General features: G+C 53.5%; 2 protein-coding genes across 3 annotated transcripts in view; both read left to right on the top strand.

The window, feature by feature from the left end:
* Positions 1 to 10,800, top strand: part of rasa3 (RAS p21 protein activator 3) — a 270,301-nt gene extending 259,501 nt beyond the window's left edge. For both annotated transcript variants that reach the window (XM_072476016.1, XM_072476017.1), the window contains exons 21-24: positions 424 to 632; positions 1,839 to 1,942; positions 8,033 to 8,216; positions 9,240 to 10,800. In XM_072476016.1, the coding sequence (XP_072332117.1) occupies positions 424 to 632; positions 1,839 to 1,942; positions 8,033 to 8,216; positions 9,240 to 9,315 (573 nt within the window). In that variant the 3' untranslated portion in view covers positions 9,316 to 10,800. The remainder of the gene's footprint in view (positions 1 to 423; positions 633 to 1,838; positions 1,943 to 8,032; positions 8,217 to 9,239) is intronic.
* A 25,076-nt stretch (positions 10,801 to 35,876) lies between these two features.
* Positions 35,877 to 129,857, top strand: pros1 (protein S). Its single transcript, XM_072476015.1, has 15 exons — positions 35,877 to 36,652; positions 65,687 to 65,844; positions 69,640 to 69,664; positions 74,698 to 74,784; positions 81,029 to 81,151; positions 90,461 to 90,592; positions 91,329 to 91,454; positions 94,532 to 94,653; positions 97,153 to 97,271; positions 102,229 to 102,421; positions 103,089 to 103,253; positions 118,146 to 118,314; positions 119,916 to 120,070; positions 121,315 to 121,546; positions 129,044 to 129,857. The coding sequence occupies exons 1-15, from the start codon at positions 36,595 to 36,597 to the stop codon at positions 129,193 to 129,195; spliced, it is 2,016 nt and encodes a 671-aa protein (XP_072332116.1). The 5' UTR covers positions 35,877 to 36,594; the 3' UTR covers positions 129,196 to 129,857.
* The last annotated feature ends 14,322 nt before the right edge of the window (positions 129,858 to 144,179 follow it).

Genomic DNA, 144,179 nt, shown 5'->3' with positions numbered 1-144,179 from the left:
CACAGGCCCGCCCGCGGATCGGTGGGCCCTGATCACGGGCCAGGCCACCGTAGGAGCACCCCCCGGGGTCAGATCGCCCCGCGCCCCCCCCTCAGGACCCCAGAGCCCGCCCGCGCCGCCTGGTCCCACCGGTAAATACCAGGTTTGATTTACGCCGGTGGGACAGGCAATTTCTGGGCGGGACTTCGGCCCATCCGGGCCGGAGAATTGAACGGGGGGTCCCGCCAACCGGCGCGGCCCGATTCCCGCCCCCGCCCAATCTCCGGTACCGGAGACTTCGGCGGGGGCGGGATTCACGGCGGCCTACGGCCATTCTCCGACCCGGCGGGGGGTCGGAGAATGACGCCCATGATTTCTGCACAAAGTTGTCGGATTCTCATCCAGACCAGAGCTTTAACCATTATTTCCTGCTGTTTAATTTAGATGTTTCAAGTTATTCAGCCAGAAAGAGCACTGTACATACAGGCCAACAACTGCGTGGAGGCGAAAGACTGGATTGACATCCTGACTAAGGTTAGCCAGTGCAACAAAAAGCGACTGACAAAGTACCACCCCTCGGCCTACCTCAACGGGCACTGGCTTTGCTGCAAGACCGGTACAGACTCGGCACCGGGCTGTACTCCATGCACAGGGTAAGAGCACTTGTGTTAAATGGATCATAATGAAGAGTTTGTTAAAACGCAGGAGTGTCAGTTGAAGAGTGGTCCCAGGGGTAAATGGCGAGGTGGGTTCCAGCATTCCCGCCTTTCTATTGGCAAAGAATCAGAGAATCCTGCAGCTCAGGAGGAGGCCATTCAGCCCACCATTTCAGTGCTGGCTGTTGGAAAGAGCTTTCCATGATCTCTCAGTGATGCCTTTGAAGGGTTTTCTGAATGGTGTATACATGGAGTCCTGAATTCCAGATTCTGTTTCCCTTGCTGTTTCTAGTGTTCCATGCCATACCACCCATGCCAAGAAAAATACATTTTCCTAACTTCTTACTTTGAACTCTAATCTACATACCCTCTATATACCCTCTATTTACTGACTCACTAACCAGTGCAACTAATTTCCCCCAGTTTATTAAAATTTCTCTATCAGGCGTCTTCTAAACCCCTCTGTGCTTCAATGAAAATCGCTCCGGGGTCATCGTCTCAGAGTTGCACAGGATCATTCGGACCCTCGATCCTGTTCAGCCACTCAATACAATCATGGTGACCTTATAATTCAACTCCACCTTCCCACCCTGCCCCATATTGCTCCGGCTTCCTCCCACAGTCCAACGTTGTGCAGGTTAGGCGACTTGACCACGCTAAATTGCCCCTTAGTATCCAAAAGGCTCAGTGGGGTGCCGGGGAGGGGGTGGGTGTTGCGAGGTAGGGTGCTCTTTCAGAGAATTGGCGCAGGCTTGATGGGTCAGATGGCCTCCTTCTGCGCTGTAGGGATTCTATAGCTCCCCAGGTACCCAAAGGTCTACCAGTCTTTGTCTTGACTCTATTAAACGGCTGTCCACAGCTCTCCGGGGTAGACAACCCTCTGAGTGAAGAAACTTCTCCTCACCTCAGTCCTAAAATGGCCGACCCTTTAGCGTAAGACTGTGACCTCTGGCTCGACACGCTCCAGCCGGAGGAACATCAACGCTGCTGATTCTTTGTTCACAGCTGAAGCTTCTCCTCACTGTTATCACCTCAATGATTCTCTGCTGCGTCGTGTCCAATACCCTGGCCGTGGAATCACTGTTCCAGCTCAATGGGGCAATGATCTTTAGAAGTTTAGCTTCTTGCGCCCAAAATGAATCTTAATTAACTAAAGAGAAGAACATCTGATGTGGTCTAACTGGTCTTTCTGGTTCTGTGCAGCGGTTTGCCAGCTAACATCCAGCTCGATGTGGATGGTGACAGGGAGACCGAGCATATTTACTCTCTCTACAGCAACTACAGGACCAAGTTGGAGAAGATGCAAGGTGAAGGAGATAAAGACTGTTAAAGTTCTGTTATTACACAAATGCAAGAGATGGAGGAGAATGATGTGCTGAGGCTGGTGGGTTGGAAGATTAGGACTGGAGGAGCATCTACGATGTCCTCTTCCTCATCCAGCTACCAGTCCCGAAGAGGGCTTTGGTGAACATGGACATCCATTGGATTGGTCCATGATGCTCGGAGTAGTCGTGCTGTGGTTAGCCATTGCCTTCTGCATTTATCTAGCCCAGCATTTATTGCCCATCCCTAGTTGCCCTTCAGAAGGTGGGGGTGAGCTGCCTTCTTGAACCTGAGATGTAGGTACACCCAATGTGCTGTTAGGGAGGGAGTTCCAGGATGTTGCCCCAGCGACAGTGAAGGAACGGTGATGTATTTCCCAGTTGGGATGGTGAGTGACTTGGAGGGGAACCTCCAGGTGGTGGGGTTCCCAGGTATCTGCTGCTCTTGTTTAGGTGGGAGTGGTCGTGGGTTTGGAAGGTGCTGTCTGAGGAACCTGGGTGAATTCCTGCAGTGCATCTTGTAGATGGTACACACGGCTGCCACTGCGCGTCGGTGATGGAGGGAGTGAATGTTTGTGGAAGGGGGAATAATCAAGCAGCTGCTTTGTCCTGGATGTTGTCGAGCTTCTTGAGTGTTGTTGGAGCTTCACTCATCCAGGCAAGTGGAGAGTATTCCATTACACTCCTGACTTGTGCCTTGTAGATGGTGGACAGGCTTTTTGGGGGCGGTGGAGGGAGTGGGGGGGGGAGTAATTTCTTGGTGTTAGACTACAAGTGAGGAGTGATGTCAGCTTTGGGGAAAAAACATTTCCTTTCAAAGCTGGAGTCCTGTTCCAGGGCCCATGTAGGTGGTCCTGCACCGCGGCCCCGGTTAGCTACTGGTCCTGCACCGCGACCCCGGTTAGCAGCTGCTGGTCCTGCACCGTGACCCCGGTTAGCTACTGGTCCTGCACCGCGACCCCGGTTAGCAGCTGGTCCTACAACGCGACCCCGGTTAGCAGCTGGTCCTGCACCGCGACCCCGGTTAGCAGCTGGTCCTACACCGCGACCCCGGTTAGCAGCTGCTGGTCCTACACCGTGACCCCGGTTAGCAGCTGGTCCTACACCGTGACCCCGGTTAGCAGCTGGTCCTACACCGCGACCCCGGTTAGCAGCTGGTCCTACACCGTGACCCCGGTTAGCTGCTGGTCCTACACCGTGACCCCGGTTAGCAGCTGGTCCTACACCGTGACCCCGGTTAGCAGCTGGTCCTACACCGCGACCCCGGTTAGCAGCTGGTCCTGCACCGTGACCCCGGTTAGCAGCTGGTCCTGCACCGCGACCCCGGTTAGCTGCTGGTCCTGCACCGCGACCCCGGTTAGCAGCTGGTCCTGCACCGTGACCCCGGTTAGCAGCTGGTCCTACACCGCGACCCCGGTTAGCAGCTGGTCCTGCACCGCGACCCCGGTTAGCTGCTGGTCCTGCACCGCGACCCCGGTTAGCAGCTGGTCCTGCACCGTGACCCCGGTTAGCAGCTGGTCCTACACCGCGACCCCGGTTAGCTGCTGGTCCTACACCGCGACCCCGGTTAGCAGCTGCTGGTCCTGCACCGTGACCCCGGTTAGCAGCTGGTCCTACACCGCGACCCCGGTTAGCAGCTGCTGATCCTGCACCATGACCCCGGTTAGCAGCTAGTCCTGCACCGTGACCCCGGTTAGCAGCTGCTGGTCCTGCACCGCGACCCCGGTTAGCAGCTGGTCCTACACCGCGACCCCGGTTAGCAGCTGCTGGTCCTGCACCGCGACCCCGGTTAGCAGCTGGTCCTACACCGTGACCCCGGTTAGCAGCTGGTCCTGCACCGCGACCCCGGTTAGCAGCTGGTCCTGCACCGCGACCCCGGTTAGCTGCTAGTCCTGCACCGCGACCCCGGTTAGCAGCTGGTCCTGCACCATGACCCCGGTTAGCAGCTGGTCCTGCACCGTGACCCCGGTTAGCTGCTGGTCCTGCACCGCGACCCCGGTTAGTAGCTGGTGCTGCACCGCAACCCCGGTTAGCAGCTGGTCCTGCACCGTGACCCCGGTTAGCAGCTGGTCCTGCACCGCGACCCCGGTTAGCTGCTGGTCCTGCACCGCGACCCCGGTTAGCAGTTGGTGCTGCACCGCGACCCCGGTTAGCAGCTGCTGGTCCTACACCGTGACCCCGGTTAGCAGCTGGTCCTGCAGCGCGACCCCGGTTAGCAGCTGGTCCTGCACCGCGACCCCGGTTAGCTGCTGGTCCTGCACCGCGTCCCCGGTTAGCAGCTGGTGCGGCACCGCGACCCCGGTTAGCAGCTGCTGGTCCTACACCGTGACCCCGGTTAGCAGCTGGTCCTGCACCGCGACCCCGGTTAGCAGCTGGTCCTGCACCGCGACCCCGGTTAGCAGCTGGTGCTGCACCGCGACCCCGGTTAGCAGCTGCTGGTCCTGCACCGCGACCCCGGTTAGCAGCTGCTGGTCCTGCACCGCGACCTCGGTTAGCAGCTGGTCCTACACCGTGACCCCGGTTAGCAGCTGGTCCTGCACCGCGACCCCGGTTAGCAGCTGGTCCTGCACCGCGACCCCGGTTAGCAGCTGGTCCTGCACCGCGACCCCGGTTAGCTGCTGGTCCTGCACCGCGACCCCGGTTAGCAGCTGGTCCTGCACCGCGACCCCGGTTAGCAGCTGGTCCTGCACCGTGACCCCGGTTAGCTGCTGGTCCTGCACCGCGACCCGGTTAGCAGCTGGTCCTGCACCGCGACCCCGGTTAGCAGCTGCTGGTCCTACACCGTGACCCCGGTTAGCTGCTGGTCCTACACCGCGACCCCGGTTAGCAGCTGGTCCTGCACCGCGACCCCGGTTAGCTGCTGGTCCTGCACCGCGACCCCGGTTAGCAGCTGGTGCTGCACCGCGACCCCGGTTAGCAGCTGGTCCTGCACCGCGACACTGGTTAGCAGCTGGTCCTGCACCGCGACCCCGGTTAGCAGCTGGTCCTGCACCGCGACCCCGGTTAGCAGCTGCTGGTCCTGCACCGCGACCCCGGTTAGCAGCTGCTGGTCCTGCACCGCGACCCCGGTTAGCTGCTGGTCCTGCACCGCGACCCCGGTTAGCAGCTGGTCCTGCACCGCGACCCCGGTTAGCAGCTGGTCCTGCACCGCGACCCCGGTTAGCAGCTGGTCCTGCACCGCGACCCCCGGTTAGCAGCTGGTTCTGCACCGCGACCCCGGTTAGCTGCTGGTCCTGCACCGCGACCCCGGTTAGCAGCTGGTCCTGCACCGCGACCCCGGTTAGCAGCTGCTGGTCCTGCACCGTGACCCCGGTTAACAGCTGGTCCTGCACCTCGACCCCGGTTAGCAGCTGGTCCTGCACCACGACCCCGGTTAGCAGCTGGTCCTGCACCGTGACCCCGGTTAACAGCTGGTCCTGCACCTCGACCCCGGTTAGCAGCTGGTCCTGCACCACGACCCCGGTTAGCAGCTGGTCCTGCACCGCGACCCCGGTTAGCAGCTAGTCCTGCACCGTGACCCCGGTTAGCAGCTGGTGCTGCACCGCGACCCCGGTTAGCTGCTGGTCCTGCACCGCAACCCCGGTTAGCTGCTGGTCCTGCACCGCGACCCCGGTTAGCAGCTGGTCCTGCACCGTGACCCCGGTTAGCAGCTGGTCCTGCACCGCGACCCCGGTTAGCAGCTGGTCTTGCACCACGACCCCGGTTAGCAGCTGGTCCTGCACCGTGACCCCGGTTAGCAACTGGTCCTGCACCGTGACCCCGGTTAGTAGCTGGTCCTGCACCGCGACCCCGGTTAGCAGCTGGTCCTGCACCGTGACCCCGGTTAGCAGCTGCTGGTCCTGCACCGCGACCCCGGTTAGCAGCTGGTCCTGCACCGCGATCCCGGTTAGCAGCTGGTCCTGCACCGCGACCCCGGTTAGCAGTTGGTCCTGCACCGTGACCCCGGTTAGCTGCTGGTCCTGCACCGCGACCCCGGTTAGCAGCTGGTCCTGCACCGCGACCCCGGTTAGCAGCTGGTCCTGCACCGTGACCCCGGTTAGCTGCTGGTCCTGCACCTCGACCCCGGTTAGCAGCTGGGCCTGCACCGCGACCCCGGTTAGCAGCTGGTCCAGAGCCGTGACCCCGGTTAGCAGCTGGTCCTACACCACGACCCCGGTTAGCTGCTGGTCCTGCACCGTGACCCCGGTTAGCTGCTGGTCCTGCACCTCGACCCCGGTTAGCAGCTGGACCTGCACCGCGACCCCGGTTAGCAGCTGGTCCTGCACCGCGACCCCGGTTAGCAGCTGCTGGTCCTGCACCGTGACCCCGGTTAGCTACTGGTCCTGCACCGTGACCCCGGTTAGCAGCTGGTCCTGCACCGCGACCCCGGTTAGCAGCTGGTCCTGCATCGCGACCCCGGTTAGCTGCTGGTCCTGCACCGCGACCCCGGTTAGCAGCTGGTCCTGCACCGCGACCCCGGTTAGCAGCTGCTGGTCCTGCACCGCGATCCCGGTTAGCAGCTGGTCCTGCACCGCGACCCCGGTTAGCAGCTGGTCCTGCACCGTGACCCCGGTTAGCAGCTGGTCCTACACCGCGACCCCGGTTAGCAGCTGGTCCTGCACCGCGACCCCGGTTAGCAGCTGGTCCTGCACCGTGACCCCGGTTAGCAGCTGGTCCTGCACCGTGACCCCGGTTAGCAGCTGGTCCTGCACCGCGACCCCGGTTAGCTGCTGGTCCTGCACCGCGACACCGGTTTGCTGCTGGTCCTGCACCGTGACCCCGGTTAGCAGCTGGTCCTGCACCGCGACCCCGGTTAGCAGCTGGTCCTGCACCGTGACCCCGGTTAGGAGCTGGTCCTGCACCGCGACCCCGGTTAGCAGCTGGTCCTGCACCGCGACCCCGGTTAGCAGCTGGTCCTACACCGCGACCCCGGTTAGCAGCTGGTCCTGCACCGCGACCCCGGTTAGCTGCTGGTCCTGCACCGCGACCCCGGTTAGCAGCTGGTCCTACACCGCGACCCCGGTTAGCAGCTGGTCCTACACCACCACCCCGGTTAGCTGCTGGTCCTGCACCGCGACCCCGGTTAGCAGCTGGTCCTGCACCGCGACCGCGGTTAGCAGCTGGCCCTGCACCGCGACCCCGGTTAGCTGCTGGTCCTGCACCTCGACCCCGGTTAGCAGCTGGTCCTGCACCGCGACCCCGGTTAGCAGCTGGTCCTGCACCGCGACCCCGGTTAGCTGCTGGTCCTGCACCGCGACCCCGGTTAGCAGCTGGTCCTGCACCGCGACCCCGGTTAGCTGCTGGTCCTGCACCGCGACCCCGGTTAGCAGCTGGTCCTACTCCGCGACCCCGGTTAGCAGCTGGTACTCCCTTTCTTACTTAGCGTCACTGAGGTTTGTGCAGAGCACGCTGGCTGATTTCCGCCATCCCGCTCCCTAGCTTATGGACACTGAACACAGCATCCGTGCCCCATTTGTTGCTTCAAGTATTATCAAGTCACTCAATCCCAACTTTGAATTGGATTTATTGTCTGTCGAATTTAGTACTCGAATAGGAGCTGTGTTTACTGTTGTTGGCTGATTTTTTGTGAACATTTAGTTGTTATCTCTGCACTCCTCCCTCTCTGGGGTCTTGTACATTCCCATCGCTCCAACATCGGCGGCCCGGCCTTCAGCTGCCTGGGCCCCACGCTCTGGAATTCCCTCCCTAAACCTGCCAGCCTCTCTCTCCTCAAAGCTCCTGGCGGCTGGTTTAGCACCGTGGGCTAAACAGCTGGCTTGTAAGGCAGAACAAGGCCCAGCAGCGCGGGTTCAATTCCCGTACCAGCCTCCCCGAACAGGCACCGGAATGTGGCGACTAGGGGCTTTTCACAGCAACTTCATTTGAAGCCAACTTGTGACAATAAGCGGTTTTCATTTCATTTCAAGACTGACCAAAGATTTTGCTCGCTTGTCTCAATATCTCCTTGTCTGGGCTCAGTGACAGTTTGATAATGCCCGAGGATATTGTCACTATGTTAATCATGCTATAGAAATGCAAATTGGTGTTATTGTTCCGTTTCTCAATGTGATCACCCTCTATTTCACTTGTTCTCAGAGGCGTGCGGTAGCAGGTCAGTGTATGATGGCCCAGAGCAGGATGAATATTCATCGTTCATTATCGATGACCCTCAGGAGACGTATAAAGTGTCAAAACAGATTCTAGCTGCAGTCCACGCCCTGGAGTCGGAACATGCTCAATATACGAAGAATAAATCCCAGAGGACCAAGTATGGCAGCCAGTAAGTGTTACATTTTACTCAAATTATTCCTTCCTCCAAAAACTATTAAAATGCCTTGAAATAGATTGTGCGGGAGGAGGTTAGTGTGCAGTTTAAACACCAGCATGGGTCATTTGGGCTCACATGGGGCCTGCTTCTGTGCTGTCAATACATTGGCCGTAGTTTTCTGATTACACCAGTGGCACTCATCATTGCGGGTGGACAGAAGGAGAGAGACCACTCCCCAAATGTCCCCGTCCTGCCCAGGACGATTCTGCCACTCTCCAAATATTGTGTACTGCCCGTGACCAGCGGGCCACTAACATGACTGGAAAATCCTGCTGATTGTCATCAAAGAATGGATAGAATCAGAGATTCAGCCCCTCGTATTTGTGCCTTCCAGTTTCCTCCACTCTCTTTATCTGCCCACAGACCTGCCCTTGTTTTTCCTTTTCAAGTCTTTATCCGCATCCCTTTTGAAAGTTTTTATTGAATCTGCTTGCACCGCCCTTTCAGACAGCGCCTTCCCGATCAGAACTCACTGCGTAATAAAAAGGGTTTCCTCATTGCCTTCCATTCCTTTGGCGGTCACTTTCAATCTGCTCTGGTTACCCACCCTCCTGTCGGTGGAACCAGTTTCTCCTTATTTGCTCGACCAAAGCCGCTCCTGATTTTGACCGCCTCTGCTCTAAGGAAAAACAATCCCGGCTTCTCCAATCGCCCCACATTAGCTCACGCCCCTTATTCCTGGTACTTTTCCAGTAAACCTCCGGCCCACCCTCTCGGAGGCCTTGACATCCTCACCAACGTGCCCCGAATGGGACACAATACCACGTCTGGCTCCTAATATATTATATTATTATTACAAACACTGAGCATCATTTTCCTGTTGTTGTACTCCGTTTACAAATCCCATACGCTATCGTAACCATCTTATCCATTTGCCCTTACATCTTCAAATTTTCCTGAAACCACCCCCATTGTTTCATGTATGTAACAAACTACTTCAAAGGTAATTTATTTGTGCATTTTGTTTGTTTTTAGGGATCACCCAATTGGTGATAAATCTTTTCAGTGTTACATAACTCAAAGCTCAGGATCGTCAACCAATTCAGTGTGACCAGCAAGCAGCCTTCTGAAAGATCTGGAAATGCCAAGAGTATTACTTTATCCCTGAAAATCCTGGATATTCGGTGACCACAGACTGAAAACACAGAAGAAAATCCTATGACCTGTACAAATTTGGAGCAATCAGCTTACACACTTTCCTCGTGGTTTTAACTATGTTTTCACAAACAGTTACATTGTGCACTTTTCGTCATCGGACGATGACGCGTGACTTGCCATTTGCCTCTGAGGCAATTATTTTTTAACTGCTTTGGGGAAGTGATCAGTTCAATGATCATTGAAAGTGAACCAGCAGCCTGCAAGCGACTCCAGTGTCTGAGAATTCTGCCTCCGAGGCGGGCTGGGTATGGAAGTAGCAGAATCTCAGAAGCTGCAAAACGCACAAGGGTAAAACCCTGGGAACGACACTGGACGGAGCCCGGGACCGAGTGCAGGGTTTTAATTCCTGATGTGTGTCCCATCAAAGGAGGGGAGAGTGTGTCTGTGCCTCAGTAAAGCCTTGTGAATTTACCCTTTGGAAACATCGACGCCTGTTTGTGTTCTCACCCCACTGACTCCACTGAAAGACATCCTTTACACAGCAGACCATCCGGACCCCCATATGGCTCCTCGTCCCTTTCAGGGTGAGGATTCTAGGGAGAGGGTGAGGCTAGCATCACTCCAGTCCACTCAGCTCACAGGCACGGTTCCCTTCTACAGATGGTGCCAGTCATTCCAGTGCCCTTGGGCAGGCTCCTGGGTGTATGTGAGGGCTTTGCGTCCTCATGGATGCTGCCCCATCAGCTGTTAATCTGTGTCCCTGCAGCTGGGAATTGACTCTTCCGTGCCATTTCCTGTCGTATTGTGTGTGCAGCTTGAGAATCCACTCATTTAATGGAGTGGTATGCCGTACCGACAGTGTGTGTAGGAGTGAACCGCCTGTACACCAACCTGGCCCAGTACAATGACTGAAGCAGCTTGTGTCATCTCACATTGATGTATCCAGTATCAGGGATACAAAACATGGTTCATGCAGGGTGAAGGGAGTTATTAATAACAGTCTGGGACACAGGCATCCTGCGGTGGGATATTTACTGACCCCATGCCTCCTGCTTCAATTTTAACAGAAAGTAGGACTTTAATCTTCATTTGCAATCGCACATTTTTATCTAAAGGGACGAAAATACAACCACAATTATAGATAATAGAATTGCTGAGACGCTACGAGAAGTTGGCCATTAGTATGTATCTGTTTTTAAGAGAAGTACTATCCCAGTAGAATTGGTTTATCATGTCTGAGAGAAATGTTGAATAAATTGTACAGTAACAGGCATCCTGAACTCTGAAACAGAAAACGGTTTAATTCCATGGAGAGTCTCCATTAGACCTGCCGGCCGAACGGTTTCTCCGACAATGCTTGTAACTTAACCCTTTATCTAGAATACTAATCGGACACCTTGCATTTTTAACTGCCAAAATAAAGTCACAAGTTTTTAAACAGCTGTCTGTTCATGTTTTTGACAAGACTGGGTGACATGTCCTCGAGGGTTGCGGGAGGTAACTGGGACAGCACATTGGGAGGTGTAAGAACGAGGACAAGTCAGAGAGTGAATTCTGTACTACCCGGGCCGGGAAATTAACTTGGGTGAGAATTCACCATTAAACAGTTCCAAATATCTTAGCCCCTTTTCCCAGACTCTTCAAGTGAGCTTGACGTTGTACAGCTATCGGCAATTGGCAATTAAAAACAAAACAATTTATGTAGCGCCTTCCAGGACATCCCATAGTGCCTTACAGTCTGTGAAGTGCTCTGGAAGTATAGTCACTGTCGCAACCTGAGACCAAACCCGTGCACAGCAAGATCCCACACACAGCAATGAGATAAATGACCAGATAATGTTATTATGCTGTTGGTTGTGGGATGACTTTTATTCAGAACACTGGACTGAACTCTCCTGCTCTTCTTCAAAGTAGAAACATGTGATCTTCCTACATCCTCCTGAGAGGAAAGACGGGCCTCGGTTTAACGCCCCATCCAAAAGACGGTAACTCCATCAGCACACCACCCACGGTCCTCCCACAGCGGCAACACCGTCACTACCCACCCACCGTCCTCCCAAAACGGCAACACCGTCACCAACCACCGTCCTCCCACAGCGGCAACACCGTCACCACCCACCGCACTCCCACAGCGGCAACACCGTCACCACCCACCGCACTCCCACAGCGGCAACACCGTCACCACCCACCGTCCTCCCACAGCGGCAACATGGTCACCAACCACTGTCCTCCCACAGCGGCAACACCGTCACCACCCACGGTCCTCCCACAGCGGCAACACCGTCACCACCCACGGTCCTCCCACAGCGGCAACACCGTCACCACCCACCGTCCTCCCACAGCGGCAACACCGTCACCACCCACCGCCCTCCCACAGCGGCAACACCGTCACTACCCACCCACCGCCCTCCCACAGCGGCAACACCATCACCACCCACCGCCCTCCCACAGCGGCAACACCGTCACCACCCACGGTCCTCCCACAGCGGCAACACCGTCACCACCCACGGTCCTCCCACAGCGGCAACACCGTCACTACCCACCCACCGCCCTCCCACAGCGGCAACACCGTCACCACCCACCGCCCTCCCACAGCGGCAACACCGTCACTACCCACCCACCGCCCTCCCACAGCGGCAACACCATCACCACCCACCGCCCTCCCACAGCGGCAACTCCGTCACCACCCACCGTCCTCCCACAGCGGCAACACCGTCACCACCCACCGTCCTCCCACAGCGGCAACTCCGTCACTACCCACCGCCCTCCCACAGCGGCAACACCATCACCAACCACCGTCCTCCCACAGCGGCAACACCGTCACCACCCACCCACCGTCCTCCCACAGCGGCAACACCGTCACCACCCACCGTCCTCCCACAGCGGCAACTCCGTCACTACCCACCGTCCTCCCACAGCGGCAACACCGTCACCACCCACCCACCGTCCTCCCTCGGTGGCAACACCGTCACTACCCACCGCACTCCCACAGCGGCAACACCGTCACTACCCACCGCACTCCCACAGCGGCAACTCCGTCACTACCCACCGTCCTCCCACAGCGGCAACACCGTCACCACCCACCCACCGCCCTCCCACAGCGGCAACACCATCACCACCCACCGCACTCCCTCGGCGGGAACACCGTCACCACCCACCGTCCTCCCACAGCGGCAACACCGTCACCACCCACCGCACTCCCTCGGCGGGAACACCGTCACCACCCACCGTCCTCCCACAGCGGCAACACCGTCACCACCCACCCACCCCCCTCTCTCAGCGGGAACACCGTCACCACCCACCGCCCTCCCACAGCGGCAACACCATCACCACCCACCGCCCTCCCACAGCGGCAACACCGTCACCACCCACGGTCCTCCCACAGCGGCAACACCGTCACCACCCACCGTCCTCCCACAGCGGCAACACCGTCACCACCCACCGTCCTCCCACAGCGGCAACACCGTCACCACCCACCCACCGCACTCCCTCGGCGGGAACACCGTCACCACCCACCGCCCTCCCACAGCGGCAACACCATCACCACCCACCGCCCTCCCACAGCGGCAACACCGTAACCACCCACGGTCCTCCCACAGCGGCAACACCGTCACTACCCACCCACCGCCCTCCCACAGCGGCAACACCATCACCACCCTCCGCCCTCCCACAGCGGCAACACCGTCACCACCCACCCACCGTCCTCCCACAGCGGCAACACCGTCACCACCCACCGTCCTCCCACAGCGGCAACACCGTCACCACCCACGGTCCTCCCACAGCGGCAACACCGTCACCACCCACGGTCCTCCCACAGCGGCAACACCGTCACTACCCACCCACCGCCCTCCCACAGCGGCAACACCGTCACCACCCACCGCCCTCCCACAGCGGCAACACCATCACCACCCACCGCCCTCCCACAGCGGCAACACCGTCACCACCCACGGTCCTCCCACAGCGGCAACACCGTCACTACCCACCCACCGCCCTCCCACAGCGGCAACACCATCACCACCCTCCGCCCTCCCACAGCGGCAACACCGTCACCACCCACCCACCGTCCTCCCACAGCGGCAACACCGTCACCACCCACCCACCGTCCTCCCACAGCGGCAACACCGTCACCACCCACCGTCCTCCCACAGCGGCAACACCGTCACCACCCACGGTCCTCCCACAGCGGCAACACCGTCACCACCCACGGTCCTCCCACAGCGGCAACACCGTCACTACCCACCCACCGCCCTCCCACAGCGGCAACACCGTCACCACCCACCGCCCTCCCACAGCGGCAACACCGTCACCACCCACGGTCCTCCCACAGCGGCAACACCGTCACTACCCACCCACCGCCCTCCCACAGCGGCAACTCCGTCACCACCCACCGCCCTCCCACAGCGGCAACACCGTCACCAACCACCGTCCTCCCACAGCGGCAACTCCGTCACCACCCACCGTCCTCCCACAGCGGCAACACCGTCACCACCCACCCACCGCCCTCCCACAGCGGCAACACCATCACCACCCACCGCCCTCCCACAGCGGCAACACCGTCACCACCCACGGTCCTCCCACAGCGGCAACACCGTCACCACCCACCGTCCTCCCACAGCGGCAACACCGTCACCACCCACCGTCCTCCCACAGCGGCAACACCGTCACCACCCACCCACCGCACTCCCTCGGCGGGAACACCGTCACCACCCACCGTCCTCCCACAGCGGCAACACCGTCACCACCCACCGCCCTCCCACAGCGGCAACACCGTCACCACCCACGGTCCTCCCACAGCGGCAACACCGTCACCACCCACGGTCCTCCCACAGCGGCAACACCGTCACTACCCACCCACCGCCCTCCCACAGCGGCAACACCATCACCACCCACCGCCCTCCCACAGCGGCAACACCGTCACCACCCACCGCCCTCCCACAGCGGCAACTCCGTCACTACCCACCGTCCTCCCACAGCGGCAACTCCGTCACTACCCACCGTCCTCCCACAGCGGCAACTCCGTCACTACCCACCGTCCTCCCACAGCGGCAACACCGTCACTACCCACCGTCCTCCCACAGCGGCAACTCCGTCACTACCCACCGTCCTCCCACAGCGGCAACACCGTCACCACCCACCGTCCTCCCACAGCGGCAACACCGTCACTACCCACCGCCCTCCCACAGCGGCAACTCCGTCACTACCCACCGCCCTCCCACAGCGGCAACACCGTCACCACCCACCGTCCTCCCACAGCGGCAACACCGTCACCACCCACCGTCCTCCCACAGCGGCAACACCGTCACCACCCACCGTCCTCCCACAGCGGCAACACCGTCACCACCCACCGTCCTCCCACAGCGGCAACACCGTCACCACCCACTGTCCTCCCACAGCGGCAACTCCGTCACTACCCACCGCCCTCCCACAGCGGCAACACCGTCACCGCCCACCGTCCTCCCACAGCGGCAACACCGTCACCACCCACCGTCCTCCCACAGCGGCAACACCGTCACCACCCACCGTCCTCCCACAGCGGCAACTCCGTCACTACCCACCCACCGCCCTCCCACAGCGGCAACACCGTCACCGCCCACCGTCCTCCCACAGCGGCAACACCGTCACCGCCCACCGTCCTCCCACAGCGGCAACTCCGTCACCAACCACCGTCCTCCCACAGCAGCAACACCGTCACCACCCACCGCACTCCCTCGGCGGGAACACCGTCACCAACCACCGTCCTCCCACAGCGGCAACACCATCACCACCCACCGTCCTCCCTCGGCGGCAACACCGTCACCACCCACGGTCCTCCCACAGCGGCAACTCCGTCACTACCAACCCTCCTCCCACAGCAGCAACACCGTCACCACCCACCCACCGCCCTCCCACAGCGGCAACACCATCACCACCCACCGCCCTCCCACAGCGGCAACACCGTCACCACCCACCCACCGTCCTCCCACAGCGGCAACTCCGTCACTACCAACCGTCCTCCCACAGCAGCAACACCGTCACCACCCACCCACCGCCCTCCCACAGCGGCAACACCATCACCACCCACCGTCCTCCCACAGCGGCAACACCGTCACCACCCACCGTCCTCCCACAGCGGCAACACCGTCACCACCCACCGTCCTCCCACAGCGGCAACACCGTCACCAACCACCGTCCTCCCACAGCGGCAACTCCGTCACCACCCACTGTCCTCCCACAGCGGCAACACCGTCACCACCCACGGTCCTCCCACAGCGGCAACACCGTCACTACCCACCCACCGCCCTCCCACAGCGGCAACACCGTCACCACCCACCGCCCTCCCACAGCGGCAACACCATCACCACCCACCGCCCTCCCACAGCGGCAACACCGTCACCACCCACCGCCCTCCCACAGCGGCAACACCATCACCACCCACCGCCCTCCCACAGCGGCAACACCGTCACCACCCACCCACCGCACTCCCTCGGCGGGAACTCCGTCACCACCCACCCACCGTCCTCCCACAGCGGCAACACCGTCACCACCCACCCACCGTCCTCCCACAGCGGCAACACCGTCACCACCCACCGTCCTCCCACAGCGGCAACACCGTCACCACCCACGGTCCTCCCACAGCGGCAACACCGTCACCACCCACGGTCCTCCCACAGCGGCAACACCGTCACTACCCACCCACCGCCCTCCCACAGCGGCAACACCGTCACCACCCACCGCCCTCCCACAGCGGCAACTCCGTCACTACCCACCGTCCTCCCACAGCGGCAACACCGTCACCACCCACCGTCCTCCCACAGCGGCAACACCGTCACCACCCACCGTCCTCCCACAGCGGCAACACCGTCACCACCCACCGTCCTCCCACAGCGGCAACACCGTCACCGCCCACCCACCCCCCTCTCTCAGCGGGAACACCGTCACCGCCCTCCCTCGGCAGCAACACCGTCACCACCCACCGTCCTCCCACAGCGGCAACACCGTCACCACCCACCGTCCTCCCACAGCGGCAACACCGTCACCGCCCACCCACCCCCCTCTCTCAGCGGGAACACCGTCACCACCCACCGCACTCCCACAGCGGCAACACCGTCACCGCCCTCCCTCGGCGGCAACACCGTCACCACCCACCACCCTCCCTCGGCCTTGCGCTCAAACAGAGGTTCTGTGCTCGTGTTTCTGACTTTAAAGCGAGCGTGACCCATTGACCCACAGTTGACAAGTAGCTGATAATAATTAGTCACTGGCTACGCTATAATCAATCTTTGCTCTGATCTACACCTACTGCAGTGGAGGGGTGGGGGTGGAGGCCCTGGCGAAAGCCACCCCTCTACCGCAGCTACATTCAGGGCCGGTGTCCCTGGAGTGGGAACACGTGTCTGCTCGCACTATCGTGACCGTCCGTGCTCAGTGAGCACCACAGGGATCGGGGTGTTGTATTGACCCCTATAACCACATTTTGGCGTTGATGTTTTAAGTTTCCTTGTGGTTTGTTCCTGGTCGATGCATTATCTTTTTAAGTGGCTGCTCTTTGAATTTGCCCCTCAGTTTATTTGATTTAGTCTAATTGGTTCACTGTCTCGCCCGAATGAGTGTAATCAATCTCTCCGAGTGAGTGTCTGGGCCTTATTTGAAATGAGTATCGATGGTATTGAGAGCACTCATTTGAGCAGACGGATATTATAAAATGAATGGTTAACGGATTAATCTGGGAACAGTCTGGAAGCAAGGAGCAGTGGGGAAAGCAGATCAGAATAGTTGAAGTCGACGATACAGACTTGTGCCATGTTGGTGTCATTCTCTAGCCTCTGTAAGAACATAAGAACTAGGAGCAGGAGTCAGCCATCTGGCCGCTCGAGCCTGCTCCGCCATTCAATGAGATCATGGCTGATCTTTTGTGGACTCAGCTCCACTTTCCGGCCCGAACACCATAACCCTTAATCCCTTTATTCTTCAAAAAACTATCTATCTTTATCTTAAAAACATTCAATGAAGGAGCCTCTACTGCTTCACTGGGCAAGGAATTCCATAGATTCAAAACCCTTTGGGTGAAGAAGTTCCTCCTAAACTCAGTCCTAAATCTACTTCCCCTTATTTTGAGGCTATGCCCCCTAGTTCTGCTTTCACCCGCCAGTGGAAACAACCTGCCCGCATCTATCCTATCTATTCCCTTCATAATTTTATATGTTTCTATAAGATCCCCCCTTCTAAATTCCAACGAGTACAGTCCCAGTCTACTCAATCTCTCCTCGTAATCCAACCCCTTCAGCTCTGGGATTAACCTAGTGAATCTCCTCTGCACATCCTCCAGTGCCAGTGCGTCCTTTCTCAGGTAAGGAGACCAAAACTGAACACAATACTCCAGGTGAGGCCTCACTAACACCTTATACAATTGCAGCATAACCTCCCTAGTCTTAAACTCCATCCCTCTAGCAATGAAGGACAACACTCCATTTGCCTTTTTAATCACCTGTTGCACCTGTAAACCAACTTTTTGCAACTCGTGCACCAGCACACCCAGGTCTCTCTGCACAGCAGCATGTTTTAATATATTATCATTTAAATAATAATCCCTTTTGCTGTTATTCCTACCAAAATGAATAAACTCACATTTGTCAACACTGTATTCCATCTGCCAGACCCTAGCCCATTCACTTAACCTATCCAAATCACTCTGCAGACTTCCGGTATCCTCTGCACTTTTTGCTTTACCACTCCCCGAACAGGCGCCGGAATGTGGCAACTAGGGGCTTTTCACAGTAACTTCATTTGAAGCCTACTTGTGAAAATAAGCGATTTTCATTTAATTTCATCTTAGTGTCATCTGCAAACTTGAACACATTGCACTTGGTCCTCAACTCCAAATCATCTATGTAAATTGTGAACAGTTGTGGGCCCAGTTGTGTGCCTGAGGGACACCACTAGCTACTGATTGCCAACCAGAGAAACACCCATTAATCCCCACTCTTTGCTTTCTAGTAATTAACCAATCCTCTATCCATGCTACTACTTTCCCCTTAATGCCATGCATCTTTATCTTATGCAGCAACCTTTTGTGTGGCACCTTGTCAAAAGCTTTCTGGAAATCCAGATATACCACATCTATTGGCTCCCCGTTATCTACCGCACTGGTAATGTCCTCAAAAAATTCCACTAAATTAGTTAGGCACGACCTGCCCTTTATGAACCCATGCTGCGTCTGCCCAATGGGACAATTTCCATCCAGATGCCTCGCTATTTCTTCCTTGATGGTAGATTCCAGCATCTTCCCTACTACCGAAGTTAAGCTCACTGGCCTATAATTACCCGCTTTCTGCCTATCTCCTTTTTTAAAGAGTGGTGTCACGTTTGCTAATTTCCAATCCGCCAGGACCACCCCAGAGTCTAGTGAATTTTGGTAAATTATCACTAGTGCATTTGCAATTTCCCTAGCCATCTCTTTTAGCACTCTGGGATGCATTCCATTAGGGCCAGGAGACTTGTCTACCTTTAGCCCCATTAGCTTGCCCATCACTGCCTCCTTAGTGATAACAATCATCTCAAGGTCCTCACCTGTCATAGCCTCATTTCCATCAGTCACTGGCGTGTTATTTGTGTCTTCCACTGTGAAGACCGACCCAAAAAATCTGTTCAGTTCCTCAGCCATTTCCTCATCTCCCATTATTGAATCTCCCTTCTCATCAAAGGAGCAATATTTACCTTAGCCACTCTTTTTTGTTTTATATATTTGTAGAAACATTTACTATCTGTTTTTATATTCTGAGCAAGTTTACTCTCATAATCTATCTTACTCTTCTTTATAGCTTTTTTAGTAGCTTTCTGTTGCCCCCTAAAGATTTCCCAGTCCTCTCGTCTCCTACTAATCTTTGCCACTTTGTATGCTTTTTCCTTCAATTTGATACTCTCCCTTATTTCCTTAGATATCCACGGTCGATTTTCCCTCCACCGTCCTTCCTTTTTGTTGGTATAAACCTTTGCTGAGCACTGTGAAAAATCGCTTGGAAGGTTCTCCACTGTTCATCAACTGTTTCACCATAAAGACTTTGCTCCCAGTCTACCTTAGCTAGCTCTTCTCTCATCCCATTGTAATCTCCTTTGTTTAAGCACAAAACACTAGTGTTTGATTTTACCTTCTCACCCTCCATCTGTATTTTAAATTCCACCATATTGTGATCGCTCCTTCCGAGAGGATCCCTAACTATGAGATCATTAATCAATCCTGTCTCATTACACAGGACCAGATCTAGGACCGCCTGTTCCCTCGTAAGTTCCATTACATACTGTTCTAGGAAACTATCGTGAATACATTCTATAAACTCCTCCTCAAGGCTGCCTTGACCAACCTGTGACTGACCATAGGTTTAACATACCTATGATATTGGGATTATGGGATACCCAATGGAGATTTGCATTTGTATTTTCTTTACAGCCACATGGTCAGGGAACATAGAAACAGGAGTAGGCCATTCAGTCCCTCGAGCTTGTCCCGCAACTCAATGAGATTGGATTGGATTGGATTGGTTTATTGTCACGTGTACCGAGGTACAGTGAAAAGTATTGTTCTGCGTGCAGCTCAGACAGATCATTCCGTACATGAAAAGATAATACATAATAGGGCAAATATAAAATACACAACGTAAATACATAGACACAGGCATCGGGTGAAGCATACGGAGTGTAGTACTACTCAGTAGAGAAGATGTGTGAAGAGATCAGTTCAGTCCATAAGAGGAGTTCAGGAGTCTGGTAACAGCGGGGAAGAAGCTGTTTTTGAGTCTGTTCGTGCGTGTTCTCAGACTTTTGTATCTCCTGCCTGATGGAAGAAGTTGGAAGAGTGAGTAAGCCGGGTGGGAGGGGTCTTTGATATGCTGCCCGCTTTCCCCAGGCATCGGGAGGTGTTGACAGAGTCAATGGGTGGGAGGCAGGTTCGTGTGATGGATTGGACGACTCTCTGTAGCGTTATGGGACAGGAAGAGAACACCAAAGTGTATCATGGAATTCACCTGACCCACAACTTTTAATAGATTTTGGTTATGGGGAACACACGGGCCCACTTTACAGGTGTGATGCAACAGAGGTCTAAAATATGTTTGAAACAAAACAATGTTTATTCTATGAATCCAGTTAACGTTTTATAAACACACAGTAAACAGTACTGTGTGTTTATAAAGTGTTAACTGAATTCATAGAATAAACATTGACTCTTACCAACTCCCAACACTGATAATCCCCAAAGATTATAGGTAACCCTTAATAACCTTCCTAACAACATCCATACGTCAAAAAGACTCATTTTAACAAAGACAGCAGGTTTAAGTCTCTACAGAAAGCAGGTATCACTTCTAAATTATCAAGTGATCTGAATACCTATTTAACATACAGATAGAGAGAGACTCCAACATCCTTGTAGTCTGAATACAGCTTTCAACTGAAAACGAAACTAAGACACAAAGCAGCTTCCAGCTCAAAACGAAAGTAAAAGACAGAATCACATTCAGGCTCCACCCACACAATGACATCACTGCAGCTATTTGATAAACACCCGTTTCTTAAAGATACATTCCCATGACAGTAGTTTCTTATGGTCTTGGGCTGAATAAATGACATCCATTGACATTTCCCTGTCCAATACCATAGTCACCTCTGCCAAAATTCAATAAGATTAGTCAGACATGACCTTCCCTTCACTAATCTGTGCTGGCTCTCCTTGATTATCTGAACATTTTCAAGGTGTTCAGTTAACAATAATAATAATCGCTTAGTGTCACAAGTAGGCTTCAATGAAGTTACTATTAAAAGCCCCTAGTTGCCACATTCCGGTGCCTGTTCGGGGAGGCCGGTATGGGAATTGAACCCGTGCTGCTTACATTGTTCTGAATTGCAAGCCAACTGTTTAGCCCTCTGTGCTAAACCAGCCCCAACCCCATCAGTTACCCATCCCTGATTATAAACTCCAGCAGTTTCCCCACCACAGATGTTGATGTGTAATGAGGCAGACTTGATCAGGGAACTTAAGGTGAAGGAACCCTTGGGGAGCAGTGACCACAATATGATAGAATTTACCCTGCAGTTTGAGAGGGAGAAGCTGCAATCAGATGTAACGGTATTACAATTAAATAAGGGTAACTACAAAGACTTGAGGGAGGAGCTGGCCAGAGTTGATTGGAGAAGGAGCCGAGCAGGGAAGACAGTGGAACAGCAATGGCAGGAGTTTTTGGGGGTTATTAGGGAGGCACAACAGAAATTCAGCCCAAGGAGGAGGAAACATGCTAAGGGGAGGGCAAGGCATCCATGGATAACGAGGGAAATCAAGGACAGCATAAAGGCTAAAGAAAAAGCATTCAAAGTGGTGAGGATTAGTGGGAAACCAGAGGATTGGGAAGCCTTTAAAAGCAAGCAGAGGACAACTAAAAAAACAATAAGGGGGGAGGAGATGAAGTATGAGTGCAAGCTAGCTAGTAACATGAAGGAAGATAGGAAGAGTTTTTTTCAATATATAAAAGGTAGGAGAGAGGCAAAAATAGACATTGGAGCACTGGAAAATGTGGCTGGAGAAGTAATAATAGGAAACAAAGAAATGGCAGAGGAACTGAATAGTTACTTTGCATCACTCTTCACGGTGGAAGACACCAGTGGGATGCCCGAGCTCCAGGTGAACCAGGGGGCAGAGGTGAGTGCAGTGACCATTACTAAGGAGAAGGTTCTGGGGAAACTGAAAGGCCTGAAGGTGGATAAATCACCTGGACCGGATGGACTACACCCCAGGGTCCTAAAAGAGATAGCTGAGGGCATTGTGGAGGCATTGGTGATGATCTTTCAGGAATCACTGGAGGCAGGAAGGGTCCCAGAGGACAGGAAAGTGGCTAATGTAACACCCCTGTTTAAGAAGGGAGGGAGGCAGAAGACAGGAAATTATCGGCCGGTTAGCCCGACTTCGGTCATTGGTAAGATTTTAGAGTCTGTTGTTAAAGATGAGATCGCGAGTACTTGGAAGTGCATGGTAAAATAGGACTGAGTCAGCACGGCTTCATCAAAGGGAGGTCGTGTCTGACAAATCTGTTAGGGTTCTTTGAGGAGGTAACAAGCAAGTTAGACAAAGGACGTGATTTATTTAGATTTCCAGAAGGCCTTTGACAAGGTGCCGCATAGGAGACTGGGGTGTAGATAAGTTAAAAGCCTATGGTGGGTGTTAAGGGTAAGATCCTGGCATGGATAGAGGGTTGGCTGACTGGCAGAAGGCAGAGAGTGGGGATAAAGGGGTCTTTTTCAGGATGGCAGCTGGTGACTAGTGGTGTGCCTCAGGGGTCTGTGCTGGGGCCACAACTTTTTACAATATACATTAATGATCTGGAAGAAGGAACTGAAGGCACTGTTGCTCAGTTTGCAGATGATACAAAGATCTGTAGAGGGACAGGTAGTATTGAGGAAGCAAGGGGGCTGCAGAAGGATTTGGACAGGCTAGGAGAGTGGGCAATGAAGTGGCAGATGGAATACAACGTGGAAAAGTGTGAGGTTGTGCACTTTGGAAGGAGGAATTTAGGCATAGACTATTTTCTAAATGGGGAAATGCTTCGGAAATCAGAAGCACAAAGGGACTTGGGAATCCTTGTTCATGATTCTCTTCAGGTTAATGTGCAGGTTCAGTCGGCAGTTAGGAAGGCAAATGCAATTTTAGCATTCATGTCAAGAGGGCTAGAATACAAGACCAGGGATGTACTTCTGAGGCTGTATAAGGCTCTGGTCAGACCCCATTTGGAGCATTGTGAGCAGTTTTGGGCCCCATATCTAAGGAAGGATGTGCTGGCCTTGGAAAGGGTCCAGAGGAGGTTCACAAGAATGATCCCTGGATTGAAGAACTTGTCGTATGAGGAACGTTTGAGGACTCTGGGTCTGTACTCGTTGGAGTTTAGAAGGATGAGAGGGGATCTTATTGAAACGTACAGGATACTGCGAGGCCTGGATAGAGCGGACGTGGAGAGGATGTTTCCACTTGTAGGAAAAACTAGAACCAGAGGACACAATCTCAGACTGAAGGGACGATCCTTTAAAACTGAGATGAGGAGGAATTTCTTCAGCCAGAGGGTGGTGAATCTGTGGAACTCTTTGCCGCAGAAGGCTGTGGAGGCCAAATCACTGAGTGTCTTTAAGACAGAGATAGATAGGTTCTTGATTAATAAGGGGATCAGGGGTTATGGGGAGAAGGCAGGAGAATGGGGATGAGAAACCTATCAGCCATGATTGAATGGCGGAGCAGACTCGATGGGCCGAATGGCCTAATTCTGCTCCTATGTCTTATGGTCTTACATTTGACTAACAGGTCTGTAATTCCCTGGTTTCACCCTTCTTAAAAAGTGGAGTGACATGTGCAATTTTCCAATCCAGAGGGACTGCTCCTGAATCTAGGGAACTCTGGAAGATTATAGTTAGGGCATCTACAATTGGTCCTGACTTCCTTTAACACCCTCAGACAGGAACTGCCAAGTCCTGGGGACTTGTCACTCTTCAGTTTAATTCATTTCCTGGTTACTGATGCTGCACTTACGTTAATCGTATTAAGTCCCTGTCTTCTATCGACTATTATGTTTTTAGGGACTTCTGGCAAGTTATCCTCCTTTTCTACTGTAAATACTGAGACAGAGTAATTGTCCAACATGTCAGCCATTTCCCCATTATCTCTGTCAATATCTCCATTTTCAGCTTTTACTGGGCCCACATTGCTCTTCACCACCCATTTTCCCTTTATATAACTATAACATTTCTTCTGATTGATTGTGATGTTTCCTTTCATAATCACTTTTAGTGTCTTTTATAAGCTGCTTTGTGACCCATTGCTGGTTCTTGTAGTTCTCCCATTCGGCTGGATCTGTTGTGTTTGCATTTTTGTAAGCCCTTTCAGTTTTATGCTGTCCCTAACCTCTTTAGTTGTCCATAGCTGTTCTTTTGTGAAGTGGAGCCTTTCCCTCTCGGGTACATACTTGCTCTGTATCAGCAGGGGCTGTTTAACTCAGGGCTAAATCGCTGACTTTGAAAGCAGACCAAGACAGGCCAGCAGCAAGGTTCAATTCCCGTAACAGCCTCCCTGAACAGGCGCCGGAATGTGGCGACTAGGGACTTTTCACAGTAACTTCATTTGAAGCCTACTTGTGACAATAAGCAATTCTCTCTCATTCTCATTCTCATCTTGTTGAATGTTCCTTTAAATATTCTCCACTAATCTTCAGTCGTGACCCATTAACAGATCTTCCCAGTTTATCGTGGACAGTCTGTGTCTCATTCCATTAAAATATAGCCTTACCCAAGTCTAAAATTCTTGTATCTGAATCGTGCTTTTCACTTTCAAACACTACATTGAATTCAATCATGTTGTGATCACTATTTGATAAATGTTTGCGCACAGTTAGGCTACTAATTAAATTGGGTTTATTACTCATATCTAAATCTAATAGTCTGCCCCCTCGCTGCATCCAGAACACATTGCTGCAGGAAACAATCCCGGATGGATACCAGAAAGTCACTACCTTTCTGACAGGTGCTTGTCTGTCTCTCCCAATCCATGTGTAAGTTGAAATCCCCAATAAATACTACTCTGCCTTTGCTACACACTTGCCTCATTTCTGCCTTTAGACAATCTAACACCTCAAAAACGGCTACCAGGGGGTCGCTACGCAACACCCCTTACAGTTTCAGATCCTTTTTTGTTCCTCAGTTCCACCCATATGGTCTCCACTGGATGCTTTCCCCTCAGTAAATGCCCACTCACCATTGGGGTGATAGTATTTCTAATCAGTAAGGCTCCTCCAACCCCTCTGCCATCTCCCCTGTCCCTCCTGTAAATGTTATAACCAGGGATATTCAATTCTCAGTCCTGGCCATCTTGCAGCCCTGTTTCTGTAACAGCGACTACATCAGAGAGGCTGGTTTAGCTCAGTGGGCTAGACAGCTGGTTTGTGATACAGAACAAGGCCAGCAGCGTGGGTTCAATTCCCGTACCAGCTGAGAGAAGTCTGAATTCTCCCTCGGTGTACCCGAACAGGTGACGGAATGTGGTGACTAGGGGCTTTTCACAGTAACTTCATTGCAGTGTTAATGTAAGCCTACTTCTGACAATAAAGATTATTATTATCTGCATTGGCGCCTGCAGCTCATCCAGTTTATTCCTCACACTCTGTGCGTTTGTATATAGAGCTCTTCACAGGGCTATTTCCCCCTGACCTGTCCATCAGCACCGATGCTTTATTTGCTCGTTTATTATTTTTCTCTCCAGGTTTAACCAGTAAACTTCTTGTAGTTTTTGCCGTTAGCTGCAGTTCCAGAAGTTGGGTTCCTGATTATTTCTTTACTCTCTGCCCTGCTACTTGTTTCTGGAACTGTATTGAGTTCCCCTCAGACCTCCCCGTCCCCTGCATTTGCTTGTTTAAAGTCTTTGTGACGACCCTCAGCTTCCACATGTCAGCTGTTGACACCAACTCTCCATCTCAACAATCATCACCCTCCTGTGCATTGACACTGTCTGACTTCAGCTTGTGTGAGTCAGGGGGTAATAAAGTATTGGGCTAGCCAGCGATACTCATGTCCGTGAAAGAACTTTACAAAAAATTTGGGAAGATCATAATAATAATAATCTTTATTGCCCCAAGTAGGTTTACGTTAACACTGCAATGAAGTTACTGTGAAAATCCCCTAGTCGCCACATTCCGCCGCCTGTTCGGGTACACAGAGGGAGAATTCAGAATGGCCAAATTACCTAATCAGCCTCCATAAACATTATTCTCTTGTTACTGACTCTACCCTGGCCACCTTCCCAAGTTACACATATCCATGCAAATCCTATTCACTTCAGTAATGTTCCCACCTGGAGAACATTACCCACCTAGGGTGCAATGGTTAGCACTGCTGCCTCACGACGCCGAGGTCCCAGGTTCGATTCCGGGTCACTGTCCGTGTGGAGTTTGCACATTCTCCCCATGTCTGCGTGGGTCTCACCCCACCCCCAAAGATGTGCAGGTTAGGTGGATTGGCCACACTAAATTGCCCCTTAATTGGAAAAATGAATTGGACACTATAAATTTGAAAAAAACATTGCCCACCTCTTCCCCATAAGCAGAAGAAATATTTATCTATGCTGTGGTCACCGCCATTGCTTTTTACGATAGCCACCCGTCAATGTCCATCGACTTTGAATGGCTCAGTAGGCAGCTAGCTACCTGATGTTCTGTTCACCCCTCATGCCTATACTCGTTCACGGTACTGGCTCCTACACATCAACAACCTTTTCAAATCCCTTCATCTCCTCGACCTCCCTCGTCTCTCTGCAATCTCCTTCGGTCTTGCACCTTCTCCCCCACCCACCAATCCCGTCTTGTATCTTTGCTTGCATCCCACCTTCAGCTGTATCATTCCTCCCCTTTGGAATACCCCCCTGAAACCGCACCACCGCTCTGTCTTCCTCCCAGAACCTTCTACAGGCCCATTCTTCCTCCAGCTTGGCTTTATGTTCCTCCTTTCCATTCTATTTCCTGTGATAAAGACACTAAATAAGTGGACGTTGATTTGGAATAATGAGCAGTAATGGGACATTGGTCATGCCAGGGTGAACCAGACCCAACTGGAGATATCGACCCACCAACATGGCAACGAATAGAAATTTCTAGAAGAGAAAATACCATGGGCAGCACGGCGGCACAGTGGTTAGCACTGCTGCCTCACAGCTCCAGGGACCCGGGTTCCATTCCGGCTTGGGCCACTGTCTGTGTGGAGTCTGCACTTTCTCCCCGTGTCTGCGTGGGTTTCCTCCGGGTGCTCTGGTTTCCTCCCACAGTCCAAAGATGTGCAGCTTAGGTGGATTGGCCATGATAAATTGCCCTTAGTGTCCAAAAATAAACGTTGGTAGGGAATAGGGCATGGGCCTGGGGCGGCTGCTCTTTTGGAGGTTCTGTGCAGACCCTTGGCGGGCTGACTGGCCTCCTTCTGCATTGTAAGGATCCTATGATCCATCCAGGTCACCCTGAAATTATAGAATCATTGAATGACCCAGCACAGGGGAAGCCGCTCAGCCCACTGTGCTCTGCCAACTATCTTTGCTCTGCCAACTATCTCTGCTCTGCCAACTATCTCTGCTCTGCCAACTATCTCTGCTCTACCAACTATCTCTGCTCTACCAACTATCTCTTATCTGCCAACTATCTCTGCTCTGCCAACTATCTCTGCTCTGCCAACTATCTCTTATCTGCCAACTATCTCTGCTCTGCCAACTATCTCTGCTCTGCCAACTCTCTCTGCTCTGCCAACTATCTCTTATCTGCCAACTCTCTCTGCTCTGCCAACTATCTCTGCTCTGCCAACTATCTCTTATCAGCCAACTATCTCTGCTCTGCCAACTCTCTCTGCTCTGCCAACTAGCTCTTATCAGCCAACTATCTCTGCTCTGCCAACTCTCTCTGCTCTGCCAACTATCTCTTATCAGCCAACTATCTCTTATCTGCCAACTATCACTGCTCTGCCAACTATCTCTTATCTGCCAACTATCTCTGCTCTCCCAACTATCTCTGCTCTGCCAACTACCTCTTATCTGCCAACTATCTCTGCTCTCCCAACTACCTCTGCTCTGCCAACTATCTCTTATCTGCCAACTATCTCTGCTCTGCCAACTATCTCTGCTCTGTCAACTATCTCTGCTCTACCAACTATCTCTGCTCTGCCAACTATCTCTGCTCTGCCAAATATCTCTGCTCTCCCAACTATCTCTTATCTGCCAACTATCTCTGCTCTGCCAACTATCTCTGCTCTGCCAACTATCTCTTATCTGCCAACTATCTCTGCTCTCCCAACTATCTCTGCTCTGCCAACTATCTCTTATCTGCCAACTATCTCTGCTCTGCCAACTATCTCTTATCTGCCAACTATCTCTGCTCTGCCAACTATCTCTGCTCTCCCAACGATCTCTGCTCTGCCAACTATCTCTTATCTGCCAACTATCTCTGCTCTGCCAACTATCTCTGCTCTGCCAACTATCTCTGCTCTGCCAACTATCTCTTATCTGCCAACTATCACTGCTCTCCCAACTATCTCTTATCTGCCAACTATCTCTGCTCTGCCAACTATCTCTTATCTGCCAACTATCTCTGCTCTCCCAACTATCTCTTATCTGCCAACTATCTCTGCTCTACCAACTATCTCTGCTCTGCCAACTATCTCTTATCTGGCAACTATCTCTGCTCTCCCAACTATCTCTGCTCTCCCAACTATCTCTGCTCTGCCAACTTTCTCTGCTCTGCCAACTATCTCTTATCTGCCAACTATCTCTGCTCTGCCAACTATCTCTGCTCTGCCAACTACCTCTTATCTGCCAACTATCACTGCTCTCCCAACTATCTCTTATCTGCCAACTATCTCTGCTCTGCCAACTATCTCTTATCTGCCGAATACCTCTGCTCTGCCAAATATCTCTTATCTGCCAACTATCTCTGCTCTACCAACTATCTCTGCTCTGCCAACTATCTCTTATCGGCCAACTATCTCTGCTCTCCCAACTACCTCTTATCTGCCAACTATCTCTGCTCTCCCAACTATCTCTTATCTGCCAACTATCTCTGCTCTGCCAACTATCTCTTATCTGCCAACTATCTCTGCTCTGCCAACTATCTCTTATCTGGCAACTATCTCTGCTCTCCCAACTATCTCTGCTCTCCCAACTATCTCTGCTCTGCCAACTTTCTCTGCTCTGCCAACTATCTCTTATCTGCCAACTATCTCTGCTCTGCCAACTATCTCTGCTCTGCCAACTATCTCTTATCTGCCAACTATCACTGCTCTCCCAACTATCTCTTATCTGCCAACTATCTCTGCTCTGCCAACTATCTCTTATCTGCCGAATACCTCTGCTCTGCCAACTATCTCTTATCTGCCAACAATCTCTGCTCTACCAACTTTCTCTGCTCTGCCAACTATCTCTTATCTGCCAACTATCTCTGCTCTGCCAACTATCTCTGCTCTGCCAACTATCTCTTATCGGCCAACTATCTCTGCTCTCCCAACTACCTCTTATCTGCCAACTATCTCTGCTCTCCCAACTATCTCTTATCTGCCAACTATCTCTGCTCTGCCAACTATCTCTTATCTGCCAACTATCTCTGCTCTGCGAACTATCTCTGCTCTGCCAACTATCTCTTATCTGCCAACTATCTCTGTGCTGCCAACTATCTCTTATTTGCCAACTATCTCTGCTCTCCCAACTATCTCTTACCTGCCAACTATCTCTGCTCTGCCAACTATCTCTGCTCTGCCAACTATCTCTGCTCTCCCAACTATCTCTTATCTGCCAACTATCTCTGCTCTGCCAACTATCTCTGCTCTGCCAACTATATCTTAACTGCCAACTATCTCTGCTCTGCCAACTATCTCTGCTCTGCCAACTATCCCTGCTCTGCCAACTATCTCTGCTCTCCCAACTATCTCTTATCTGCCAACTATCTCTGCTCTGCCAACTATCTCTGCTCTGCCAACTATCTCTGCTCTGCCAACTATCTCTTATCTGCCAACTATCTCTGCTCTGCCAACTATCTCTGCTCTGCCAACTATCTCTTATCTGCCAACTATCTCTGTGCTGCCAACTATCTCTTATTTGCCAACTATCTCTGCTCTCCCAACTATCTCTTACCTGCCAACTATCTCTGCTCTGCCAACTATCTCTGCTCTGCCAACTATCTCTGCTCTGCCAACTATCCCTGCTCTGCCAACTATCTCTGCTCTCCCAACTATCTCTTATCTGCCAACTATCTCTGCTCTGCCAACTATCTCTGCTCTGCCAACTATCTCTTACCTGCCAACTATCTCTGCTCTGCCAACTATCTCTGCTCTGTCAACTATCTCTGCTCTACCAACTATCTCTGCTCTCCCAACTATCTCTTATCTGCCAACTATCTCTTATCTGCCAACTATCTCTGCTCTGCCAACTATCTCTTATCTGCCAACTATCTCTGCTCTCCCAACTATCTCTGCTCTGCCAACTATCTCTGCTCTCCCAACCATCTCTGCTCTGCCAACTATCTCTTATCTGCCAACTATCTCTGCTCTCCCAACTATCTCTTATCTGCCAACCATCTCTGCTCTGCCAACTATCTCTTATCTGCCAAATATCTCTGCTCTCCCAACTATCTCTTATCTGCCAACTATCTCTGCTCTACCAACTATCTCTGCGCTCCCAACTATCTCTTATCTGCCAACTATCTCTGCTCTGCCAACTATCTCTGCTCTCCCAACTATCTCTTATCTGCCAACTACCTCTGCTCTGCCAACTATCTCTGCTCTGCCAACTATCTCTTATCTGCCAACTATCTCTGCTCTGCCAACTATCTCTGCTCTGCCAACGATCTCTGCTCTCCCAACTATCTCTTATCTGCCAACTATCTCTGCTCTGCCAACTCTCTCTGCTCTGCCAACTATCTCTGCTCTCCCAACTATCTCTTATCTGCCAACTATCTCTGCTCTGCCAACTATCTCTGCTCTGCCAACTATCTCTTATCTGCCAACTATCTCTGCTCTCCCAACTATCTCTGCTCTCCCAACTATCTCTGCTCTCCCAACTATCTCTGCTCTGCCAACTATCTCTGCTCTGCCAACTATCTCTGCTCTGCCAACTATCTCTTATCTGCCAACTATCTCTGCTCTCCCAACTATCTCTTATCTGCCAACTATCTCTGCTCTGCCAACTATCTCTTATCTGCCAACTATCTCTTATCTGCCAACTATCTCTGCTCTCCCAACTATCTCTTATCTGCCAACTATCTCTGCTCTCCCAACTATCTCATATCTGCCAACTATCTCTGCTCTGCCAACTATCTCTTATCTGCCAATTATCTCTGCTCTGCCAACTATCTCTGCTCTCCCAACTATCTCTTATCTGCCAACTATCTCTGCTCTGCCAACTATCTCTGCTCTGCCAACTATCTCTGCGCTGCCAACTATCTCTTATTTGCCAACCATCTCTGCTCTCCCAACTATCTCTTATCTGCCAACTGTCTCTACTCTGCCAACTATCTCTTATCTACCAACTATCTCTGCTCTGCCAACTATCTCTTCCTGCCAACTATCTCTTATCTGCCAACTATCTCTTATCTGCCAACTATCTCTTATCTGCCAACTATCTCTGCTCTGCCAACTATCTATCTGCCAACCATCTCTGTTCTGCCAACTATCTCTGCTCTGCCAACTATCTCTTATCTGCCAACTATCTCTTATCTGCCAACTATCTCTTATCTGCCAACTATCTCTTCTCTGCCAACTATCTCTTATCTGCCAATTATCTCTGCTCTGCCAACTATCTCTGCTCTCCCAACTATCTCTTATCTGCCAACTATCTCTGCTCTGCCAACTATCTCTGCTCTGCCAACTATCTCTGCGCTGCCAACTATCTCTTATTTGCCAACTATCTCTGCTCTCCCAACTATCTCTTATCTGCCAACTGTCTCTACTCTGCCAACTATCTCTTATCTACCAACTATCTCTGCTCTGCCAACTATCTCTTCTCTGCCAACTATCTCTTATCTGCCAACTATCTCTTATCTGCCAACTATCTCTTATCAGCCAACTATCTCTGCTCTGCCAACTATCTATCTGCCAACCATCTCTGTTCTGCCAACTATCTCTGCTCTGCCAACTATCTCTTATCTGCCAACTATCTCTTATCTGCCAACTATCTCTTATCTGCCAACTATCTCTGCTCTCCCAACTATCTATCTGCCAACCATCTCTGTTCTGCCAACTATCTCTGCTCTGCCAACTATCTCTGCTCTGCCAACTGTCTCTTATTTGCCAAACTCCTCTGCTCTGCCAACTATCTCTGCTCTGCCAAGTATCTCTGCTCTGCCAACTATCTCTGCTCTGCCAACTATCTCTGCTCTGCCACTCCTGTGCTCTTTTCCTGTAGCCCTGTTCACTCCAGGGAATTTCATTATTTTTTCCATCCTGGTAGCTACACAATATGAGACAGGAGTTGTAAACTGAATGCAGTGATCAATCTCTTCCCTAGTGTTTGGGTCTGTTGTAGACACATTGATAAGGAACCCCCCCCCCTCCATCGCATGGTGGAAAGGTTTGGGAGTGTTTGCATCCTCCGTTCTTTATGTTTATCCCTCCGACAATGTTTGGCTCCAGAAACCTGTCAGCTTCCCTTGTCCTGAGTTGCTTCCCACAGCTGATCCCGCACATGGGACTTCCGTGAATGAAGATAACTGACCAAAGAGCCAGGTGGAAGACGTGAATCTTTTTGCACAGCAAAGGCAGGTTTAAAGGGGAAGAAAGTAGTGATGGGGTGAAGGGTTTGAGGAGGGAACCTCTAAGCTTAAGGAGGTGATTGCAGTGGAGAGGGTGCAGAGGAGATTCACCAGGGTGCTGCCTCGCTGGAGTGTTTCTGCCACAATGAGAATCTGGATAGACTGGGGTTGTTTTCCCTGGAGCAGAGAAGTTTGAGAGGGGACCTGATTGAAGTGGATAGAATTATGAGGGACATAGAGAGGGTGGATAGGAAGAGACTTTCCCCATTAACAGTGCGATCGATAACCAGGGGCATTGATTTAAGGTCAGGGGCAAGCGGGGGTGGGAATCTGGAACTCGCTGTCTGAAAGGGTGGGAAAGGCAGGAACCCTCACGTTTAAGAGTATTCAGGTGAGCTCTCGAAATGCCACAGCACTCAAGGCGACGGGCAAAGTGCTGAAAAATGGGATTAAAATAGATAGGTGCTCGAGGTCTGCAGTCAGAAGATCAGTTCAGTGTGATGAATGTAGGAGTTTCAGATAGAATTTATATTTATCTGGCACAATAAGGGTTAAAAGCTTGGTGTGTGTGTGACTGCTGCAGTTAACTTTTATTAATTGTCCTGGTTTAAAAGGCAGACACTTTGGCTACAAGGGAGAATTAAAGCATCGTAAAAGTTTGGTGGCATTTTGTTTATATGAAGAAGGTTCCTGGGGAGTAGATGTTTGGCCTTAGTAAGATGATGTCATTAATGGGAGGAGCCAGGGGTTTAAGCTGTCAGGTGTTGAGTTGCAGTTTGGGGGTTAAGTTCAGTTAAAGATTTGACTGTAGACAGATCAGCAGCTTTTCTCAAAGCAGTTTAATTTAAAAGATTTTGCCTGTGAACCAGAATAGCAGCCTCTGAAAAGGCTGGCAGGTTAAACAGTAGCTTGACCCAGACAACAATCTGCAGCTGAGTTCCTGAAGGATCTCTCTCTCTCTCAAAGTGGTTTATCCAAGACAATTCTTTACAGCAAGTTTCCTGAGTTGACTGTTAAATTTGGATTTTGACCTGAGATAGGTTTTGTTTGAGTGCAGATAAAAGAGAGCAGTTCAGAGCTGATGTTTCATTGTCATCTTTAAGCATTGTTAACCATTCTTTATCATGTTACAGGTAATAATAAAGTTTGTTTTAATACATCATGTCCTTATTTGTACGTGGAATTACTCCTGGAGCAAAGTATCCTTTCCTCAGAGTCTTATAAATTTCTCTGTCCAGTATCCTAGCAACTGTTGGGGTCTGGTCTGGGATTTGAATATTAGGGTCAAATGGGACATCAAAGTGCGATTGGTCCGATGAAATGAAATGAAATGAAAATCGCTTATTGTCACAAGTAGGCTTCAAATGAAGTTACTGTGAAAAGCCCCTAGTCGCCACATTCCAGCACCTGTTCAGGGAGGCTGTTACGGGAATTGAACCGTGCTGCTGGCCTGCCTTGGTCTGCTTTCAAAGCCAGTGATTTAGCCCTGTGCTAAACAGCCCCTGTTCAGTCTGGGCCAGTGACGGAATCAATGATGAGGCAACAGGGTTTACAATGGGGACTGAAAACAAAGGCTTCTGCCCTCCATATATTTAACCAAAGGAACTTATAGCTCATTCTCGACTAGAACCAGGTGACGGTGGTCCTAGAGAGACAACAGAGAGAAGTAACAAACAGAAGCAGGACTTAGGCCATTCAGCCCTTCCAGCTCTGTTTCACCATTCAACAAGACCATGGGTAATCTAGCTCAGTTCCACTTACCCACCCTACCCCCAGATCCCTCAGTGCACAGAAATCAATTAGTCTCTGATTTGAAAATCCTCAACAATTAAAAATTTGCTACAATCTCTGGGATAGAGAATGCCGAAGATTCACAGCCCTCTGAATGAGGACATTTCTCCTCCCCTCAGTCTGAAATGGTTCACCCTTTATCCCCAGACTGGGCCTCTTGTGGAATTGATTCTCCAGCCATCGAACCTCCCAAACTCCTGAAGGGTTTTATCTGTTTCAATTACTGACAGAAAGACCACCTCTCATTGTTCTAAAACCCAGGGACTATTGGCCCAGTCTCTGCAATATCTCCACATAGGACGTGATGTGGAGATGCTGGCGTACCCAAACACTTCGGGTATGCGTTCTCCAAGGTGGCCTTCAGGGCGTGCGACAATGCAGAATCGCTGAACAGAAACTGATAGCCAAGTTCTGCACACATGAGTATGACTTCAACTGGGACCTTGGATTCATGTCGCATTATATTCACCCCCCCCCCCCACCCCCCCCCCCCCCCCCCCCCCACCCCAACGATCTGGCCTGGGCTTGCAAAATCCTACTAACTGTCCTGGTTTGAGACAGTTCACACCTCTTTAACCTGGGATTATCCCTCCCTCTGGATCTGTAAAGACTTAATTACCTGCAAAGGCTTGCATTCAAAGTATCATCTTGCATCTATGACTTTGTCTATATATATGTTTCTGGTACTTACCTCTTCATTCACCTGAGGAAGGAGCAGCGCTCCGAAAGCTAGTGATTCGAAACAAACCTGTTGGACTTTAACCCGGTGTCAGATTTCTTACTGTGTCCACATTGGACAATCCCATATCAGAGAATACAGCCCCCCCCCACACGCACACACAGACACATACAGAGTACACACACAAACTGACACACACACAGAGTACACACACATACATGTATTGTGTACACACACATACAGCACACATACATGTATTGTGTACACACACACATGTATTGTGTACACACACATACAGCACACACACATACATGTATTGTGTGCACACACATACATGTATTGTACACACACACATACAGCACACACATACATGTATTGTGTACACACACATACCTGTATTGTACACACACACATACAGCACACACATACATGCATTGTGTACACACACATACAGCACACACACATACATGTATTGTGTACACACACACATACAGCACACACATACATGTATTGTGTACACACACATACAGCACACACACATACATGTATTGTGTACACACACATACAGCGCACACATACATGTATTGTGTACACACACATACAGCACACACACATACATGTATTGTGTACACACACATACAGCACACACACATACATGTATTGTGTATACACACATAGAGCAGCAGGTACGCAATTCCACCTCCCTTTCTGTTTGAAGGTTGTGATTGGAGCGGCTTCGCCCAGCCCCGGACCCGCTCCCCCTCCCCGGGCTCCAGACCGCCGGACGCGGGCACCGGGATAGAGACCGGGACAGAGACAGTGACCGGGACAGGGACACAGGGACCGGGACAGAGACAGGGGCCGGGACAGGGACAGAGACAGGGATAGAGACAGAGACAGGGACAGAGACAGAGACAGGGACAGGGACAGAGACAGGGACAGGGATAGAGACAGGGGCCGGGACAGGGACAGAGACAGGGATAGAGACAGAGACACAGGGACCGGGACAGGGACAGAGACAGGGACAGAGACAGAGACAGGGACAGAGACAGAGACAGGGACAGGGATAGAGACAGAGGCCGGGACAGGGACAGAGACAGTGACAGGGACAGGGACAGAGACAGAGACAGTGACAGGGACAGGGACAGAGACAGAGACACAGGGACCGGGACAGGGACAGAGACAGGGACAGGGATAGAGACACAGGGACCGGGACAGGGACAGAGACAGGGGCCGGGACAGAGACAGTGACAGGGACAGGGATAGAGACAGAGACACAGAGGCCGGGACAGAGACAGTGCCAGAGACAGGGACAGAGACAGAGACACAGGGACCGGGATAGAGACAGAGACACAGAGGCCGGGACAGAGTAGAGACAGGGACAGGGACAGAGACAGAGACAGGGACCGGGACAGGGACAGAGACAGGGACAGGGACCGGGACAGGGGCCGGAGGAGGTGGACCGGGGCCGGGACGCGGGGACAGAGGCGCCGCCGCGATGTCGGCGGGTCTGCGGTTCGCGGTTCTGCTCAGCCTCGTCTCCCTGACCCGGACCTGTGAGTATCTGCGGACCCTCACTACCCTCACCCTCACTACCCGGACCCTCACTACCCGGACCCTCACTACCCTCACCCTCACTACCCGGACCCTCACTACCCTCACCCTCACTGCCCGGACCCTCACTACCCTCACCCTCACTACCCGGACCCTCACTGCCCTCACACTCACTACCCTCACCCTCACTGCCCGGACCCTCACTACCCGGACCCTCACTGCCCGGACCCTTACTGCCCGGACCCTCACTACCCGAACCCTCACTACCCTCACCCTCACTACCCGGACCCTCACTGCCCGGACCCTCACTACCCGGACCCTCACTACCCTCACCCTCACTACCCGGACCCTCACTACCCTCACCCTCACTGCCCGGACCCTCACTACCCTCACCCTCACTACCCGGACCCTCACTGCCCTCACCCTCACTACCCTCACCCTCACTGCCCGGACCCTCACTACCCGGACCCTCACTGCCCGGACCCTCACTACCCGGACCCTTACTGCCCGGACCCTCACTACCCGAACCCTCACTACCCTCACCCTCACTACCCGGACCCTCACTGCCCGGACCCTCACTACCCGGACCCTCACTACCCGGACCCTCACTGCCCTCACCCTCACTGCCCGGACCCTCACTACCCTCACCCTCACTGCCCGGACCCTCACTACCCTCACCCTCACTACCTTCACCCTCACTACCCGGACCCTCACTGCCCGGACCCTCACTACCCTCACCCTCACTACCTTCACCCTCACTACCCGGACCCTCACTGCCCGGACCATCACTACCCGGACCCTCACTGCCCTCACCCTCACTGCCCGGACCCTCACTACCCTCACCCTCACTACCTGCACCCTCACTACCCGGACCCTCACTGCCCGGACCCTCACTACCCGGACCCTCACTGCCCTCACCCTCACTGCCCGGACCCTCACTACCCTCACCCTCACTGCCCGGACCCTCACTACCCTCACCCTCACTACCTTCACCCTCACTGCCCGGACCCTCACTGCCCGGACCCTCACTGCCCTCACCCTCACTACCCGGACCCTCACTGCCCTCACCCTCACTACCCGGACCCTCACTGCCCTCACCCTCACTGCCCGGACCCTCACTGCCCTCACCCTCACTGCCCGGACCCTCACTGCCCTCACCCTCACTACCCGGACCCTCACTGCCCGGACCCTCACTGCCCGGACCCTCACTGCCCGGACCCTCACTGCCCGGACCCTCACTGCCCTCACCCTCACTACCCGGACCCTCACTAACCGGACCCTCACTACCCGGACCCTCACTGCCCTCACCCTCACTGCCCTCACCCTCACTACCCGGACCCTCACTGCCCGGACCCTCACTGCCCTCACCCTCACTACCCGGACCCTCACTGCCCGGACCCTCACTACCCGGACCCTCACTAACCGGACCCTCACTACCCGGACCCTCACTGCCCGGACCCTCACTGCCCGGACCCTCACTGCCCGGACCCTCACTACCCGGACCCTCACTACCCGGACCCTCACTACCCTCACCCTCACTACCCGGACCCTCACTGCCCTCACCCTCACTACCCGGACCCTCACTGCCCTCACCCTCACTACCCGAACCCTCACTACCCTCACCCTCACTGCCCGGACCCTCACTACCCGGACCCTCACTGCCCGGACCCTCACTGCCCGGACACTCACTACCCGGACCCTCACTACCCGAACCCTCACTACCCTCACCCTCACTGCCCGGACCCTCACTACCCGGACCCTCACTGCCCGGACCCTCACTACCCGGACCCTCACTACCCGGACCCTCACTACCCTCACCCTCACTACCCGGACCCTCACTGCCCGGACCCTCACTACCCTCACCCTCACTACCCGGACCCTCACTACCCGGACCCTCACTACCCTCACCCTCACTACCCGGACCCTCACTGCCCGGACCCTCATTACCCTCACCCTCACTACCCGGACCCTCATTACCCGGACCCTCACTGCCCGGACCCTCACTACCCGGACCCTCACTACCCTCACCCTCACTACCCAGACCCTCACTACCCTCACCCTCACAACCCGGACCCTCACTGCCCTCACCCTCACTGCCCGGACCCTCACTGCCCGGACCCTCACTGCCCTCACCCTCACTACCCGGACCCTCACTAACCGGACCCTCACTACCCGGACCCTCACTGCCCGGACCCTCACTGCCCGGACCCTCACTGCCCTCACCCTCACTACCCGGACCCTCACTAACCGGACCCTCACTACCCGGACCCTCACTGCCCTCACCCTCACTGCCCTCACCCTCACTACCCGGACCCTCACTGCCCGGACCCTCACTGCCCTCACCCTCACTACCCGGACCCTCACTAACCGGACCCTCACTACCCGGACCCTCACTGCCCTCACCCTCACTACCCGGACCCTCACTACCCGGACCCTCACTACCCGGACCCTCACTGCCCTCACCGTCACTACCCGGACCCTCACTAACCGGACCCTCACTACCCTCACCCTCACTACCCGGACCCTCACTGCCCGGACTCTCACTACCCGGACCCTCACTACCCGGACCCTCACTACCCTCACCCTCACTACCCGGACCCTCACTGCCCGGACTCTCACTACCCAGACCCTCACTGCCCGGACCCTCACTGCCCGGAGCCTCACTACCCTCACCCTCACTGCCCGGACCCTCACTGCCCGGACCCTCACTGCCCGGACCCTCACTACCCGGACCCTCACTACCCGGACCCTCACTGCCCGGACCCTCACTGCTCGGACCCTCACTGCCCGGACCCTCACTACCCGGACCCTCACTACCCGGACCCTCACTACCCTCACCCTCACTACCCGGACCCTCACTGCCCTCACCCTCACTGCCCGGACCCTCACTACCCGGACCCTCACTACCCGGACCCTCACTACCCTCACCCTCACTACCCGGACCCTCACTACCCTCACCCTCACTGCCCGGACCCTCACTACCCTCACCCTCACTACCCGGACCCTCACTGCCCTCACCCTCACTACCCTCACCCTCACTGCCCGGACCCTCACTACCCGGACCCTCACTGCCCGGACCCTCACTACCCGGACCCTTACTGCCCGGACCCTCACTACCCGAACCCTCACTACCCTCACCCTCACTACCCGGACCCTCACTGCCCGGACCCTCACTACCCGGACCCTCACTACCCTCACCCTCACTACCCGGACCCTCACTACCCTCACCCTCACTGCCCGGACCCTCACTACCCTCACCCTCACTACCCGGACCCTCACTGCCCTCACCCTCACTACCCTCACCCTCACTGCCCGGACCCTCACTACCCGGACCCTCACTGCCCGGACCCTCACTACCCGGACCCTTACTGCCCGGACCCTCACTACCCGAACCCTCACTACCCTCACCCTCACTACCCGGACCCTCACTGCCCGGACCCTCACTACCCGGACCCTCACTACCCGGACCCTCACTGCCCTCACCCTCACTGCCCGGACCCTCACTACCCTCACCCTCACTGCCCGGACCCTCACTACCCTCACCCTCACTACCTTCACCCTCACTACCCGGACCCTCACTGCCCGGACCCTCACTACCCTCACCCTCACTACCTTCACCCTCACTACCCGGACCCTCACTGCCCGGACCATCACTACCCGGACCCTCACTGCCCTCACCCTCACTGCCCGGACCCTCACTACCCTCACCCTCACTACCTGCACCCTCACTACCCGGACCCTCACTGCCCGGACCCTCACTACCCGGACCCTCACTGCCCTCACCCTCACTGCCCGGACCCTCACTACCCTCACCCTCACTGCCCGGACCCTCACTACCCTCACCCTCACTACCTTCACCCTCACTGCCCGGACCCTCACTGCCCGGACCCTCACTGCCCTCACCCTCACTACCCGGACCCTCACTGCCCTCACCCTCACTACCCGGACCCTCACTGCCCTCACCCTCACTGCCCGGACCCTCACTGCCCTCACCCTCACTGCCCGGACCCTCACTGCCCTCACCCTCACTACCCGGACCCTCACTGCCCGGACCCTCACTGCCCGGACCCTCACTGCCCGGACCCTCACTGCCCGGACCCTCACTGCCCTCACCCTCACTACCCGGACCCTCACTAACCGGACCCTCACTACCCGGACCCTCACTGCCCTCACCCTCACTGCCCTCACCCTCACTACCCGGACCCTCACTGCCCGGACCCTCACTGCCCTCACCCTCACTACCCGGACCCTCACTGCCCGGACCCTCACTACCCGGACCCTCACTAACCGGACCCTCACTACCCGGACCCTCACTGCCCGGACCCTCACTGCCCGGACCCTCACTGCCCGGACCCTCACTACCCGGACCCTCACTACCCGGACCCTCACTACCCTCACCCTCACTACCCGGACCCTCACTGCCCTCACCCTCACTACCCGGACCCTCACTGCCCTCACCCTCACTACCCGAACCCTCACTACCCTCACCCTCACTGCCCGGACCCTCACTACCCGGACCCTCACTGCCCGGACCCTCACTGCCCGGACACTCACTACCCGGACCCTCACTACCCGAACCCTCACTACCCTCACCCTCACTGCCCGGACCCTCACTACCCGGACCCTCACTGCCCGGACCCTCACTACCCGGACCCTCACTACCCGGACCCTCACTACCCTCACCCTCACTACCCGAACCCTCACTGCCCGGACCCTCACTACCCTCACCCTCACTACCCGGACCCTCACTACCCGGACCCTCACTACCCTCACCCTCACTACCCGGACCCTCACTGCCCGGACCCTCATTACCCTCACCCTCACTACCCGGACCCTCATTACCCGGACCCTCACTGCCCGGACCCTCACTACCCGGACCCTCACTACCCTCACCCTCACTACCCAGACCCTCACTACCCTCACCCTCACAACCCGGACCCTCACTGCCCTCACCCTCACTGCCCGGACCCTCACTGCCCGGACCCTCACTGCCCTCACCCTCACTACCCGGACCCTCACTAACCGGACCCTCACTACCCGGACCCTCACTGCCCGGACCCTCACTGCCCGGACCCTCACTGCCCTCACCCTCACTACCCGGACCCTCACTAACCGGACCCTCACTACCCGGACCCTCACTGCCCTCACCCTCACTGCCCTCACCCTCACTACCCGGACCCTCACTGCCCGGACCCTCACTGCCCTCACCCTCACTACCCGGACCCTCACTAACCGGACCCTCACTACCCGGACCCTCACTGCCCTCACCCTCACTACCCGGACCCTCACTACCCGGACCCTCACTACCCGGACCCTCACTGCCCTCACCGTCACTACCCGGACCCTCACTAACCGGACCCTCACTACCCTCACCCTCACTACCCGGACCCTCACTGCCCGGACTCTCACTACCCGGACCCTCACTACCCGGACCCTCACTACCCTCACCCTCACTACCCGGACCCTCACTGCCCGGACTCTCACTACCCAGACCCTCACTGCCCGGACCCTCACTGCCCGGAGCCTCACTACCCTCACCCTCACTGCCCGGACCCTCACTGCCCGGACCCTCACTGCCCGGACCCTCACTACCCGGACCCTCACTACCCGGACCCTCACTGCCCGGACCCTCACTGCTCGGACCCTCACTGCCCGGACCCTCACTACCCGGACCCTCACTACCCGGACCCTCACTACCCTCACCCTCACTACCCGGACCCTCACTGCCCTCACCCTCACTGCCCGGACCCTCACTACCCGGACCCTCACTGCCCGGACCCTCACTGCCCGGACCCTCACTACCCGGACCCTCACTGCCCGGACCCTCACTACCCGGACCCTCACTACCCGAACCCTCACTACCCTCACCCTCACTGCCCGGACCCTCACTACCCGGACCCTCACTGCCCGGACCCTCATTACCCGGACCCTCACTACCCGGACCCTCACTACCCTCACCCTCACTACCCGGACCCTCACTGCCCGGACCCTCACGCCCCTCACCCTCACTACCCGGACCCTCACTAACTGGACCCTCACTACCCTCACCCTCACTACCCGGACCCTCACTGCCCGGACCCTCACTACCCTCACCCTCACTACCCGGACCCTCATTACCCGGACCCTCACTGCCCGGACCCTCACTACCCGGACCCTCACTACCCTCACCCTCACTACCCAGACCCTCACTACCCTCACCCTCACTACCCGGACCCTCATTACCCGGACCCTCACTGCCCGGACCCTCATTACCCGGACCCTCACTACCCTCACACTCACTACCCAGACCCTCACTGCCCGGACCCTCACTACCCGGACCCTCACTACCCGGACCCTCATTACCCGGACCCTCACTACCCGGACCCTCACTACCCGGACCCTCATTACCCGGACCCTCACTACCCGGACCCTCATTACCCGGACCCTCACTGCTCTCACCCTCACTACCCGGACCCTCACTACCCGAACCCTCACTAACCTCACCCTCACTGCCCGGACCCTCACTACCCGGACCCTCACTGCCCTCACCCTCACCGCCCGGACCCTCACTGCCCTCACCCTCACTGCCCGGACCCTCACTACCCTCACCCTCACTACCCGGACCCTCACTGCCCGGACCCTCACTACCCGGACCCTCACTGCCCGGACCCTCACTACCCGGACCCTCACTACCCGAACCCTCACTACACTCACCCTCACTGCCCGGACCCTCACTACCCGGACCCTCACTGCCCAGACCCTCACTACCCGGACCCTCACTACCTGGACCCTCACTACCCTCACCCTCACTACCCGGACCCTCACTGCCCGGACCCTCACCCTCACTACCCGGACCCTCACTGCCCGGACCCTCACTACCCTCACCCTCACTACCCGGACCCTCATTACCCGGACCCTCACTGCCCGGACCCTCACTACCCGGACCCTCACTACCCTCACCCTCACTACCCAGACCCTCACTACCCTCACCCTCACTACCCGGACCCTCATTACCCGGACCCTCACTGCCCGGACCCTCATTACCCGGACCCTCACTACCCTCACCCTCACTACCCAGACACTCACTGCCCGGACCCTCACTACCCGGACCCTCACTACCCGGACCCTCATTACCCGGACCCTCACTACCCGGACCCTCACTACCCGGACCCTCATTACCCGGACCCTCACTACCCGGACCCTCACTACCCGGACCCTCACTGCCCGGACCCTCACTACCCGGACCCTCACTACCCGGACCCTCACTGCCCGGACCCTCACTACCCGGACCCTCACTGCCCGGACCCTCACTACCCGGACCCTCACTGCCCGGACCCTCACTACCCTCACCCACACTGCCCGGACCCTCACTGCCCGGACCCTCACTACCCTCACCCTCACTACCCGGACCCTCACTGCCCGGACGCACACTACCCTCACCCTCACTGCCCGGACCCTCACTAGCGGACCCTCACTACCCGGACCCTCACTGCCCGGACCCTCACTAGCGGACCCTCACTGCCCGGACCCTCATTACCCTCACCCTCACTACCCGGACCCTCACTGCCCTCACCCTCACTGCCCGGACCCTCACTGCCCTCACCCTCACTGCCCGGACCCTCACTACCCTCACCCTCACTACCCGGACCCTCACTGCCCGGACCCTCACTACCTTCACCCTCACTACCCGGACCCTCACTACCCGGACCCTCACTGCCCTCACCTTCACTACCCGGATCCTCACTACCCTCACCCTCACTACCCGGATCCTCACTACCCGGTCCCTCACTGCCCGGACCCTCACTACCCTCACCCTCACTACCCGGACCCTCACTACCCGGAGCCTCACTACACGGACCCTCACTACCCGGACCCTCACTACCCTCACCCTCACTACCCGGATCCTCACTGCCCGGACCCTCGATACCCAGACCCTCACTACCCGGACTCTCACTACCCTGACCCTCACTACCCTCACCCTCACTACCCGGACCCTCACTACCCTCACCCTCACTACCCTCACCCTCACTACCCGGACCCTCACTGCCCGGATCCTCACTACCCGGACCCTCACTGCCCGGACCCTCACTACCCGGACCCTCACTACCAGGACCCTCACTGCCCGGACCCTCACTGCCCGGACCCTCATTACCCGGACCCTCACTGCCCGGACCCTCACTACCCGGACCTTCACTACCCGGATCCTCACTACCCGGACCCTCACTGCCCGGACCCTCACTACCCGGACCCTCACTGCCCGGGCCCTCACTACCCGGACCCACACTACCCAGATCCTCACTACCCGGACCCTCACTGCCCGGACCCTCACTACCCGGACCCTCACTACCCTCACCCTCACTACCCAGACCCTCACTACCCACTCCCTCACTACCCAGACCCTCACTACCCGGACCCTCACTGCCCGGACCCTCACTACCCGGACCCTCACTACCCTCACCCTCACTACCCAGACCCCCACTACCCAGACCCTCACTACCCTCACCCTCACTACCCGGACCCTCACTACCCTCACCCTCACTACCCGGACCCTCACTGCCCTCACCTCACTGCCCGGACCCTCACTACCCCGAACCTCACTACCCGGACCCTCACTACCCGGACCCTCACTACCCAGACCCTCACTACCCGGATCCTCACTACCCGGACCCTCACTGCCCGGACCCTCACTACCCGGACCCTCACTACCCGGACCCTCACTGCCTGGACCCTCACTACCCTCACCCTCACTACCCTCACACTCACTACCCTCACCCTCACTGCCCTCACCCTCACTACCCTCACCCTCACTACCCGGACCCTCACTGCCCGGACCCTCACTGCCCGGACCCTCACTAGCCTCACCCTCACTACCCGGACCCTCACTGCCCGTACCCTCACTACCCTCACCCTCACTACCCGGACCCTCACTACCCGGACCCTCACTGCCCTCACCCACACTACCCGGACCCTCACTACCCGGACCCTCACTGCCCTCACCCACACTACCCTCACCCTCACTACCCTCACCCTCACTACCCGGACCCTCACTGCCCGGGCCCTCACTACCCTCACCCTCACTGCCCGGACCCTCACTGCCCGGACGCTCACTACCCTCACCCTCACTACCCTCACCCTCACCCTCACTACCCTCACCCTCACTGCCCTCACCCTCACTACCCTCACCCTCACTACCCGGACCCTCATTACCCGGACCCTCACTGCCCGGACCCTCACTGCCCGGACCCTCACTACCCTCACCCTCACTACCCGGACCCTCACTGCCCGGACCCTCACTACCCTCACCCTCACTACCCGGACCCTCACTACCCGGACCCTCACTGCCCTCACCCACACTACCCGGACCCTCACTACCCGGACCCTCACTGCCCTCACCCACACTACCCTCACCCTCACTACCCGGACCCTCACTACCCGGACCCTCACTGCCCGGACCCTCACTACCCGGACCCTCACTGCCCGGGCCCTCAATACCCTCGCACTCACTACCCAGACCCTCACTGCCCGGACCCTCACTGCCCAGACCCTCACTGCCCGGACCCTCACTGCCCGGACCCTCACTACCTTCACCCTCACTACCCGGACCCTCACTACCCGGACCCTCACTACCTTCACCCTCACTACCCGGACCCTCACTACCCGGACCCTCACTGCCCTCACCCTCACTACCCGGATCCTCACTCCTCTCACCCTCACTACCCGGACCCTCACTACCCGGACCCTCACTGCCCGGACCCTCACTACCCGGACCCTCACTACCCGGACCCTCACTACCCGGACCCTCACTACCCGGACCCTCACTACCCGGACCCTCACTACCCGGATCCTCACTGCCCGGACCCTCGCTACCCAGATCCTCACTACCCGGACTCTCACTTCCCGGACCCTCACTACCCTCACCCTCACTACCCGGACCCTCACTACCCTCACCCTCACTACCCTCACCCTCACTACCCGGACCCTCACTGCCCGGATCCTCACTACCCGGACCCTCACTGCCCAGACCCTCACTACCCGGACCCTCACTACCAGGACCCTCACTGCCCGGACCCTCACTGCCCGGACCGTCACTACCCGGACCCTCACTGCCCGGACCCTCACTACCCGGACCTTCACTACCCGGATCCTCACTACCCGGACCCTCACTGCCCGGACCCTCACTACTCGGACCCTCACTGCCCGGGCCCTCACTACCCGGACCCACACTTCCCGGATCCTCACTACCCACTCCCTCACTACCCACTCCCTCACTACCCAGACCCTCACTACCCGGACCCTCACTGCCCGGACCCTCACTACCCGGACCCTCACTACCCTCACCCTCACTACCCAGACCCTCACTCCCCAGACCCTCACTACCCTCACCCTCACTACCCGGACCCTCACTACCCTCACCCTCACTACCCGGACCCTCACTGCCCTCACCCTCACTGCCCGGACCCTCTCTACCCCGACCCTCACTACCCGGACCCTCACTACCCGGACCCTCACTACCCGGACCCTCACTACCCGGATCCTCACTACCCGGTCCTCACTGCCCGGACCCTCACTACCCGGACCCTCACTACCCGGACCCTCACTGCCCGGACCCTCACGACCCGGACCTTCACTACCCTCACCCTCACTACCCGGATCCTCACTACCCTCACACTCACTACCCAGACCCTCACTACCCAGACCCTCACTACCCTCACCCTCACTACCCGGACCCTCACTACCCTCACCCTCACTACCCGGACCCTCACTGCCCTCACCCTCACTGCCCGGACCCTCACTGCCCGGATCCTTACTACCCTCAGCCTCACTGCCCGGACCCTCACTACCCTCACCCTCACTACCCGGACCCTCACTACCCTCACCCTCACTACCCTCACCCTCACTACCCGGACCCTCACTACCCGGACTCTCACTACCCTTACCCTCAATACCCTCACCCTCACTACCCGGACACTCACTACCCGGACCCTCACTACCCTCACCCTCACTACCCGGATCCTCACTACCCGGACCCTCACTACCCTCACCCTCACTACCCGGACCCTCACTACCCTCACCCTCAATACCCTCACCCTCACTACCCGGATCCTCACTACCCGGACCATCACTACCCGGACCATCAATACCCTCAACCTCACTACCCGGACCCTCACTACGCAGACCCTCACTACCCTCACCCTCACTACCCTCACCCTCACTACCCGGACCCTCACTACCCGGACTCTCACTACCCTCACCCTCAATACCCTCACCCTCACTACCCGGACACTCACTACCCAGACCCTCACTACCCTCACCCTCACTACCCGGATCCTCACTACCCGGACCCTCACTACCCTCACCCTCACTACCCGGACCCTCACTACCCTCACCCTCAATACCCTCACCCTCACTACCCGGATCCTCACTACCCGGACCATCACTACCCGGACCATCAATACCCTCAACCTCACTACCCGGACACTCACTACCTGGACCCTCACTACCCGTACCCTCACGACCCTCAACCTCACTACACGGACCCTCACTGCCCGGATCCTCACTTCCCGGACCCTCAATACCCTCACCCTCACTACCCGGATCCTCACTACCCGGACCCTCACTACCCGGACCCTCAATACCCTCACCCTCACTACCCAGACCCTCACTACCCGGACCCTCACTGCCCTCACCCTCACTACCCTCACCCTCATTGCCCGGACCCTCACTGACCGGACCCTCACTGCCCGACCCTCACTCTGCGGACCCTCACTACCCGGACCCTCACTACCAGGACCCTCACTGCCCGAACCGTCACTACCCTCACCCTCACTGCCAGGACCCTCACTGCCCGGACCCTCACTACCCTCACCCTCACCACCCTCACTACCCGGACCCTCACTACCCGGACCCTCACTACCCAGACCCTCACTACCCAGACCCTCAATACCCTCACCCTCACTACCCAGACCCTCACTACGCTCACTCTCACTACCCTCACCCTCAATACCCTCACCCTCACTACCCTCACTCTCACAATCCTCACCCTCACTACCCTCACCCTCAATACCCTCACCCTCACTACCCTCACCCTCAGTACCCTCACTACTCGGACCCTCACTGCCCTACCCTCACTACCCTCACCCTCACTGCCCTCACCCTCACTACCCTCACTACCCTCACCCTCACTCCCGCACCCTCAATACCCTCACCCTCACTACCCTTACCCTCAATACCATCACTACCCTCACCCTCACTACCCTCACCCTCAATACCCTCACACTCACTACCCTCACCCTCACTACCCTCACCCTCACTACCCAGACCCTCACTCCCTCACCCTCAATACCCTCACCGCCCTCACCCTCACTACCCTCACCCTCACTACCCTCACCTGCACTCCCTCACCCTCACTACCCCCACCCTCACTACCCTCACCCTCACTACCCGGTCCCTCACTCCCTCATCCTCAATACCCTCACCCTCACTACCCTCACCCTCACTGCCTGGACCCTCACTACCCTCACCCTCAATACCCTCACCCTCACTACCCAGACCCTCACCCTCACTACCCTCAACATCACTACCCTCACCCTCACTACCCTCCTACCCTCACCCTCACTGCCCTCACCCTCACTACCCGGACCCTCACTACCCAGAGCCTCAATACCCTCACCCTCACTACCCTCACCCTCAATACCCTCACCCTCACTACCCGGACCCTCATTACCCGGATCCTCACTACCCGGACCCTCACTGCTCGGACCCTCACTGTGCGGAACCTCACTACCCGGACCCTCACTACCCAGACCCTCAATGCCCAGACCCTCACTACCCGGACCCTCAATACCCTCACCCTCAATACCCTCACCCTCACTACACTCACCCTCACTACACTCACCCTCACTACCCTCACTACCCTCACCCTCACTACCCTCACCCTCAATACCCTCACCCTCACTAACCAGACCCTCACCCCCTCACCCTCAATACCCTCACCCTCACTGCCCTCAACCTCACTACCCTCACCCTCATCCTCAATACCCTCACCCTCAATACACTCACCCTCACTACCTTCACCCTCACTACCCTCACCCTCACTACCCTCACCCACTCTACCCAGACCCTCACCCCCTCAACCTCAATACACTCACCCTCACTACCCTCACCCTCACTACCCTCACCCACACTCCTTCACCCTCAATACCCTCACCCTCACTATCCTCACCCTCACTACCCTCACCCTCAATACCCTCACCCTCACCCTCATTACCCTCACCCTCACCACCCTCACCCTCACTGCCCTCAACCTCACTGCCCTCACCCTCACTACCTGGACCCTCACTCCCTCATCCTCAATACTCTCACCCTCACTACCCTCACCCTCACTACCCTCACTACCCTCACCCTCACTCCCGCACCCTCAATACCCTCACCCTCACTACCCTTACCCTCAATACCCTCACTACCCTCACCCTCACTACCCTCACCCTCAATACCCTCACACTCACTACCCTCACCCTCACTACCCTCACCCTCACTACCCAGACCCTCACCCCCTCACCCTCAATACCCTCACCCTCACTGCCCTCACCCTCACTACCCTCACCCTCACTACCCTCACCTCCACTCCCTCACCCTCACTACCCCCACCCTCACTACCCTCACCCTCACTACCCGGTCCCTCACTCCCTCATCCTCAATGCCCTCACCCTCACTACCCTCACCCTCACTACCCGGATCCTCACTACCCGGACCCTCACTACCCGGACCCTCAATACCCTCACCCTCACTACCCAGACCCTCACTACCCGGACCCTCACTGCCCTCACCCTCACTACCCTCACCCTCATTGCCCGGACCCTCACTGACCGGACCCTCACTGCCCGACCCTCACTCTGCGGACCCTCACTACCCGGACCCTCACTACCAGGACCCTCACTGCCCGAACCGTCACTACCCTCACCCTCACTGCCAGGACCCTCACTGCCCGGACCCTCACTACCCTCACCCTCACCACCCTCACTACCCGGACCCTCACTACCCGGACCCTCACTACCCAGACCCTCACTACCCAGACCCTCAATACCCTCACCCTCACTACCCAGACCCTCACTACGCTCACTCTCACTACCCTCACCCTCAATACCCTCACCCTCACTACCCTCACTCTCACAATCCTCACCCTCACTACCCTCACCCTCAATACCCTCACCCTCACTACCCTCACCCTCAGTACCCTCACTACTCGGACCCTCACTGCCCTACCCTCACTACCCTCACCCTCACTGCCCTCACCCTCACTACCCTCACTACCCTCACCCTCACTCCCGCACCCTCAATACCCTCACCCTCACTACCCTTACCCTCAATACCATCACTACCCTCACCCTCACTACCCTCACCCTCAATACCCTCACACTCACTACCCTCACCCTCACTACCCTCACCCTCACTACCCAGACCCTCACTCCCTCACCCTCAATACCCTCACCGCCCTCACCCTCACTACCCTCACCCTCACTACCCTCACCTGCACTCCCTCACCCTCACTACCCCCACCCTCACTACCCTCACCCTCACTACCCGGTCCCTCACTCCCTCATCCTCAATACCCTCACCCTCACTACCCTCACCCTCACTGCCTGGACCCTCACTACCCTCACCCTCAATACCCTCACCCTCACTACCCAGACCCTCACCCTCACTACCCTCAACCTCACTACCCTCACCCTCACTACCCTCCTACCCTCACCCTCACTGCCCTCACCCTCACTACCCGGACCCTCACTACCCAGAGCCTCAATACCCTCACCCTCACTACCCTCACCCTCAATACCCTCACCCTCACTACCCGGACCCTCATTACCCGGATCCTCACTACCCGGACCCTCACTGCTCGGACCCTCACTGTGCGGAACCTCACTACCCGGACCCTCACTACCCAGACCCTCAATGCCCAGACCCTCACTACCCGGACCCTCAATACCCTCACCCTCAATACCCTCACCCTCACTACACTCACCCTCACTACACTCACCCTCACTACCCTCACTACCCTCACCCTCACTACCCTCACCCTCAATACCCTCACCCTCACTAACCAGACCCTCACCCCCTCACCCTCAATACCCTCACCCTCACTGCCCTCAACCTCACTACCCTCACCCTCATCCTCAATACCCTCACCCTCAATACACTCACCCTCACTACCTTCACCCTCACTACCCTCACCCTCACTACCCTCACCCACTCTACCCAGACCCTCACCCCCTCAACCTCAATACACTCACCCTCACTACCCTCACCCTCACTACCCTCACCCACACTCCTTCACCCTCAATACCCTCACCCTCACTATCCTCACCCTCACTACCCTCACCCTCAATACCCTCACCCTCACCCTCATTACCCTCACCCTCACCACCCTCACCCTCACTGCCCTCAACCTCACTGCCCTCACCCTCACTACCTGGACCCTCACTCCCTCATCCTCAATACTCTCACCCTCACTACCCTCACCCTCACTACCCTCACTACCCTCACCCTCACTCCCGCACCCTCAATACCCTCACCCTCACTACCCTTACCCTCAATACCCTCACTACCCTCACCCTCACTACCCTCACCCTCAATACCCTCACACTCACTACCCTCACCCTCACTACCCTCACCCTCACTACCCAGACCCTCACCCCCTCACCCTCAATACCCTCACCCTCACTGCCCTCACCCTCACTACCCTCACCCTCACTACCCTCACCTCCACTCCCTCACCCTCACTACCCCCACCCTCACTACCCTCACCCTCACTACCCGGTCCCTCACTCCCTCATCCTCAATGCCCTCACCCTCACTACCCTCACCCTCACTGCCTGGACCCTCACTACCCTCACCCTCAATACCCTCACCCTCACTACCCAGACCCTCACCCTCACTACCCTCAACCTCACCACCCTCACCCTCACTACCCTCACTACCCTCATCCTCACTGCCCTCACCCTCACTACCCGGACCCTCACTACCCGGAGCCTCAATACCCTCACCCTCACTACCCTCACCCTCAATACCCTCACCCTCACTACCCGTACCCTCATTACCCGGATCCTCACTACCCGGACCCTCACTGCTCGGACCCTCACTCTGCGGAACCTCACTACCCGGACCCTCAGTACCCAGACCCTCACTGCCCGGACCCTCACTACCCAGACCCTCAATACCCTCACCCTCAATACCCTCACCCTCACTACCCAGACCCTCACTACCTGGACCCTCAATACCCGGACCCTCACTTCCCTCACTCTCACTACCCTCAATACCCTCACCCTCGCTACCCGGACCCTCACTCCCTCACCCTCACTACCCTCACCCTCACTACCCTCACCCTCACTACCCTCACCCTCAATACCCTCACCCTCACTACCCTCACCCGCAATACCCTCAACCTCACTACGCGGACCCTGACTACCCGGACCCTCACTACCCTCACCCTCACTACCCTCACTACCCTCACCCTCACTACCCTCACCCTCAATACCCTCACCCTCACTAACCAGACCCTCACCCCCTCACCCTCAATACCCTCACCCTCACTGCCCTCAACCTCACTACCCTCACCCTCATCCTCAATACCCTCACCCTCAATACCCTCACCCTCACTACCTTCACCCTCACTACCCTTACCCTCACTACCCTCACCCTCACTACCCAGACCCTCACCCCCTCAACCTAAATACACTCACCCTCACTACCCTCACCCTCACTACCTTCACCCACACTCACTCACCCTCAATACCCTCACCCTCACTATCCTCACCCTCACTACCCTCACCCTCAATACCCTCACCCTCACTACCCTCACCCTCACCACCCTCACCCTCACTGCCCTCACCCTTACTGCCCTCACCCTCACTACCTGGACCCTCACTCCCTCATCCTCAATACCCTCACCCTCACTACCCTCACCCTCACTGCCCTCACCCTCACTGCCCTCACCCTCACTACCTGGACCCTCACTCCCTCATCCTCAATACCCTCACCCTCACTACCCGGTCCCTCACTCCCTCATCCTCAATACCCTCACCCTCACTACCCTCACCCTCACTGCCCTCACCCTCACTACCCGGTCCCTCACTCCCTCATCCTTAGTACCCTCACCCTCACCCTCACTGCCCTCACCCTCACTACCCGGTCCCTCACTCCCTCATCCTCAATACCCTCACCCTCACTACCCTCACCCTCACTGCCCGGACCCTCACTACCCTCACCCTCACTACCCTCACCCTCAATACCCTCACCCTCACAACCCAGACCCTCACCCTCAATATCCTCACCCTCACTACCCTCACCCTCACTACCCTCACCCTCACTACCCTCAATACCCTCACCCTCACTGCCCTCACTCTCACTACCCTCACACTCAATACCCGGACCCTCACTACCCGGACCCTCACTCCCTCACCCTCAATACCCTCACCCTCACTACCCTCACCCTTACTACCCAGACCATCACTACCCTCACCCTCAAAACCCTCACTACCCTCATCCTCAATACCCTCATCCTCAATACCCTCACCCTCAATACCCTCACCCTCACTACCCGGACCCTCACTACCCTCACCCTCACTGCCCTCACCCTCACTATCCTCACCCTCACTACCCGGACCCTCACTGCCCTCACCCTCACTACCCAGACCCTCACTGCCCTAACCCACACTACCCTCACCCTCACTACCCTCACCCTCACTGACCGTCACCCTCACTTCCCTCACTGCCCTCTCACTCGCTATCCTCACCCTCACTATCTGGACCCTCACCACCCTCACCCTCACTGCCCTCACCCTCACTACCCTCACCCTGACTACCCGGACCTTCACTACCCTCACCCTCACTACCCGGACACTCACTGCCCTCACCCTCACTACCCTCACCCTGACTACCCTCACCCTCACTATCCGGACCCTCACTATACGGACCCGCACTACCTGGACCCTCACTACCTTCACTCTCACTACCCTCACCCTCAATACCCTCACCCTCACTACCCTCACTCTCACAATCCTCACCCTCACTACCCTCACCCTCAATACCCTCACCTTCACTACCCTCACCCTCAGTACCCTCACTACTCGGACCCTCACTGCCCTACCCTCACTACCCTCATCCTCACTGCCCTCACCCTCACTACCCTCACTACCCTCACCCTCACTCCCGCACCCTCAATACCCTCACCCTCACTACCCTTACCCTCAATACCATCACTACCCTCACCCTCACTACCCTCACCCTCAATACCCTCACACTCACTACCCTCACCCTCACTACCCTCACCCTCACTACCCAGACCCTCACCCCCTCACCCTCAATACCCTCACCCTTACTGCCCTCACCCTCACTACCCTCACCCTCACTAGCCTCACCTGCACTCCCTCACCCTCACTACCCCCACCATCACTACCCTCACCCTCACTACCCGGTCCCTCACTCCCTCATCCTCAATACCCTCACCCTCACTACCCTCACCCTCACTGCCTGGACCCTCACTACCCTCACCCTCAATACCCTCACCCTCACTACCCAGACCCTCACCCTCACTACCCTCAACCTCACTACCCTCACCCTCACTACCCTCACTACCCTCACCCTCACTGCCCTAACCCTCACTACCCAGACCCTCACTACCCGGAGCCTCAATACCCTCACCCTCACTACCCTCACCCTCAATACCCTCACCCTCACTACCCGTACCCTCATTACCCGGATCCTCACTACCCGGACCCTCACTGCTCGGACCCTCACTGTGCGGAACCTCACTACCCGGACCCTCACTACCCAGACCCTCAATGCCCGGACCATCACTACCCGGACCCTCAATACCCTCACCCTCAATACCCTCACCCTCACTACACTGACCCTCACTACACTCACCCTCACTACCCTCACTACCCTCACCCTCACTACCCTCACCCTCAATACCCTCACCCTCACTAACCAGACCCTCACCCCCTCACCCTCAATACCCTCACCCTCACTGCCCTCAACCTCACTACCCTCACCCTCATCCTCAATACCCTCACCCTCAATACACTCACCCTCACTACCTTCACCCTCACTACCCTCACCCTCACTACCCTCACCCACTCTACCCAGACCCTCACCCCCTCAACCTCAATACACTCACCCTCACTACCCTCACCCTCACTACCCTCACCCACACTCCTTCACCCTCAATACCCTCACCCTCACTATCCTCACCCTCACTACCCTCACCCTCAATACCCTCACCCTCACCCTCACTACCCTCACCCTCACCACCCTCACCCTCACTGCCCTCAACCTCACTGCCCTCACCCTCACTACCTGGACCCTCACTCCCTCATCCTCAATACTCTCACCCTCACTACCCTCACCCTCACTACCCTCACTACCCTCACCCTCACTCCCGCACCCTCAATACCCTCACCCTCACTACCCTTACCCTCAATACCCTCACTACCCTCACCCTCACTACCCTCACCCTCAATACCCTCACACTCACTACCCTCACCCTCACTACCCTCACCCTCACTACCCAGACCCTCAACCCCTCACCCTCAATACCCTCACCCTCACTGCCCTCACCCTCACTACCCTCACCCTCACTACCCTCACCTGCACTCCCTCACCCTCACTACCCCCACCCTCACTACCCTCACCCTCACTACCCGGTCCCTCACTCCCTCATCCTCAATGCCCTCACCCTCACTACCCTCACCCTCACTGCCTGGACCCTCACTACCCTCACCCTCAATACCCTCACCCTCACTACCCAGACCCTCACCCTCACTACCCTCAACCTCACCACCATCACCCTCACTACCCTCACTACCCTCATCCTCACTGCCCTCACCCTCACTACCCGGACCCTCACTACCCGGAGCCTCAATACCCTCACCCTCACTACCCTCACCCTCAATACCCTCACCCTCACTACCCGTACCCTCATTACCCGGATCCTCACTACCCGGACCCTCACTGCTCGGACCCTCACTCTGCGGAACCTCACTACCCGGACCCTCAGTACCCAGACCCTCACTGCCCGGACCCTCACTACCCGGACCCTCAATACCCTCACCCTCAATACCCTCACCCTCACTACCCAGACCCTCACTACCTGGACCCTCAATACCCGGACCCTCACTCCCCTCACTCTCACTACCCTCAATACCCTCACCCTCGCTACCCGGACCCTCACTCCCTCACCCTCACTACCCTCACCCTCACTACCCTCACCCTCACTACCCTCACCCTCAATACCCTCACCCTCACTACCCTCACCCTCAATACCCTCAACCTCACTACGCGGACCCTGACTACCCGGACCCTCACTACCCTCACCCTCACTACCCTCACTACCCTCACCCTCACTACCCTCACCCTCAATACCCTCACCCTCACTAACCAGACCCTCACCCCCTCACCCTCAATACCCTCACCCTCACTGCCCTCAACCTCACTACCCTCACCCTCATCCTCAATACCCTCACCCTCAATACCCTCACCCTCACTACCTTCACCCTCACTACCCTTACCCTCACTACCCTCACCCTCACTACCCAGACCCTCACCCCCTCAACCTCAATACACTCACCCTCACTACCCTCACCCTCACTACCTTCACCCACACTCACTCACCCTCAATACCCTCACCCTCACTATCCTCACCCTCACTACCCTCACCCTCAATACCCTCACCCTCACTACCCTCACCCTCACCACCCTCACCCTCACTGCCCTCACCCTTACTGCCCTCACCCTCACTACCTGGACCCTCACTCCCTCATCCTCAATACCCTCACCCTCACTACCCTCACCCTCACTGCCCTCACCCTCACTGCCCTCACCCTCACTACCTGGACCCTCACTCCCTCATCCTCAATACCCTCACCCTCACTACCCGGTCCCTCACTCCCTCATCCTCAATACCCTCACCCTCACTACCCTCACGCTCACTGCCCTCACCCTCACTACCCGGTCCCTCACTCCCTCATCCTTAATACCCTCACCCTCACCCTTACTGCCCTCACCCTCACTACCCGGTCCCTCACTCCCTCATCCTCAATAACCTCACCCTCACTACCCTCACCCTCACTGCCCGGACCCTCACTACCCTCACCCTCACTACCCTCACCCTCAATACCCTCACCCTCACAACCCAGACCCTCACCCTCAATATCCTCACCCTCACTACCCTCACCCTCACTACCCTCACCCTCACTACCCTCAATACCCTCACCCTCACTGCCCTCACTCTCACTACCCTCACACTCAATACCCGGACCCTCACTACCCGGACCCTCACTCCCTCACCCTCAATACCCTCACCCTCACTACCCTCACCCTTACTACCCAGACCATCACTACCCTCACCCTCAAAACCCTCACTACCCTCATCCTCAATACCCTCACCCTCAATACCCTCACCCTCACTACCCGGACCCTCACTACCCTCACCCTCACTGCCCTCACCCTCACTATCCTCACCCTCACTACCCGGACCCTCACTGCCCTCACCCTCACTACCCAGACCCTCACTGCCCTAACCCACACTACCCTCACCCTGACTACCCTCACCCTCACTATCCGGACCCTCACTATACGGACCCGCACTACCTGGACCCTCACTACCTTCACCCTCACTACCCTCACCCTCACTACCCTCACGCTCACTACCCAGACCCTCACTACCCAGACCCTCATGACCCTCACCCTCACTACCTGTACGCTCACTACTCTCACCCCCACTACCCTCACTGCCTGGACCCTCACTACCCTCACCCTCACTACCCGGACCCTCAGTACCTTCACCCTCAATATCCTCACCCTCACTACCCTCACCCCCACTACCCTCACCCTCACTGCCCGGACCCTCACTACCCGGACCCTCACTACCCGGACCCTCACTACCCGGACCCTCATTGCCCCTCACTACCCGGACCCTCACTACCCTGACCCTCACTACCCCTCACTACCCGGACCCTCACTACCCGGACCCTCACTACCCAGACCCTCACTACCCAGACCCTCACTTCCCGGACCCTCATTGCCCCTCACTACCCGGACCCTCACTACCCTGACCCTCACTACCCCTCACTACCCGGACCCTCACTACCCGGACCCTCACTACCCGGACCCTCACTACCCAGAGCCTCACTGCCCCTCACTTCCCGGACGCTCACTGCCCCTCACTACCTGGGCCCTCACTGCCCTGACCCTCACTACCCCTCACTACCCGGACCCTCACTACCCCTCATTACCCGGACCCTCACTACCCAAACCCTCACTGCCCCTCACTACCCGGACCCTCACTACCCGGACCCTCACTGCTCCTCACTACCCAGACCCTCACTACCCGGACCCTCACTGCCCTGACCCTCACTACCCCTCACTACCCGGACCCTCATTACCCGGATCCTCACTGCCCGGACCCTCACTACACTCACCCTCACTGCCAGGACCCTCACTGCCAGAACCCTCACTGCCCAGACCCTCACTGCCTGTACCCTCACTGCCCCGACCCTCACTACCCGGACCCTCACTACCCGGACCCTCACTACCCGGACCCTCACTGCCCGGACCCTCACTACCCTCACCCTCACTGCCCGGACCCTCACTGCCCGAACCCTCACTGCCCGGACCCTCACTGCCCGGACCCTCACTACCCGGACCCTCACTGCCCGGACTCTCACTGCCCGAACGCTCACTGCCCGGACCCTCACTACCCGCACTCTCACTGCCTGGACCCTCACTACCCGAACCCCCACTGCCCGAACCCTCACTGCCCGGACCCTCACTACCCGCACTCTCACTGCCCGGACCCTCACTACCCGCACCCTCACTGCCCGGACCCTCACTGCCCGAACCCTCACTACCCTCACCGTCACTGCCCGAACTCTCACTGCCCGTACCCTCACTACCCGCACCCTCACTGCCCGGACCCTCACTGCCCAGCCCCTCACTACCCAGACCCTCACTACCCGCACCCTCTATCACGCCCCCAGGAAGGGGATTTGTTCAGAGAGCTGCTCCCCCTCCTCCCGGATAGAAATGAGGGAGAGACAGTCGCTGCAAAAATTCCCCCTCAGTCCACCAGGCCATTCTACCCATTGGTCCAGTACTAGCCCCATTTCCTGGGATTGGTTTCTGTAACCTTTCAATTCATCTCTTTAATCTCCCCACCGAGACTCAGATTAAAGTCTTTGCAAATGTGAAACCTCCTCTTGGGGATTGTCCACATCTCCCAGACCCAGCCACGGAACCTCGGAATACATCATCCTGCTTTACAAATCCCTCCCAAGCTTTGGCCCTCCCTCTGTTCCCTCCAACAGCCACCGCAACCCTCCCTATCTCTGTTACCTCCTCCAACCCTCCCTATCTCTATAACCCCCTCCAACCTCTACAACCCTCCGTATCTCTGTTACCTCCTTCAGTCCCTACAACCCTCCCTATCTCTGTAACCTCCTCCAGCCCCTACAACCCTCCCTATCTCTGTAACACCCTCCAGTCCCTACAACCCTCCCTATCTCTGTTACCACCTCCAACCCCTACAACCCTCCCTCCCTCTGTAACCCCCTCCAGTCCCTACAACCCTCCTTATCTCTGTAACCTTCCTCAATCCATACAACCCTCCCTATCTCTGTAACTTTCCCCAACCCATACAATCCTCCCTCTCTCTGTTACCTCCTCCAGCCTCCACTCCACTCCCTATTTCTGTAACCGCCTCCAACCCCTATTCCCCCCCCACTATCTCTGTAATCTCCTCCAGTCCTTATACCACTCACTATCTCTGTAACCTCCTCCAACCCCTACTCCGCTCCATATCTCTATAACCTCCTACAACCCTCCCTATCTCTGTAACCTCCTCCAGCCTTCACAACCCACTCTCCCTCCCGTACAACCCTCCCTCCCGTACAACCCTCCCTCCCATACAACCCTCCCTCCCTCCCTCCCTCACCTCCCTCCCTCCCTCACCTCCCACCCTCCCTCGCCTCCCTCCCTCCCTCACTTCCCTCCCTCCCTCATCTCCCTCCCTCCCTCCCTCACCTCCATCCCTCACCTCCATCCCTCCCTCCCTCACCTCCCTCCCACCCTCACCTCCCTCCCTCCCTCACTCACCTCCCTACCTCCCTCCCTCACCTCCCTCCCTCCCTCATAACCCTCCCTCACAATGATCCCTCCCTCCCTTACAACGATCCCTCCCTTACAACCCTCCCTCCCTCACAATCCTCTCTCCCTCCCTCCCTCACAACCCTACCACCCTCCCTATCTCACAACCCTCCCTCACTCACAACCCTCCCTCCCTCACAACCCTCCCACCCTCCCTCACAACCCTCCCCCTCACAGCCCTCCCCTCCCTCACAGACCTCCCCCCTCCCTCACAACCCTCCCTCCCTCCCCTACAACCCTCCCTCCCCTACAACCCTCCCTCACAACCCTCCCTCACAACCCTCCCTTCCTCCCTCCCTCCCTCACAACCCTCCCTCCCTCACAACACTCCCTCCCTCCCTCCCTCACAACCCTCCCTCCCTCACAATCCTCCCTCCCTCCCTCCCAACCCTCCCTCCCTCCTTCCCAACCCAACCCTCCCTCCTTCCCTCCCTCCCAACCCTCCCTCCCAACCTCCCAACCCTCCTCCCAACCTCCCAACCCTCCCTCCCAACCTCCCAACCCTCCTTCCCAACCCTCCCTCCCTCCCCTCCCTCCCTCCCCTCCCTCTCTCCCTCCATCCCCTCCCTCCCTCCATCCCTGCCCTCCCTCCCTCCATCCCTGCCCTCCCTCCCTCCATCCCCGCCCTCCCTCCCTGCCCTCCCTCCCTCCATCCCCGCCCTCCCTCCCTCCATCCCCTCCCTCCCTCCCTCCATCCCTGCCCTCCCTCCCTCCATCCCCACCCTCCCTCCCTCCATCCCTCTATCTCTAACCTCCTCCAACCCCTACTCCCCTGCCTATCTCTGGAACCTTCAGAAGCCTCTACAACCCTCCCTATCTCTGGAACGTCCTCCACTCCCTACAATCCTCCCCAGTTCTGTAACCTCCTCCACTCCCCACAACCCTCCCTATCTCGGTAACCTCCTCCAACCCTACTCCCCTCCCGATCTCAGTATCCTTTTCCAGCCCCTGCACCCCTCCCTATCTCAGATTTTCGGGTTGTAAAGCGCCCGTGAATTCTCCGTTTGAGGCGGCACTTAGCTGCTGAAACGGAGAATCCAGCTCCTTGTCTTTGTCAAGTGAAGGTATTTAAACTGTCTTTTCAAAGGTTTACTGCCCTGCCTCGTCTCTAAGACTTGGGGGCTGATAGATTTAAAACTTGGCCTCCTGGCTGGAAACCGGCTTGTCAGCATCTGAGGGTGCTCGATGTCAACTAGCCTGCTTTGCTTCTGAGGATCCTGGCAATTATACCTTTGTCCCACTTTGATTCTGTCTTCTTTGTATTTGAGCCCCGATCAAATTTCTTGACTCTAGACATCAGCATGTGTCTACCTCATTGATCTCCCAATTGTCTAGATGATCTGTTTCTATTAATAGGCGATTCAGCCTGATCCTATCTTGTTACTGCAACAGACACATCCCATCCTGCCTTTTGTAGATTGGCTACTCCTGTTGCTAGGCAGATTTCTACCTGTTGTTGGGCATATTGCATTCTATTATATTTGGTTAAATTTGAGTCACTGCAGTTATGAAGCGAATCCTTGCTACATCCCCCCCCCCCCCCATTAAAAAATGAAATTATTTAAATTGAAAGACACTTTATTTTTCAACCCTTTTTTATGAGTTCTATCTTATTACATATTCCGAGGGTGGCGCCAAGGTCCCGGGTTCGATCCCGGCCCTGGGTCACTGTCCGTGTGGAGTTTGCACATTCTCCCCGTGTCTGCGTGGGTCTCGCCCCCACAACCCAAAAAGATGCGCTGGTGAGGTGCATGGGCCGCGCTAAATTGCCCCGTATTTGGAAAAAAGAAGAATTGGGTACTTGAAATTAAAAAGAAAAGAAAACAATATCTTATTAAGTATTACAAAATTTCAAGAGCATGCATTGACAGAGAAGATACCCCAGAAAACTTCCCACTATTCCCTAAAGTGTCTCTTATACTCGGGATAACGTGCTGCAATTACATTTTCTCTCCACGGGAATGATTGTTAAGTTAAATGGCTGTAATGGTAAACTCCCATCGGGATAACCAAATGTTCCGATCTCAAAATCCCTCCACAGTGTTCAAAGGGCTGTGGTCCGTTTGACTTTGCTGAATTACTGACAATGCAAACCTCGAAACGCTGTAACGCCACCACCAGGCTAAGTGTCCCTTTCCCAATGGTCAGCACTTCTTCCGATTTCATTTCCTTGAGAAATGTTCCATTGGTTTCTCAAGGCCAAGTTTGTCATTTTGAATTACACAGCCCTTAGCAACCACCGCCAGTTTAAACTGCTTGTCCTAATTGGACGCTGCTAACACTGGGTTTTTAATGGTTGATCCTTTGCCCAATTAAGCTGCTTGTTCTTTTTTTAAGAGCTCTGTAAGTGGTGCTGCCACATTGATAAAGCTTAGCACAAATTTACAGCAGAACCTGCTCCTGCCCAGAAATCTTCAAATCTCTTCTTCGGGGAAGTCCCAGATGGGGCTGTATTTTTGAATCTCATGGGGCCATTTGACCATGTCCCACTGGGCGGCCCAGATATCAAATTTGGACCTTAGCAAATGTGTTTTTCACTAGATTCATCAGGAGTTTGGTGTTGATGCTCTTCCCAATTCTGGCTGGAGACTACTAAGTCACCAATGAATACAGCGCAGTGACTCAATCCTCAAATCACTCTGTTCGTGAGCTTCTGAAAAATCGCGGGGGTGGGTGGGGAAGTGTTCTTAACCCAGAACAGCATAACTTTGAATTGATAAAGACCTTGGGGCATTACAAAGGTGGAGATCACCTTTACCCTCTCAGAGATCTCCTTTACCCTCTCAGAGATTTCCTTTCCCTTCTCGGAAATCCCCTTTGCCCTCTCGGAGATCCCCTTTGCCCTCTTGGAGATCCCCTTTACCCTCTCGGAGATCTCCTTTACCCTCTCGGAGATCTCCTTTACCCTCTTGGAGATCTCCTTAACCCTCTCGGAGATCCCCTTTGCCCTCTCGGAGATCCCCTTTACCCTCTCGGAGATCTCCTTTACCCTCTCGGAGATCTCCTTTACCCTCTCGGAGATCCACTTTGCCCTCTCGGAGATCCCCTTTACCCTCTTGGAGATGCCCTTTACCCTCTCAGAGATCTCCTTTACCCTCTCGGAGATCTATTTTGTCCTCTTGGAGATCCCCCTTACCCTCGCGGAGATCCCCTTTACCCTTTCTCGGAGATCCCCTTTACCCTATCTGAGATCCCCCTTACTCTCTCGGAGATCTCCTTTTCCCTCTCGGAGATCTATTTTGTCCTCTCGGAGATCCCCCTTACCCTCTCGGAGATCCCCCTTACCCTCTCGGAGATCCCCTTTACCCTCTCGGAGATCCCCTTTACCCTCTTGGAGATCCCCTTTACCCTCTCGGAGATCTCCTTTGCCCTCTCGGAGATCTCCTTTACCCTATCGGAGATCCCCTTTACCCTCTCGGAGATCCCCTTTACCCTCTCAGAGATCCCCTTTACCCTTTCGGAGATCCCCTTTACCCTCTCGGAGATCCCCTTTGCCCTCTCGGAGATCTCCTTTGCCCTCTCGGAGACCTCCTTTACCCTCTCGGAGACCTCCTTTACCCTCTCGGAGACCTCCTTTATCCTCTCGGAGATCTCCTTTGCCCTCTCGGAGATCTCCTTTACCCTCTCGGAGACCTCCTTTACCCTCTCGGAGACCTCCTTTACCCTCTCGGAGACCTCCTTTACCCTCTCGGAGATCTCCTTTACCCTCTCGGAGATCCCCTTTACCCTCTCGGTGATCTTGAATCTGGGACCCTGGAGCTGTGAAGCAGTAGTGCTAACCACTGTGGTACCCCTCGCCTCAATTAGATTCCTCAACCAATGGAAACAAATTCTCACCTTTCACCTGATCAAACCCCTTCAGAATTTTGTAGATTTCACTGAGATTGCCTCTCAATTCTTTTAAAATCGAGAGAATGCAAGCCCAATTTACTCAGCCTCTCATCAGAGAGGAATCCCTTCATCCCAGGTGTCAATGTCGTGAACCTTCGCTGCACCGCGTCTAGTGCAGGTATATCCTTTCTTAAATACAGTCAGAAGTCTTACAACACCAGGTTAAAGTCCAACAGGTTGATTTTAAATCACTAGCTTTCGGAGCGCAGCTCCTGTATGGGGTGAAGAGGAGGCCGGTTCACAATCACAGTATATATCGGAGAGACACAATTACACGATAATTACAGATTGGAATGTGAAGAATCTGTAATTATCTTGCGATTTAAGTTGTGAGCCTTCTGACTGTGCCCACCCCAGTCCAGCGGCTGCATCTCCACATCATGGCTTTCTTAAATATAGAGACCAAATCTACACAATATTCCAGATGTGGACTCACCAAATCCGTGGCAATGGGCTTTACAGCGAACCTTTGAAGTGTCGTCACTGCTGGAATGTAGAGTTGAAGGGGGCGGTCAGTGAGGGCATTGGGCGGGAATTTCCATGCAACCCACTGCGGGTTTCACGGCAGCAGGGGGGTCCGCTACTGCTCAGCAGTGGGATCTTCTGGTCCTGATGTTGTCAGTAGGGTTTCCCGTTGAACGCGCCACTTGCCACCGGGAAAACCGTGGCAAGGATGTGCAGTCGGCGGGACCGTGAGGTCTCGCTGGTGTGAATGGCCCGATCATTCTCACCATTATCTGCTAAGACATACTGTCTACCTACGGATTGCACATGCACACACGCACGCACACAAATGCACTCATGCATGCAGACACGCACACACATGTACACACACACACATACACGCACACACATGTACACACACACACTGTAAATTGGTAAATCAGCCGGAGAAACTTTAGTCGATGAACTTTGAATGTAGTTTGGGCATTGAGTGAGCGAGTAACAGATGTTTTGTCTACATACAGTTTTGTCGCACCAACGAGCATCACAATTCCTCACCAGACAACGACGGGCAAATGTAATTTTCGAGGAACATAAAAAGGGAACCTTGGAGCGGGAATGCATTGAAGAATTCTGCAACAAAGAGGAAGCCAGAGAAATATTTGAGAACGATCCAGAAACGGTAAGAAACTGACCTTATGGTGCAATGGAACCCGTGCCCGTAACGCACCCGCCTGAGACAGAGACTTGGGCATGTGGGCGGCACTGGGTCACTGCCTGTGTGGAGTGCTGCACTGTCAGAGGGTCAGTACTGAGGGAGTGCTGCACTGTCAGAGGGTCAGTACTGAGCGAGTGCCGCACTGTCAGAGGGTCAGTACTGAGGGAGTGCTGCACTGTCAGAGGGTCAGTACTGAGGGAGCGCCGCACTGTCAGAGGGTCAGTACTGAGGGAGAGCTGCACTGTCAGAGGGTCAGTACTGAGGGAGTGCTGCACTGTCAGAGGGTCAGTACTGAGGGAGTGCCGCACTGTCAGAGGGTCAGTACTGAGGGAGCGCTGCACTGTCAGAGTGTCAGTACTGAGGGAGTGCTGCACTGTCAGAGGGTCAGTGCTGAGGGAGTGCCGCACTGTCAGAGGGTCAGTACTGAGGGAGTGCTGCACTGTCAGAGGGTCAGTACTGAGGGAGTGCCGCACTGTCAGAGGGTCAGTACTGAGGGAGCGCCGCACTGTCAGAGGGTCAGTACTGAGGGTGTGCTGCACTGTCAGAGGGTCAGTACTGAGGGTGTGCTGCACTGTCAGAGGGTCAGTACTGAGGGAGTGCCGCACTGTCAGAGGGTCAGTACTGTGGGAGTGCTGCACTGTCAGAGGGTCAGTACTGAGGGAGTGCCGCACTGTCAGAGGGTCAGTACTGAGGGAGCGCCGCACTGTCAGAGGGTCAGTACTGAGGGTGTGCTGCACTGTCAGAGGGTCAGTACTGAGGGTGTGCTGCACTGTCAGAGGGTCAGTACTGAGGGAATGCTGCACTGTCAGAGGGTCAGTACTGAGGGAGTGCTGCACTGTCAGAGGGTCAGTACTGAGGGAGTGCCGCACTGTCAGAGGGTCAGTACTGAGGGAGTGCCGCACTGTCAGAGGGTCAGTACTGTGGGAGTGCTGCACTGTCAGAGGGTCAGTACTGAAGGAGTGCTGCACTGTCAGAGGGTCAGTACTGAGGGAGTGCTGCACTGTCAGAGGGTCAGTACTGAGGGAGTGCTGCACTGTCAGAGGGTCAGTACTGAGGGAGTGCTGCACTGTCAGGGGGTCAGTACTGAGGGAGTGCTGCACTGTCAGAGGGTCAGTACTGAGGGAGTGCAACACTGTCAGAGGGTCAGTACTGAGGGAGCACAGCACTGTCAGAGGGTCAGTACTGAGGGAGTGCCGCACTGTCAGAGGGTCAGTACTGAGGGAGTGCTGCACTGTCAGAGGGTCAGTACTGAGGGAGTGCTGCACTGTCAGAGGGTCAGTACTGAGGGAGTGCTGCACTGTCAGAGGGTCAGTACTGAGGGTGTGCTGCACTGTCAGAGGGTCAGTACTGAGGGAATGCTGCACTGTCAGAGGGTCAGTACTGAGGGAGTGCTGCACTGTCAGAGGGTCAGTACTGAGGGAGTGCCGCACTGTCAGAGGGTCAGTACTGAGGGAGTGCCGCACTGTCAGAGGGTCAGTACTGAGGGAGTGCTGCACTGTCAGAGGGTCAGTACTGAAGGAGTGCTGCACTGTCAGAGGGTCAGTACTGAGGGAGTGCTGCACTGTCAGAGGGTCAGTACTGAGGGAGTGCTGCACTGTCAGAGGGTCAGTACTGAGGGAGTGCTGCACTGTCAGGGGGTCAGTACTGAGGGAGTGCTGCACTGTCAGAGGGTCAGTACTGAGGGAGTGCATCACTGTCAGAGGGTCAGTACTGAGGGAGCACCGCACTGTCAGAGAGTCAGTACTGAGGGAGTGCCGCACTGTCAGAGGGTCACGACTGAGGGAGTGCTGCACTGTCAGAGGGTCAGTACTGAGGGAGTGCCGCACTGTCAGAGGGTCAGTACTGAGGGAGAGCTGCACTGACAGAGGGTCAGTACTGAGGGAGTGCTGCACTGTCAGAGGGTCAGTACTGAGTGAGTGCTGCTCTGTCAGAGGGTCAGTACTGAGGGAGTGCCTCACTGTCAGAGGGTCAGTATTGAGGGAGTGCCGCACTGTCAGAGGGTCAGTACTGAGGGAGTGCTGCACTGCCAGAGGGTCAGTACTGAGGGAGTGCCGCACTGTCAGAGGGTCAGTACTGAGAGAGCGCCGCACTGTCAGAGGGTCAGTACTGAGGGAGTGCTGCACTGTCAGTGGGTCAGTACTGAGGGAGTGCCGCACTGTCAGAGGGTCAGTACTGAGGGAGTGCTGCACTGTCAGAGGGTCAGTAGTGAGGGAGTGCCGCACTGTCAGAGGGTCAGTACTGAGGGAGTGCTGCACTGTCAGAGGGTCAGTACTGAGGGAGTGCCGCACTGTCAGAGGGTCAGTACTGAGAGAGCGCCGTACTGTCAGAGGGTCAGTACTGAGTGAGTGCTGCACTGTCAGAGGGTCAGTAGTGAGGGAGTCCGGCACTGTCAGAGGGTCAGTACTGAGGGAATGCTGCACTGTCAGAGGGTCAGTACTGAGGGAGTGCTGCACTGTCAGAGGGTCAGTACTGAGGGGGTGCCGCACTGTCAGAGGGTCAGTACTGAGGGAGTGCCGCACTGTCAGAGGGTCAGTACTGAGGGAGTGCTGCACTGTCAGAGGGTCAGTACTGAAGGAGTGCTGCACTGTCAGAGCGTCAGTACTGAGGGAGTGCTGCACTGTCAGAGGGTCAGTACTGAGGGAGTGCTGCACTGTCAGAGGGTCAGTACTGAGGGAGTGCTGCACTGTCAGAGGGTCAGTACTGAGGGAGTGCTGCACTGTCAGAGGGTCAGTACTGAGGGAGTGCATCACTGTCAGAGGGTCAGTACTGAGGGAGCACCGCACTGTCAGAGAGTCAGTACTGAGGGAGTGCCGCACTGTCAGAGGGTCAGTACTGAGGGAGTGCCGCACTGTCAGAGGGTCAGTACTGAGGGAGTGCCGCACTGTCAGAGGGTCAGTACTGAGGGAGCGCCGCACTGTCAGAGGGGCAGTACTGAGAGAGAGCTGCACTGTCAGAGGATCAGTACTGAGAGAGAGCTGCACTGTCCGAGGGTCAGTTCTGAGGGAGTGCTGCACTGTCAGAGGGTCAGTACTGAGGGAGTGCTGCACTGTCAGAGGGTCAGTACTGAGGGAGTGCTGCACTGTCAGAGGGTCGGTACATTAACAAAACAAATTACCTGTCTATTTAACTCGTTGTTAGTGGAAGCTTGCCGTGCAAAATTTGGCGATTAAATTCCCCATATGTAACACTGACGAAACTTGCAGAAACCTTAACTTTAGATTGTTTAGTGATGTTACGCTGTTAGGGCGGGTTAGAGAGTTTGAGACTCGGGGAGGATCTGGAAATACAGCCCTAAAGATTTTGAAATGTTCAGTTCTTTATGGCAGGCGTCTAGTGTACGTCCCCGGGTGTGGGGAGGAAGTGTTTCGGACATCTGCTCTGAAGTGGACAGTCAGTGTTATATTCCTGCAGCATCCCCAGTGACCAGCATGTCATTCTGACTGGTCACTCAGCTGGGCTGAGATTATGTCGCCCTCACCAAGCAGTGCGAAGAGGTGTTGGATTGTTAGTGGGTTCCTGTGAGGCTCGCACAGCTGACCTATTGCCTCTCTGGGCTGTGGTAGTGAGGCCTGAGGCCTTGTGACAGTCAGATTATCCTGATGCTTTCAGGAGTCTGTACCTATCCCAGTCCATGGAGGTTGATATTCGGAGGATGCAGACAGTGGGTGAGGGACCAGATCTCGCTCTGAGGCTCAGGCTGGGGTTGATTCCACTCTGAGGAATGTTTTCCCTAAAACCTGTTTTCCCTTCTTTCCACAGAATTACTTTTATCCCAAGTACCTTGGTAAGTTTGATTTCTGAAATAATGCTGCCGTTAGGGTTTGAACAACTCAGACATTGCATTTCACCTTCTCTGGAGGCAATGGTTTTGAGAAATAATCAGAGAGAACTGGAGCAGGCCTGAGGAACAAGAGGAGACCATTCAGCCCCTTGGGCCTAACCACCAGCCCGTTAGTCCGTGGCTGATCCGTATTTTAACTCTGTTCACCCACCTTAGTTCAGAGACTCTCAATCCCCTACCCAGCAAAAATCCCACCTCTGACATTCGATTGACCCCCCCCCCCCAACTTCAACAGCTTTTCGTGTGTGCTGGGTGCAGGGTGTGATGGGTGCTGGGCGTGATGGGTGCTGGGTGTGATGGGTGCTGGGTGTGCAGGTGCTGGGTGTGCGGGTGCTGGGTGTGCTGGGTGCTGGGTGTGCGGGTGCTGCGTGTGCGGGTGCTGGGTGAGCGGGTGCTGGGTGTGCTGGGTGCTGGGTGTGCTGGGTGCTGGGTGTGATGGGTGCTGGGTGTGATGGGTGCTGGGTGTGATGGGTGCTGGGTGTGCGGGTGCTGGGTGTGATGGGTGCTGGGTGTGCTGGGTGCTGGGTGTGATGGGTGCTGGGTGTGATGGTGCTGGGTGTGCGGGTGCTGGGTGTGCGGGTGCTGCGTGTGCGGGTGCTGGGTGAGCGGGTGCTGGGTGTGCTGGGTGTGCTGGGTGCTGGGTGTGATGGGTGCTGGGTGTGATGGGTGCTGGGTGTGATGGTGCTGGGTGTGCGGGTTCTGGGTGTGCGGGTGCTGCGTGTGCGGGTGCTGGGTGTGCGGGTGCTGCGTGTGTGGGTGCTGGGTGTGCGGGTGCAGGGTGCGCGGGTGCTGGGTGTGCGGGTGCTGCGTGTGTGGGTGTTGGGTGTGCGGGTGCTGCGGGTGCGGGTGCTGGGTGTGCGGGTGCTGCGTGTGTGGGTGCTGGGTGTGCGGGTGCAGGGTGCGCGGGTGCTGGGTGTGCGGGTGCTGGGTGTGCGGGTGCAGGGTGAGCGGGTGCAGGGTGTGTGGGTGCTGGATGAGCGGGTGCAGGGTGTGTGGGTGCTGGGTGTGTGGGTGCAGGGTGTGCAGGTGCTGAGTGTGTGGGTGCTGGGTGTGCAGGTGCTGGGTGTGCGGGTGCTGGGTGCGCGGGTGCGCGGTGTTAGACTAGTTTAGTTGCTGTGAAATTAAGAGTCTAAAGTTCTTGTTCCTTTTCACCAAACACCATTTATTTCACTTCCACAGCCTCTGCACAAAACACTTAACAACACACCACCTGGCAGAGGCCACCTGAAGCCCCTTTACATATCAGTGTCAATTAATGGATACTTAACATAAATGAGACAACTAATTGCAATGTCTCTTAACCCATTACTTAACAGTCTCCCCTTCCTTGGAGAAAAAAAAAATTAGGTGAAAACAAAATTTCAAGAAACTCAAAAACACACACATGATGTCGCCCCCCTTTTTTTTGTTTGGACGAGAAAGAAAAAAAAAACAGTCACAGAAACAAGCGGCCTTCATTAACAATATCCAAAAGTTTCTGTGAACTCGCCCCTCTTTTCGTAAAACAGTCCGACAGTTGATAGCTCCTGTGGACCTATTTAATTTTTGTTATTTCCCCTCTGTCCAATATCTGCTTCAAACTTGCGATGTCTATCCACAACCTCTTTTCATTGACACTTTTTGTAGAGTGCACATTTTCCCACAGGGATTTATTGTCAATGTGACAGTCAATAGGTATATTACCCAAATACCCTAATCCCAAAATTTCTGTCAATATCTGACTTACATAAAAAGCCATATCCACCGCCTCTACAAGGCTTAACATCTCAGCAGCCAAGGTGCTTTTTACCACTCTCCTTATTTTCTTTGTTTCCCACACAAGCGGGCAACATTTACCATTGTTCCCCAAAAGGAAAATTATAAAACCTCCTGCGCTTGAAACCCCATCACATGAATTTGCGTAGGACGCATCACTATAAACTATGAGTTTCAAGTGCTTAAGGTCACCTAAAACCGGGAACTTCAAAACACACTCCTGCATTTTTAGTTTGGCCTACGCTTTATTTGCTCTTATTAGGTCTTCCACTTTGGGATCATTCATTTTTGTACTCAACTCTAAGACATCAAAACTCACGTCCGGTCTAGTCTGTCTACCTAACCAGTTCAGTTGCCCAATTAAACTTCGCAGTTGCTCTTTTTCCATCTTTGAAACCATTGCGTTGTTTTGTGAAACTCGGCCACGACTAATTGCTATTGGGGTGATGCTTTCCAAATAAGATTGCTGACGTAAAGTTGCCCCTAACTTAGTCTGTCCAATTTCCAGTCCAATATATTTAAATGCACCGGAAGCCTGACTTCCAACCCTGAATTCTTTCCTCAAACCAGAGATTACAATAGCTTCAAAATCACTAGTCCCACCCCACAAAAAAATCATCGACATGCATCATAAAAATGCCAGAAAGATTTCCTTTATAGTGCCAGTAAAACATTGCAGGATCTGCTTTCAACTGGCAACAGCCTAACATAAACAAAACTGACCTTACCGAAAAATACCAGACTCTAGATGCATCATTTAACCCATATGCACATTTGTTCAACTTCCAGAGTACCCCTTCTGTGTTAGCTGCTTCTTTAGGAGGACGGAGATAAATGTCTCTGGAGCTGATGCCCCTGCAAAAAGGCAGCTTTTATATCTATAGATTTGCATTCCCATGCCTTTGTGGCTAATAGAGCCAAGAAGATCTTTAAAATAACCTTTCCTGCTGTAGGTGAATCTACCCTTAAATCCTGATCTTCTAAGTTTTCTTCAAATCCCCTTGCCACGAGCCTGGCCTTTGCCTTATAAGTTCCATCCGGAAGAACCTTTTCCGTGCAAATCCATCTGTGGGATAGAGCTCTTTGTCCCCTATCCGGTACTTCCGTGTATACCCCAAATTCACTCCAACTATGCAATTCTTGCTGTTTAGCTTCTTTAATAACTTTTTCATCTAATTTATTTGAAGCCACCAAAATCTCACGTGCATGTGGGCTTCTACTCCTATTAGTATTCGTAGTTTTACTCATGTTCCGAGATCTTGACAAACTACGTCCCCTCTCCCGCCTGGTATCTCGTTCTGTACTGCTACTGCTTGATCTTTCCCTTATGCTGTGGGATGTCCTTTCAATAGTTCTCGACATTTTCCTGTGGACCTGTTCACTATCCGATGTACTATCTGAACTGGCACTGCGTTTCTGTGCCCCCCATTTTTGAACTTCATTTTCCCAATCCATTGTCTTGACTCCTTCCCCTGAATGCTGTACATTCAACCAATGTTTATACTTTCCAGTGGCCTTCCCTGCTCTACTAATAATAGTTGCATCCTTCCATTGACTAGACCCTTCAGGCAAGTATGTCACTTTTGTACCAACTTTTGGCAGTTGCCCTTTTGGAAAAATGGCCTGTTTTAATTCACCAGAAGTGTTGTGTTCCTCCACAGAAACCCTGTCTATATCAGTTAATTAGTCCTCATAGTTCTGTAACACATGCGTACCAGATGACTCTGGTTCCTCGTCATGTCTGTCTGCTCTGTCTAAATTTGAAAATTTGTAATCTGTACCCATTATCCTTGATGAATGGACCCTAACAGTTTGATTACCATGTTGCAAAATAATTGTTTTGCCATCTATGCCTATGAGCTTCCCTTGGCCTTTCCATTCATTAGAAGTGTCTCTCTTTTAGTATACCATGTCTCCTTGCTGAAAAACGGCATCTGATGGCCGTACGTTATGTCTTAAAGCTCAGCGAATTCTTTCAGAGACTTCTGCTTCCAAAAAAGCGGGTGCTGGGTGTGCGGGTGCTGTGTGTGCGGGTGCTGGGGGTGCGGGTGCTGGGGGTGCGTGGGTGTGCAGGTGCTGGGTGTGTGGGTGCTGGGTGTGCGGGTGCTGGGGTTGCGTGGGTGCTGGGTGCATGGGTGTTGGGTGCGTGGGTGTGCAGGTGCTGGGTGTGTGGGTGCTGGGTTTGCGGGTGCTTGGGGTGCGTGGGTGTTGGGTGCGCGGGGTGTGCGGGTGCTGGGTGTGCGGGTGCTGGGGTTGCGTGGGTGCTGGGTGTTGGGTGCGCGGGGTGTGCGGGTGCTGGGTGTGCGGGCGCTGGGTGTGAGGAAGTGGTTCCTGACATCACCCCTTAATGACCTGGCTCGAATTTTGTCCCTTGGTCCGATTCACTCCCATCTGCCACCCCCCCCCCCCCCCAACCCCCCCTCCCCCAGAGGAAATATCAACCTTCTCAACTCTTTTAATCATCTGAAACACCTCGATTAGATCGCCCATTAATCTTCTGCCCACAAGGGGATATAATCTGGCCTGTACAATATGTACTGATTATTTAACCCCTTCAGCCTGTTCTGGCCAATCGACCATGAAGTCCCTTCAAGGTCAGTTTAGACTCACAGTCGCAGAGTTTTCTAGGACAGAGATTCTCCAGAAAGGCCCTTCGGCCCATCTTGTGTGCGCTGTGATCAAGGACCTATCCATTCTAATCCCACTTCCCAGCACTTTGGCCGTAACCTTGTGTGCTGTAGTGTTTGGTGTTTAACCTTCCTCGGGGGCGATGCCCAGCACTGAACACAATACAAATTTTCTCTGTTATGTTCTGTGTTTTCCACAGTTTTGCTGATTAGAGTGAATGGTTATTGAGAGGGTTCCTGGTCTGGTGTTTGAAAAATCCGGATTCTCTGTTACCGACTGGGAGGGGCTGTCAGCAACCAACCATGTGCGTCCTCATCACGGTTTCTGATACTCGGGTACCCTGCAGAAAGGCAGATTACAGATCATCCAGACATAATCCAGATGTGTATTTCAGCGTGGTGAGATTTTGTACTGGGAATGTAAATGTGTCAAATTGCCCCAGACAATCAGTAGTGGGCATGTTCTAAGCTCAGCCTGTGTGTGAATTGACAATCTTTCTCAGAGGAACCTTGTTACTGTGAATACTAACCCTCTCTCCTCGCCCTCCCCCGTTACTGTGCGTACTCACCCTCTCTCCTCGCCCTCCCCTGCAGATTGCCTCAGCCTCCACCAGTTACGCATCAAAAGACAATATCGTGCTTCCCGAAACTCTCCTGCGGATTTACGAAGCTGTGTGACTGGTAGGTTGAATTTCGAGGAAATATCCGCCCCGATGAGGCGGAAATGTGTAACTGGGCCTGAACGTAAAAGCAGAACGTGTCTCATCTTCATATTTACAGCTGCTGAGTTATTGGTAAAGGGAGTGAATACAGATGAGCATTTATCATTTACACAAACTCTGACAAAGCCTTGGCGTCAGACTCTGGGACACCGAGTGGGACAGGAGTCACTGGAGTCTGTGCCTAGGGGGAGCTGGTATATCCCCACCCTGAAGTCTGAGAGTGAATGAGTATTTTTTTGGAACATTCCAGAAGCCATTTCCATTCCTTAGGCCCCAATTTCCGGATGTGGTCGCTTTTCAGCTCCTGAACTCTGGAATGATAGTCCAGGTTAACATGTCAAGATCCCATATTATTTAATTGAAGAATAGAGGGAGGTCTCTCTGGTGTTTGTTACCATTCAGTCTCATTCACAGCAGCGCGCTTTGAGTCAGCACAAGACATGATGGTGAGGTACACAGAACAGGCTTTATTAATACTGAGTGGTTAGCACTGCTGCCTCACAGTGAGAGGGTCCCGGGTTCGATTCCGACCTCGGGTCACTGTCTGTGTGGAGTCTGCACGTTCTCCCCGTGTCTGCGTGGGTTTCCTCTGGGTGCTCCGGTTTCCTCCCACAGTCCAAAGATGTGCAGGTTAGGTGGATTGGCCACGCTAAATTGCCCTTAGTGTCCAAAGGTTGGGTAGGGTTACGGGGATAATGTGGGGAGTGGGCCTAGGGAGGGTGCTCTTTTGGATAGCTGGTGCAGACTCGATGGGCCGAATGGCCTCCTTCTGCACTGTCGGAATTCTAGGAGTATTGGTGATTGATCTAACAGAGAGAGTGTGGCTCTGGGTTTCTGTTTATCTTCCAGCCCCTCCAAATACCTGTTGGAATCTATGCTCTTTTACAGACACTGTATATTACATCGAAAATGCATGTCACAGATCAGACCCTCATGATGTTTCTCGTGTTAAATCTTTTAAACACAGTATTTATGTGAACAATTGTACTTGTTTACTCCAAAGATACTTCCATCAGACAAGACTTCCTGACTTAACAGTTTCTGAATCCTTCGAAGAAAAGACATTTTAACCATTAGCTTTGCAGACTGTAGTTTTTTCCCCCCATAAATTTAGTGTACCCAATTCATTTTTTCCAATTAAGGAGCAATTTAGCGTGGCCAATCCACCTACCCTGCACATCTTTGGGTTGTGGGGGCGAAACCCACGCAAACACGGAGAGAATGTGCAAACTCCGCACGGACAGTGACCCAGAGCCGGGATCGAACCTGGGACCTCGGCGCCGTGAGGCAGCAGGGCTAACCCACTGTGCAAGTGTGCTGCCCTACTTTGCAGACTGTAGTTAATGGATCCCTCTACCTGTAGTATTACACTCATCATTGAGGCTATACTTTAGTTACTCATAGAACATAGAACATTACAGCGCAGTACAGGCCCTTCGGCCCTCGATGTTGCGCCGACTTGTGAAACCACTCTAAAGCCCATCTACACTATTCCCTTATCGTCCATATGTCTATCCAATGACCATTTGAATGCCCTTAGTGTTGGCGAGTCCACTACTGTTGCAGGCAGGGCATTCAACACCCTTGCTACTCTCTGAGTAAAGAACCTACCTCTGACATCTGTCTTATATCTATCTCCCCTCAATTTGAAGCTATGTCCCCTCGTGCTAGACATCACCATCCGAGGAAAAAGGCTCTCACTGGCCACCCTATCCAATCCTCTGATCATCTTGTATGCCTTGATTAAGTCACCTCTTAACCTTCTTCTCTCTAACGAAAACAGCCTCAAGTCCCTCAGCCATTCCTCATAAGATCTTCCCTCCATACCAGGCAACATTCTGGTAAATCTCCTCTGCACCCTTTCCAATGCTTCCACATCCTTCCTATCATGCGGCGACCAGAATTGTACGCAATACTCCAAATGCGGCCGCATCATGCTCGATGACACATTATAATTTATTTATTTATTTTTTAATATAAATTTTAGGGTACCCATGTGGTGATACACCACTGTACTTCCCTACCATTGTACATAGTATATAATAGTTGTGTGTAACGTGGCCCTGTAATACTGTGTATTGTACTGTAACTCTGCAGAGGTTCGGTCACTGGTAGGTAACCCGACCTGGCCACGGAGAGCTCCGCCTTAGCCACTCCCCCGGGAGTTAGTATAAGAACCCTCTTCTGGGACCGGCCCCATTCTGTCTGGGGTCATCTGTGTCGGGTAAGCCTCCCATGTAGTATATTAAAGCCTGAGTTAAAGTCTCACATGTCTTTGTGGTTCTTGACGCTTAGTGCATCAACCCAATTGTTATTTTTTCAATTAAGGGGCAATTTAGTGTGGCCAATCCACCTGCCCTGCACATCTTTGTGTTGTGGGGGTGAAACCCACGCAGACACGGGGAGAATGTGCAAACTCCACACGGACAGTGACCCAGAGCCGGGATCGAACCTGGGTCCTCAGCGCCGTGAGGCAGCAGTGCTAACCACTGCGTCACCGTGCCACCCTGACACATTATAACTAATGGATCCCTCTATCTGGGTCTATTGCACTTGTCCAGACAATTACACTTTACTCACTCTAGTTGTCACTTACACTAACACAGGAAGACGAGTTGTACCTGGACTCTCTCCAGAACCATCCTGTTACTGTGTAAAATCTGCAGCCCCGTCACGTGAATGAAATTCACCTGTTTGTACTTTGAGAATCTGTGCTGTCCAGTAGTGTTTCCCAGATCCAGTATTTTAGACAACATTGCTGTATATCTTTGATGTTGAGGTTATAGAACATCAATATTATCTTTTCCTTTGTACCTGCCCCCATGGATCAGCAGCTGTACACCTCTTCCTGCCGCCTTCAATAACCCCTCTGCTCTTTCTTCCTGTCATAGTCAGACAGCACAGAAAAGCTCCCTCCGCCCATTGCATCTGCGCCGGTCAAAAATAACCATTCTAATCCCATTTCCCAGCACCTGCCCCATCGCCGTGTCTGCCCTGGCATCGCAAGCGCACATCTAAATCCTTCTGCAATGTTCTGAGGGTCTCTGCCTCCACCCCCCTTTCAGGCAGCGAGTTCCAGACTCCCACCACCCTCTGGGTGAAAAGGTTTTTCTCACATCCCCTCTAAACCTCCTGCCCCTTTATCTTAAATCTCTGCCCCCTGGTCATTGACCCCTCCACCAAGGGGAAAGGTTTCTTGCTGTCTACTCTATCTGTGTCCCTCATAATTTTATACATCTCAATCCTGTCCCCCCTCAGTCTCCTCCGCTCCAAGGAAAACAACCCCAGTCTGTCCAATCTCTCTTCATAACTAAAACTCTCCCGTCCAGGCAACACCCTGGTAAATTTCCTCTGCACCCTTTCCAGTGCGATCACATCCCTCCTATAATGTGGATTCCAGAACTGCCCACAATACTCTCGCTGTGGCCTAACCAACGTTTTATACAGTCCCAGCATAACCTCCCTGCTCTTAAACTCAATGCCTCGGCTAATAAAGGCAAGTATACCATATGCCTTGTGTGCGTTCCGCCCCCACAACCCAAAGATGTGCAGGGTAGGTGGATTGGCCACGCTAAATTGCCCCTTAATTGGAAAAAATTAATTGAGTACACTAAATTTTTTTTTTTTTAAAGTATACCATATCCCTTTGTAACCACTGTATCCACCGGCTCTGCTCCTTAAGGGACGGGTGTACATGCACACCACAGTCCCTCTGATCCTCGGTGCTTCCCAGGGTCCTGCTGTTCATTCCTTTGCCTTGTTTGTCCTGTCCATCACCTCACACTTCTCCAGATTGAATTCCATTTGCCACTGACCAGCCCACCTGACCAGCCCGTCTGTATCCTCCTGTAATCGAAGGCCATCCTCCTCACTATTTACCATCCCACCAATTTTCTGTTGTTTTAAATCCATTGAATAGAATCCCTACAGAGCAGAAAGAGGGCGTTCGGCCCATCGAGTCTGCAATGAGCCTCCAAAAGAGCACCCTATCCTCGTAATCCCATCTAGCCTGCACATCTTTGGACGCTAGGGGGCAGTTTAGCATGGTGCATCCACCTAAGCTGCACATCTTTGGACTAACTCACTATCTTCGACCAAGCCACGAACCATCATTGAGTTTTCTTCTCTCCTGAATCACCTCCAGCTTGCTGCACGCCTGCCCTCACTCTGTCTGTAAACTGAGGGCTTCTAAAGGGCAGTTGCCTCCATCAAACTTCCAAAGCGTCTGAAAGTCAGGCTTGCAATAAGCTCCAAAATGGTTTAATTGGCCTGTTAATACGCACAGGCCCGTTCCAAGGTCACATGTTCTCCTCCTCCATTTTGAAAGCTGCTGGTGATGGGAACACTGGTGGAACGTCTGGCCCCTTGACATCGCGGCGTTTGTGTTCCCTTCATTCCGACCTGATCCAGGGAAAATCCGGCCTCGGTATTCTGGAAGATTTGCTCAGTCCACATTGGGAGATATTTTACAGATTTTCTCTTCAGGAGATTGGGGTTGAGTAGAGTGCGTGATGGGGTAATTTGGGGACAGTCAACAATAACAACAATCTATCTGTTCAACATCTTTTCAATGCAGTAAAATACCTCAAGGCCGTTTGCAGGAATGATTGACGAGCAAAATGTGACACTGAGGGACATTTGAAGGTGACCAAAAGCTTGTCCGAAGGGCTAGGTTTTCAGGAATGTCAAAGGAGATGTTACGGGAAGGAATTCCAGAGTTTTGAGCCTCAATAGCTGAGGCTCAGCAACCAATAGCGATTAAAATCAGGGATGGTCAAGAGGCCAAAAGTGGAGGAGGTTACAGAGATAGGGAGGGGTGAGGTTACAGAGGGAAGGAGGAGGTTACAGAGGGAGGGAGGGAGGAGGTTACAGAGATAGGGAGGGGTAAGGTTACAGAGATAGGGAGGGAGGAGGTTACAGAGATAGGGAGGGAGGAGGTTACAGAGATAGGGAGGGAGGAGGTTACAGAGATAGGGAGCGAGGAGGTTACAGAGATAGGGAGGGAGGAGGTTACAGAGATAGGGAGGGAGGAGGTTACTGTGATAGGGAGGGGTGAGGTTACAGAGGGAGGGGTGAGGTTACAGAGGGAGGTAGGAGTTTACAGAGATAGGGAGGGAGGAGGTTACTGCGATAGGGAGAGGTGAGGTTACAGAGGGAGGGAGGAGGTTACAGAGATAGGGAGGGGTGAGGTTACAGAGGGAGGGAGGAGGTTACAGAGATAGGGAGGGAGGAGGTTACAGAGATAGGGAGGGGTGAGGTTACAGAGGGAGGGAGGAGGTTACAGAGATAGGGAGGGAGGAGGTTACTGCGATAGGGAGGGGTGAGGTTACAGAGATAGGGAGGGAGGAGGTTACAGAGATAGGGAGGGAGGAGGTTACAGAGATAGGGAGGGAGGCGGTTACAGAGATAGGGAGGGGTGAGTTTACAGAGATAGGGAGGGAGGAGGTTACAGAGGGAGGGAGGAGGTTACAGAGGGAGGGAGGAGGTTACAGAGATAGGGAGGGGTGAGTTTACAGAGATAGGGAGGGAGGAGGTTACAGAGGGAGGGAGGAGGTTACAGAGATAGGGAGGGGTGAGGTTACAGAGATAGGGAGGGAGGAGGTTACAGAGGGAGGGAGGCGGTTACAGAGATATGGAGGGGTGAGGTTACAGAGGGAGGGAGGGAGGAGGTTACTGCGATAGGGAGGGGTGAGGTTACAGAGATAGGGAGGGAGGAGGTTACTGCAATAGGGAGGGGTGAGGTTACAGAGGGAGGGAGGAGGTTACAGAGGGAGGGAGGAGGTTACAGAGGGAGGGAGGAGTTTACAGAGATAGGGAGGGAGGAGGTTACTGCGATAGGGAGGGGTGAGGTTACAGAGATAGGGAGGGAGGAGGTTACAGAGATAGGGAGGGAGGCGGTTACAGAGATAGGGAGGGAGGAGGTTACAGAGGGAGGGAGGAGGTTACAGAGGGAGGGAGGAGGTTACAGAGGGAGGGAGGAGGTTACAGAGGGAGGGAGGCGGTTACAGAGATAGGGAGGGGTGAGTTTACAGAGATAGTGAGGGTGAGGAGTTGGTGATATATGAAAACAGATGAGAATTTTAACAGTGTCAGTGAAGGGAACTGGCGAGTTGGACGAATCAATCGTCTCTCATTGGTTGCTGACTATGTTCTATTTCTTTATGCGTTTTGAGTGTTCACTGTTTGATTGTCTTCTGTTGCAGCAATCTCAGACCAGTGCTCCCCCTCTCCGTGTAACCCTGAAGGCTCAGCCCAATGTGTGGACAAAAAGGCCGCTTTCAGCTGTATCTGTAAGGAAGGATGGAATGGAGACAGATGTCAGCACGGTACATGCCAAACCGATCCCAAAACTGGAATCAGCATCACGGAAAGACCGGGAATATTGAAAACCGCTTTGTTTGTGTCAGGCAGGCTGTAGAAACGCTTCATATTGTGATCCAAACAGGGAGTACAGACCATTAACTTGTTCATCTGCAATTACCTTGAACAGAATCGCAGAAATTTCAGCACAGGAAGTGACCTTTCAGATCATCACCCCTGTGTCAGTGCAATCTCTTCCACTGCCTGTGCTGACTGCAATCACAATCCCCCTGTGTCAGTGCAATCTCTTCCACTGCCTGTGCTGACTGCAATCACAATCCCCCTGTGTCAGTGCAATCTCTTCCACTGCCTGTGTTTACTGCAATCACAATCCCCCTGTGTCAGTGCAATCTCTTCCACTGCCTGTGCTGACTGCATTCACAATCCCCCTGTGTCAGTGCAATCTCTTCCACTGCCTGTGCTGACTGCAATCACAATCCCCCTGTGTCAGTGCAATCTCTTCCACTGCCTGTGTTTACTGCAATCACAATCCCCCTGTGTCAGTGCAATCTCTTCCACTGCCTGTGTTTACTGCAATCACAATCCTCCTGTGTCAGTGCAATCTCTTCCACTGCCTGTGCTGACTGCATTCACAATCCCCCTGTGTCAGTGCAATCTCTTCCACTGCCTGTGTTTACTGCAATCACAATCCCCCTGTGTCAGTGCAATCTCTTCCACTGCCTGTGCTGACTGCATTCACAATCCCCCTGTGTCAGTGCAATCTCTTCCACTGCCTGTGTTTACTGCAATCACAATCCCCCTGTGGCAGTGCAATCTCTTCCACTGCCTGTGCTGACTGCAATCACAATCCCCCTGTGTCAGTGCAATCTCTTCCACTGCCTGTGCTGACTGCAATCACAATCCCCCTGTGTCAGTGCAATCTCTTCCACTGCCTGTGTTTACTGCAATCACAATCCCCCTGTGTCAGTGCAATCTCTTCCACTGCCTGTGTTTACTGACATCACAATCCCCCTGTGTCAGTGCAATCTCTTCCACTGCCTGTGTTTACTGCAATCACAATCCCCCTGTGTCAGTGCAATCTCTTCCACTGCCTGTGCTGACTGCATTCACAATCCCCCTGTGTCAGTGCAATCTCTTCCACTGCCTGTGTTTACTGCAATCACAATCCCCCTGTGTCAGTGCAATCTCTTCCACTGCCTGTGTTTACTGCAATCTCAGTCCCCCTGTGTCAGTGCAATCTCTTCCACTGCCTGTGCTGACTGCAATCACAATCCCCCTGTGTCAGTGCAATCTCTTCCACTGCCTGTGTTTACTGCAATCACAGTCCCCCTGTGTCAGTGCAATCTCTTCCACTGCCAGTGTTTACTGCAATCACAGTCCCCCTGTGTCAGTGCAAACTCTTCCACTGCCTGTGTTTACAGCAATCACAGTCCCCCTGTGTCAGTGCAATCTCTTCCACTGCCTGTGTTTACTGACATCACAATCCCCCTGTGTCAGTGCAATCTCTTCCACTGCCTGTGTTTACTGCAATCACAGTCCCCCTGTGTCAGTGCAATCTCTTCCACTGCCTGAGTTTACTGCAATCACAATCCCCCTGTGTCAGTGCAATCTCTTCCACTGCCTGTGTTTACTGCAATCACAATCCCCCTGTGTCAGTGCAATCTCTTCCACTGCCTGTGTTTACTGCAATCACAATCCCCCTGTGTCAGTGCAATCTCTTCCACTGCCTGTGCTGACTGCAGTCACAATCCCCCTGTGTCAGTGCAATCTCTTCCACTGCCTGTGCTTACAGCAATCACAGTCCCCCTGTGTCAGTGCAATCTCTTCCACTGCCTGTGTTTACTGACATCACAATCCCCCTGTGTCAGTGCAATCTCTTCCACTGCCTGTGTTTACTGCAATCACAATCCCCCTGTGTCAGTGCAATCTCTTCCACTGCCTGTGTTTACTGCAATCACAATCCCCCTGTGTCAGTGCAATCTCTTCCACTGCCTGTGTTTACTGCAATCACAATCCCCCTGTGTCAGTGCAATCTCTTCCACTGCCTGTGCTGACTGCAATCACAATCCCCCTGTGTCAGTGCAATCTCTTCCACTGCCTGTGCTGACTGCAATCACAGTCCCCCTGTGTCAGTGCAATCTCTTCCACTACCTGTGCTGACTGCAGTCACAATCCCCCTGTGTCTGCAATCTCTTCCACTGCCTGTGTTTACTGCAATCACAATCCCCCTGTGTCAGTGCAATCTCTTCCACTGCCTGTGCTGACTGCAATCACAATCCCCCTGTGTCAGTGCAAACTCTTCCACTGCCTGTGTTTACTGCAATCACAATCCCCCTGTGTCAGTGCAATCTCTTCCACTGCCTGTGTTTACTGCAATCACAATCCCCCTGTGTCAGTGCAATCTCTTCCACTGCCTGTGTTTACTGCAATCACAGCCCCCCTGTGTCAGTGCAATCTCTTCCACTGCCTGTGCTTACAGCAATCACAGTCCCCCTGTGTCAGTGCAATCTCTTCCACTGCCTGTGCTTACAGCAATCACAGTCCCCCTGTGTCAGTGCAATCTCTTCCACTGCCTGTGTTTACGGCAATCACAATCCCCCTGTGTCAGTGCAATCTCTTCCACTGCCTGTGTTTACTGACATCACAATCCCCCTGTGTCAGTGCAATCTCTTCCACTGCCTGTGCTGACTGCAATCACAATCCCCCTGTGTCAGTGCAATCTCTTCCACTGCCTGTGTTTACTGCAATCACAATCCCCCTGTGTCAGTGCAATCTCTTCCACTGCCTGTGCTTACAGCAATCACAGTCCCCCTGTGTCAGTGCAATCTCTTCCACTGCCTGTGTTTACTGCAATCACAATCCCCTGTGTCAGTGCAATCTCTTCCACTGCCTGTGTTTACTGCAATCACAATCCCCCTGTGTCAGTGCAATCTCTTCCACTGCCTGTGCTGACTGCAATCACAATCCCCCTGTGTCATTGCAATCTCTTCCACTGCCTGTGTTTACTGCATTCACAATCCCCCTGTGTCAGTGCAATCTCTTCCACTGCCTGTGCTGACTGCAATCACAATCCCCCTGTGTCTGCAAACTCTTCCACTGCCTGTGTTTACTGGAATCACAGTCCCCCTGTTTCAGTGCAATCTCTTCCACTGTCTGTGTTTACTGACATCACAATCCCCCTGTGTCAGTGCAATCTCTTCCACTGCCTGTGTTTACTGCAATCACAATCCCCCTGTGTCTGCAAACTCTTCCACTGCCTGTGTTTACTGCAATCACAATCCCCCTGTGTCAGTGCAATCTCTTCCACTGCCTGTGTTTACTGCAATCACAGTCCCCCTGTGTCAGTGCAATCTCTTCCACTGCCTGTGTTTACTGACATCACAATCCCCCTGTGTCAGTGCAATCTCTTCCACTGCCAGTGTTTACTGCAATCACAGTCCCCCTGTGTCAGTGCAATCTCTTCCACTGCCTGTGTTTACTGCAATCACAGTCCCCCTGTGTCAGTGCAAACTCTTCCACTGCCTGTGTTTACTGCAATCACAATCCCCCGGTGTCAGTGCAATCTCTTCCACTGCCAGTGTTTACTGCAATCACAGTCCCCCTGTGTCAGTGCAATCTCTTCCACTGCCTGTGTTTACTGACATCACAATCCCCCTGTGTCAGTGCAATCTCTTCAACTGCCAGTGTTTACTGCAATCACAATCCCCCTGTGTCAGTGCAAACTCTTCCACTGCCTGTGCTTACAGCAATCACAATCCCCCTGTGTCAGTGCAATCTCTTCCACTGCCTGTGCTGACTGCAATCACAATCCCCCTGTGTCAGTGCAATCTCTTCCACTGCCTGTGCTGACTGCAATCACAATCCCCCTGTGTCAGTACAATCTCTTCCACTGCCTGTGCTTACAGCAATCACAGTCCCCCTGTGTCAGTGCAATCTCTTCCACTGCCTGTGTTTACTGACATCACAATCCCCCTGTGTCAGTGCAATCTCTTCCACTGCCTGTGTTTACTGCAATCACAATCCCCCTGTGTCAGTGCAATCTCTTCCACTGCCTGTGTTTACTGCAATCACAGTCCCCCTGTGTCAGTGCAATCTCTTCCACTGCCTGTGCTGACTGCAATCACAATCCCCCTGTGTCAGTGCAATCTCTTCCGAAGCCTGTGTTTACTGCAATCACAATCCCCCTGTGTCAGTGCAATCTCTTCCACTGCCTGTGTTTACTGCAATCACAGTCCCCCTGTGTCAGTGCAATCTCTTCCACTGCCTGTGCTGACTGCAATCACAATCCCCCTGTGTCAGTGCAATCTCTTCCACTGCCTGTGTTTACTGCAATCACAATCCCCCTGTGTCAGTGCAATCTCTTCCACTGCCTGTGTTTACTGCAATCACAATCCCCCTGTGTCAGTGAAATCTCTTCCACTGCCTGTGTTTACTGCAATCACAGTCCCCCTGTGTCAGTGCAATCTCTTCCACTGCCTGTGCTGACTGCAATCACAATCCCCCTGTGTCAGTGCAATCTCTTCCACTGCCTGTGTTTACTGCAATCACAATCCCCCTGTGTCAGTGCAATCTCTTCCACTGCCTGTGTTTACTGACATCACAGTCCCCCTGTGTCAGTGCAATCTCTTCCACTGCCTGTGTTTACTGCAATCACAATCCCCCTGTGTCAGTGCACTCTCTTCCACTGCCTGTGTTTACTGACATCACAGTCCCCCTGTGTCAGTGCAATCTCTTCCACTGCCTCTGTTTACTGCAATCACAATCCCCCTGTGTCAGTGCAATCTCTTCCACTGCCTGTGCTGACTGCAATCACAATCCCCCTGTGTCAGTGCAATCTCTTCCACTGCCTGTGCTGACTGCAATCACAGTCCCCCTGTGTCAGTGCAATCTCTTCCACTGCCTGTGTTTACTGCAATCACAATCCCCCTGTGTCAGTGCACTCTCTTCCACTGCCTGTGTTTACTGACATCACAGTCCCCCTGTGTCAGTGCAATCTCTTCCACTGCCTCTGTTTACTGCAATCACAATCCCCCTGTGTCAGTGCAATCTCTTCCACTGCCTGTGCTGACTGCAATCACAATCCCCCTGTGTCAGTGCAATCTCTTCCACTGCCTGTGCTGACTGCAATCACAATCCCCCTGTGTCAGTGCAATCTCTTCCACTGCCTGTGCTGACTGCAATCACAATCCCCCTGTGTCAGTGCAATCTCTTCCACTGCCTGTGCTGACTGCAGTCACAATCCCCCTGTGTCAGTGCAATCTCTTCCACTGCCTGTGCTTACAGCAATCACAGTCCCCCTGTGTCAGTGCAATCTCTTCCACTGCCTGTGTTTACTGCATTCACAATCCCCCTGCCGATATGAGTTATTTTGCAGTCTTGGACTTTTAGATAGTTCTTTCTTGTCCTGTTTGTATTTTCAGTGAGACCCTAATGGGGTTCGGCTCAATAGTCCCCGCGTGTTCTCCCATCTTCACACCACCTTCTAATCTTGTCTCATTAACCCTCCCCAGATTCCCCACCTGGAACATCCTGTGTTCTCGTCTCTCATCGCTCCATCTTCTCGCGTCTGTCTCTCCACCGCTCGCGCTGACAGATGGTGATGGATTTCTTGTCATTTCTTACCTCAGACTAAGTCAGTCCAAGTTCCACCTTTTATCGATCTTTCTGGCCACCAGCGCCAATCATTTCTGGCACCAATAAAGTTACTCCTCCGCCAGCCTTCTCTGTTTCTCCAGCGAGTGTTATAACTGGGAACAGCGCACTCTCATTCGGTCAACACTGAAATGTCAAATCCCTTTGATCAAATTCATGCCACTGACACACTTTGTACATTTGTGCCTAAACACCAGGCGCTTTGCACCCCTCAGTCTCCTCTTCTCCCCCCCCTTTCGGGTTTTACATTCTTCCCATCATTTGCCTGATCATTTCACGATCCGCCACACCAGAGTCTCTATAAATGCAGATACGCCTGCAATTCCGATTAAGAGACATTCACGACAAGAGACAGTCCCTGATTAATTTCCTCCAGCTCTCTCGGAAATATTTTGTCTTTTGGGCGGCACAGTGGTTAGCACTGCTGCCTCACGGCGCTGAGGACCCGGGGCCGGGATCGAACCGTCACTGTCCGTGTGGAATTTGCACATTCTCCCCGTGTTTGCGTGGGTTTCGTCCCCACAACCCAAAAATGTGCAGGGTAGGGGGATTGGCCACACTAAATTGCCCCTTAATTGGGGAAAACATATTCAAAAAATAAATTTAGTGTACCCAATTCATTTTTTCCAATTAAGGGGCAATTTAGCGTGGCCAATCCACCTACCCTGCACATCTTTGGGTTGTGGGGGTGAGACCCACGCAGACACGGGGAGAATGTGCAAACTCCACACGGTCAGTTTGCAATGATCGATGCTCCAATTATCCTCTGTACAGATTGTAATCCAGAATTTCCTCGGGATGCAGCTGTGCGTCAAATATCAGCTCAATACCCAACAACACACAACAATCTCCTCCAGCCTGGGAGAAAAAAAATAAACTCTGTTTATTGTCTTTCTATTCCAGACATCTTTATTGTTAGGTTATCACTGAGGCATGTTTGGAGGGGATACTTAGCTGTAAGAAGATTGGGTAGGACTCAATCAGAAGATTGTGGGATTAATTCCAACTCCAGAGGCCTGTCAGAGGATCAGTACTGAGGGAGTGCCGCACTGTCAGAGAGTCAGTACTGAGGGAGTGCCGCACTGTCAGAGGGTCAGTACTGAGAGAGTGCTGCACTGTCAGAGGGTCAGTACTGAGGGAGTGCTGCACTGCCAGAGGGTCAGTACTGAGGGAGTGCTGCACTGTCAGAGAGTCAGTACTGAGGGAGTGCTGCACTGTCAGAGGGTCAGTACTGAGGGAGTGCCGCACTGTCGGAGAGTCAGTACTGAGGGAGTGCCGCACTGTCAGAGGGTCAGTACTGAGGGAGTGCAGCACTGCCAGAGGGTCAGTACTGAGGGAGTGCCACACTGTCAGAGGGTCAGTACTGAGGGAGTGCCTCACTGTCAGAGGGTCAGTACTGAGGGAGTGCTGCACTGTCAGAGGGTCAGTACTGAGGGAGTGCTGCACTGTCAGAGGGTCAGTACTGAGGGAATGCTGCACTGTCAGAGGGTCAGTACCGAGGGAGTGCTGCACTGTCAGAGGGTCAGTACTGAGGGAATGCTGCACTGACAGAGGGTCAGTACTGAGGGAGTGCCGCACTGTCAGAGGGTCAGTACTGAGGGAGTGCTGCACTGTCAGAGGGTCAGTACTGAGGGAATGCTGCACTGTCACACGGTCAGTAATGAGGGAGTGCTGCACTGTCAGAGGGTCAGTACTGAGGGAGTGCGGCACTGTCAGAGGGTCAGTACTGAGGGAGTGCCGCACTGTCAGAGGGTCAGTACTGAGGGGGTGCTGCACTGTCAGAGGGTTAGTGCTGAGGGAGTGCTGCACTGTCAGAGGGTCAGTACTGAGGGAATGCTGCACTGTCAGATGGTCAGTGCTGAGGGAGTGCTGCACTGTCAGAGGGTCAGTACTGAGGGAATGCTGCACTGTCAGAGGGTCAGTACTGAGGGAGTGCTGCACTGCCAGAGGGTCAGTACTGAGGGAGTGCCGCACTGTCAGTTAGTCAGTACTGAGGGAGTGCTGCACTGTCAGAGGGTCAGTACTGAGGGAGTGCCGCACTGTCAGAGAGTCAGTACTGAGGGAGTGCCGCACTGTCAGAGGGTCAGTACTGAGGGAGTGCAGCACTGCCAGAGGGTCAGTACTGAGGGAGTGCCACACTGTCAGAGGGTCAGTACTGAGGGAGTGCCTCACTGTCAGAGGGTCAGTACTGAGGGAGTGCTGCACTGTCAGAGGGTCAGTACTGAGGGAGTGCTGCACTGTCAGAGGGTCAGTACTGAGGGAATGCTGCACTGTCAGAGGGTCAGTACCGAGGGAGTGCTGCACTGTCAGAGGGTCAGTACTGAGGGAATGCTGCACTGACAGAGGGTCAGTACTGAGGGAGTGCCGCACTGTCAGAGGGTCAGTACTGAGGGAGTGCTGCACTGTCAGAGGGTCAGTACTGAGGGAATGCTGCACTGTCACACGGTCAGTAATGAGGGAGTGCTGCACTGTCAGAGGGTCAGTACTGAGGGAGTGCGGCACTGTCAGAGGGTCAGTACTGAGGGAGTGCCGCACTGTCAGAGGGTCAGTACTGAGGGGGTGCTGCACTGTCAGAGGGTTAGTGCTGAGGGAGTGCTGCACTGTCAGAGGGTCAGTACTGAGGGAATGCTGCACTGTCAGACGGTCAGTACTGAGGGAGTGCTGCACTGTCAGAGGGTCAGTACTGAGGGAATGCTGCACTGTCAGAGGGTCAGTACTGAGGGAGTGCTGCACTGTCAGAGGGTCAGTACTGAGGGAGTGCTGCACTGTCAGAGGGTCAGTACTGAGGGAATGCTGCACTGTCAGAGGGTCAGTACTGAGGGAGTGCCGCACTGTCAGAGGGTCAGTCCTGAGGGAGTGCTGCACTGTCAGAGGGTCAGTACTGAGGGAGTGCCGCACTGTCAGAGGGTCAGTACTGAGGGAGTGCTGCACTGTCAGAAGGTCAGTACTGAGGGAGTGTCACACTGTCAGAGGGTCAGTACTGAGGGAGTGCTGCACTGTCAGAGGGTCAGTACTGAGGGAGTGCTGCACTGTCAGAGAGTCAGTACTGAGGGAGTGCCCCACTGTCAAAGGTAACACCCTTTGGCTGAAAGTTTCAACTGGGAGCGTCCCGGTTGGATAACGGTGATTCTGTATCAGTGTGGTGGAGAGCAGGGGAATTAGTCCCAGTTTTCTAGCGAGTATTTATTCCTCAATCAGCATCATCAAAAACAGATGATGTGGCTATCATCAAGTCGCTGTGTGTCGGATCTTGCTGTGCTCACATCGGGAGCGTGTTTCCTACCTTCCAACCGTGACTACACTTCTAGAATTCCTCATTGTCTGTGGGATACTCTGGATCAGAAAGGTGTTGGGATGTCCGGATCTTTTATTCCTTATCACCCCCAAAATTGCCAATCATTTATTCAGAGTGTAGCTCCCTGTGTGGTTCTGTATAGTAAATGATTTAACATTCATAATGTGAGTGTCAGTAAATAATTAATAGCCAGTGGTTGGGGAGATGGGTTGAATGTTTAATTATATTTTCCTAGTTTGGTCCGTGTTTGTTTACCGGATTTATTGTGCCATTTTGAAAAATTGAAATCTTTTTAAACCTAATTTGTTTAATGTTTGGTTCTTGTAAAAGGTACAGATTTACAATATTTTTCATGGATGTGATTTAGATATAGACGAGTGTAAGAGTGGAGTTCTGGAAGAGAAAGCCTGTAATCATTCCTGCTTCAACGTTCCTGGGAGTTATCGCTGCTTCTGTCACGATGGGTTCTTAATCCATTCCAATAAACAGAGCTGCATTGGTAAGAACCAGTCACAACTGAGAAAACACTGGGAATGGGCTGGGCGGCGGGACTGGGCCGGTCGGCGGGACTGGGCCGGACGGCGGGACCGGGCCGGGCGGCGGGATTGGGCCGGATGGCGGGACTGGGCCGGGCGGCGGGACTGGGCCGGGCGGCGGGACTGGGCCGGTCGGCGGGATTGCGCCGGACAGTTTGTTTTTAGCTGGCAGAGATATGATGGGCTGAATGGCCTCTTTCTGTTTCAGCTGGACCGTGTGTGTCAGTGTATCCCCATTGGTGTGGTATGTCAGTGTGTATCAACATGTCACTGTGTGTCTGTCAGTGTGAACTCGTGTGAGTGTGTGCGTGTGAGCAAGTGTGCGCGCGAGCAACTATGCGAGCGTGTGTGCGCGTGCGTGCGAGCAAGTGTGCGAGTGTGTGTGCGCGTGCGTGCGTGCGAGCAAGTGTGCGAGTGTGTGTGAGCGGGAGCGGGCGAGCGAGTTCAAGAGTAAGTGTTCGCATCTCCACCTCTTTCTCTCTTTTCCTGTTTAAGTTGCTCTTTTCCCACCTCCTGGACTGAGGTTTTGGGGAATTTTCCTGAATATCTGCGGCTCCGACATCACACCGTGATTAGACTTCAGAAATGATTTAATTGGCTGTAAAGTGTTTGGGATTTCCAGATGTAGTGAAAGCAGCTGGAGGAATGTGAGCTTTTTCATTAATTGCTGACTTGTGCTTTACATTCTTTAATTTTCAGATGTGAATGAGTGTTTAATGGAACCGACGATTTGTGGGAAAGCAGTCTGTGTGAACCTGCCGGGTGATTACGAGTGTAAATGTGACACTGGCTACACCTTCAATAACATCACAAAAGACTGCGAGGGTGAGAGCTGAGCACAGGTTCTCTATGGAGGCTGCCCGCTAAGTGGAAACTCCGATAGCAGCTGAAGGATAACGTGTGGCGCTCTGACTGCCCTGATCAGGATTATTGTCTTGTTTTTCTGTGAGGCGGGAATGAGTTTTCAGGGATATTGAAGATGGGCCTGTCTTTGCTGCAGTGCTCCGGCCTCATCCCGTTCCCGCCGGGAAACAGGCCGGAAAATCACAGGGGAACCTCCTGGCAGGATTGGAGAAAGTGGGCATCTTTGTTGGAACTGAGCCTGGACGTGTGTGGCAGGGGCAAGGCCAGCATTCACCATCTGTCCCGAGATAGCAGGATGAGGGACTTCAGTAACACGGAGAGGCTGGGGAGACGGTTAAGGAGAGATCTAATAGAGGCTGACAAAGTCAGGAGGGGTTTTGAGCGAGTAAATGAGCAGAATCTGTTTCCACCGACAGGAGGGTCGGTAACCAGCGGGGCACAGATTGGAAATAACTGGCAGAGGAACCGGACGGAGAGTTGGGGAGAATTTATTTTTACACAGCGAGATATTGTGATCTGGAACTTGCTGCCTGAAAGGGTCAATAACTTTCAAAAGGAAATTAGATCAGTACTTGATGGTATTATGGACCAGGATTTAGAGAACCCCAAAGTGTATCATGGAGTTCACCTGACCCAAACTTTAAACAGATTGTGGTTATGGGGAGCACAAGGGCCCACTCTACAGGTGTGATGCAACAGAGAGCTAAAGTACTTTTAAACAAAACAATGTTTATTCTATGAATCCAATTAATATTTTGTCAACGCACAGTAAACAGTTTATCAACTACAAACACGCGTAACTCCACAGATACAATACTCTATAGATAACCCTTAATAACTTCCCAAACAACACCCACAAGTTAAACTCTTTTTAAATAAAGACAGCAGGTTTAAATTCTCCACAGAAACAGGTATTACTATGAAATCATCAAATGATTTGGAGACATTCTTTAGATTGCAGAGAGAGAGACCATAACATCTTCTTGCCGTGAATGCAGCTCTGCAACTCTGAAAACTAAACTAAACACACTGCCGCTGCCAGCTCAAAATAAAAGTAAAAGACAGACAGACAGCCCAGCTCCACCTATACACTGACATCACTGCAGCTATTTGATAAACACCCATTTCTTAAAGATACACTCCCATGACAATGGGGAAAGATTTGAAGGGCTCTGGGGAAAGAGCCAGGGAGTGGGATTAATTGGAGATCTCTTTCAAAGATCAGGTACAGGTATGGTGGCTGAATGGCCTCCTCCTGAGCTCTGTGAGTTTATGAATTGGCATCTGCCAAAGTTTCAGCAGAAGACTTTGGGGGGGGGGGTGAAGTTAGCCTGAGATGGGGGTGGGGGGGGGGGTGAAGTTAGCCTGAGATGGGGTGGGGGGGTGAAGTTAGCCTGAGATGGGGGTGGGGGGGGGGGGTGAAGTTAGCCTGAGATGGGGGTGGGGAGGTGAAGTTAGCCTGAGATGGGGGTGGGGGGGGGGTGAAGTTAGCCTGAGATGGGGTGGTGGGGGTGAAGTTAGCCTGAGATGGGGGTGGTGGGGGTGAAGTTAGCCTGAGATGGGGGTGGGGAGGTGAAGTTAGCCTGAGATGGGGGTGGGGGGGGGGGTGAAGTTAGCGTGCGATGGGGGTGGGTGTTGTCTCAGTGAGTGATGTGTGAGAGTAATGCCAGGGGGTATCAAGAGACAAACATTGGGCGAAAATGCCAGCTATGCCCACGCACCATGAACAAATTTTAAAAATATCTGTGGGTCTGGAGTCACCTGTGGGTTCTGGCTGGGCAACGAGGGCAGATTGCTTTTCCTGACAAACATTTAAGAATCAGCTGGTTAACGCTGACATTTTTATGATTATATATTTGTGGTATCGACTACAGCATTCCTGATTTTCTAAATTGTGTTCACAGCTTTATGGGGAGACAGTGGAAATGCATTACATCCCGGAGCAGAGCCCGAGAGTGGCTGGGATCCCGGAGAGTGTTGCTGTCTACCTACTCATGCTGCCCGCTGTAGCTTGTTGACCTTCTTCCCGCACTGCTGGCTAGCCCTCTTGCTCACACTGCTGGAAATACCGGCTGCCGCCACCTCATCCCAGGCAGCACTGGCTGCACTGTGGCTCACCCTCGGGGGACCAGGACATCCTTCCTGGCCTCCACCGCATCCGGGAGCCTCCCCTGGTCAGCGTCCCCGAGTCTTGGTGCCGGTCTCCTGGGCGCCATTGTTGCCAGCTGGCTGGGGTTGGCAGAGCAAGTGCAGCTTAAGTGCTGCTCAGCCTTCTTAGCGGGGGGCTGGCGAGCGCTGTGCTGGCAAACCAGCTGGCGAGGCGTGAGGCCTCGTCAAGTGCACCAATTAACGTTGAATAGTGCTGCCGGCCACGCTGGGCCGAGCGGCAGGAAGCGCGCGCAATTCCCGCTCGCTACAGCACTGGCACATCTTTCCGGAGAATCGCACCCAATATTTCTGAAATTCCTACATTCATCGCACATGCCACTGTACTAATAATCCAGAATCCAGGACAATGCTGTGGGGTCAAGTGTTGGAATCCCACCATGGCAGCTGGCGCAGTTTCAATTCAATTAATGAATCTGGAACGTAAAGCTGGTCTCAGTGTTGGGGAAACTATCTAGTTCACTAATATCCCTTTAGGGAAGGAAATCTGCCGCCCTTACCCGGTCTGGCCTACATGTGACTCCAGACCCACGGCAATGTGGTTGGCTCTGAAATGCCTCCGCACTTGGTTCAAAGGCAATTAGGGCCGAGCTGGAAACGCCGGCCCAGCTCAGTGACCCCCACATGCCGTGGGGTTAGTACTCCACACCCATGTGATGCCCACCCTATACCACAGCCGATAGTGGGACCTTTCCCCAATTCTGGAATCTAGATGCACATCAGAATATTTATAACGGAAAAGCACTGATGAAGGTTGTGTTGTATTTCTTGAGCATTTCTGAGGATTTACCATTTCGGGGAGAATTGTTTTTAACTGACGAACGGGTCGAGGCGAAAAGAGGTTTTTCTAAAGTTTAATCTTCTCTCAATAGATATCGATGAATGTGCTACAAACACGTGTTCACACAGCTGTGTGAATTCCCCTGGCACCTACAGCTGTTTCTGTGACGGAAGGAAAGGAGAGAGGCTAGCAGCTGATGGTCACAGTTGCCAGGTGAAGGAAGAAGGAACTTGCATTTATGTAGCACCTTTCTCAACCTCAGGATGTTCCAGAGCGCTTTGTTGTAATGTTGGAAACGCGGCAGCCAGTTTACACACAGCTAGATCCCACACGCAGCAATGCGATAATGTGTTTTGAGTGATGTTGGTTGAGGGAAAGTGAATGGCCAGGACACCGGAGAGAATCCTTTCCATTTCAGTATCCAGAGAGCAGTGCAGAGTACAACTGGACTCTGTGAATGTGTTCACACTGCAGTGGCATTAACATCTGCCACGTAGGGCTGCCAATCACTCCCTGCTTAGTCCTTAGGGTCTGTACTGTGACCCTTATAATCAGCAAACAAATGACATTCTGATCCCATCGGCTTCTGTTACAATTGATCTAAGATCTCCAGAGGTATTTTATTGCACCATCTAACACCCAATATCCAGGCAGCACCCAGCTTTCTATCATCCGGCAGCTGGCACAGTGCTGGATGTCCGTGATAAACCACTTGATTCTAACACCATGTGCAATATCAACTGATGTGCCCTCTGGCTGTGGACATCACTGCAGGAGTTCCTCAGGATAGTGTCCTAGGCCCAGCCATCTTCAGCTGCTTCATCAATGACCTCCCTTCCATCAGAAGGTCAGAAGTGGGGATGTTTGCGGGTGACTGCACGATGTTCAGCACCATTCGCCACTCCTCAGATAATGAAGCAGTCCCTGTCCAAATGCAGCAAGACCCGCCCCCGCACCGCCCCCCCCCAAAAGAAAGCCTGTCCACCATCTACAAGGCACAAGTCAACCACTACCATCCAATAATAATAATCTCTTATTGTCACAAGTAGGCTACATATGAAGTTACTGTGAAAGCCCCTAGTCGCCACATTCCGGCGCCTGTTCGGGGAGGCCGGTACGGGAATTGAACCCGCGCTGCTGGCCTTGTTCTGCATTACAAGCCAGCTGTTTAGCCCACTGAGCTAAACCAGCCCCTCCAGAAAGACAAGAGCAGCAGATACCTGGGAACCCCACCACCTGGAGATTCCCCTCCAAGTCACTCACCACTCTGACTTGGAAATATATCGCCGTTCCTTCACTGTCGCTGGGGCAAAATCCTGGGACGCTCTCCCTAACAGCACAGTGGGTGTACCTACACCTCAGGGACTGCAGCGGTTCAAGAAGGCAGCTCACCACCACCTCACAGGCAACTAGGGATGGGCAATAAATGCTGGCCCCAGCGACTCCCACATCCTGGAAATTGAATTTTTTGCAATTTAAAAAGAGGGGGAAGTTCTTCGAGTCACTCTAGTCAATTTTCAGGAACAAGGGCGGCGTGTGACACAGTGGTTAGCACTGGGACTACGACGCCGAGGACCTGGATTCGAAACACGGCCCTGGGTCACTGTCCGCGTGGAGTTTGCACTTTCACCCCCACAACTCAACCAAAGATGTGCAGGGTAAGTGGATGGGACACATTAAATTACCCCTTAATTGGAAAAAAATAATTGGGTACTCTAAATTAAAAAAAAAAATTTCAGGAACAGCTGGTATCACATTTGTTCATGTGTTTCTGAGATTATTATTGAATAAACAGGTGACATACATACGTTGACCTGGGTATTACTGAGACAATAAGAATGTGTGAACAATGTTCCCTGTTATTAAATTAATTTTGGAGTGACCAAGGATGACCAGGAGCTCTGGGAGTTGTGAATCTGCACAATTTGCTCCACACAAACAGTATCTCACCCTCAAACTCCCCATTGCTATGATGCAATTGCTGGATTTACTCATTAAACTCCTTCAGAAATAAGTAATTAATTCCAGACGGGGCCTTTCAAAAGCGTGATGATTGTCAATCCAATGCTGAACTGCGGATTCGCATCCCCTGCAGCTAGACAACCTTTCCGAGAGGTTGCAAAATCTCTAACTCTTTCTTTCGCTTTATTCTCACTCTCTTGATTCAGCTCTTCTTTTCCTCTCTTTATTTCTCTTTCTGTTCCTGATTTGACTGTATTGACCCGATTTCCTTCTCCATCATTTCTCTGTTCCTTTCTCAATGCTTGAATCTCATTGGCTGAGGAGATTGGCTGTTGGGTCCCATTGTCCACTGAGATCCCAGCTGCCTAATCCCCCCCCCCCGCCCCCCCGCCTTTACCATTCCCAACCCACACCCCAGTGAATTCCAGGATAAGATGTCTCGAGTTAAGGGTGCAGGGGCAGATCTAACCTAACAGAGCCCGTTCCAAGGTGCCCCACTCCAGATAGACGTGTTTCAATGAGCCGGTGCTGCAGGGTGAGGGCAATGGGCAGCGATTAGGCCTGTCCCCAGGGATTAAACGGTTTGCTAACGGGTCACATTTGCCATTGAAGACTAGACGGTCAGTGTTATTGGTCAATTATTGGGAACTGTTTGGCTAATTGGAGAAGTGATGGGGATGGGTTGATTTCTAAACATTTCCAAGTGTACAAGCCCCTGCTGCTTTTAATGGGAAGATTATTTTCTATCAGGAAATCCCCACGTGTTTTGCCCTCCAGACCAGCAGGACATCCGACATCCTAAACTTGGGAGAACTCTTTGCTGGAATTCCTGTTGTCTACCTTCGATTCAAGATTCCCGCGGACAGTAGGTGAGGCTTAATTCGTCTTGATTTTGCCCTCCTGATGTGAGACACAGCAATGGAGAGTGGTGAAGGGTGTTCTGGCCATGCGGCGGGTGAGCAATTGATGTGATCACGCTGTCTGTCTCCCAGCTAGGTGAATTCCCTTTTTAAACCAGCTATCCAGCCCTCAGCCGGTTAATTTTCAATCCTTGTGCCCCTGCGAATTGCTTCAATATCATCGCAGGTGGGTTTCTGGAAACACTTGGTGAAAATTCCGGATATTAGCTGCTGAGCTGATTCTGTTTCTGGAGAACGCAGTGATGTAACTGGATTCACTTCAGCTCCCGTGACTTGAGGCTGAGCGGAATCTTTCTTCGTCACTCAGACTCGGCTGTGTCACTGTGTCCAATTCATGGCATCGCATTCCTTCGAGAAGGTTAAGGAGAGATTTAATCGAGGCGTTTAAAATCATGGTGGATTAAAGGAGGAGATTTTGTTTCCTGTGACAGGAAGGTTGGTAACGAGAGGGACATTGATTTAAACTGATTGACAGAAGGACAAGGGGTGGAGGTGAGGTGTGATCCAGAAGGCAGTGCCAGAGTGGGCGGTAGGAGCAGATTCAGGAGGAACTTTCAAAATTGAATAACTACTTGAAAATTAAAATAGTTTTCAGAGCAATGAGGAAAGAGCAGGCGAGATGTTCCAATTGGACGCAGCACAGGCACTGTGGCGAAATGGCCTCCGGATTCTATACACTACATCTGTATTCAAGTACCAGTCTGGCAGAAACCTGCTCACACACTTCAGTTTCAAAATCAATCCGCCTTTTCCATCAGATTTTTTCACTCTTTGTTAATTCTGATCCAGAGTATCGTCAGCCTGCCTGACAGCTATGCTGATCAACTCAAATGGATAGAATTATCTCATCTGCAATATGTTTGTGCATCATTAGGGCAGCACGGTAGCACAGTGGTTAGCATTGTTGCTTCACAGCTCCAGGGTCCCAGGTTCGTTCCCCGCTGGGTCACTGTCTGTGCGGAGTCTGCACGTCCTCCCCGTGTCTGCGTGGGTTTCCTCTGGGTGCTCTGTTTTCCTCCCCCAGTCCAAAGATGTGCAGGTTGGGTGGATTGGCCATGCTAAATTGCCCTTAGTGACCAAAAAGGTTAGGTGGATTTTTGGAGGTGTGGGCTGAGGAAGGGTGCTCTTTCCCAAGGGCTGGTGCAGACTCGATGGGCTGAATGGCCTCCTTCTGTACTGTAAATTCTATGTCCAAACCAGCTCTCGGGGTGGACGCTGCCATAATGGCAATGTCACTGGATTAGTAATGTTCTGGGGAGCTGGGTTCAAATTCCACCACAGCAGCTGATGGGAGTCTTAATTCAATTAATAAATCTGGAATGTAAAATTACTCTCAATGACAGAGACCATGAAACTATCATGAATTGTTGTAAAAACCCATTTGGTTCACTAATGTTCCTTCAGGGAAAGAAATCTGCCGTCCTTACCCGGTCTGGCCTACACGTGACTCCAGACCCACAGCGATGTGGTTCACCCTAATTGACCCTCTGAAATGCCAGGGTTCAAGGGCAAATAGGGGTGGGCAGCGAATGCTGGCCCAGCCCAGTGCCGCCAAATCCCATGAAAGAAAAGGAGTAAAAAACTTGTCTGGAACATGTTCCATTGAAATTTTAATCTATTTTTGCCATCCTATGAATTCACTCGTTTGACAATTTGACAACTGGGGCGTCATTCTCCGACCCCCCGCCGGGTCGGAGAATGGCCGTTGGCCGCCGTGAATCCCGCCCCCGCCCCCGCCGAAGTCTCCGGTACCGGAGATTGGGCGGGGGGCGGGAATCGGGCCGCGCCGGTTGGCGGGATCCCCCGTTCAATTCTCCGGCCCGGGTGGGCCGAAGTCCCGCCCAGAAATTGCCTGTCCCACCGGCGTAAATCAAACCTGGTATTTACCGGCGAGGCCAGGCGGCGTGGGCAGGCTCCGGGGTCCTGGGGGGGGGGGCGCGGGGCGATCTGACCCCGGGGGGTGCCCCCACGGTGGCCTGGCCCGCGAACGGGGCCCACCGATCCGCGGGCGGGCCTGTGCCGTGGGGGCACTCTTTCCCTTCCGCCTCCGCTACGGCCTCCACCATGGCTGAGGCGGAAGAGACTCTCCCCACTGCGCATGCGCGGGAAACTGTCAGCGGCCGCTGATCAGGGAAGCTCCCGCGCATGCGCCGCATTTCAGCGCCAGCTGGCGGGGCAACAAATGCCATTTCCGCCAGCTGGCGGGGCGGAAATCCCTCCGGCGTCGGCCTAGCCCCTCAATGTTGGGGCTAGGCCGCCAAAGATGCGGAGCATTCCGCACCTTTGGGCCGGCGCAATGCCCGTCTGATTGGCGCCGTCTTTGGCGCCAGTCGGCGGACATCGCGCCGTTGGAGAATTTCGCCCCTGGTTTTTATGATATTTTTATCTTCCTTCACTTCCACATTCAAGGAAATCCTAAAGTGCTTCATACTAAATGAGGTATGTTGCCAGTGTTGTAATGTAGGAAATGTGACGGCCAATGTATGCACAGCAAGATCCCACAATAGCAATACAAGTAATCAGTTCATCTGTTTTGCTGACAATAGTTGAGAGGGGACTATTGGTCAGGATGCAGGAAGAACAGCTTACATTTATATTGTTAGGAAATAGAGATAGTTTAAGTAATTTATATTTGTGTTATGTGAGTTAAGAATAAGGTTTAAGTTTAAGCTTGATTTGTATTTCTGTGTTTGTGTGCCAAGAAAGGGTTAAAACTTTAGTTCAGCTTCATGTTAAACACAAGTGCCTACAAGTCCGAAAGTTTTGGTTTCACTTCAAGGTTTTCCTGCATTGTAATTATGGTTTGGAGGGCGGCACGGTGGCGCAGTGGTTAGCACTGAAGACCCAGGTTCGATCCCGGCCCTGGGTCATTGCCGTGTGGAGTTTGCACATTCTCTCCGTGTTTGCGTGGATCTTGCTCCAACCCAAAGGTGTGCAGGTTAGGTGGTTTAGCCACCCTAAATTGCCCCTTAATTGGAAAAGAAAATAATTTATTTTTTAAAAATAATTTAAGGTTTGATGACGTAAAAGCAATTACAGGGGTTAAAATCAAAACAGCTGTTACTTAGCAGCCAGAGGCCCATATTGAATAGCAGAAACTCTTGTGGTTTAGTCTGGAAGCAGGTAGCTCAGAAACAAGAGGCTTTGCACAGAAAGTGCCAGTACAGGCTGGACAATACAGGAATGCAGAAAGCAAATAACAGAATGTTCCAGAAATCAGGGAAGCTAAAAGAGGAAAGTCCCAGGAAGACTGAAGACAAGTGGACAGAGAACCGGAATCTGAACCAGGTACTGTTGACTGAAGTTAAAGAAAAGGGCAGAATGAGGCTTGCAGTAAATGACAAGGTGTACACCTGGAGACATCAGCTGGCGAGAGGCTAGGCCTACGAGGAGAAAAGGTTGGTGACACATTTGTACGTTCCAGGTATTATTTGAACTTAAATTCTAAATGTGTTAATTTTAGACTTTAACCATAGAGGCAACAGGTGACAGTTTGATGAAGTAACTCAAGAAATTTTAATATTTTGTGGATTAATACCTGTCGAAAGTAGGGTGGGATTTGACCACAGCTCGTGTTTTCTGATTGATTGATATTTATTGTCACATGTACCGAAGTACAGTGAAAAGTATTTTTCTGCGGCCAAGGGAACGTACACAGTACGTACATAGTAGACAAAAGAATAATCTGGATCTGTAAAGATTTAATCACCTGCTAATGCCCGTATTCCAGGCATTGTCTGGCATCTTTGAATCTGTCTATATATGTGTTTCTGGAACATACCTCTTCATTCACCTGAGGAAGGAGCAGCGCTCCGAAAGCTAGTGATTCGAAACAAACCTGTTGGACTTTAACCTGGTGTTGTAAGACTTCTTACTGTGCTCACCCCAGTCCAACGCCGGCATCTCCACATCAAAAGAATAATCAACAGAGAATATTGACAAATGGTACATCGACAACAGTGATTGGTTACAGTGCGGAACAAGGGGCCAAACAAAGCAAATACATGAGCAAGAGCAGCATAGGGCGTCGTGAATAGTGTTCTTACAGGGAACCCATCAGTCCAAGGGGGAGTCGTTGAGGAGTCTAGTAGCTGTGAGGAGAAGTTGCTCCTATGTCTGAATGTACAGGTCTTCAAACCTCTGTACCTCTGCCTGATGGAAGGGTCTGGAAGAAGCCACTGCCTCGTGTGAGGGGTCTCTGATAATGCTGTCTGCCTTCCTGAGGCAGTGGGAGGTGTATACAGAATCAATGTGGGGGTGGCAAGTTTGTGTGATGTGTTGGGCTGAGTTCACTACACTCTGCAGTTTCTTGCGATCTTGGACTGAGCAGTTGCCATACCAGGCTGTGATGCAGCCGGATAGGATGCTCTCTATCGCACATCTGTAGAAGTTTGTGGGAGTCGATGCAGACATGCTGAATTTCTTTAGCTTCCGTAGGAAGTAGGGATGTTGTTGGGCTTTCTTGACTTGCATCAATGTGAGTGACCAGGACAGACTGTTGGTGATGGTGACCCCCAGGAACTTAAAGCTATCGACCATCTCCACTTCGGAGCCATTGTCGTGCTGTGCTTCCTGGAGTCGATGATCAGTTCCTTGGTGTTTCCAACATTGAGAGAGAGGTTGTTTTCGGTGCACCATGTAACCAAGTGATCTATCTCCCTTCTGCAGTCTGATTCGTCGCTGTTTGAGATACGACCCACCACAGCCCTATCATCCGCAAACTTAGAGATCGAATTGGAGTTAAATCTTGCCACACAGTCATTCAGCCTGAAGCACAGGTTGACACTCAGTCTCTGCTCGCTCTCTAACTTCTGCTTCTCTGAATATAATAGTCGGGCCTGGACTCTTCCCTGGTCCAGTTCCAGACGTTTGGCTCACTGCTAATCGCTGCTATTCTTTCATGCAGATTTACAGCAGAATTCAACCTGCGGACCTATGACCCAGAAGGGGTTATATTCTACGCTGAAACCAACGGGAACAGTGCCTGGTTCCTGTTTGCTGTTCGGGGTGGAAAGCTTGAGGTTCAGTTCAAGAATGAGCGCATACCCAAGATTACAATCAGCGGGGGTCCATTGATCAACGACGGGATCTGGCACACGGTAAGTTGTCATTCTTACAGCATAGAAGGAGGCCATTTGGACCATTATTCTTGCACTAGCTTGCTGAAAAAGGCAAACAATTGGTTCCACTTTCCCCATTGCATTGTCAAATTCCCCCTTTGTGTGTTACTACAATTCCCCTTTTGGAAGTTGCTATTGAATCTGCTCTCAGTTCTAATTCAGACCCTATGTGCTCTCTCAGGTGAATCTGAAAGATCCCATGGCCATTATTTTGAGGAAGAGTAGGGGAGTTCTCGCTGGTGTCCTGGGCAATATTCATCCCTCCAGCCATTTGCACTTGGTTGTTTCTGGGATCTTGCTGTGCACAAATGCCGGCAGCATTCCTACATTGCAAGAGTAACTACACTTCAAAAAGCACTTCATTGACTGTGAAGTACTTTGGGGCGTCCTAAGATCATTGTGATTTTTGTTTTAAATGTAAATTCCTTTCCATATCATTGCCCTGAGCTATTGTTAAAAGTGACTCATTCTTGTGTTTGGAGATTTGTCTGGTATTAGATAAAGATTCCGTTTCCTACACTAACAGAACTCACTGTGGGTTGACAGGAGTCAGGTGTGTGTCAACAGCAAGTTGTCCTTCTCTCCCTTATGATTGCATGTCTGGCCATGTCGAGAGTTGAATGTCACAGACTGCTTTACCTTTCAGATTTCTGTGGAAGAAACTCCGATCAGTGTGCTGGTGAAGATCGCCCAGGAAGCTGTGATCAAGATCAACAGCCCTGGTCGCTTGTTCTCCTTGGCTAACGGGACAACAGAGATAAAGATATCTATCGCAGGTTTACCCAGACAAGCGGACCGCATCCTCCCAACTGTAATCACCATTTATTGAAACATTTCACAATAATTTTGCACAAGCGTTTGAAGCAGAGCTATTGGTAAACGGCAAAGCTTCAGTTAATGTTTAAATTACAGACTGGCAAAGGGAATAGAAGGTGTTCCTTCATCGATAAGTCTCCCCACGAATTGGTCCTTTGTCAAACTTGCAATCCATAGATCCATTCACTCATTCGAGGTTAATCATTCTCTTCCAACAATCTCTGAGCTCTGTAATCTCTCACCATTTAGATAATTAGCTTCGTTTTCATTCTTCCTGTCCAAATGGACAATTTTCACCTCCTTGTTAATCAAGAATCTACCCAACTCTGCCTTAAAATATTCAAACACTCTGGCTTCCAATGGCTTTTGAGGAAGAGAGTGCCAGAGATTCCCACCCTCTGAGAGAAAAACATTTCTCCTCATCTCCGTCTTAAATGAGAGACCCCTTATTTTTAAACGATTTCTAGATTCTCCGTCAGGAGGAAACATCTTCTCCACATCCACCCTGTCAATACCCCTCAGGATCTCAAAGGTTTCAATCAAGTTGCCTCTCACTCTTCTAAACTCCAGCGGATACAAGCCCAGCCTCTCCAACAACCCACCCATTCCGGGAAATAGTCTGGTAAACCTTCTCTGAACTGATTCTAACACATTCACATCTTCCCTTAAATAAGGAGACCAATTCTGTACACAATACTCCGGATGTAGTCTCACCAATACCTTGTACAACTGAAGCATAACCACCCCACATTTGTGTCAATGTAGAACACTTTCCACACCATGGCAGCCAACTATCAATGAGGGCAGACATAGACAGCGAGGTTCAACGCTGCTTTCAGTGCACCAGTGTAACCCTCAGTCGCCTATGGGACAGAGTGTTTGAGTGCTTGGTGTTTGGCACCAAGCTCATGGTCTACGGAGCAGTGGTGATACCTGCCATCCTGCGTGACTCAGAGATGTGGACTGTATATAGTAGGCACCATAAAACCCGAGAGAAGTACCACCAGCATTGCCTCTGCAAGATCCTGCAACTCCATTGGCAAGATAAGCGCACCAATGTCAGTGTTCTCGCTCATGTCAACACCCTCAGCAAGGAGGCATTGACCATGCTCGATCCGCTCCGTTGGGTGGGCCACATCATCCACATGCCCGACATGAGGCTCTCAAGACAAGCACTCTACTCGATTCTTCGACACGGCAAGCGAGTCCAGGAGGGCAGAGGAAATGCTTCAAGGACACTCTCAAAGCCTCCTTGGGAAACTGCAACATCCCCACCACACCTGGGAATTCCTGGCCCAGAACCAACCAAACCAGAGGAGAAGGATCCGGAAGGAGCTGAACACCTCAAGTTTCATTGCCGAGAGCAACCTGAAGCCAAGTGTCGGCAGCAAAAGGAGCAGGTACCCCACCCACCTGTTCCATCAACCACTGTCTGCCACACCTGTGGCAGAGAATGTACATCGCCCACTGGTCTCCTTAGTCACCTCAGAACTCATTTTTATTGTGGAAGCAAATCATCCCCGACCCCAAGAGACTGCCTAAGAAGAGAAGACATTCAGACCCTCGGCCATATGAAGCAGGACATCACTGCCCCAAATGGGTATCTCTTCCCTCACAGCCCACAGCAGAGTCACCGGCCTTCGGCTGCCATCTTGGATTTTCAGGGCTTCCCTCGAGCCCACTTTGCTTCACCTCTGCTCGTCACAGCTCTCTCTTTCCCTCTGCTCCTGTTGTTTACCTTGACTCATTGGGATCGATCTCTGATCCTGCACTGTGGATCTGCCAGGGACTCTCCTTCTGAATCACTCACTGACTCATTTGGTACCTTCTCCTTTCTTTGGGAATGTCTCTCTGTCCCCTCCCCGTGTCCTGCTCCCCGGGACACACTCAAATTTCACTCCGGTTCAAGGTCCTATCACAAAGAACAAAGAATGGTACAGCACAGGAACAGGCCCTTCGGCCCTCCAAGCCTGTGCCGACCATGCTGCCTTTACTCGGTCTGTATCCCTCTATTTCCTCCCAATTCATGGACCCATCCAGATGCTTCTTAAATGTTGCTAATGTGCTGCTTCCACCACATCCTCTGGCAGCGCGTTCCAGGCACCCACCACTCTCTGCGTGAAAATCTTACCCCGCACATCTCCCTTAAACTTTCCCCCCCTCACCTTGACCCTGTGCCCCCTTATAATTGACACTCCCACCCTTGGAAAAAGCCTCTGACTGTCCACCCTGTCAATGCCTCTCAGAATTTTGTAGACCTCTATCAGGTCTCCCCTCAGCCTCCGTCTTTCCAGTGAAAACAATCCTAGTTTATTCAACCTCTCCTCATAACCAACATCCTCGAGACCAGGCAACATCCTGGTGAACCTTCTTTGCACTCTCTCCAAAGCTTCCACATCCTTCTGATAATGTGGTGACCAGAACTACACGCAACATTCCACATTCCAGAAGCGGCCTAACCAAGGGTTTATACAGCTGCACCATGATTTCCCAACTCCTGTACGCAATGTCCCGGCTGATGAAGGCAAGCATGCCATAAGTCTTCTTTTTTCAAAAAAAAATATTTATTAAGATTTTTAACACAATTTTTCACCCTTACAAACCCCCCCCCCCCACCCACCCCCCCGGGTTGCTGCTGCTGATGACCGACCTTCATCTAACGCTCCGCGAGATAGTCTAGGAACGGTTGCCACCGCCTGTAGAACCCCTGCGCAGACCCTCTCAAGGCGAACTTTATCCTTTCCAACTTGATAAACCCAGCCATATCATTTATCCAGGCCTCCACGCTGGGGGGCTTCGCCTCCTTCCACATTAGCAAGATCCTTCGCCGGGCTACTAGGGACGCAAAGGCCAGAATGCCAGCCTCTTTCGCCTCCTGCACTCCCGGCTCGTCCACTACTCCAAATATTGCTAGCCCCCAGCTTGGCTTGACCCGGACTTTCACCACCTGAGATATTGCTCCCGCCACTCCTCTCCAGAACCCCTCCAGTGCCGGGCATGACCAAAACATATGGACATGGTTCACCGGACTTCCTGAGCACCTCCCACATCTGTCCTCCACCCCAAAGAACCTACTCAGCCTCGCCCCCGTCATGTGTGCTCTATGAACCACCTTAAACTGTATCAGGCTGAGCCTGGGACACGAAGAAGAGGAGTTAACCCTACTTAGGGCATCAGCCCATAGCCCCTCCTCAATCTCCTCCCCCAGCTCCTCCTCCCATTTACTCTTCAGCTCCTCTACCAACGCCTCTTCTTTCATCTCCTGGTATATCACCGACACCTTGCCCTCTCCGACCCATACACCTGAGATCACCCTGTCTTGAATCCCCTGTGCCGGGAGCAACGGGAATTCCCTCACCTGTCGCCTCACAAACGCCCTCACCTGCATGTATCCGAAAGCATTTCCCGGGGGTTGCCCAAACTTCTCCGACACTGCCCCTAGGCTCGCAAATGTCCCATCAATGAACAGGTCCCCCATTCTTCTAATCCCTGCTCGGTGCCTGCTCTGAAACCCCCCGTCTATCCTCCCTGGGACAAACCGGTGGTTATCCCTGATCGGGGACCACACTGAGGCTCCCATTGCACCCCTGTGTCGTCTCCACTGGCCCCAGATCCTTAGCGTTGCCGCCACCACTGGGCTCGTGGTGTACCTTGTCGGCGAGAGCGGCAGCGGTGCCGTCACCAGCGCCCCCAGGCTCGTTTCCTTGCAGGACGCCATCTCCAACCTCTTCCACGCCGCCCCCTCTCCCTCCATCACCCACTTACGGATCATCGCCACGTTTGCTGCCCAGTAGTAGCCACCCAGATTCGGCAGCGCCAACACTCCTCTGTCCCTGCTGCGCTCCAGAAACCCTCTCCTTACCCTCGGGGTCTTATTCGCCCACACAAAACCCATCATACTCCTGCCTACCCTCTAAAAAAAGGCCTTGGTGATTACAATTGGAAGGCACTGGAACAGAAAAAGAAACCTCGGAAGGACCACCATTTTGACCGACTGCACTCTACCCGCCAGTGAGAGCGGCAACATGTCCCATCGTTTGAAGTCCTCCTCCATCTGCTCCACCAGCCTCGTCAGATTCAGTTTATGTCGGGTCCCCCAACTCCAAGCTATTTGGATCCCCAGGTACCGAAAGCTCCCCTCCGCCCTCCTCAGCGGTAGATCGTCTATCCCCCTTTCTTGGTCCCCTGCCTGTACTACAAAGGGCTCACTCTTCCCTACATTGAGCTCATAGCCCGAAAAATCCCCAAACTCCCTTAGAGTCTGCATGACCTCCACCATCCCCTCCACTGGATCCGCCACAGACAGCAACAGGTCGTCTGCATACAGCGACACTCGATGCTCCTCTCCCCCTCGGACCACCCCCCTCCATTTCCTAGACTCCCTCAATGACATGGCCAAGGGTTTGATCGCCAATGCAAACAACAGGGGGGGACAGGGGGCACCCCTGCCTCGTCCCTCGGTACAGCCGAAAGTACTCCGACCTCCGCCGGTTCGTCACTACACTTGCCACCGGGGCTCTGTAAAGGAGCTTAACCCAACTAATAAACCCTCCCCCGAACCCAAACCTGCGCAGCACCTCCCAGAGGTACTCCCACTCTACTCGGTCAAAGGCCTTCTCCGCGTCCATAGCTGCCACTATCTCCGCCTCTCCCTCCTCCGATGGCATCATTATCACGTTTAGGAGCCACCGCACATTGGTGTCTAGCTGCCTGCCCTTTACAAATCCCGTTTGGTCCTCATGAATCACCCCCGGGACACAGTCCTCAATCCTCGTGGCCAGCACTTTTGCCAGCAACTTAGCATCCACGTTGAGGAGCGAGATCGGCCTGTACGATCCACATTGCAGTGGGTCCTTGTCCCGCTTCAGGATCAAAGAGATCGTCGCCTCCGACATTGTCGGGGGCAGGGTCCCTCCCTCCCTTGCTTCATTAAAAGTCCTCACTAGCAACGGGGCTAACAGGTCTACTACGTATTTCCTGTAGAACTCCACCGGGAACCCATCCGGTCCCGGGGCCTTCCCTGCCTGCATACTCCCCAAACCCTTGCTCAGCTCCTCCAACCCAATTGGTGCCCCCAAACCAGCCACCTCCTGCTCCTCCACCCACGGGAACCTCAGTTGGTCCAAGAATCGTCTCATCCCCTCTTCCCCCGCTGGGGGCTGGGATCTGTACAGCTCCTCATAGAAGGCCTTGAATGCCTCGTTTACTTTCACTGCACTCCGCACCGTAGCTCCCCTTCCATCCTTGACTCCACCTATTTCCCTCGCTGCCATCCTCTTACGGAGCTGGTGTGCCAGCATCCGACTCGCCTTCTCCCCATACTCATACGTCGCCCCCTGCGCTTTCCTCCACTGTGCCTCTGCCTTCCCTGTGGTTAACAGGTCAAACTCCGCCTGGAGACGTCGCCTTTCCCTAAGTTCCCTAACATTAACAGTGCGGTAGATAACGGGGAGCCAATGGATGTGGTATATCTGGATTTCCAGAAAGCCTTTGACAAGGTGCCACACAAAAGGTTGCTGGGTAGATAAAGATGCACGGCATTAAGGGGAAAGTAGTAGCATGGATAGAGGATTGGTTAATTAATAGAAAGCAAAGAGTGGGGATTAATGGGTGTTTCTCTGGTTGGCAATCAGTAGCTAGTGGTGTCCCTCAGGGATCAGTGTTGGGCCCACAACTGTTCACAATTTACATAGATGATTTGGAGTTGGGGACCAAGGGCAATGTGTCCAAGTTTGCAGACGACACTAAGATAAGTGGTAAAGCAAAAAGTGCAGAGGATACTGGAAGTCTGCAGAGGGATTTGGATAGGCTAAGTGAATGGGCTAGGGTTTGGCAGATGGAATACAATGTTGACAAATGTGAGGTTATCCATTTTGGTAGGAACAACAGCAAAGGGGATTATTATTTAAATGATAAAATATTAAAACATGCTGCTGTGCAGCGAGACCTGGGCGTGCTAGTACATGAGTCGCAAAAAGTTGGCTTACAGGTGCAACAGGTGCTTAAGAAGGCAAATGGAATTTTGTCCTTCATTGCTAGAGGGATGGAGTTTAAGACTAGGGAGGTTATGCTGCAATTGTATAAGGTGTTAGTGAGGCCACACCTGGAGTATTGTGTTCAGTTTTGGTCTCCTTACCTGAGAAAGGACGTACTGGCACTGGAGGGTGTGCAGAGGAGATTCACTAGGTTAATCCCAGAGCTGAAGGGTTTGGATTACGAGGAGAGGTTGAGTAGACTGGGACTGTACTCGTTGGAATTTAGAAGGATGAGGGGGGATCTTATAGAAACATATAAGATTATGAAGGGAATAGATAGGATAGATGCGGGCAGGTTGTTTCCACTGGCGGGTGAAAGCAGAACTAGGGGGCATAGCCTCAAAATAAGGGGAAGTAGATTTAGGACTGAGTTTAGGAGGAACTTCTTCACCCAAAGGGTTGTGAATCTATGGAATTCCTTGCCCAGTGAAGCAGTAGAGGCTCCTTCATTAAATGTTTTTAAGATAAAGATAGATCATTTTTTGAAGAATAAAGGGATTAAGGGTTATGGTGTTCGGGCCGGAAAGTGGAGCTGAGTCCACAAAAGATCAGCCATGATCTCATTGAATGGTGCAACAGGCTCGAGGGGCCAGATGGCCTACTCCTGCTCCTAGTTCTTATGTTCTTATGTTCTAAGTAATCCCTCTTCAGGGGCCTCTGCGTATCTCCTGTCCACTCTTAAAATCTCCCCCACTAACCTCTCCCTTTCCATGCCCTCTATCTTCTCCCTATGAGCCCTGATGGAGATTAGCTCTCCCCTGATCACCGCCTTCAGCGCCTCCCATACCACCCCCACTTGCACCTCCCCGTTGTCGTTGGCCTCCAAGTAGCTTTCGATACACCCCCTCACCCTCCCACACACCGCCTCATCTGCGAGCAGTCCCACATCCAACCGCCACAGCGGGCGTTGGTCCCTCTCCTCTCCCAACTCCAGTTCCACCCAGTGCGGGACGTGATCTGAAATGGCTATGGCTGAATACTCCGTTCCCTCCACTTTCGGGATCAGCGCCCTGCCCAGAACAAAAAAATCTATCCGGGTGTAGGCTTTGTGCACGCGGGAGGAAAAACAAAATTCCCTGGCCTGCGGCCTGGCAAATCTCCACGAGTCCACTCCCCCCAACTGATCCATAAACCCCCTAAGCACCTTGGCCGCCGCCGGCCTCTTCCCCGTCCTAGATCTGGAGCGATCCAGTGCTGGGTCCAACACCGTGTTGAAATCCCCACCCATTATCAAGCTTCCTACCTCCAGGTCCGGAATGCGCCCCAACATGCGCTTCATGAATCCTGCATCATCCCAGTTCGGGGCGTATACATTTACCAACACCACCCACGTCCCCTGCAACTTACCGCTCACCATTACATATCGCCCTCCATTGTCCACTACGATATTCTTGGCCTCAAACGACACCCGCTTCCCCACCAATATTGCCACCCCTCTGTTCTTCGCATCCAGCCCCGAATGGAATACCTGTCCTACCCATCCCTTTCTTAACCTGACCTGATCCGCCACCTTCAAATGTGTCTCCTGGAGCATGACCACGTCTGCCTTCAGTCCCTTCAAGTGCGCGAACACTCGGGCCCTCTTCACCGGCCCGTTCAGTCCCCTCACATTCCACGTTATCAGCCGGATTGGAGGGGCTCTCACCCCCCCCCCACCCCGCCGCCGACTAGCCATCTTCTTTTCTAGGACAGTCCCGCGTCCGCACCGCCCTCACCCTCCAGTCCCCCAGACGGGAGACCCCCGCCCCGACCACCTTCTGTGTCCCATTCCCCTTCGGCCAGTGCAGCAGCAACCCTACCCCCCCCCCGCTAGACCCATGTCTAGCTCTTTTGCTCCCCCCCCATAGCACTCCCGTAAGTCAGCTGACTCCTGCTGACCCCGGCTTCCCCCGCCGTCCCATTGACCCCCCCCCCGTGTGGGAATCTCCCAATCAGTGTGCGCTCCTCCATTCCCCCCCCCCTCCGTTCTTCCCTAGTGCGGGAAAAAGCCCGCGCTTTCCTAAGCCTGCCCCGCCCCCTCTGGCGCAGATCCTGTCGCGGCCTTGTCTCCTTTCCCCCATCCCCGAGCCTCCCCTCCCTCCAGCACCGGCGCCCACCGTCTCGTACGGTCTTCTCACCCGGTCCCTTTCCCCATCCCTCCCCCAGCCTGTGGAACATTTCCTGCGCGTGATTAACACCCTATGTACAACAAACATCAAACATCCCCCCCCACCCTCACAAACCCTCAGTTTGAGTCCAACTTTTCAGTTTGAATAAAGGTCCAAGCCTCCTCCTGCATTTCAAAATAGTGATGTTGATCCTTGAGTGTGACCCACAGTCGCGCTGGCTGCAGCATTCCGAATCTCACTCCTTTCCGATGCAGCACCGCCTTGGCCCGGTTGAAACCGGCTCTCCTCTTTGCTACCTCTGTGCTCCAGTCCGGGTATATTCGGATCTCCGCATTCTCCCAGCTGCTGCTCCGCTCTTTCTTGGCCCATTTCAGGACCCTCTCTCTGTCCGTGAAATGGTGAAACCTCACCACCATTGCCCTTGGCGGCTCATTTGCCTTGGGCCTCCTCGCCAGCACCCGGTGTGCCCCGTCCAGCTCCAAAGGTCTCGAAGGGGCCTACACGCCCATCATCGGCTTGAGCATCGTGCTCGCATATGCCCCGGCATCGGCCCCCTTCACTCCTTCAGGGAGACCCAGGATCCGAAGATTCTTTCTCCTCGACCTGTTCTCCAGGTCTTCGAGTCTTCCCGCCCACCTCTTGTGTAGCGCCTCGTGCTGCTCCACTCTCACCGCCAGGCCCAAGAGCTCATCCTCGTTCTCATTAACTTTTTTCTGCACCTCCTGGATCTTTACCTCGTGGGCCTTCTGGGTCATCCCTAATCCTTCAATCGCCGACAGCATAGGCGCCAGCATCTCCTTCCGCAGCTCCTCAAAACAGCGCTTGATAAACTCTTGCAGCTCCAGCCCACCTTCCACTTTATCTCCGGCCGCCGCCATTTTGTTTTTCTTCCCTCGCTTCTCCCGCTGCTCCAACGCCGTTTTTTTGGCCGTTTTGCTTCTTGTCCGATCCATAAACGGTGAAGGGGGACCTCACTCTCCCCTTCCCACAAGGAACGTCTTCAAAAAATTCCCGTTGGGGCTCTTCTAGAGAGCCCGAACGTCCGTGATCGCGGGAGCTGCCGAATCGTGCGGCTTAGCTCCGCATCGCCGCAACCGGAAGTCCCATATGTCTTCTTAATCACCTTGGCCACCTGTGTTGCCACTTGTAGGGAACTGTGGACCTGCACGCCCAGATCCCTCTGTATGTTGATGTTCCTGAGGGTTTTGCCATTTACAGTGTAATTCATACCGAGATTTGATCCTCCAAAATGCATCACCTCGCATTTGTCCGAATTAACTCACATCTGCCATTTCTGTGCCCAAGTCTCCAATCTAATGATAATTAATAATCTTTATTATTGTCACAAGTGGGCTTACATTAACACTACAATGAAGTTACTGTGGAAAGCCCCTAGTCGCCACACTCCGGCGGCTGTTCGGGTACACAGAGGGAGAATTCAGAATGTCCAATTTACCTGACAACACGTCTTTTGGGACTTGTGGGAGTAAACCGGAGCATCCGGAGGAAACCCACGCAGACACGGGGAGAACGTGCAGACTCCGCACAGACAGTGACCCAAGCCGGGAATTGAACTTGGGACCCTGTACTCATCGTGGCCTTAACCCCACCGTCCTGCCCGTTCTCCATAACCCTTCAACCAATTAAAAAATCTGTCTAACTCAGTGTTCCCAGCATCCACCACACTCTGGGGGAGCGAATTCCACAGATTCACAACCCTTTGGGAGAAGTAGTTTCTCCTCAAACCTGTTTTAAATTTAGTTCTAGAAATGAACTGGGCTCATGTGGCGATTCCCGGCTGGTGTGTGCACAGAGAGGTTCCGTGCCTGTCTGGAATTGTAGTTCCCAAACTTGAGACTCCAAGCTCAGCTTGGTAAATATCAGAGTTTGTTACACAAAAGCCACAACGATGTACACGTCCTCTTCACTGGAGATGGGAGCAGTGTGAGCTGAGTTATGGCCGAGCTGATCTTTAACCTTGTACCTTCCCCCTCAGGGTAAATCTTTGTCCCACATTCACAGGCCCTCCTGTGTGTGTCTCTTCCCAATTTCCATGCCCAGTTCCGAGGCGAGTTTCTGCTCTGGGCGACCCTGTACCCAGACCATTAAAATTAACCTCATAGTGTTTACAGAATGTCCATCACAAAAACAGGCCACTCTGCCCGTCCAGCCAATGCTGATGTTTAAACCTGCTCCCATCTCCTAGGATAAAAGCAAAATATTGCTAATGCTGGAAATCTGAAATTAAAAAGTGGAAATGCTGGAAAAACCCGGGACTGTGCAGAGAGAAACATTTCATGTCCAAAATGACGGCGACTTATTTTTCTTCCTCCCACTCTCTCTTCATCCCACCCGATCAGCAGATCCTTCTGTTCCTCTCACCCTCATGCTATCGATATGTTTAAACATATCGATTGCGTTCACCTCAACCACTCCCTGTGGGAGCAAGCTCCACATTCTCACCACTCTCTAGATACGGACGTTTCTCCTGAATTCCCCATCGGATTTATTTGTGAGTATCTTACGATGACAGCTTCCAGTTCTGGTCGCTCCCACAAGTGGAAACATCTTCCCTACGTCAATTTAACCCCTTTGTAATTTCAAAGATCTCTACATGGTCATCCCTCAATCTCCGCTTTTCTCAATGAAGTCTGTTCAAAATGTCCCGATTGTTAATCTCTCAGTTCTGGTATCATCTTTATAAATCATTTTGGCAGCCTCCCCGGATCCTCTGTATCCTTGTTTTGATACAGAGACCAGAACGGTACACAGCTCTCCTAAGTGTGTCCTAACAAGGTGAATTGAACCCTGCTTTGCATTCTGTGGAAGATATGAACCGTGGTTAAAAAGATTTCTCTGAATGCTGGCCCAGTGGGAGAGAAATGGTCCGATTCCAATTAAGTAACTAATGATTCTTTGAAACAACTTGGACACAGTGCGGTCGGTGAAAGGAGAGGGCGGAGAGATCCTTTCACAATAAAAGCCGAGCTACTCACATTGTGAGAATCCCAGAATTGCACAAACTATGGCCGATGGAACGGACACTGGAGGCAACAGGTTACATTCTACCAGAAAGTAATGTGATCAATAGAACTGTTTCCTATTTTTGTTTATGTTTTTTTCCAAACAGAAACGTTCAAGGATCAGGGTTGTTTAGGCAGCACAGATTGAAGATCTGCAGACAAAATCCTGTAGTCACCGAATCCCCATCCACACTCCCCACCAGCTGGTCAATATCCCGGGGATTTGCCACTTTGATATCGAGCAATTAGTGCTCCTATTTACTAACAATCGTTTCCCTTTGCCGGTGTGGCTTAGTCAGCATCAATCACCCTCACACAGAAACCTAATGTTCCAGTGCAGGACTGAGGGAGCACTGCACTGTCAGAGGGTCAGTACTGAGGGAGTGCTGCACTGTCAGAGGGTCAGTACTGAGGGAGTGCCGCACTGTCACAGGGTCAGTACTGAGGGAGTGCCGCACTGCGAGAGGGTCAGTACTGAGGGAGTGCCGCACTGTCAGAGGATCAGTACTGAGGGAGTGCTGCACTGTCAGAGGGTCAGTACTGAGGGAGTGCCGCACTGAGGGAGTGCTGCACTGTCAGAGGGTCAGTACTGAGGGAGTGCTGCACTGTCAGAGGGTCAGTACTGAGGGAGTGCCGCACTGTGAGAGGGTCAGTACTGAGGGAGTGCCGCACTGTCACAGGGTCAGTACTGAGGGAGTGCTGCACTGTCAGAGGGTCAGTACTGAGGGAGCGCCGCACTGACAGAGGGTCAGTACTGAGGGAGTACCGCACTGTCAGAGGGTCAGTACTGAGGTAGTGCCACACTGTCAGAGGGTCAGTACTGAGGGCGTGCTGCATTATCAGGGGGTCAGTGCTGAGGGAGTGCCGCACTGTCAGAGGGTCAGTACTGAGGGAGTGCCGCACTGTGAGAGGGTCAGTACTGAGGGAGTGCCACACTGTCAGAGGGTCAGTACTGAGGGAGTGCTGCACTGTGAGAGGGTCAGTACTGAGGGAGCGCCGCACTGACAGAGGGTCAGTATTGAGGGACTGAGGGAGTACCGCACTGTCAGAGGGTCAGTACTGAGGGAGTGCCGCACTGTCAGAGGGTCAGTACTGAGGGAGTGCTGCATTATCAGAGGGTCAGTACTGAGGGAGTGCAGCACTGTCAGAGGGTCACGACTGAGGGAGTGCTGCACTGTCAGAGGGTCAGTACTGAGGGAGTGCCACACTGTCAGAGGGTCAGGACTGAGGGAGCGCTGCACTGTCAGAGGGTCAGTACTGAGGGAGTACTGCACTGTCAGAGAGTCAGTACTGAGGGAGTACCGCACTGTCAGAGGGTCAGTACTGAGGGAGTGCCGCACTGTCAGAGGGTCAGTACTGAGGGAGTTCTGCATTATCAGAGGGTCAGTACTGAGGGAGTGCAGCACTGTCAGAGGGTCACGACTGAGGGAGTGCTGCACTGTCAGAGGGTTACGACTGAGGGAGTGCTGCACTGTCAGAGGGTCAGTACTGAGGGAGTGCCACACTGTCAGAGGGTCAGGACTGAGAGAGTGCTCCACTGTCAGAGGGTCAGTGCTGAGGGAGTGCTGCACTATCAGAGGGTCAGTACTGAGGGAGTGCTGCACTGTCAGAGGGTTACGACTGAGGGAGTGCTGCACTGTCAGAGGGTCAGTACTGAGGGAGTGCTGCACTGTCAGAGGGTCACGACTGAGGGAGTGCTGCACTGTCAGAGGGTCAGTACTGAGGGTGTGCTGCACTGTCAGAGGGTCAGTACTGAGGGAGTGCTGCACTGTCAGAGGGTCAGTACTGAGGGAGTGCCGCACTGTCGGAGTGTCAGTACTGAGGGAGTGCCGCACTGTCAGAGGGTCAGTACTGAGGGAGTGCCGCACTGTCAGAGGGTCAGTACTGAGGGAGTGCCGCACTGTCAGAGGGTCAGTACTGAGGGAGCGCTGCACTGTCAGAGGGTCAGTACTGAGGGAGTGCCGCACTGTCAGAGGGTCAGTACTGAGGGAGTGCCGCACTGTCAGAGGGTCAGTACTGAGGGAGTGCTGCACTGTCAGAGGGTCAGTACTGAGGGAGTGCTGCACTGTCAGAGTGTCAGTACTGAGGGAGTGCTGCACTGTCAGAGGGTCAGTACTGAGGGAGTGCTGCACTGTCAGAGGGTCAGTACTGAGGGAGTGCCGCACTGTCAGCTCGCCCCACAACCCAAAGATGTGCAGGGCAGGTGGATTGGCCACGCTAAAGTGCCCCTTAATTGGTAAAAAAAAAAAAGAATTGATTTTAAAAATGTGTTCCCTAATTCTAGTCCCGGGGAAATATCCTCCCAGCATCCACTCTGCCAATTCCCCTCAGGATCTGGATTGTTTCAATGAATCAAATCTCATTGTTCGAAACTCCGATAGCTCGAGGCCCGAGGGCCAAAGTGTTCACCTTCTTCATCAGATAAACACGTCATCCCAGCAATGAATCGAGTCTTTAACTTGGGTTTTTGAGAGTGTGTTTACAAAATAGATTGGGGACATTAAATGGTTCAGGGCGATGTTTTTTAATGAATCGTGTATCTCTGAATGTTTTTCCCTGAATTGCACGAGACTCGGGTTTTAAATGCTCTGTTTAGCCCTCGTGTGAAATCTGCTTTTGTCGTCAATACAATAACCCAGGGGTGCGGAGTTTGAATGAGAATCCCGGGAGATGTGGGCTCAAATCCTGAGCTGTGAAATTCAATTCAGCAAATGTGTGAGTGTGCCGAATGGTCGCTGCGGTATGTGAGCCTGAATGTTTGTTTTGTGTTGGCGTCAGTTCCCCGACTGGTTGATCCTTTTGGGGAGGGAAGCTGACCTCTCTGACCCGGCCTCCACTGGATTCTAGTCCACTCTGGTTCACTCTCTGTGCTGGCCTTAGTGCTTCCTGATGGGCAATGAAGATGGGCCTTGCGTGTGTCACTCACACCCTCAGGACAAGTTTAAACAGCAGATTGTTTTGAGATGTTGAATTATATTCATTGCAAAATATAGTCTGGGGTCCCCAAACTGTCAACATGGTCTTGACTGACATCCCCTTCACCAAGACGTTGAATCATAGAAAGCCTACAGTGCAGAAGGAGACTATTCAGTCCATTGAGCCTGCACCAACCCTCCGAGAGAGCCCCCTAACCTAGGCCCAATCTCCCGCTCTATCCCCATGATCCCATTTAACCTTTTTGGACACAAGGGACACGTAATCAAGGCCAATCCACCTAACCTGCACATCTGTGGGAGGAAACCGGAGCACCCGGAGGAAACCCACGCAGACACGGGGAGAAAGTGCAGATTCCGCACAGACAGTGACCCGAGGCCGGAATCGAACTCGCGGCCCCTGGCGCTGTGAGGCAGCAGCGCTAACCACCGTGCCAACTCAAACCACAGCATTTTTGCAAATTAACGTTGGGATGTAAATTATCTGTCACCAGCTGGGGTTCATCACTGAGAGAGGCTTGTTGGGAAATGTTGGAACTGTTACTAATCTTGGGCAAGAAAATAAAATGCTTTGAAATATTTGCTGAGGATTAGGCCCAGTGGGTTCAAAGCATTTTAAGAACTGGTTTGAGTTATGACTTCCTCAGATGGAGATAAAATCAACACAGAACCTTAATCAGGTCACATCACAAACTGCACCACATTGCGTCAGAGAAAACCCATCTCTCTCCTTGTTTTTAACCTCATTAACCCCTGAAGCTCTGGACTAAAACTGACTCTCTCTCCAGATGAACCCTCGGTTAGACGGGTGCATGCGGAGGTGGAGCTGGATGAATCAAGGTTCTGCTGGAATTGAGGATGTTATTCAGAATATAAATACCAAACAGTGCTATCAGAACATAGAGAGGGGCTCCTACTTCCCCGGCAGGGGATACGCGATGTTCCCATTCAGCTACAGTAAGTGGCACGACTAACGCTTTCATTTCAGTGACGTTTCTTCCAATGACGAATCTGAAGCAGCGGGAGCACAGATTTTAAAAACTGGGCCAGAGATCATCACACGTGATTTTGGAAATAATTGATTGTTTTTCTTTTGGGCTTTGGGTTGTCCTCAGGATGTGAAAGGTGCCATTTAAATGTAGATTATTTTTGTTATGAACTTTTAAACATTCGATTGACCAGAAGAACGGGAAACAATTCCAATTCTTGATCCGTGCTCCCATTTACCAGGATCTCTGAAAATTTGCTACAAAAAACATTTTTCTTTAAAATGACTGAATGTTACAGGAGATATTGGAGACACTTTGTTCGATGAAATAAGGTGAAACAGTTTGCACTGGCGGGGGGTGGTGGTGGTGGGGGTGGGGGGGGGGGGGGGGTGGGGGGGTTGGTGCTAGAGGGACACAGATTAGAGGCAATTAAAGGCAATGGACCTGGGGGGAGGGTGGAAATGAGGAGAGTTATTTTACACAGCAAATCGTTTTAACCTGGGTTTAAAATGTAGACGGGAGCAGATTAAAAAAAAAAAAATTTAGAGTACCCAATTAATTCTTTCCAATTAAGGGGCAATTTAGTGTGGCCAATCCACCTCCCCTGCACATCTTTGGGTTGTGGGGGTGAAACTCACGCTGACACGGGGAGAATGTGCAAACTCCACACGGACTTTGGGCGAGATTCTCTACTCCCGCGCCGGTTGGGAGAATTGCCTCGGCCGCCAAAATTTCCCGGGACGCTGGTCCGACGCCCTCCCGCGATTCTCCCAAGCGGCGGGAACGGCCCGGTCGAGTTCCGCGGGCCGCAGGCCGGAGAATCGCCGGAGACACCCAAAATGGCGATTCTCCGGCACCCCCGCTATTCTGAGGCCCGGATGGGCCGAGCGGCCAGGCCAAAACGGCGGGTTCCCCCCCTGGCGCCGTCCACACCTGGTCGCTGCCGTCGTGAACGGTGCGTGAACGCTGGGGGGGGGCGGCCTGCGGGGGTGCGAGGGGGGATCCTGCACCGGGGGGTACCTCAAATGTGGGATGGCCCGCGATCGGTGCCCACCGATCGTCGGGCCGTCCTCTCTGAAGGAGGACCTCCTTCCTTCCGCGGCCCCGCAAGATCCGTCCGCCATCTTCTTGCGATGCGGATTTAGAGAGGACGGCAACCACGCATGCGCGGATGACGCCCGTTATGCGGCGCCGGCTCAGTCATCTATGCGGCGCCGCCTTTACGCGGGCGACAAGGCCTGGCGCGTGTAGATGACGCGGCCCCGATCCTGGCCCATTGTCAGGGCCTGAATCGGTCGGGGCCGGGGCCGTTTTGCGCCGTCTTGAACCTCGACGGCGCGGCCGCTTCGGCGCGGCCACTTCGGCGCGGGGGTGGAGAATCCCGCCCAGTGACCCAGAGCCGGGATCGAACCCGGGACCTCGGCGCCGTGAGGCTGCAGGGCTAACCCACCGTGCTGCCCCGGCGGGAGCAGAGTCAACCATAACTTTGAAAAGAAACTGAAGTTTGTAAATCAAAACAAATCCTCTGCTCTTTCTAAACGAGTGCCTCCTTGTTGCTGACTTTTTCAGATAAAATAGAAGACGCTGCTGGAGGTTGGAAGATTAAGTTAAATCTCTACATCCGCCCATCGAAAGATACGGGTGTGTTGTTTGCGTTAGTCAGTGGAGAGAAGGTTCCTTTCTCACTTGCCTTAACTAACTCCAAACCAACAGTCACAACACAGGTAATTTCCTTCAGTCGAGCACTGGTCTTAATAACTGTTAAATATCCAGAATAAAGCTACACGTAAAATTGGACATGAAACTCAGCTGTTTTCCTCAAGTCCTTCAGGGAGGGGAATCTGCCCTGATTAACATTCTGCGTCCAGCTGTGGCTCCAGTTAATATCAATGTGACTGAATATTAACTGCCCTCTGACACGGCACAACGGACCCACCCACGCACTGGCATCTAAATGTTCCTCACGTTTGGAGGAGGTCGCACCAACATTCTCCCTCAGCAGAGAGGGGTGGGCAATAATTATCAACCTTGTCAGTGATGTACAGAGACAGAATCAAACCAGCAAGAAAGATCCAATTCTCAACAGGAGACTCTCCTGCCACTGAGCCAAACGGTTGTGGCTTCAATCCCCACTCCCAAATACTTCAGCACAAAATCTAGCACAGTAAGAAGTCTGACAGCACCAGGTTAAATGCCAACTGGTTTGTTTCGAATCACTAGCTTTCGGAGCACAGCTCGTTCCTCAGGTGAATGAGGAATTCACCTGAGCAAGGAGCTGCGCTCCGAAAGCTAGTGATTCCAGCTTCCAGTTTCCCCTCTGTAAATCTGCTCGATCACCGAATCTCCCCGTCACGCAGGTTTGGGAGGGGTCATAGGATGTCCCAAGCAGAATTGGGGGGATATCCGATCATTGGTAAGGGTCTCGAACCAGCTCTTTGATAGGATTACTGATATGAAAGGTCCGGACCCCATGACCATTGACACCCCGTGGCCCAGTGTGTCAGTCTCTGGAGCAGCACGTTTATGGTGCATCCTGCCACCTTGATCTGCTCACCATTCGCTCCCTCTTTCCTCTGACTACCCTCCTCACCCCTCACTCATCACTCTCTCGCTGTTTGAACATCTGCTCAGTCACTCGTTCTCCAACCTCTATTTACTCATTCTTCATTGTCAGTGGAACTCATTAAAAAAAATATTTAGAGCGCCCAATTATATTTTTCCAATTAAGGGGCAATTTAGCGTGGCCAATCCACGTACCCTGCACATCTTTGGGTTGTGGGGGTGAGACCCACGCAGACACGGGGCAAACTCCCCACAGGCAGTGACCCAGGGCTGGGATTCGAACCCGGGTCATCGGCACCGTGAGGCAGCAGTGCTAACCACTGCGCCACTGAGCTCACTTGTGTTGTTTAGGCCGAGAGAAGTCACATTTCCTAACCTTTGAATTTATATTTTTATTCCTGAATAGGATTTAATTCTGGCTGTGGAGAACCAGACTGTGTCCCGGACTGAAGGAGTAAACCTGTGTGATGGAGAACGCCACTCCGTACATCTCACTGTAACAGCTAAAGATATCCTGTGGAAAGTGGATGGGGTTACTCGTGGGGACCACTTGAGCAGCTCGGGATTGAGAAACCAACTGGCCATTCTGGACCAGGCCATGGGAGAGACTATCACCACAACCCTGGGAGGGTTGCCAGGTAACAGATTGGCAGCGAATTGGAATGCGCTCTGATCATCCACCAGGGGGCACATTTCCCCTGTTTCCAATGGGGCCTCACACAACAAAACAGAAACAAATTTGCCCCTCTGGCTGGGGGGGGGGGTCTGGAACATGGGGTCACTGTCGCACGATAATGGGTCAGCCATTTCAAACTGAGATGAGAGGCATTCAGACAGCTGTGAATCTTTGGAATTGTTTATCCTGGAGGGTTACTGATAGTCAACGGCTGTGTATATTCAAGACTGAGATTACCAGACGCTTGGGGTCTCAGTGAATCAAAGGACATGGACAGGAGCGGGCAGTTCAGGTGGGAGATCTGCCGTGATTAAATGTAATAATGGAACCGTTTGGAGGGGCTGAATGGCTCCTCCTGAGAACAGGGCACCAACAATGTAGTCATCACACCACCCGGGGCTGTGCCTCACCCGTGACACAGAATCTGAGTCAACACTCACTCCAGAGTGCTAACACTGTCAGACATCTCAACATACTTACTGATTTCAATGCACTGGGTGATTAGACATCAGACAGGAGTGGTTTTCTATTCATTCATTGGATGTGGGTACTGCTGACAAGACCAACATTTAGTGCCCATCCCTAAAGGTGGTGATGAGCCGCCTTCTTGAACCGCGGCAGTCCCTGTGGTGTAGGTACACCCACTGTGCTGTTAGCGAGGGAGTTCCAGGATTTTGACTCCGTCACCATGAGGGCGATATATTTCCAAGTGCGGCGTGGTACCACAGTGGTTAGCATTGCTGCCTCACAGAGGCAGGGACAGGCTTTGGGGGGTCAGGAGGTGAGTTACTCTCCGCAGGATTCCCAGCCTTTGACCTGCCCTGGTAGCCACAGTATTAATGTGGCTGGGTCCAGTTCAGTTTCTGATCAATGGTAACCCCCAGGATGTTGACTGTGGGGATTCAGCGATGGTGACGCCATCGAATGTCAAGGGGCGATGATTAAATTCTCACTTATTGAAGATGGTCATTGAAGATGACACGAATGGAACTTGCCACTTGTCAGCCCCGAGCCTGGATATTGTCCGGGTCTTGCTGCATTTGGACAGGGACTGCTTCAGTATCTGAGGAGTTGCGAATGGTGCTGAACATTGTGCAGTCATCCGCAAACATCCCCACTCCTGACCTTCTGATGGAAGGGAGGTCATTGATGAAGCAGCTGAAGATGGTTGGGCCGAGGACACGACCCTGAGGAACTCCTGCAGTGATGTCCTGGAGCTGAGATGATTGACCTCCAACCTCCACAACCATCTTCCTTTGTGCCGGGTATGACTCCAGCCAGCGGAGAGTTTCCCCCTGATTCCCATTGACTCCAGTTTAGCTCGGGCTCCTTGATGCCTTTGGTAACTTGAGGAAGCCAGTGGTAAGAGAACAGAGGTTTATTTAACTATTTACAGTATTCTGCAGCAACTTGTTGCCAACACAATCCTTGCTGGGAGAACTCACCATCCCAGACCCTGCTTTGGGCCGGTCTTTAGATTGGTTCATAAGGAGCCCCAGGTGGGTGTCCTCTGCCCCCTATCTGGGGAGCTCCAAAGGGGAGATCAATGATGGTTTCCCCGTGGTCCTCATCTGTAGCTGCTCTCGGTTGGCGGCTGTATCACCTTACCGACCGTCCATTCCTGGCCGACTCCGCAGAGTTACTGCCGGGTCTTCAGTCCTGGCCACACTGTCCTCCACTGGTACGGGTTCTTCTGAGATTGTTCTTGGATCGGGAGTCAGCCTCCTGCCGGTGGATCGGGCATTGTGACCCGGATGGCTGAGTGCCCAGGCTGTGTGGCAGCTCCTGGTACCCGGGGAGAGGGGGGGGGGGGGAATACTGCCGGTCGAGTGTCGCCAAGTGTGGGTTCCGCTTCTTCAGGTGATCCAGGTCCTTGCTTTGAACTTTCCCCTGGACCTGGACGTTATCTGATACCGGACCCGTTCTTTCTGCACTATCCCTGGGAGCCACATCGCTCCATCACCAAACACATCAGCATGGACTGCCAATTCTTCGCCAGTCAACGGTGTCCCGTTATCCGTCACCAGGATGTCTGGGATCCCAAAAGGCAGTAAAGGAACTCCGGAGCTTCTCTTTGGGGGTCCTGGACCTTGTGACGGTCATCCTGCACCCCTGCAGCTACTTTGTACAGGCATCCATGACCCCGAGGAACAGCGCACAGTCTGTGTGTCGGTGAACCCATGGCTATCCTGGCCATTCCCATGGATAAAGGGAGGCCCACATGTGGGAGTTTCTGATGCCCCTGGCACGCCGGGCAGCTGCACACGACCCTCTCAACGTCCCCATCAATGTCGGGCCACCAGACACAACCACAGGCCAACATTTTCACCTTCGACCCTCCCGCATGGCCACTTTGAACGTCCTATAGGGGGGGCAAGGTGTCCATGAGGCTAATCGCCTAATCCGCCACTGGTGGGGGCAGGGCGCACGCAGCCAATGGCAGGACGGCTGACGAGTCCTCATGGGCAATTTGTGTCCCCGGATGATGCTGGAACGAATATTGGTACACAGCGAGCGAGAGCGCCCAACGCTGGATCCTCGCCAATGTGATTGGTGGTATTCCTTTATCCCTCTCGGAAGAGGCTGAGCAGCAGAATGTGGTCTGTAACAATGAAAAAACGTTGCCCATGAATGTACTGGTGAAACTTCTTTCCACCAAAAATTACCTTTTCCCTATCTGAGCGCAACGAGGCTTTGCATCCGCCTGGGTCCTTGAAGTGATCGCAATGGGGTGTCCGTGCTGTCAGCCCATCAGTAAGCCAGCACCACTCCAATGCTGTAGGGGGAGGTATGGCGTCCGGATTAGAGGCCGATCCGGATCATAATGTGAAAGAAGCGACAGAGAACAGAATCACAGACAAATACAGAAGAGGCCCTTCGGCCCATCGAGCCTGTACTGCCGGATGAAAGGCCCCTAGCCTGTCTACCTAATCCCATTGGCCAGCACTTGGCCCAAAGCCTCGAATGTTGTGACGTGCCAAGTGCTCATCCAGGTACTTTGTAAAGGATGTGAGGCTCCCCCCTCTCCCACCCTCCCAGGCCGTGCGTTCCAGACCCTCACCACCCTCTGGGGAAAAAGGTTTCCTCAAATCCCCCCTAAACCTCCCACCCCTCACCTTGAACTTGTGTCCCCCTCGTGACTGACCCTTCAACTAAGGGGAAGAGCTGCTCCCTATCCACCCTGTCCATTCCCCTCATAATCCTGTCCACCTCGATCAGGTCGCCCCCTCAGTCCTCTCTGCTCCAGGGAAAACAGCCCCAGCCTGTCCAACTTCTCTTCAGAACTTTTTTTGTCTTTTGTATAAATTTTGAGTACCCAATTCACTTTTTCCAATTAAAAGGCAATTTAGCGTCGCCAATCCACCTAACCTGCACATAGAGTATCATAGAATTTACAGTGCAGAAGGAGGCCATTCGGCCCATCGAGTCTGCACCGGCTCTTGGAAAGAGCACCCTACCCAAGGTCAACACCTCCACCCTATCCCCATAACCCAGTAACCCCACCCAACACTAAGGGCAATTTGGACACTAAGGGCAATTTAGCATGGCCAGGACTGTGGGAGGAAACCGGAGCACCCGGAGGAAACCCACGCAGACACGGGGAGGATGTGCAGACTCCACACAGACAGTGACCCAGAGCCGGGATCGAACCTGGGACCTCGGCGCCGTGAGGCATCAATGCTACTCTCTTCATATCTTAAATGTTCCATCCCTGAACAGCAACAAGTCTTGTGAAGTGCCCCAGCACCACTCCTGTGGCCCTTCCTCAATAGACCTTTAGCAGAACCAACAAAGTGGTCAGCTTGGCAATGAACTTCTCGTAGTAATTGACCAGGCCGAGAAATGACCGGAGCTCAGTGGCATTCTTTGGGGTCGGGGCCCCTTTGATAGCTCAAACTTTATCTTGCACCGGGGAGGCCTTCCCTGTTCACCCTGTAACCGAGATAGGTCACCGCTCTCGCCCGGAACACACTTCCTGCAGGTTTGCCATAAGCTCCTTCTCCGTGGATCCCGTAATGAGCACATCGTTCAGGTAAACGGCCACCGCTGCGGGATGCTCGCCATCACCCACTTTAAAAACTCCGGGCCCACCGAAGCCCCGAATGGGAGGCGGGTGTATCCAAATAACCCCTGATGAATGTTGATGGTTACAGACTTCCTGGACTCCGGGTCTACCTCCACCTGCGAATAGGTGTCGCTCATGTCCAACTTTGTGATGGAGAATCCTCTCGCCAATCAGGTTTACAAATCCTCTACCCGGGGCATTGGGAGCCGGTCCAGATGGAAAGCTCTTGTTTACAGTGAGCTTGAAATCTCCGCAGAGCTGGACAGTTTTGTCGGACTTCATTAATGGCAGCACAGGCGTGGCCCATTCAACAAACTGAACCAGGTGTATGACTCCCAGATCCTGCAGGAGCCACGTTGTGTATCAGCCTTGGCCAATAATGTGTAAGGGGCAGGGCTTGCCCTGAAGTATGGGGGCTGAGCATCAGGATCCACATTGACATGGGGCTGGATTCTCCATTATTGGGACCATGTCCCCACGCCAGCGTCAAAATGGTGGAGTTTCAAGGCAGAAAACCTGGGGTGAAAGAAGCACACATCCCGCCCTGCGGGGGCCAGCAGGGACCCGGAGTAAATCTCACAGCTTTTTCTGCAGATACGGGCCCCGCACTTCCGGGTTGGAGGCCGGGCATGCGCAGGGTGGCGGCCTCCAGCAACTACGCCGAGCTCCATGGCGGACTTGGACCGCTGGAGCTGGACCCAAAAAGAAAACCCCGATCGACCGCGCGCCCGAACCTCAACACCCGCACAAACATTTATCGGCTGCCTTTAGGGCCGCCTCCCCGCCCTCCGAATGGGCCGCCCCGGACCAGGGCAGCCGCCGACTGAGTCCGCAGCCACCCCACAAGTATTCCAACCGGCTGGAGCAGATTAGTTCCTTGCCATCGGGGCTTCAGCCGGTCGGGGGCAGAGAATGGCGGAGCTGGCCTCTCGCAATGACCCCAGGTAGGTCCCAGGCGTTCCCGGTCCCGCAGAATCGGGGAACTGGCCCCGGTCCCTGCACCACAACCAGAGAAAGTCGGACCGACTGCCGTCCGTACGTTATCGGAGTCACGGTGGTCCCCACGATCTTCAAAGACCCCCCCGGTTAAGGTTGCCAACATTGCTTTGGTATCGCGCAATGTCAGTGGCATGATCCCTGTACGAACTTGCTGAAATCGGAGGTCCGGTGGAGTCGGCAACACCAGTGTCCATTTCCAATGACATTGGGTGACCATTGATACAGATCAGTGCTACCTTTGGGGGCATTGGGGCAGTTCAGCTGCATTAAACAGTCCTCCTCATCTGTGTGCCCATGTGCAAGGTCCTGGTTCGTGATGAGCTTGGCGGCTGTCATGGACGGCGTTCCCACGCCGGAATTGACAGCTCTGACCATCAGAGTTCTGCGATGCTCTTTCCTCCATCCTCGGGGTGGGTATCCCACTGGGCAGCAGCAGCTCCCGCGATTCTAACCCTGCTGCAGAACTGCCTCTGGGGCTGCCCCTTTGGAGGAAGTCTGGCCAGAACCGGCACCGTCCCGTGATGCAGAGGGAGTTCGAAAGGAAGGGAGGGCCAAATTCTGGCTGCCATTGTCCATGGACCTTTCATCTCCTGCACTCCTCTCTCCGCGTGCTCTGGGGTTAATGAAGGTTCAACGGCCCGTTTCAAATCCAGGACAGTGACCATGTTGTTTATGCCGCACACCAGCCGGTCCTTCAGCATGTCCGTGAGGGACGCCCCCAACTTGCAGTTTTCAGCCAGATCCCTTAGGCGGATCAAGAATCAGTGATTCACCCGGAGACCGCGCTGCCGTATTATAACAATACCGTTGCATAATTACATGAGGTCATAGTGTTCCGAAATCAAAGAAACAATTTGACCAAAGGATCCTGAGACGGGTGCAGCCGGTGAGTCAAACTCTTTATAATCCCAAACGTCTAGGCCCCACAGATGGTCAGGAGGAGGAGTTTCTGATGGTCTTCCGCCAAAATCCCGTTTGCCTGGAGTAAAACCTCGTGCTCACCGCATAGTGGTCCCGGTCTTCCAGGTCTGCATCAGAGGCTTCTAACTTTCTGAATAGCGGCATCTTAAACTGTTCCGATGTTACGTCCCGAACAGCAAACACCCGGCGGCTCGGAGGTTCCATGAGCGAGTCCGGAGTTTCCTTTCTTCCTTGCTGCCAGTTTAGTAACTTGCACATCGGTTTATTTAACTATCAGCCCCGGGTCACTGTCCGTGGGGAGTTTGCACATTCTCCCCGTGTCTGCGTGGGTTTCACCCCCACAACCCAAAGATGTGCAGGTTAGGGGGATTGGCCACGCTAAATTGCCCCTTAATTGGAAAAAAGTAAGTGGGTTCTCTAAATTGGAAAAAGAGGTTTATTTGGCTATTTACAAACTGCTGCTCAAGGCAGCAACTCGGTCCCACTCCAATCCTTGTTGGGAGAACTAAGTACCCCAGACCCTGCTTTGGGACAGCTTTTAAATTGGTTCATAACAAAGCCGGGGGGGGGGGGGGCTTCCACCCCCTATCTGGGAAGCTCGTACTCCACACATTCCATGGGAGATCAATGATGATTTCCTCGTGGGGATTATAACAATGCCAGGGTCACATGCTGCCTTGGTGTCGAGGGCAGTCACTCTCACCTCACCTCTGGCATTCAACTCTTTTGTCCATGTTTGAACCAAGGCTGTAATGAGGTCAGGAGCTGAGTGACCCTGGCGGAACCCAAACTGAGCATCTGTGAGCAGGTTATTGCTGAGTAAGTGCTGCTTGATAGCACTGTTGCTGACTCCTTCCATCACTTTGCTGATGATGGAGTGTAGACTGACAGGGCGGTAATTGGCTGGGTTGGATTTGTCCTGTTTCTTGTGTACAGGACACACCTGAGCAATTTTCCACATTGCCGGGTAGATGCCAGTGTTGTAGCTGTACTGGAACAGCTTGGCTAGGGGTGCGGCAAGTTCTGGAGCACAAGTCTTCAGTACTATTGCCGGACTATAGCCAGGGCCCAGAGCCTTTACAGTATCCAGTGTCTTCAGCCGCTTCTTGATATCACGTGGAGTGAATCGTATTGACTGAGGGCTGATACCTGTGATGCTGGGGACCTCCGGAGGAGACCGAGTCGGATCATCCACTCGGCACTCATGGCTGAAGATTGTTGCAAATGCCTCAGTCTTGTCTTTTGCACAGATGTGCTGGGCTCCTCCATCATTGAGGACGGGGATATTTGTGGAGCCTCCTCCTCCAGTGAGTCGTTTAATTGTCCACCACCATTTATGTGCACGGGGGGGTTTGAATGAGCAATTGTAATACTCAAAACCCATTGGTATTTAAATACATTAATATTGCGCCATGCTGCCTTGATTTGGGATTATTTGTTGCTAACAACGCTGTCTCATTTTTGTGTTTGCAGCTGTTCCATTTACATCCACACCGGTCCTGGCCTCCTTCACTGGCTGTCTGGATATAACGCTGAATGATGAGGTTATTGATCTGGATGAGGCCAGCCATAAGGACCCTAATATCCAGTCTCACTCATGCCCATCAACAAGGAGAGAAGATTAGACTTTGTCAGACACTCACTCTCAATATAGTAAATCATTTCGTGGTGATTATCATTGTGTGCTACTGTGAGGAGATTGTTCTGAAGCTTACAGCCAGTAAACCACACATTAGGAAAGCCTGCTGAAAAAATGTAGAATTTTAACAATTTTGCGCTGTGTGTAAATTCTGAGACTCAAACTGTCAATGTATGTGTTTGACTCAACTGAAAGTTTAATGAACTGTGGGCATCCTGTAGTCTGGGGAAAGTAACACCAAATACTGGACTCAAAACTATTATTTACTGTTGTTTGCTAATAGCTGTCTGGATGTCGACCATGACGCTGTGAGTAGCTCTCGCATCTCTCAATCACAAAGCCCTCACTTTCGCACAAACCCCAGGCTGACACTCCAGGCCGCGCTGAGGGAGTGCTGCTGTGTTGGAGGTGCTGGATTTCAGAGGAGCTGTGAAACCCTCCTGCCCTGATAGGTGGAAGCGAGATGAGGGATGATTCTGTGGTCCTTATTTGAAGAATAACTTGCATCCAGACCAATACTTAATCCTCGACCAACATCACATCAAAAAACATGAACAGGCTATTACTGTTTACGGGATCTTGTGTGCCCACTTTGGTTCCTGACATTAAAGACGTTTATGTCGTATCCTGAGGTCCATGCTACACAAATGCAAGCCTGATATGTCTTAATTTTCCTTCACATTCCCTCGTTTTGCTGTTCAGTTGTACAATTACGTCCTGGGAAATCCATGAAGATTCAAAGAACATTTTTTTTTAAACTGCCACAAAATGTTTCCACAAACCTTTGGTTATTCTTTCATGGTTGTCATTGTTTGTGATGTTTGTGTCAACAATACTGGGGCATGTTCACTTCTTCACTTCCTTATGGACTTATTCTGAGTCCTGGTACATCTTGCATTTGTACAGCACCTTGAACATCCCGAGCTGCTTCACAGGTTTTTTTTTAAGCAATTAGAGGGATGTGACTGCAACCTTGAAACAAAATTATTCCTCGGTGTGGTGGTATGTATTAGGGGTAATACGGTACACCATGATGCCGAGAGGCTATTGGTGGATAGATACTGGGTCCTGATTGGATCTGCTGCCTACTGGGCTCCACCCAGAAAGGCGGGGTATAAGAACCCAGGTTCTCCCAGCAGCCGCATTCTGTGACTGAGCTGCTGGGGAACAAGTCTGCTCAATAAAGCCTTGATTGAGTTCACTACGCCCCACCTTGTGTGTTATCGATGGTGCCATAATTTAATGGTGGGGGGTGCCGGGGAGTCGAATGCGGCGGGGGTCCACGGAGCCCAAGGGGCTGTAGTGCGGTCGGGGGCGTAGACGCGGGCGTTTTGTGAGGCCACATCGAGGGAGGCCACCAGGGCCCGAGCCCGAGTCCGAGAGAGTCTTTCTCTAAAAGTCTCTGGCGAATTTGCGACGATGCCAAACCTGCTACGTACGCGTCTCTGATCAGGAGCTCCGTGTGCTCATTCGCCGTAACCGCTGGGCAGTTGCAGTTTCTTCCCAGAATCAGTAGAGCACTGGAGAATTCGTCCAGCGATTCCCCGGGGATTTGTCGTCTCGTCGCGAGCTGGTGGCGTGCATAGACCTGGTTGATGGGCCGAATGTAGGTCTCTCTCAGCAAGGTGATCGCCGCTTGGAAATCTTCCGCGTCCTCGATGAGCGAGTAGATCTCGGAACTCACCCTGGAATGTAGGACCTGCATCTTCTGGTCTTCTGTTGGTCTGCCGGGGCCGTTCGGAGGTATCCCTCAAAGCACGCCAGCCAGTGCTTAAACGCCGATGTTGAGTTAGCTGCTTGGGGGCCGATTCGCAGGCACTCCGGGGCGATCCGGAGCTCCATATTCCTTTTTAAGTCTGCTCAATAAATTGTGGCACCATCGATAACACACGAGGCGAGACGTAGTGAACTCAATCAAGGCTTTATTGAGCAGACTTGTTCCCCAGCAGCTCAGTCACAGAATGCGACTGCTGGGAGAACCTGGGTTCTTATACCCCGCCTTTCTGGGTGGAGCCCAGTAGGCAGAAGATCCAATCAGGACCCAGTATCTATCCACCAATAGCCTCTCGGCATCATGGTGTACCGTATTACCCCTAATACATACCACCGCATTGGGAATGCACTCGAATCATCACCCATCAATTAGTGACTGCTAATTAGTGTTCCTCTGCTAGTCCCACCCCTCTCACTGTTCACACTTAACAATAATGTCACACAATTAATATCCATTATTACCATCAATTAAAATGTTCCAGCTTCTAATGTATTCATATCCACTGGCTATTCCGGGAAGTTCAATAAAGATTAGCCTGTGTAAAAAGTTCTAATTTTTACACAGGGGGCCGAATGGCCTCCTTCTGCACTGTAAATTCAATGATAATCTATGATTAATCTAGAACAAAGGTTCGGCACAACATCGTGGGCCGAAGGGCCTGTTCTGTGCTGTATTTTCTATGTTCTATGTTTAGCCAGCTTCAAACAGCTGTTTGCAGATGGTTAACGTGTGTTGACCTGAGTGAGGAGTTTCTAAAAATAATTGTTAATAATTAAGAAAGGAAGTTGCCAGGGCGGCAGGGTGGCACAGTGGATAGCACTGCTGCCTCACGGTGCTGAGGTCCCGGGTTCGAATCCCGGCTCTGGGTCACTGTCCGTATGGAGTTTGCACATTCTCCCCGTGTCTGCGTGGGTCTCACTCCCACAACACAAAGATGTGCAGGGTAGGTGGATTGGACACACTAAATTGCCCCTTAATTGGAAAAAAAAAAGAATTGGATACTCTAAATTTATAAAGAAAAAGAAAGGAAGTTGCAAAATGGAGATTTCCTATATGTGTGAGTGAGTTTGTGTGTGTCTGTGTGTGTATGTCAGTCACACAAGGCTGTGTCCTCAGCCCCCTACTATACTCCTTATACACTTGTGGCCAAATTCCCCTCCAGCTCGATTTTCAAATTTGCCGATGACACCACCGTCGTGGGTCGGATTTCAAACAATGACGAGGCAGAGTACAGGAATGAGATAGAGAATCTGGTGAACTGGCGCGACGACAATAATCTCTCCCTCAATGTCTACAAAACGAAGGAGATTGTCACCGACTTCAGGAAGCGTAGTGGAGAACATGGAGAAGGGCTGGTTTAGCTCAGTGGGCTAGATAGCTGGTTTGTAATGCAGAACAAGGCCAGCAGCGTGGGTTCAATTCCCGTACCAGCTTACTTGAACAGGCGCCGGAATGTGGCGACTAGGGGCTTTTCACAGTAACTTCATACTTCTGACAATAAAAGATTATTATTAACTTGTCCCTGACTACATCAATGGGAATGAAGTAGAAAGAGTCAAGAGCTTCAGGTTTTTAAGTGTACAGATTACCAACAACCTGTCCTAGTCCCCCCCATGCCGACACCATAGTTAGGAAAGCCCACCAACGACTCTACTTTCTCAGAAGACTAAGGAAATTTGGCATGTCAGCTACGATTGTCACCAACTTCTACAGATGCACCACAGAAAGCATTCTTTCTGGTTGTATCACAGCTTGGTATGGATCCTGCTCTGCCAAGACCGCAGGAAACTACAAAAGGTTGTGAATGTAGCCCAGTCCATCACGGAAACCAGCCTCCCACCCATTGACTCGATCTACAATTCCCGCTGCTTCGGAAAGGCAGCCAGCGTAATTAAGGACCCCACGCACCCCGGACATACTCTCTTCCACCTTCTTCCGTCAGGAAAAAGATACCAAAGTTTGAGGTCACGTACCAACCGACTCAAGAACAGCTTCTTCCCTGCTGCCATCAGACTTTTGAATGGACCTACCTCGTATTAAGTTGATCTTTTCTCTACACCCTAGCTATGACTGTAACATTATATTCTGCAGTCTCTCCTTCCCTATGTACGGTATGCATTGTCTGTATAGCCTGCAAGAAACAACACTTTTCACTTTATACTAATACGTGACAATAATAAATCAAATCAAATCAAAAGTTTAATATAACTATTGCTGAGACACAGAGAGAATCTATCAGAATGAAGAATGATCAGCAGGCACACTCTGTTGAGCCCAGCTCCCCCCCAGTTGGCTGAAGATGACCAGCTGACTCTACCTTTTTCAAGTACCGTGGTTTCCTGCAATAGTGTTGATCACTTTACACCATCCTTGCTAATCTCAGAGATTCCCTTCTATCTATGCTCTTACCTATGTAATTAGGTTTGTTTAGGTTTAAGATTCTTGTTTGTGGTTGGTGTATGGGCTTCGCCCCCACAACACAAAGATGTGCAGGGTAGGTGGATTGGCCACGCTAAATTGCCCCTTAATTGGAAAAAATGAATTGGGTACACTAAATTTAGAAAGAAAAACCATGGAATCCAATGGCATTCTGGTCACTATTTCCAAGTGGATCTTTTACTGTGACATTACTAGTTAACCCTGCTTCATGACACAATATTAGATCTAGGATAGCCTCATTCCTAGTCGGTTCCATAATGCATCGCCCCAGAACACTCAGGAAAACATTCCATATGCTCATATTGTCACTTTGATTGTCCCAGTCTATATGAAGATTAAAGACCCAAACAATTATTATATTTGACTTGTAACAAGCTACAATATCTTTTTGTTGAATGCTTTGCCTAACGGTATAACTACTGTTCGGGGACCGATAAACTAATATTTTCTGATTCTTATGATTTCTAATTTCCACACATACTGATGGTTCCTGATGTTCAAAAGCCAGATCCTGTCTCGCTAATGTCCTCATGTCATTGTTTACTATCAGGGCCACCCCCTTCCCCTTCGCCATTTTGTCTTTCTGAAATGTTGGCCAGAATTCTCCTGCTGTTTGCTGTCAGCGGGATTCTCTGGAACTGTCGGCAGTGCACCCCCTTCCCGTGAGATTCCCGGCTCTGGAACTGCCGGCAGTGCACCCGCTCCCGGGGGAATCCCGGAGGCGGGGTGGGGCCGATGGGAAGTATCATTGACTGCAGCGAGGGCAGAGAATCCACCACCAGCAAATGTCGTGCCGCTTCCCGCTGTCGAGAATCACGCGGCTGGGAGGCCAGAGATTCCCGTCCATCGTGTCCGATGGAATATTTATTTTCCAACCTGGATCACCTTGCAAACCCGTCTCTAACGGTGATTAGATCCAAATCATTTCCCTCTGCCGCTGGTTTGTGCATTCTGATAAAGAACTTTTAATTTCATTTTTCTAACTTTTATTCCCTTCTTCATTGATCTGCAAGTTAAGGTAACTCTCTGTCCCTTCCTGTTTCACTCTGCTGTCTTTACCCACGTTGTTATCCTGTTCCGATGCCTCGACCTTTCTCTGTCAGTTTAAATCCCTGTCCACCCTCCCAGTTAGACAATTGGCTCGGACACTGGTCCCAGCCCAATTCAGGTGCAGCCCATCCCAATGGAATAGCTCACCCTTCCTCGAGGACTGATACCAGTGCCCAAGAATCGAAACCCTTTCTTCCCCACATCACTCTTTGAGCTTGACGTTTAACTCTCTAATCAGTTTCACCCAATGCCAATTGGCCGTGGCTCACGTAATAATCCCGAGCTGATTAACTTCGATGTTCAGCTTTTAATTTGGACCACAACTCCTCAAATTCTCTGAATAGATCTTCACTCCTGGTTCTATCGGTGTTTTGTTCCCACATGGACAACAACAGCTGGATCCTCCCTCTCCCAGTGGAAGTTCCTCTCCAGCTGTGAGGCGATGTCTTTAACCCTGGACTTGGCGGATCACACACCCTCAGATCTCCCGGCCACAGCTGCAGAGAACAGTATCTATCCCCCTGACTATAATGTCTCCCATCAGTACCACATTCTTCTTCATCCCGCTCATTGGAATTGCTTCCTTCACCATGGTCGCATTGCAGATTCCTCATCCATTCAGGTAGGAAGCACCTTATACCGTTGGACAAAGCCAGGGGTTGACGTTCGTCCATCTCTACAGGAAGGTTCCCCGTCCCTGCCTGACTCACAGTCACACATTCTGCAGGTAGGAAGCAGGGTTCAGCACCGTCAGAGGGTCATGCTGAGGGAGTGCCGCACTGTCAGAGGGTCAGTACTGAGGGAGTGCTGCACTGTCAGAGGGTCAGTACTGAGGGAGTGCCGCACTGTCAGAGGGTCAGTACTGAGGGAGTGCTGCACTGTCAGAGGGTCAGTACTGAGGGAGTGCCGCACTGTCAGAGGGTCATTACTGAGGGAGTGCTGCACTGTCAGAGGGTCAGTACTGAGCGAGTGCCGCACTGTCAGAGAGTCAGTACTGAGGGAGTGCTGCACTGTCAGAGGGTCAGTACTGAGGGAGTGCTGCACTGTCAGAGGGTCAGTACTGAGGGAGTGCCGCACTGTCAGAGGGGCAGTACTGAGGGAGTGCTGCACTGTCAGAGGGTCAGTACTGCGGGAGTGCTGCACTGTCAGAGGGTCAGTACTGAGGGAGTGCCGCACTGTCAGAGGGGCAGTACTGAGGGAGTGCTGCACTGTCAGAGGGTCAGTACTGAGGGAGTGCCGCACTATCAGAGAGTCAGTACTGAGGGAGTGCTGCACTGTCAGAGGGTCAGTACTGAGGGAGTGCTGCACTGTCAGAGGGTCCGTACTGAGGAAGTGCTGCACTGTCAGAGGGTCAGTACGGAGGGAGTGCTGCACTGTCAGAGGGTCAGTACTGAGGGAGTGCCGCACTGTCAGAGGGTCAGTACTGAGGGAGTGCTGCTCTGTCAAGAGGGTCAGTACTGAGGGAGTGCCGCAATGTCAGAGGGTCAGTACTGAGGGGGTGCTGCACTGTCAGAGGGTCAGTACTGAGGGAGTGCCGCACTGTCAGAGGGTCAGTACTGAGGGAGTGCTGCACTGTCAGCTGGTCAGTACTGAGGGAATGCTGCACTATCAGAGGGTCAGTACTGAGGGAGTGCCGCACTGTCAGAGGGTCAGTACTGAGGGAGTGCCCCACTGTCAGAGGGTCAGTACTGAGGGAGTGCTGCACTGTCAGAGGGTCAGTACTGAGGGAGTGCTGCACTGTCAGAGGGTCAGTACTGAGGGAGTGCTGCACTGTCAGAGGGTCAGTACTGAGGGAGTGCTGCACTGTCAGAGGGTCAGTACTGAGGGAGCGCCGCACTGTAAGAGGGTCAGTACTGAGGGAGTGCCTCACTGTCAGAGGGTCAGTACTGAGGGAGTGCCGCACTGTCAGAGTGTCAGTACTGAGGGAGCGCCGCACTGTCAGAGGGACAGTACTGAGGGAGTGCTGCACTGTCAGAGGGTCAGTACTGAGGGAGTGCTGCATTGTCAGAGGGTCAGTACTGAGGGAGTGCTGCACTGTCAGATGGTCAGTACTAAGGGAGTGCCGCACTGTCAGAGGGTCAGTACTGAGGGAGTGCCGCACTGTCAGAGGGTCAGTACTGAGGGAGTGCTGCACTGTCAGAGGGTCAGTACTGAGGGAGTGCTGCACTGTCAGAGGGTCAATACTGAGGGAGTGCTGCACTGTCGGAGGGTCAGTACTGAGGGAGTGCTGCACTGTCAGAGGGTCAGTACTGAGGCAGTGCTGCACTGTCAGAGGGTCTGTACTGAGGGAGTGCTGCACTGTCAGAGGGTCAGTACTGAGGGAGCGCCGCACTGTCAGAGGGTCAGTACTGAGGGAGTGCCTCACTGTCAGAGGGTCAGTACTGAGGGAGTGCCGCACTGTCAGAGTGTCAGTACTGAGGGAGCGCCGCACTGTCAGAGGGACAGTACTGAGGGAGTGCTGCACTGTCAGAGGGTCAGCACTGAGGGAGTGCCTCACTGTCAGAGGGTCAGTACTGAGGGAGTGCCGCACTGTCAGAGGGTCAGTACTGAGGGAGTGCTGTACTGTCAGAGGGTCAGTACTGAGGGAGTGCTGCACTGTGAGAGGGTCAGTACTGAGGGAGCGCAGCACTGTCAGAGGGTCAGTACTGAGGGAGTGCTGCACTGTCAGAGGGTCAGTACTGAGGCAGTGCCGCACTGTCAGAGGGTCAGTACTGAGGGAGCGCAGCACTGTCAGAGGGTCAGTACTGAGGGAGTGCTGCACTGTCAGAGGGTCAGTACTGAGGGAGTGCTGCACTGTCAGAGGGTCAGTACTGAGGGAGTGCCGCACTGTCAGAGGGTCAGTACTGAGGGAGTGCCGCACTGTCAGAGGGTCAGTACTGAGGGAGTGCTGCACTGTCAGAGGGTCAGTACTGAGGGAGTGCCGCACTGTCAGAGGGTAAGTACTGAGGGAGTGCCGCAATGTCAGAGGATCAGTACTGAGGGAGTGCTGCACTGTCAGAGGGTCAGTACTGAGGGAGTGCTGCACTGTCAGAGGGTCAGTACTGAGGGAGTGCTGCACTGTCAGAGGGTCAGTACTGAGGGAGTGCCGCACTGTCAGAGGGTCAGTACGGAGGGAGTGCCGCACTGTCAAGGGTCAGTACTGAGGGAGTGCTGCACTGTCAGAGGGTCAGTACTGAGGGAGTGCCGCACTGTCAGAGGGTCAGTACTGAGGGAGTGCCGCACTGTCAGAGGGTCAGTACTGAGGGAGTGCCGCACTGTCAGAGGATCAGTACTGAGGGAGTTCCGCACTGTCAGAGGGTCAGTACTGAGGGAGAGCCGCACTGTCAGAGGATCAGTACTGAGGGAGTGCCGCACTGTCAGAGGGTCAGTACTGAGGGAGTGCCGCACTGTCAGAGGGTCAGTACTGAGGGAGTGCTGCACTGTCAGAGGGTCAGTACTGAGGGAGTGCTGCACTGTCAGAGGGTCAGTACTGAGGGTGTGCTGCACTGTCAGAGGGTCAGTACTGAGGCAGTGCCGCCCTGTCAGAGGGTCAGTACTGAGGGAGTGCCGCCCTGTCAGAGGGTCAGTACTGAGGGAGTGCTGCACTGTCAGAGGGTCAGTACTGAGGGAGTGCTGCACTGTCAGAGGGTCAGTACTGAGGGAGTGCGCACTGTCAGAGGGTCAGTACTGAGGGAGTGCTGGACTGTCAGAGAGTCAGTACTGAGGGAGTGCCGCACTGTCAGAGGATCAGTACTGAGGGAGTGCCAAACTGTCAGAGGGTCAGTACTGAGGGAGTGCCGCACTGTCAGAGGGTCAGTACTGAGGGAGTGCTGCACTGTCAGAGGGTCAGTACTGAGGGAGTGCCAAACTGTCAGAGGGTCAGTACTGAGGGAGCGCCGCACTGTCAGAGGGTCAGTACTGAGGGAGTGCTGCACTGTCAGAGGGTCAGTACTGAGGGAACGCCGCACTGTCAGAGGGTCAGTACTGAGGGAGTGCCGCACTGTCAGAGGGTCAGTACTGAGGGAGTGCTGCACTGTCAGAGGGTCAGTACTGAGGGAGCGCCGCACTGTCAGAGGGTCAGTACTGAGGGAGTGCCAAACTGTCAGAGGGTCAGTACTGAGGGAGCGCCGCACTGTCAGAGGGTCAGTACTGAGGGAGTGCTGCACTGTCAGAGGGTCAGTACTGAGGGAACGCCGCACTGTCAGAGGGTCAGTACTGAGGGAGTGCCGCACTGTCAGAGGGTCAGTACTGAGGGAGTGCTGCACAGTTGGTGGAGAAAGTGGAGAGTGTTGGGGTTGCATCATGGGGCAGGTGGCCGAGGGGTTGTGTGTTGGGAGGCGGGGGGTGGGGGGGGTGGGGGTCCGTGTTTTTGCTGATGTTCACCTGGCCCTCAGGGTGAAGAATGTGGTCTTTTTGATTGAAATGAAACAGAGGCCAGGCTGGTTGCAAAGGCAGAACATTGTGCTCCACAATCTCCTGCCTGGATCTGCCGATGTTCTGTTGCTCAGATTCTGGCAATTGTTGTAAACAGTCAGTCAGTTAGTTGCTGCATTCTGCCAGTGAGGGAGGTTGCAATCTGCCAGTGAGGGAGGTTGCTGCATTCTGCCAGTGAGGGAGGTTGCTGCAATCTGCCAGTGAGGGAGGTTGCTGCATAGAAGAATCATAGAAGAATCATAGAAGTTTACAGCATGGAAACAGGCCCTTCGGCCCAACCAGTCCATGCCGCCCAGTTTTTTACCATTAAGCTAGTCCCAGTTGCCCGCACTTGGCCCATAACCCTCTATACCCATCTTACCCATGTAACCATCTAAATGCTTTTTGAAAGACAAAGCAATGTGCTAGTGAGGGAGTTTGCTGCAATCTGCCAGTGAGGGAAGTTGCTGCAATCTGCCAGTGAGGGACGTTGCTGCAATCTGCTAGTGAGGGAGTTTGCTGCAATCTGCCAGTGAGGGAAGTTGCTGCATTCTGCCAGTGAGGGAAGTTGCTGCAATCTGCCAGTGAGGGAAGTTGCTGCAATCTGCCAGTGAGGGAAGTTGCTGCATTCTGCCAGTGAGGGAAGTTGCTGCAATCTGCCAGTGAGGGAAGTTGCTGCAATCTGCCAGTGAGCGACGTTCCTGCAATCTGCCAGTGAGGGACGTTGCTGCAATCTGCCAGTGAGGGACGTTGCTGCAATCTGCCAGTGAGGGAAGTTGCTGCAATCTGCCAGTGAGGGAAGTTGCTGCAATCTGCCAGTGAGGGAAGTTGCTGCAATCTGCCAGTGAGGGAAGTTGCTGCAATCTGCCAGTGAGGGACGTTGCTGCAATCTGCCAGTGACGGAAGTTGCTGCAATCTGCCAGTGAGGGACGTTGCTGCAATCTGCCAGTGAGGGACGTTGCTGCAATCTGCCAGTGAGGGAAGTTGCTGCAATCTGCCAGTGAGGGAGGGTGCTGCAATCTGCCAGTGAGGGAGGTTGCTGCAATCTGCCAGTGAGGGAGGTTGCTGCAATCTGCCAGTGAGGGAGGTTGCTGCAATCTGCCAGTGAGGGAAGTTGCTGCAATCTGCCAGTGAGGGAGGTTGCTGCAATCTGCCAGTGAGGGAGGTTGCTGCAATCTGCCAGTGAGGGAAGTTGCTGCAATCTGCCAGTGAGGGAGGTTGCTGCAGTCTGCCAGTGAGGGAGGGTGCTGCAATCTGACAATGAGGGAAGTTGCTGCAATCTGCCGGTGAGGGAAGTTGCTGCAATCTGCCAGTGAGGGAAGTTGCTGCAATCTGCCAGTGAGGGAGGTTGCTGCAGTCTGCCAGTGAGGGAAGTTGCTGCAATCTGCCAGTGTGGGAAGTTGCTGCAATCTGCCAGTGAGGGAAGTTGCTGCAATCTGCCAGTGAGGGACGTTGCTGCAATCTGCCAGTGACGGAAGTTGCTGCAATCTGCCAGTGAGGGACGTTGCTGCAATCTGCCAGTGAGGGACGTTGCTGCAATCTGCCAGTGAGGGAAGTTGCTGCAATCTGCCAGTGAGGGAGGGTGCTGCAATCTGCCAGTGAGGGAGGTTGCTGCAATCTGCCAGTGAGGGAGGTTGCTGCAATCTGCCAGTGAGGGAGGTTGCTGCAATCTGCCAGTGAGGGAAGTTGCTGCAATCTGCCAGTGAGGGAGGTTGCTGCAATCTGCCAGTGAGGGAGGTTGCTGCAATCTGCCAGTGAGGGAAGTTGCTGCAATCTGCCAGTGAGGGAGGTTGCTGCAGTCTGCCAGTGAGGGAGGGTGCTGCAATCTGACAATGAGGGAAGTTGCTGCAATCTGCCAGTGAGGGACGTTGCTGCAATCTGCCAGTGAGGGAAGTTGCTGCAATCTGCCAGTGAGGGACGTTGCTGCAATCTGCCAGTGAGGGAAGTTGCTGCAATCTGACAGTGAGGGACGTTGCAATCTGCCAGTGAGGGAGGTTGCTGCAATCTGCCAGTGAGCGAAGTTGCTGCATTCTGCCAGTGAGGGACGTTGCAATCTGCCAGTGAGGGACGTTGCTGCAATCTGCCAGTGAGGGAAGTTGCTGCAATCTGCCAGTGAGGGACGTTGCTGCAATCTGCCAGTGAGGGACGTTGCAATCTGCCAGTGAGGGATGTTGCTGCAATCTGCCAGTGAGGGAGGTTGCTGCAATCTGCCAGTGAGCGAAGTTGCTGCATTCTGCCAGTGAGGGACGTTGCAATCTGCCAGTGAGGGAGGTTGCTGCAATCTGCCAGTGAGGGAAGTTGCTGCAATCTGCCAGTGAGGGACGTTGCTGCAATCTGCCAGTGAGGGAAGTTGCTGCAATCTGCCAGTGAGGGAAGTTGCTGCAATCTGCCAGTGAGGGAGGTTGCTGCAATCTGCCAGTGAGGGAAGTTGCTGCAATCTGCCAGTGAGGGAAGTTGCTGCAATCTGCCAGTGAGGGAAGTTGCTGCAATCTGCCAGTGAGGGAGGTTGCTGCAATCTGCCAGTGAGGGAAGTTGCTGCATTCTGCCAGTGAGGGACTTGGCTGCAATCTGCCAGTCAGGGAAGTTGCTGCAATCTGCCAGTGAGGGAAGTTGCTGCAATCTGCCAGTGAGGGACGTTGCTGCAATCTGCCAATGAGGGAGGTTGCTGCAATCTGCCAGTGAGGGAAGTTGCTGCAATCTGCCAGTGAGGGAAGTTGCTGCAATCTGCCAGTGAGGGAAGTTGCTGCAATCTGCCAGTGAGGGAAGTTGCTGCAATCTGCCAGTGAGGGAGGTTGCTGCAATCTGCCAGTGAGAGACGTTGCTGCAATCTGCCAGTGAGGGAAGCTGCTGCAATCTGCCATTGAGGGAAGTTGCTGCAATCTGCCAGTGAGGGAAGTTGCTGCAATCTGCCAGTGAGGGAAGCTGCTGCAATCTGCCATTGAGGGAAGTTGCTGCAATCTGCCAGTGAGGGAAGTTGCTGCAATCTGCCAGTGAGGGAAGTTGCTGCAATCTGCCAGTGAGGGAAGTTGCTGCAATTTGCCAGTGAGGGAGGTTGCTGCAATCTGCCAGTGAGGGAAGCTGCTGCAATCTGCCAGTGAGGGAAGTTGCTGCAATCTGCCAGTGAGGGAAGTTGCTGCAATCTGCCAGTGAGAGAAGTTGCAATCTGCCAGTGAGGGAAGTTGCTGCAATCTGCCAGTGAGGGAAGTTGCTGCAATCTGCCAGTGAGGGAAGTTGCTGCAATCTGCCAGTGAGGGAGGTTGCTGCATTCTGCCAGTGAGGGAACTTGCTGCAATCTGCCTGTGAGGGAAGTTGCTGCAATCTGCCAGTGAGGGAGGTTGCTGCAATCTGCCAGTGAGGGAAGTTGCTGCAATCTGCCAGTGAGGGAACTTGCTGCAATCTGCCTGTGAGGGAAGTTGCTGCAATCTGCCAGTGAGGGAGTTAGCTGCAATCTGCCAGTGAGGGAAGTTGCAATCTGCCAGTGAGGGAAGTTGCTGCAATCTGCCAGTGAGGGACGTTGCTGCAATCTGCCAGTGAGGGAAGTTGCTGCAATCTGCCAGTGAGGGAGGTTGCTGCAATCTGCCATTGAGGGAAGTTGCTGTAATCTGCCAGTGAGGGAGGTTGCTGCAATCTGCCAGTGAGGGAAGTTGATGCAGTCTGCCAGTGAGGGAAGTTGCTGCAATCTGCCAGTGAGGGACGTTGCTGGAATCTGCCAGTGAGGGAAGTTGCAATCTGCCAGTGAGGGAAGTTGCTGCAATCTGCCAGTGAGGGAAGTTGATGCAGTCTGCCAGTGAGGGAAGTTGCTGCAATCTGCCAGTGAGGGACGTTGCTGCAATCTGCCAGTGAGGGAAGTTGCTGCAATCTGCCAGTGAGGGAGGTTGCTGCAATCTGCCATTGAGGGAAGTTGCTGTAATCTGCCAGTGAGGGAGGTTGCTGCAATCTGCCAGTGAGGGAAGTTGATGCAGTCTGCCAGTGAGGGAAGTTGCTGCAATCTGCCAGTGAGGGACGTTGCTGGAATCTGCCAGTGAGGGAAGTTGCAATCTGCCAGTGAGGGAAGTTGCTGCAATCTGCCAGTGAGGGAAGTTGATGCAGTCTGCCAGTGAGGGACGTTGCTGCAATCTGCCAGTGAGGGACGTTGCTGCAATCTGCCAGTGAGGGAAGTTGCTGCAGTCTGCCAGTGAGGGAAGTTGCTGCAATCTGCCAGTGAGGGACGTTGCTGCAATCCGCCAGTGAGGGAGATTGCTGCAATCTGCCAGTGAGGGAAGTTGCTGCAATCTGCCAGTGAGGGAAGTTGCTGCAATCTGCCAGTGAGGGACGTTGCTGCAATCTGCCAGTGAGGGAGGTTGCTGCAATCTGCCAGTGAGGGAATTTGCTGCAATCTGCCAGTGAGGGAGGTTGCAATCGGCCAGTGAGGGAAGTTGCTGCAATCTGCCAGTGAGGGACGTTGCTGCAATCTGCCAGTGAGGGAAGTTGCTGCAATCTGCCAGTGAGGGAAGTTGCAATCTGCCAGTGAGGGAAGTTGCTGCAATCTGCCAGTGAGGGACGTTGCTGCAATCTGCCAGTGAGGGGAGTTGCTGCAATCTGCCGGTGAGGGAAGTTGCTGCAATCTGCCAGTGAGGGAAGTTGCCGCAATCTGCCAGTGAGGGAGGTTGCTGCAATCTGCCAGTGAGGGAAGTTGCTGCAATCTGCCAGTGAGGGAAGTTGCTGCAATCTGTCAGTGAGGGAAGTTTCTGCAATCTGCCAGTGAGGGAAGTTGCTGCAATCTGCCAGTGAGGGAAGTTGCTGCAATCTGCCAGTGAGGTACGTTGCTGCAATCTGCCAGTGAGGGAAGTTGCTGCAATCTGCCAGTGAGGAAAGTTGCTGCAATCTGCCAGTGAGTGAGATTGCTGCAATCTGCCAGTGAGGGAAGTTGCTGCAATCTGCCAGTGAGGGAGGTTGCTGCAATCTGCCAGTGAGGGACGTTGCTGCAATCTGCCAGTGAGGGGAGTTGCTGCATTCTGCCAGTGAGGGACGTTGCTGCAATGTGCCAGTGAGGGACGTTGCTGCAATCTGCCAGTGAGGGACGTTGCTGCAATCTGCCAGTGAGGGACGTTGCTGCAATCTGCCAGTGAGGGAAGTTGCTGCAATCTGCCAGTGAGGCAAGTTGCAATCTGCCAGTGAGGGACGTTGCTGGAATCTGCCAGTGAGGGACGTTGCTGCAATCTACCAGTGAGGGAAGTTGCTGCAATCTGCCAGTGAGGGAGGTTGCTGCATTCTGCCAGTGAGGGAAGTTGCTGCAATCTGCCGGTGAGGGAAGTTGCTGCAATCTGCCGGTGAGG

This window comes from Scyliorhinus torazame, chromosome 15 (genome assembly GCF_047496885.1).
Source record: "Scyliorhinus torazame isolate Kashiwa2021f chromosome 15, sScyTor2.1, whole genome shotgun sequence".
In the NCBI taxonomy this organism is placed as follows: domain Eukaryota; kingdom Metazoa; phylum Chordata; class Chondrichthyes; order Carcharhiniformes; family Scyliorhinidae; genus Scyliorhinus; species Scyliorhinus torazame.
The sequence above is the reverse complement of the archived record's forward strand: the minus strand, read 5'-3'. Positions and strand labels throughout refer to the sequence as shown.

What these genes read in the sequence shown, in the direction of transcription:
- pros1 (XM_072476015.1), top strand. Translation starts at nt 36,595, where the DNA reads ATGTCGGCGGGTCTGCGGTTCGCGGTTCTGCTCAGCCTCGTCTCCCTG. An exon ending in CTGATGGTCACAGTTGCCAG is followed by an intron (nt 94,654 to 97,152) that starts GTGAAGGAAGAA and finishes ATTTTCTATCAG; the next exon opens with GAAATCCCCACGTGTTTTGC. An exon ending in AACCAACAGTCACAACACAG is followed by an intron (nt 120,071 to 121,314) that starts GTAATTTCCTTC and finishes ATTCCTGAATAG; the next exon opens with GATTTAATTCTGGCTGTGGA.